Source organism: Amblyomma mixtum, chromosome 5, assembly GCF_055824585.1.
Source record: "Amblyomma mixtum isolate Tamu chromosome 5, ASM5582458v1, whole genome shotgun sequence".
Lineage (NCBI taxonomy): Eukaryota > Metazoa > Arthropoda > Arachnida > Ixodida > Ixodidae > Amblyomma > Amblyomma mixtum.
In genome coordinates this window covers 138,385,531-138,529,709 of record NC_143016.1, presented here as the reverse complement: position 1 = coordinate 138,529,709, position 144,179 = coordinate 138,385,531, and the positions used below count along the sequence as shown (strand labels likewise).

At 46.2% G+C, this 144,179-nt stretch overlaps 1 protein-coding gene across 1 annotated transcript; it reads right to left on the bottom strand.

Moving 5' to 3' along the window:
• Window positions 1-111,415: 111,415 nt before the first annotated feature.
• LOC149343887 (uncharacterized) lies at window positions 111,416-115,747 on the bottom strand. Its single transcript, XM_089547094.1, has 2 exons — window positions 115,142-115,747; window positions 111,416-113,839 (listed from the first exon to the last, which is right to left on the bottom strand). The coding sequence occupies exons 1-2, from the start codon at window positions 115,745-115,747 to the stop codon at window positions 111,416-111,418; spliced, it is 3,030 nt and encodes a 1,009-aa protein (XP_089403220.1).
• Window positions 115,748-144,179: the final 28,432 nt, after the last annotated feature.

Below are 144,179 nucleotides of genomic sequence, written 5' to 3'. Positions count from 1 at the left end.
CACAACTGTAAGAGGTGGGCGTCTACTGCAGGTGTGCCATCGGTGGTCTGAAATTGCGCGCGAAGCGATTTTTGGTTTAAGTCAGCATTTTGTCCTAATCCTCATAGTTTGCCGCGTCGATACGCAATGCCGGGGTTTCCTCTTTCCTGAAATTTGTCCACGCAGTCAGGCAAGCCTCCACTCTTCTTTTTCGTAGTTTATTTGATGCTAATGCGGTTTGTAGGATTCAGTGGTCACTCGCGAAAGTTTCTTGTGTATTGTGCCATTCGTAATTTTTAGCTTTCTGGAACAGCGAGAGGTCTTGGCACGTGTCTTGAGAGTCGCTATGTCCTAATCTAAACGGGTACAGCGGGTCCGTGAGGGTGATTGGTGCTGCGTCAGCTATAGCTGCGGCTAACTTCCAGCCTTTTACGTGCTCTGGAAGCTGTACGCGTTAAAATACCCTACCACCACTAAAGGCGCTGCGCTCGGTATTCGCTTCGCTTTGTGAAAGATTTCGTCGAACGTGGCTTCGCGTTGTTGCGGTCTGCTATCGATGTTCAAAACGTACGCACATTTGCAGGACAGTTTGTGCGGTAGGAGGTGGATAAAAATGTACTCGATTTTTTTTCTCAATCCAAATCTATAGTTAGAACCATGCCTTCATTATGCACGATGATGCAGGTGGACGGATTCATTTGGTGGGTACTGTGCGACCCGAGTTTGGCTTCTGTACCTGTGCCTTGTAACGGTATTATTTCCGGCGTTCTGTCTAACGTCTCAATGCATTCTTGTAGCATTCCTCTTTTTTTCCTTAAACCCCCTGCAATTCCACTGTATGATGTGTGCTTTCTCTTTGTCGCGTGTATCCATATTGAATAAGTCATGTCACGGCGTTTTGCAGGCGTCCCCTTCTTCGGTGTTGTTCTCTACTATGCGTTTACTGCTCTTTTTGCTGGACATTTTATACATTTTTGCTCTGGGGCTGGAAGACCTCCGTAGTGACGTTCATCCGCAAGCCCGGTAAACCGAGAATTTGAGATTAATATCTCTCACGTCCTGCGCCGTAAGCTCTTGGAGGCGGCAGCTAAGCAAAGCCTCTCCAATTATTTGGAACAGCACGAGCTACTGCTGTCCTCTATGTTCGGCTTCGGGCCACATTTAGCAGGGCAGGACGTGCTGGTCGAAATCAATAGGGAAGTCGTCGAACCCCGTTCGGAAATCCGGCAGACGGGGCTATTTTAGCCCGGGACATGAAGGTGGCTTTTGACAACGTTAAACATTGTAAAATACTAGAGAATTTTAATGCCACCCTTTGCAAGGAGAAGACATTCAGATATATAAAAAAGTTTTTTAGAAAATACTGAAGTTGACACCAAAATTCGTAATAAAAAATTCGGGCCCACGAAGATGGGAACCCGAGGCACGCCTCAAGGCGCCGTTATCTCTCCGCTGCTTTTTAGCGCTGGCCTCATGGGCATTCCCGAGAGGTTCAAAGCCGCGGATGGCGTAAGCCACGCCATCTACGCAGACATTACTCTCTGGTCGTCCCGGGGTAGCGTGGGGCAGATGGAAGGGGCCCTCCAAGAGGCCGCCTCGGTAGTGCAACATTACGCTCGAGAGTGCGGTCTGTTATGCGCTCCGAACAAATCAGAACTCCTATACGTTATAAAGGATAGAAACCTAGGTGAGAACTTGAAAATTTGTGTTAACAACACCCGGATAGCAGTGATGGAGACGCTTCAGGTATTGGGATTAGCAATTAATAGCCGGGGTAACAATGCAACGGCCTAGGAAAAAATAAAGCACACCTGCGAACAAACTAGTAGGATGATTAGCAGGATATCCGGCTAGCAAGGTGGACTTCTCGAAAAAGAAACGGTTCCCCTTGTTCAGGCGTTCATTGTCAGTCACGTGGTGTATGCGGAGCCCCACCTCAAGCTGAGGAAGAGCGACCGCGAGAACCTCTACGTGATGATTCAAGTGGCGTTTAAAAATGTTCAAGAACTCCCTGCCAAAGCGTCTACTGAGCGCCTGTTCCAACTTTGTGTCCACAACTCGGTGGAGGAGCTGATTGAGGCCCACAGAAAAGCCATATTGCCAGGCTGTCGGCGACCAGCGCCGGCAGCCAAGTCCTTCCGAACCTTGTTCTCGCGCTACTCCCCACCACCGAAAGCGGAGTCGACATCCCGGAGGCATGGAAAAATACTTTGACAGTTAAGCCGCTCCCCAAAAATATCGATTGGGAGTATCATCAGGGGAGGCGTGAAGCCAGGGAAAATTTATTCGAAATTACTAAGGAAATACGACAGGCTTATACAACGTGTATGCAGCGGGTCCAACCGAGGAGGGCATCTGCACCATTGCGGTGGTGCACGGGGGAAAACAGGTGAACGGGCTCTCGTTGCGGCGCGCTAATGCAGGAGGAAGTAGCGATTGCACTGGCCGCCACCCACTCCGATGAACTTCTCTGCAAAAAACACGATCTGATATGCCCAACTTTCCTTGCGCAGTAGCATGGCCATTGTGTTTTATGAGAAGTATATTTAATCCCCGCTTCAAGATAAATTCTGTATCTATGCGCCTGATTCGCGTATGTTGTAACCGACCGAAAAGTAGAGCCGACCTTTCAATTCGCAATCACTGCATGCCAGTCTACCTCTCGTGAAAGTGCACTCGCTAATCATGGGCAAACGTAGCGGGAAAACTACATCTTCACATTATCTTACTGCCCTCTTCATGTAATAGCTATTGTCGATGTATTGAAGACAATTTAAATGGAATAAACTGATGAGTCGTTGGCAACAAGAATTGAGCTAAACCTAAAAAGCTGCCGTACCTAGACAGCGTGCACCACAATCGCTCTGCCAATACCGGCCACGATGATTCAGTTCATTTGGTTTGAGGTGCAGAGCCAGAGTTGATGCAAAAAATCCTATCTTCGGTGACTGAGTTTAGATTAATGCTAAATGTCAAAACACCTGTGTGCTGTGCGATATCGTACAAGGTAAAGAATCACAAGACGTCAAAACTATTCCGGAGCCCTCCCCTACGGCGTTCCTCCTAAACCACATGCAGCTTCGGGACTTCAAACCTGACATTTCACTTGCCGCTTTCTTGGTTCTCTGCAATGCGCATTGCGTTTTTATTTAATATGTCAATTAAGCACCACTCCTGAAATGACACTACCTTTGTCGCATCTAGATGTCTATTCTGTGTTCAGTAACCGCGGTTGATGGAAGTTTATGCTAACTGCTCCTCTGCTTATTTATTTCAATGTGTGTTTCAAATATTTGTCAGAGAAAGCTGGTCACAACATTCCTCTCAAATGCAACATGTTGCCAAAAATATGCCGAAGACACCTGCAAAGTTAGAACACCGTCTCGGACGTTTGGCGCTCAGTAAGATCTGAAGACTTCCGGGCGCCGCCACCAACTCTCTGACCTACATATAAACAAACCGTTTACTTTCATATTGCAGCTGTATGTAAATCTTCCAGGCCGTAATCATCTGCGAAAACATACAGACTTTCAACTCTTATCATGGTGCATGTCGGCCTTTAGTATGTAGCAACAGCAAACATCAGGCGTTTGTTTTTTTTTTATTTAAAGGGTGCGTCGGAGTGTTTCTTTGCAAAGTGTTTGAACTCGATGTCGCGCTGTACATCTCAGGAATAATTCCCACGTTGCCCGAAGGTGCGTCGACAAAGCACTTGGGTTGTGAAAATAAAGCCGTGTACGACAGCTAGCTGGGAGCGAACTAGAGGCGCCGTTACTGCGAGGCTGGCGCCTTCAAATTAAGGAAAAAGACTGAGTTAATGTATCGATGTGATATATTGGATCCTTGCATCGTTTTTGAGGATGAACGATAGCTTTCAGGAAGTAGAAGCACAGATAGCACTTGACGCGGAGTAACCGGTTTGCTCAGGAAAACATTGCTTTGACTCCTTGCAGATCTCAAGATGCTGCCAGAATATCTCTTCCATTCTAAAATGTCTTTCGTTTACAAACTGTGAAATCATCAATGCCCAGTCACGCGTCTGGTAATGCACTTTTTACGGTAATTATAATAAAGCCTTTCTCTGTATCGGAGCACTTTCATATGTTAATGGCAAACTATTCAATTGAAGGCCAACAGCGCAAACGACGCAGACAAAGTAGAAGAAAACACAGGACAAGCGCTGTCTGCGTCGTTTGCGCTGTTGGCCTTCAATATGTACCACCAACTCGTCCGTTTGGCTATAGTGTTAAACTATTCAGTCTGTGTGTCAACGAAAACCTCATTTCATTCTCCTTTTCAAGTAAGCAGCGCGGCCGTTGTCGAAGCGATGGCAGCAGTACACTGACTCCGCAGTAATTGAAAGCGCAGCATGTGTGTAAAAGAATATAACGAACACATCAGTAGTAGAGAGAAGGGGAACATAACTTTTTCTTGGCGATCTCTTTCTTTCACTCGCTTCCTAGACAACTTTGTTACCGTTCATAGCACCACCCTGCCATGATTGCTTTCCTTGCTGAACAGCCCTGGCTATTTTAGTCTTACTTTGGTATCTCTGCTTCGTCCTTACAGTGCCGCCGTAATAGAGTTGTCACGATGTACTGAATTGTCTAATGCGTGAGTCCCTGCAGGATTGAGCTCTTATCCAAGTTTTCCTTTCGGCTTAGACTAGCCCGGGCCTTTCGCAGAAAGAAGTCACATTTTTTTTCATCATAGTGCTGTTTCTCTACGTGCAAGCAAGTTATAATTACTCGCACGATAACTTCAACCCTGCGGGCTCACTCGGTAGATTTTCCTTCAGAGTTTTATGGTTTAGGCAAAAATATGAAACGCGAAGTGTTAGAGTCGTTTTCGCCTGAGTAATTTTAAAGAGTGGCCTCTGGCGTTGTGCCATTAACGAACTGATAGATTTTTCTCTCGCGACAATATTATGATTTCCATCGCTATGTTCTTAGGGAAACAGCATCGACCTCCAAGGGCGCCTGTGCTCTTTTTTGCGGGTGCAGCACCGGCGAGAATTTATTTTCAGTGAAATGTTTCCATTGTGAAACACCGCTTGTTTCTTCGCAGGAAACCCTTCTCAATAATTTTTTTCCTTAATGAAGCAGCTCTTGTCATCGGGAGCACAAAACGTTACACAAATATTTGGCGGGATTGCGGTGGCTGCTAATGGTCTGATTTTCGTGATCATCTTTAACAGTGCACCTCACCATTTTTTATCCAAAAGCTCGCATATTTTTCTTTCAGAAGATTCAACAGAAAAATGAACGAAAATTGCAAGCCTCACATGATTAGAATGCACATGTTTTAATCTCGCGAAATTTCATGACTAGGATCAATTCTTATTTTGTAATGATGGTCCGCTGTTTAGATCCTGGTTAAGTATTAAAGGCTTGCAAGACTACCGAAACCGGAAGTCATCGAGGAGTGCATCCGCTATGTCGCACAATATGCAGGGCGTATAATTCTGCACTGAAGGTGAAGAGTGTACCGGCTGCGTGGATGAACTATTTCATCCACGCAAGAACTAGCTCATCCACTGCTCTAGACTGTCAGCATGGCACCGGTACTTTGTCCAAGACGCCGCCTAGCACTTTCTTGTGAATAATTTGATGCGTGTACCGCTTTTAGTTTATGCGATGCATGCTTTACGTAGGGGAACGGGAGAATTCTATCAATATCTGAAGTGCAGTGTTCAGCTATGTATTTCGAATAAAAGTACTTGCCAGTAGAAATTGTTCCTTGAGTACTCAAGATATATTACTTTCTACGATGTCATAAAATTATTTTTTGCAGTTGGGTTAGAACTTAGAAGTAACACTTCCCTTGAGCATACTGTCCCATAAATGTTTATTTGCGGATTGCAAGTACATCTGCGGTGCCCAAAATAATCATGGATGATCGCGCGCGAGTTCAACGTGTGTCAGTAGTGGGGCTCACTGAGCTCGCTTTTTACTTGTTTATTCTGAGCAGCCCAGTTGACATGCAGGCTTCGTGGTGCGGCATTCTTCAAAGTAGAACAGCTGCGGCCTGATTGCCTCAACGTAACTCGGCTGCATAACTGTGCGTGGGGTGCTTGCATGCATGCGGCAAACGCTACACTTGGCAACAGGCTGGGCCACCACATGCAAAGCCAGAACCAAGTATTTCCAGAATGGCATCGATGAACTTGATATTAAAAACGTGGAGACCTTAGCTATGCAGCACTCATAGAGTGATTAGAGACGTGGATGAATGGAAACATAATATGGATGGAGCAGTGAGGTGATTTGATGAAGATTTTTGTTTGGTTAATGGATTACGTCACAAAGTGACTCAGGCTATCAGGGGCGCCGTAGTGAAGGGCTCAACAAATTTCAATCACCTGGGGTTTTTTAACCTCCACTGACAATGCACAGTACATGGGCCTCTATAACTTCGCGTCCATCGACATTCGACCGCCGTGGCCAAGATCGAACCCGCACCGTTCGGCTCAGCGGCCGAGTGCCATAGCCACTGAGTCACTACGGTGGCTTTTGGTGAAGGTTGGCTTAGTATGAGGTGTTAATAGTGTTGTTCATAAGTTCTTGTCACGAAACGTGCCGCACCACACTACAGGGTATGCACGTCTTTATTATTCACATCTATTATCTGAAGGCCCGGGCCGCCACTTTTATCTACAAGTTATCAATTATCAATTCCGCATATATAGCCATTTAGCCATTAAAGTTATCGCGTGGTACTCTTAAGGCAGAGTATAAATGTCCGCTCCAATTTTTCAGTTTAGGCGTAATTTTTAACTTCGATCGTTCGGTTCTTAAGAGCCTCAGAAGCTAACTGTGCGGAATACATTACTGGCGTGACTTCGGCGTGGACGTCCTACTGTGGCGAACCGGTTTCTTAGACTGCTCCTGAGCCCACGGACAAGACTGGGCATGAGGAGATCGAAGCACGGGCTCCAGAAGTGAATTCTGGACAGATGTAATTGTATCAAGTGGCTTGATATCGCTTACAGGACTCGTCAGGTTCGGGGTCACTGGGGTTGCGTCGGCGTGGCTTGGCACGGGCTCGATGAATAGCTCGATGAAGGGTTGTATATCTGCCGCGGCCAGGCGTGGGGCGGGTTGGCGGCAGTCACTCTCCAGCAACGGCTACAGCCAGGGCTCTCAGGCAATGCGTTGTCCCAGACTTGTGCGTTGCTCTCTTCTGACCATCTCACCTATTGACATGACCGCTCTTTTGTCCTGTCGGCTCCTTCCCTTCAGACTTGGGTGTCTTTCTTCCACCGCCCCTCCTTCGCCATCGGTGTTGGTCGCTGTCTACATTACTCGTAGGTCGTCTCCAAACATTTCCAGGGTCACAGTGCTAGTATGGCGCGGTCAGCAACCTCGAAGTAACGTCGCTGACAGCAGTCTTAGCGCTGTGGAAGTGTACTAACCGTCACACTACCATCGTCTCGCTGGCACAAGGCGACGCTTAGCAGTCCTTTAACTGCCTGCCTACTGCCGATATTGTAATGATTTCAGCAGCTTTTGTTACGTTCATTGAAAATAGTCGTGCTTCATATTCTCGCTATCGTTCGTTTGACTCAACCCAGTAGGTAACTTAGCACATTCGCTCTTTGGTCAGCATGATATCGGCGCCTCCCAAAAAGGTATTTTGTTGCAATGTGTTGTGTACAAGTAATGTGCTTTCCTGAATGTTGTTGCTGCACAGGGTTTCCCGTCCTTAAGCAACTCATGCTGTAAGGGACGTCCAATTAGAGGGCTGTGGGTAGTTCAGACCACCTGGGGTTCTTGAACACGCTCTGGCATCCCATATTACATGGAGCTCTGGCATTTTACCTCCATCGAAATGCGGCCGCCGCGGGCGGGATCTAACCCATGTTCTGAATGCCCTGATAGCTATAATGCAGGTTTCTGCGCGCAGAAAGTTACCCCACTGCATATCTTCATGTATATGTTGGCTCTTAGATTACCGAGTGTTTGACCTCCAAAACGGATGAATAATCATCTAGAAGACCTTCAGATGAAGATTTATTATCGTTTCCGTCGACCGTTGTTCTCATGTAACTTCACTCGTCGGCTGCTATACACAATATTTTAATGTAATTTGCCTCAAATAACATTGGTGGACAAATTAGATTTGATTACCGTTTTCATTCGCTCTATATTCCATTCTTGCTATTCTTGCTATTACACTTGCTTTCATTTTTATTTTACTAAACGCACCTTAGCTTTAGCAAGAGGCTATTCCTATTATATATTATCTGACTGTGATAGATAGGTGTTACGATCGATCTGAGTGGCTCACGGGCGGCCCTCTGTGCACTTCACATATTGCATTCTCTCGTACCAGCAGCGTGCGCATATTTTTTCACTCGACCGATATTCGAGGAATTTACGATTCATTTTTCTTTACGCAGATGCCTTCAACTTGTGAATTTCCGTCGCAAGCAAATTGAGCGCCGCTTCATGATGGCGTAATGCGCAGCCAGAATGTTTTCATAGGCTTGCTCAATCCGAGCCTATTTTGTCTGAATACGAATGTGCACAGCTGCAGTGGACAAGGCAAATATAACTTTTCGTCAAAACTCAATGTGAAACACCGTCGCGGCATTTAACAACTACAGAAAAAAAAATTTTTTTTTGCCATCATCCTTCAATAACAGCATATTTTTGCAGTCTGGCATCATCATCCTGTATGCGCCCACTGCAAGGAAAACGCCCTCCCATGTCTCTCCAATTAACCCTGTCCACTGCCACCTGCGGCCAACGTATCTCCGTAAACTTAATCTCATCCGCCCACCTATGTTTTTGCTGCCCCTGGCTACACTTGCCTTCTCCTAGAATCCACTCCATTACCCTCGAGGACTAGCGCCTATCTTTCCTTCGCATTACATGCCGTGCCCAATCCCATTTCTTCCTCTTGATTTCAAATAGGACGTCATTAACCCGCGCTTGTTCCCTAATACACTCCGCCCGCTTCAGGTCTCTTAACGTTACACCTATTATTTTTCTTTCCGTACCTCGCTGCGTTGTCCTCATCATTAAGGATAGTTGCCGGGCCAGTTGGTACATGATCTCACCGTAAAACAGCGCGCTAACACGGGACGAAGAAGGAAGACACGCACAAACACAGCGCTGAACTTAAAACTGCATGGTTTATTGCATTGCTCGCAATGCAATATCATCCTCATCATTAGCCTCCACGTATCCTCATCATTAGCCTCCACGTATCTGCCCATAATTGAGTACTGCTAAGATACACCTAATGTATACTACCATCTTGAGGGATTTCGGTAAACTGCCATTCAGGATCTGGCGAAACCTGCTATATGTACTTCACCCCATTCTTATTCTTCAAGTTATCTCTCTCGCATGATCCGGATCAGCGGCCACTACCTGCCCCAATTAGACGTACCCCATTACCTCATCCAGCACATTGCTACCAACTGTGAACTGCTGTTTCCTTACTGGACTGTTGAACACTACTTTGCATTCTAATTTTAACACCAACATTTGTGCTCTGCCTGTCGCACTCAGTGGTCATGCTTTGCAGTTCATCCCCTGTGTCACTTAGCAAGGAAATGTCAACAGAGAATCGCAGATTACGTAGTTTTTCTCCATTAGCTTTTATCCCCAACTTTTCCCGATCCAGGCATCAGAACGCGTCCTGTAAACAGGTGGTGACTAGCATTGGCGAGGTCGTGTCTGCCTGCCTGTCACCCTTCTTTATTGAATTTTTTTTGCGGAATTTATGATGGACTATGCTAGCTGTTCCGCCGTCCAGCTAGGGAATTTTGTTTCCTTTGGCAATAGATGTTTCAGTGCCACCGCGCTTTTTGTTATAAAGGTGCTAAATTCGGTAGAAATGCTTTAAAATAGAGTCAAAATTTTAGTGGAGATTCCAGTTCCGATGGGTTTGCGTGCTTGCTGGGGTTTCAGGAATCAATGAGTGCGCAGAAAACAGCTAGTACCTATTATTGACAACGATGTCGGCTCGCGACTCAACAAAATTTAGTTTCTAGAATAGATGTTAAAGATATGGAATCGCGTCATATTAAATTATGTAAATGTGCGAGAAAAAGTTTGCTTCAAATGCAACCATTCACTGTAATTGCACTTGTCACAGATGGCACTAATTTCAGACATTTAGTCGTAGATAATGAAGTAAACGCGAAAGAAGAAAACAAAGCGAATGCACGCATTAATTTCCTTGGCTATGAATCTTGACAACCATCTTATGCCTTTCTGTATCTTCAAGCTTGATCAACGGCGCTCTGTCAAAACTTACTAGATGCCGCACATGATTGTTTTCCTCCGCATATCCATGAAATATAAGCCATCTTTGATCGCGTCTAGGCGCGTATATTAGAGGAGAAACTGTGAGGTAAGTGGTTTAAATATATTAAAACCAACAGCGGGAAAAGGCCGGCTCTTGGGGGACGTCAGAAGTTGAAGGAAGCGGGCTGGGCAAGTGGTTGTTTACAAGTGTCATTTGCGAATGATTAGTCACAAACTGTTCAAATACATGTAGGAATGTTATGGTCCAGGTTTAGCAGTAGAAGGTTTAATATCAAGCTATGGCGAGATATTTATTGGAAGCATTAGCGGAATCCTGAAAGATATCGTCAGCTTGTATGTTCGAGCCAAGACTGATATGCGTCATAAATGAAAAGTTGAAGCTGCGTTTCTCAAGAGAAACGCTTCCAGAAACTCCTGTGAGGGGTGAAAAAAGTGATTCGAGTCTAAAAAGGTTTTCTAGGTGTGTTTATTGACTCGGCTGTTCTATGAACTCGAGCCACTTGAAACGCCTTCCTTCTTTTCGCTTGCTCTCTTTGCGCTCTCCGTTTCCTATGCACCAGGTATGACTTCTCTGCAACAACATTGGTCGTCTTCCTGTTAGCTGCTACCTCTCGGTTCATACACTGTCTAGATTCTAGACTTTCCCACGTTCCACTGTTTCACTTGCTATTGATAGATCCTTCAATGGAAGTTTTACCGCTGTGTGTGCAAGTGTACAAAAATCTGCTTCTGCGTTACGGGACGTGGCAAACACCCTGTGTTCTCTTTAGCTGACAAGTAATGTTTTGTTAGCAGGGGCAGAACGCAACTATCGGCATATGACATACGACAAGATTTCTGAAAACGCCTATTCATCGAACCCGCCATTCTGGTGCTGCTAGCAGGTCGAAAGCTGCATTAATCGTGCGCGCGACTAAGTGCCAGTTTTGTACTACTCCTTTGAAGTTACCAAGTGTCGCGAATTGGGGTGACGCGTCCCCGACGGCTGGAGCGGAACGCTTTCGCGTGCAGGTTAGAAGAAAACAACCGAATCAAACAAAACAAAACGAAGCCGTGTGTATACTTTAAAGGAAAGGAACCAATAAAAGAAAACGAAAACACCAAGAAAAACACACACTAGACACGTGTAAAACACTACAGATATAAAGGAGAGAGTTCAGCGGGTACAAAGCGTCCCAGGTGGAGCGGGAATGCCTTGCAGACAGCAAGGACGCGGATGGCGACTTGCGAGGCGTCGCTGGCGTTGTGTCCAGGGAGGCGGTGGTAGAGAGCCAGGAGGGGAAGAACGGAGATGGATACGGCAGACGCTAACGAACTCCTGTCAGTCGCCCCCAAGAACTGAGCAGCTGCAGCAGGAAAACTGTAGCCAGGTCCTGGCGACGGCGTTCCGAAACACCGTAGGCTTGGACAGCCTATCCAAGGAAGCCTCGGCAGCAAGGGCCCTAAATCCATCTTCTGCAACTTCCGAACTCGAAAGGTACGCAGAAGGCCTGCGTCGTTGATTCAAGGGAAGTCCACGGCAGCACAGACCCGAAGTCTGAAGGCGGCCACCTCTGCGCTTGAAATGGGGCTCCATGGTCTTGCGTCGATGATTCAAGGGAAGTCACCGGCAGCACGGACTCAACGTTCGAAAGCTGCGACTTCCACGCTTGAATGACCAGACTTGTGCTGCGGTGTCTTCCTCTACACCTCGGTTTGCTGACCCGTCAGCTCTCCGCTCCTCGTGCCTTCTCGCGCACACCATACGCACGCGCACACGAGCAACGCGGCGGGGCAAGCACCACTGCCGACGCACCACTGCCGACACGCCGCGTTCCAAAAATCCCTCTGCAGTTTGGTGTGCACATCACACCAAGGTGCGTTACACATGCGCTTAGCACATTTGAGACTATAGCGTGGATATACACAATGCGGCATTGCATTAACCTTAATAAGCCTGGGTCTGATTAAGTCAGGGTTTGGGGTAGTGGAAGCGTATTTCCCAAAGACCTCTTTTATGTCACATTTATTTGTTCTCTGAGTATGGACGTTTCCGCGTAATAAAAATTATAATTATTTTTTGCATACAAACACTCAACTAGCGGTTATCCTTAGAGTTAGAAAGCACCGTAGTAGAAGCAGCTGGCATATTTGGCGTCGGCTACGAAAGAGCTATCTTACCAAAAACAGACATTTGCATTATGACCTCATATCTTAGACCAGACAGTCAAAGAGAACTCACCACGCCTGAAAAAAAAAATTGTACGAGGTGCTTCACTGCGCCGATGAAACAAAGGCTGGGCAACTTCAAATGTTAAAGAAAAAAATTCAGGGGGCACTTTGGCTCTCTAAAGTGCTGCAAGGCGAAAGCGTTTCCTAGCCACTGCTTGTTTTTATCTACTTTTTTATTCTTCATATTTTGTTATTTATTTTTTGCTCTTTTTCTTAAATTTATTTTTTTATTTTTACTTCCACATCATCTTTTTATTTTGTTTTTATTTTTGTTTACTTATCTTATTTTTATTTTTTATCTTCCTTTTCTTGACTTTACACCTTTTACTTTATTCATGAAGCCCATGCATTCACTAGATGCGCCTTTATTCATGCTGGAACCTTGAGCCTTTTAAGCAGTGACGCCGAAAGGCGGACGAATCTGGCGACGCGTCTGTCGACACGGCTGCCGACACGTCTGCTAACGACAGTATGAGTCATTAAAGGCTTTCGCCTTAAAAAAAGCTCAGGCCGCTGTAAACTAGTCCCATAGACAGTTTTCAGCGTTTCATGAAACGTCTACAGATCAGACGAAAACGCGTTTCACTCACCTATTTCACCCACCGAGTACTTAGACTGGGCGCCGTCAATCACAACCGCACCTAGGGCACACGCAGAGGAAGCTTGCATGCAACTGTTGCCTTGTCGGGGCAGCGCACCGCTGGGCTTTTTGACGGCCTCCACCCCCCCCCCCCCCCTCCCCCATGTACGCGGCGCAATAGTTAGGGCAAGGACAAATGAAGCTACTCGATGTCTCTTTGTTGGTTGGATTGCAAGGCTGTCGTCTGCCCCTCCCCTCCCCCCATCCCCTCGAAATCACCTCCCGTCTCCTGTCCGGCCTGTCTTTTCACATTTTTGGGCAAGGTGCGTCGACTGGCTTTTTTTTCACTGCCTCCTTGGTGTGGTTTGAACAGCGCTCGCACCTACGAAGCTTTGAAGCGGAAGATAAAGTGTCGTCCCTAGCGTTATTGATATAATTTTTTGTTCGCTGTCACTGCTTCTTTCTGGTCTTTGTGGCATGGAAAAAGCTTTGAGTATTCAGAGATGTGTCCCCTTATTGCTTTTGTGTGTGTGCGCCCCCGCACCCTCCTCCTAACGACCACTCGCATCCTCCTCCTAACGACCACTCGCATCCTCCTCCTAACGACCACTTGCCCCTCGTCGCACGCTGTCGCCAGATGCCCCCCCCATGGTGCGCCCCCGCATCCTCCTCCTGTTTTGGGAAGCCACTCCCTCCCGTGGACGCTTCTCCGCTCCCTCCTTTCTTCGGGCGGCCAGTTCGGCTCCTGCCTCGGTCGACGCTGGTCGCACCCTCATCGGCTTTAAATAAACGAAGTCTTAAAGTACCGTGTGCGTCTTTCGCTGCATTCAACACAGCGACCGGACACGACAGTGGCGACGAGAAAGTGGATTCGACCCGCGCTACGCAACGCTATTGACAAGCCATGGCTACGCGAGGGTTTCCCAATCAGATACCAGAATTCAACGGCTCATCGTGGTCATCGTGGGTTGGACGCCTTCAGTTCTACTTTGAAGCTAACAACATCACAGACCCAGCCTTGAAGAGGGCCAACCTGCTGACGCTGTGCGGGGAGCAGACCTACGATACTGTCTGCGCCCTTATTCAGCCAAGCACACCAGCGGCAGTGTCTTACGACGACATCGTAAAAGCGCTGCAAAAGCACTACGACCCAAGGCCATCCGAGGTCTACAGCCGGGCTCGCTTCCAACGACGAGATCAACTGGGAGGAGAAACTGTGAGCGCCTACGTAGCCGCGCTCAAGAAGCTCGCTGCCGACTGCAATTTTGGAACGCTGTCGACAACAGCTACCGGGCAGGAGGGAGACGCAGCTTCTTCTGCTAACACCACCATGCTTCCCTTGGACGTGATGTTACGCGACAGATTTGTGTGCGGACTGAGTGACGAGTCACTGCAGCAGCGCCTGTTCGCTGAGAAGGACCTCACATTCAGCAAAGCTTACGACATCGCCGTTCGAGCGGAGAGCGCCGGTCACCAGCAGAGAGGGATTCGCCGGAACACCGAGCCGGTACACCAGACAAGCAACCAGGTGCGCAAGCCTTCTGTTGTTGTAAAATCGGTCAAAAAGGCACAACGCTGCTGGCGGTGTGACGACCAACACAACCCCCAGGGATGTCGATTCCAGTCAGCCACGTGTAATTTTTGCCACAAGCGAGGGCATATCGAAAGAGCATGCATTACGAAACGGAGACTTGCCAAGATAAAGTCACCTTCCCAGCCTAATCACAGCGTCAACGCCTCAGAGAATACGCCGCTATCTGATCTCCATGGAACAACATCAGCAACACCATCTGTGTTGTACGACCTGAACACCATGAATCTCGGCACGCGACCGAAGATTTTTACAGAAGTAAGCGTACATCACCAGCCGATTAAGTTCGAGGTGGACTCCGGCGCAGCCTGTACTCTGATCAGTGAGGACACGTTCCGAACTTCATGGCCATCTGACGCACCCGCCCTGCAACAAGACGACACGCACCTGCGAACGTGGTCAGGACAGAATCTGCCACTATTGGGCTCTGCCAACGTGCAGGTTAACTACAACGGCCAGACCCATACGCTACCTCTGCTTGTTGTGAAGGGCACAGGATCAAGCCTTCTAGGGAGAAACTGGTTTTCTCCACTAGGCGTGATGATATGCGGCATACACCAGACGCCGAGCCAGAACATGGTTGAGCAACTGCAAGAGAAATACGAAAGAGTATTCTCGGAAGAGATTCCAGGAAACGAAGGGCCCCCGGTCACACTGGAGTTGTTGGACAACGCGCAACCCAAATTTCTGAAGGCCAGGCCGGTGCCGTTTGCTCTCCGAGATTCAGTTGAAAAAGAGTTGGACAAACTGGAGCAGCAAGGTGTCATCGAGCCGACGCAGCATTCAGAATGGGCCACACCACTTGTCGTAGTTCGCAAGAAGAACGGAACCATACGCCTCTGCGGAGACTACCGGAGCACCGTCAATCTTGCGACTAAAGCGTCCTCTTACCCGCTACCGACACCTGAAGAAGTATTCAGTGTACTACGTGGCGCAAGAGTCTTCAGCACATTGGACCTCACCCAGGCGTATCAGCAGCTGAAGGTGAGCGAGTCAACTGCTGAATTATTGGCAATTAACACACTGAAAGGCTTGTACAAAGTCAAGCGACTGCCTTTTGGCGTAGCTGCAGCCCCGGCCATATTTCAAAAATTCATGGAGACAGTGCTTCAGGGCATCCCAGGAGTTTGTGTCTACCTTGACGATGTCATCATCAGTGGCACTTCCACTGAAGAGCATGCAGTGCGCCTAGAGCTCGTTCTCGAAAGGCTAGCAAACGCTAATTTGTGCATAAGCAAATCGAAGTGCTGTTTTGCGGTGCCAGAGGTGCAATTTCTGGGACACCGAATTGATGCGGAAGGCATTCACCCTACCGAGGACAAAGTGCGAGCGATCACAGAAGCACGAGCTCCAACAAACAAGCAGGAGCTACAGGCTTTTCTCGGACTCTTGACGTTCTACGACCGGTTCTTGGAACAAAGAGCTACCGTGGCCAACGACTTATACCAACTCCTTCGGAAAGATGTGACATGGACATGGTCGCCACGCCATCAGCAGTCATTCGATGCCCTGAAAGACCTGATTCGAAGATGTACAGTCCTCCGCCACTACGACGAAAGGAAGCCTCTGCTTTTGGCTTGCGACGCATCACCGTACGGAGTCGGCGCGGTTCTATCGCAAACTGACGAGCAAGGAAGGGAAGCTCCCATCGCCTTCGCCTCACGTACGTTGTCGCAAGCAGAACGCAACTACGCGCAACTTGACAAAGAAGGGCTAGCCATCGTCTACGCGGCGACACATTTTCACCAGTACATTGCCGGCCGGAAGGTGACCTTTATAACCGATCACCGACCGCTATTGGGCATTCTGGGACCACAAAGGCCTATGCCACCAACTTTGTCTCCGCGAATGACACGTTGGTGCATCAAACTCTCAGCGTACGACTACGCTCTGGTCTACCGCAATGGGAGTAAACATCAAAACGCCGATGCGCTAAGCCGTCTGCCACTAGACGCAACTGTTGACGAACCATTTCCACCAGGAGACGTTCTGATGTTCGAAGCACTGCCAGAACCTCCGCTTACAGCAGGCACAGTTGCAGCATCTACGCAGAAGTGCGCAGCTCTCCGGCTAGTTTACACAGCTGTTCAACAAGGCAACGTGCATAAACTCAAAGGGGACAACTTCGACGCTTACCGCAGGCGAGCTACAGAGTTGAGCACCCATCGCGGCTGCATCATATTTGGGTCCCGAGTTGTGATGCCGAGAGAACTACGCGCACAAGCTATGTCTCTCATCCACGCCGGACATCGGGGCATCGTTGCAATGAAAAAGTGTGCCAGAAGCTACATGTGGTGGCCTGGCATTGACAACGACATCGAAACAGTGGTGCGAGAATGCAAGCCTTGCCAGAGCAGCCGGAGCGCCCCGCCGAAAGCTCCTGTCCCAGAATGGGAAAAGCCAGACACACCATGGCACACACTGCACATTGATTTTGCAGGACCAATTGAGGGCTGCACTTTGCTTGTGGTCGTAGATGCCTACACAAAGTGGCTTGGGATAAGGCAAATGGGACAGACGACTTCGGCAGCAGTCATTGACAACCTCCGATCACTATTTGCAACGTTCGGCCTGCCGCGCAAGGTAGTGTCGGACAACGGAACACCGTTTGTGTCTGCGGAGATCCTCAAGTTTTATCGCGACAACGGGATCTCATCAGTTACATCGGCCCCCTACCACCCAGCGACAAACGGACAAGCCGAGCGCTACGTAGCCGAGCTAAAACGCGCCCTTGAAAGAGATCAGACAGGCTCGCTGCAGCGCCGCCTTGCGCGCTTTCTCTTCAAGCAGCACACGACGGTTCAGAGCACAACAGGCGAGACCCCCACGAAAATGATGTTCGAGCGTGAAATGCGAACCCAGCTCACAGCCATCCTCCCCGAGCCAAAGGCAGAGACGTTCCGGGAAGAAAAAGCAATTCCGCGCTGCGGCACGCTTAATGAGGGGCAGCGCGTCCTCGCCCGACAGTTTCTGAAAAAGCCACGCTGGGAGGAAGCTACAATTGTCAGACGCATAGGCCTGCGCTCTTGGCTCGTCAACATACATGGCACAGTAGCACGCCGACATCTCAACCAGCTGCGTAGATTTACGACGCCGTCTGAGAGCTGTCCGCCAGCGGAGAGAACACGTGCACCATCTTCCCACATAGCCTGGCACCTCTTCCCGGAAGAAGAGACTTCGCCCAGGACAGACCTAGGAGACACAGCGAACAACAGCCAGCCTACAAGTGTTTCTCCCCCAAGCGCACAAAGCCAGCGCGCCTCCACGCGTGAGCGCCGACCCCCTGCACGATACCAGGCAACTTTCTAAGGGGGAAGGAAGTGTTGTGTCCCCTTATTGCTTTTGTGTGTGTGCGCCCCCGCACCCTCCTCCTAACGACCACTCGCATCCTCCTCCTAACGACCACTCGCATCCTCCTCCTAACGACCACTTGCCCCTCGTCGCACGCTGTCGCCAGATGCCCCCCATGGTGCGCCCCCGCATCCTCCTCCTGTTTTGGGAAGCCACTCCCTCCCGTGGACGCTTCTCCGCTCCCTCCTTTCTTCGGGCGGCCAGTTCGGCTCCTGCCTCGGTCGACGCTGGTCGCACCCTCATCGGCTTTAAATAAACGAAGTCTTAAAGTACCGTGTGCGTCTTTCGCTGCATTCAACACAGCGACCGGACACGACAAGAGATATAACATTTTGGATCCATATCGTGAGTGCAAACGACAAACAATAGAAACTGGACGGCAACCAGTTAGAGAGGCAGCGCCCAATCTGGATGCTACCTCATTTCCGCTGCCGAAAATGGCCGCTGCGTTGCGACACCATCGACTCGAAACGAACATTTCAGGAGAAGAATAAAATATTAAATATTACGATTTCAGCGAACTCTTCGGGCGTTCGGGAGTCACAATGCCCCTTACTCTGCATACAAACAATAAAGACCTCATGCTTTATCTACGTCGCAGGGCCCCTTTAATCACTCACAACCCGGGAATAACTTAGTTAAAAAGTTAGTGACTACTACTGAGTAACTCATATCCGACTACACTTATGAAGCCAGATTTGCGAATTCCTCATACGAACCGAATGTGGTCACGTTATATGGAGTTTTATGGCGCATAAGCAACTGCGGCTATCATGCGCCAAACACAGAATGTGGTCACGTGTGGTTGCGGATAACTGAACACGAAATTTTATTTGCCGCGCACCCCTGTACGTTGGTGTCCCCCTCGTGAATCACGCAGTGTACTGACAAAATCCGCACATAATTCTTCACCGTAACATCAGGGCATTACCAAAAATGAAGGGAGCTCTTTGTTTATTTAGACTTTTCGAGCCGATATCCGCTAAAATAACTGTACGTGATATGAAGAAATATCGGAATGCGATTGCAGAATATGAAGTTCCAGCACTGCGCTATTTCTTTTTTCGAGCATGTCATGTGATCGATGCAAGCCTTCTGGGGCATCTAGAAGTCGCCTCTTTACTTTGATGGAATGCGCACGAAAAGCGTTGTTTTCCCAGGTTAGTGACTCCAGAACGCGCAGTTTTGAGTTTAAAGGTTTGCGCGAATGATTTGCGCTTCGCTGTATGCTGATAATGCACTGTAATCTTCGATGTAGGGTAGTTTTTATTTGGCTGGTCTTAATGTAGGGCACTCCACGAGTCGAACAGAAAGCATGGTCGGAAACCAGGTTTCACATCGGTCACCTTTAAGGTCGCCTTCGCATTGATTACAGCTGGCCTGGCGCTCCTCTGAACTTATCCGAGATTCCTGTCATTGCAAGAAGAACAGCGCAAGATACACACGAACAAAGAAGTAGACGAGACACACAGTGCTGTGTGTGCCTCGTCACTTTCTTCTCCGTGTGTAGCTTGCGCTGTTGTGCCTTGTGATGAACCAACTAGCCCGCGATGCGTTATTGTGTCATTGGCCGAAGTTTGTGCGATGATCATCCGAAATAATCCGAGTTTGCGCGAGTGACTCCGAGCCTTCACTGAAGGATCTTGGTTAGGACCGTGTAAAGTAGTGCTTTCAATCTAAAAGAAATGATCAGCATTACGATGCTAGTCATGTCAATGTGTGACAATCTATAGACTGGCAGGTAGTATCAGTGCTCTTCGTTTTAAATATAGATTAATACATGTGTACGATAGACATCATTTCATTAAAGCCTTCGATGCTGCTGTGTCGACCGTAACGCTGTCAGGCGCTTCATTCTGCCGGTAAACTAAGAAGCTACCTAGGAGAGCCCTATCCATGAATGCCATTAAGGCCGGAGAGTTGCCGCGCTCCATAGAGTGGACACGCGACCCGGATGGACTCTGTCATGGGGAATCGGGTCGAGGAACTGCTTTCGTTTATACTAAGGAGAAGGAAAGCAAAGTTTATGAGTGCTGATAACTTTGAAAAGCCCTTGTCAAGCCCTTGTCGATTGCTGCAAAATTCGCAAGAGTTCAACGAAACCTTCGCATTTCATCGAGGTCGATCAATATCAACCTTTTTCCTTCCGCCGTCTTTCAGGCTTTCCTCCATCCTTTAAAACGGAAAAGTTGACTGCGCAATATAAGACAGAAAGTCAAGAACTCAAGTTTTGTTCTCCTCTGCACAAGATGAATTGGGCTTTCTTTGTATCACAGTAAGAGAAAAGGAAACGTCTCTCTAAACAGTCGCTTTGCATTCATGACTTGAACTGCGGCGAAAGCACTTCTGCAACAATACCACTCCACTTGCGAAGCATAGTGGCCTTCACCCAATAACAAAACTCCACGGAGAAGGCGAGTCCATAGAGACAAGAACAGAGGGGGCCAGAAATGCGAAAGCGGCACAGATGGAGCAGGTTACATTTTTTTAAGAGAGAAAAAGAAAGAATAACGATGACCCTGGATAACGAATGCTAAAATTGCCTAGCAGTGGTGTTCGAGATGGCAAGCGCAGATTGTTGTATGCCGTATTTCAGTAGTGCGGTTGGTGCGATCCCTACCGCAAATATATAAACAAGCTACATAACTTATTTTGTCTTAAAGGCTCCTTCTATTCCTTCCTTTTTGAATAACATATTTATTTACGCTGTCTAGAAAAATGACACACGTGGAGAAACGTGAGGAGTTGGTTGTATTTTTGGGCAGATTAGATCGCTGTCATCGTCGGCATAGTTTCCACGTAAAGCGAAGACAGCCCTCGCCCACCCTGCAATGATTTGGTTTTTGTTCCAGCTAGATATTTTTATTCGAAAAAAAGCGGAGCAGGACGATTACAGAGACGGCCACTTTGCCTGACAACCGAGCAGGATCTGTGCGTTGATCTGTATTGGCGCTTACTGCCTTCACTCCGCAAAGGTGCTCAAACAATATAAGGATACCGCTTGATTCAATGGTTATAATTAATTAACTAATCATTCTATGTCAATGAAACTTTCTATTCGATTACTATTCACTCTTAAAATACATTTCAATCAATTTCAAAATTAATTTTCACTCTTTTAACTATTTTCTACTATTTTGCCGGCCGCGGCCGTTTTCCCGCCCACTCCATCGACGTTCGTGCCATTTCGTTCTTTTGGCGACATTTTTCGCTCAAATTCATTAACTACTCTTCCTATCGACATATCTTTTTTCCGTAGACTCCTAACATTATTCTCTTTCGAATACAACCACTCGTTTGATGCTACCTCTTCTGTAGATGTCAAAACTGGTGGGGGCACGTTTTGCAGACACGTCCTGCGGGTACATTTTGCGAACAAGTTTTGTGTATGCGTTTGGCGGACACGTTTTGCGGAAACTACCACGCCGACATAGCCTATGAAATGGCTTCGCAAGAAAATTTGTATTGTCGAAATGTTGGCTGCGTCACACGTGAAGCGGCTCCTGAGAAAAGTGTTTAAAACATCAGAAAACTGGTGACTAGAAGGTCGCAACAGGAATCAATCATTTGTTCTCTGTTGTGAGGTGTTTGTAGATGAAAACAATATCATCCTTTGTTAGTCCGCTCCCAATTCCAACTGTTTATCAATCAGCTGTTCTGTATAGCTTAGATCTAGAGCTACTGGCTTAAATAGGCAGTTGTGCGTTCCTTTTGAGCTTTAATGTCTTTGGAAGCAACCGTCCGTTATCTGGTGTATTGTGTTGTGGATGATAACCATGTCACCCTGTGTTACTCCCTTCCCAATTGCAATTGTCTATCAGTCAGCTGTTATTGCTAGCTTGGCTCTAGAACCACTATCCCGGATAGGCAATGGTTCAGGATTCGATTGCCATGCCAGGAAGAATTTTGTTTCCACTGCGAAGTTACTCTGTAAACTGTACAGCTGTCATTTGTAGCCATGTGGGTGTGCTATCGAGGTTGATAATGACTAAATGCGGTTTCTCACCCTGTAAATGATAAAAGCTGAGTGAAGTTGCAGAACAACCTTCTTGGCTAAGCACTTTTCCTGCCTCAACGCGGTAGTTAGGGTGCAAGCGGACGCACATGCGTGTTGTCGCCCACATTAACGCATTCTGCCAGGTTTCGTTTGAACTTGAAACCGAAAATGCCCACTTTTACAGTCAGCGGCAGTAAAATCCAGAAAACCGAACATTTTTTTCTAATTTGCCTTTTAAGTTCGCTATATTTACTAAATGTGCTTTAAAGTAAAATTTTAATAGACTGACGCTTTCTGCAGGCTGACAGAACGTGTGCCCAGCATCTCGCTAGCACTGTAGTCAAAGCGAATTGTTGTTGCAGGTCAGTAATCAATGAATGTTCACAGATGTTTCAGAAGCTGCGCAGCCTTTTATTGACGTTCCTTTTTTTTTGCAAATATTTCACGGTCCTGGCATTCTCAAGCATGCTCAATACTGGCTACTTGTGCCCGTCAAGTTAGTGCTCTGCATGACAATATTTGGTGCAGAAAAATACTGTCAAGCTTCTTACACGTCTTACTTCCGAGCATTCGGCGTCCCGCTCTCTTGGATGTCTCAATTTGAGGTGCCACCCCACGCCTAGTGCCACGTTTGGGGCACTAGACATCACGTAGTCTCGCCGTGCCTGTTTTAAAGCCGGAACGAAAAAAAAATGTAGTGGCGAATTAAAAAAAAATACCACGTCCGTTTGCCGCGTTTCCTACAGACTCGTATTATAGTGTTATCCAATCACGGAGCTTTCGGCAAACCATGAAAGCGCACTTCTGGTCCATTATTCGGAGGACTCCTCTTACGCGCCTCAAGTTTTCAAAAAAAAAAAGAAGTGTCGAGAGCGCGCGCACACACTGTATTGCTTTTTTGAAAGCACTACGCAAGGTTCTAGCGTCGTGCATTCTCCTTCATAGGGGAACTCAAACGGCGGAAGCGCGGGGACGTAAACAATTGAACGAGAACAAATTACCAGGCCCAACGAACTGCCGCCTACGTTCCAGATGCTCCTCAGTATTCCTTAATTTTTTTGTTGTTGGAAAGTAGTTCGTGTCGAACAGTAGTTCGTTTCCAGGGTAGACGAAACGAGAAAGCAAACGAAAGCGGTGCATCCCAAACAGGCCACCGAGAGCGCCAAAGAGGAGAATGGGACGGCGCCTCACGCTTAAAACTCGACCCGCTTGAGTTGAGTTTGCTTTTCCTCTTAACCCACTTTGGTAGCCTGAAAAGGAAAGCATTCCTGCAAACTAATTTACTTTCCTCTCACTACCGGTATTTCCTACGCAGACTTGTGTCATGCTCCAAAACCTTTCCGTTTTTGGAACCCAAAAAACGATTGCGTGCTGAATAGGCATAACTTGTTTTCGAACAGGCATTGGTGTTTTTCATGTTACGGTGATGAAGGACGTGAAGAGGGGAAGCCTTGCTGCCGTGTCAATGGCTCAAGCGTCCTATTATCTGCAACGCCAAGTTACAGCAAATTCAACACATTAATTTGTGTGCATTCGTTTCTTAAGGCGGCTGTTGTCGACACTTTACAACCTTACAGCAGCGCATATCCTTTGCGTCTCACCTCAACTATGTATGTCTGCGTTTCGTCATTCAAAAGAATTGCGGCCCATGTTTCTCCATCCACCTAGAGAAGATTTAGTGGCTGTCGCGTTTGGCGTAGCAGGTTCTTTCCCTACAACCCTAATCGAAAATCGATAAATAGAAAATGTAAGCACATCCATTTTCCAGGATTTCGAGGCGCTTAAGAAACGTCCAAATCTACTTAAATACAGGACTACGTGACAATATGCTGCTCACTCCAGCACTACATATGTGCTGCCACAGAATGCGCAGCGCTGCTTCTGCACGTGATAATATCTTGTTTTTAACCCGATAGCGTTGAGGGCCTTTTTCTGCAGAAACTCCGGCGCGTCGTCGGTGTCGCCACGTGACTTAGGTCATCTAGGTCACCTGACCTTGTGGCGTAATCACAACCTGCTTACTGGATCCACAGCAAACTGACCAGCCCGGCAGGTGGTACTTAAATTAATTACTGGTCACGAGAGATTGATCGGGAAGAGAAACATGGGTCGCATAAGCCCCACTCGTGGCAGCATCTTCCATCGGTGTGCGGTAGCGCATCGCTTAATTCCCTACCAGTACGACAGGAATGGTATGAGAACCGCCATGGATCTATGAATCTAAAATCTAGAATGACCAATCCCGCATATGTGGACTTTAACTCACTAACATCATCTTGTCATAGTATTAGGGCGGAGCTTGTATACGCATTTCAAATTGTCCTTTTATCTTCTTTTCTGGCAGCTATTCAGGAATCAATCCCGCCCACTCACCTGTCCAGCTTTTAGAATGCTAAGCATAACACTTAGATATCTATCTCTGTCCGGTCTTATCCTAGCCACCCCATGGTAATCAGTTTGGTGTATTATGTGTTAAGGTCACGAAGCACACTTTAACAGATTACTCTAATTTTTGAAACTACAACCTGTCAATATTTTCCCACTCAGACGATTACGGTTTGACTGTTTAATTCTTTTAAGAATATTAAAGTTGTTCACATGGTTTCTGCGTCATGTTTCTCCTATATCACTTAACGTGATGGAGAGTGTTTTTTGTTTCATTATCTTGTTATGTGCATTGGCCGTATTGCCCTAAGTTAGCTTGAAATAAAACAAAAAACGTATTATTAAGCTCGTTGCAACAACAATATTTTTCTTTAGAATGTCTAAAGTAATTATAGGCTCTTACTTCTAGCTTCGGTTACTGTTACCGTGGACGATGTTTACTAAGTGCGAGCAGAAAATCAAAATTATTGTAGTGGAATCACGCATGCAAGGCCTGCGATCTCGTAACGAAATTATGAACAAGATACGTATCTTTCATATCATATTATCTATGTGAGGCCCTACAATACCGTTAGAAATAGAAACGCCATGCGGAAGCCAGTGAATACCTATGCTGTATTTTACTCCACCAAGTTGATAGATGGCCGTTCTACAGTTAAACCAATAAGAAGTGTTCCCCTTGATGTTCACTCCTGTTTGCACAAAAGATTCTCTGTAGAAACACTGCCATGGTCTTGTTGTAGCTTTGTCATTTGAACTGGGAGAATGAGGTATCATACCTCGACGTATCATGAACAACGTTTCAGGCATGGAAAATGACGTACCACGTCCTAGAGACAAAGATAAAGCTCATAGCAAAGCTTGTCTTTAGGTATATGCCTATGCTCGATCGTCAAAATGCCGACGATATCAAGGCCTCGGCTAATTACGCAATTTCAGCAGCCTGGACAAATCAATTTCGGTTATCGTGAAGGTCAAAAAAAGCATGGGGAGAACTATGCCACTCTTCGTTTGAAACGCTGCTATTAACAGCAGAAGGCAGTAAACGAGAACTTCCAATGTGTGGCAAGGCTTCCCTATCAACACATTCTAAGAGCGGTCGGGGGAGGGGGGAAATGCGTTCCCGCTTTGCATCCACGAACTGGCTGCTTTCGTTAGTGAATATGCTGACGCGGAATTTGTCTTTAACTTTTGAGCCTGCGCCGCCAACAAATTTGCGCTGCTGCTTTGCCAAGACAAGCGTCTGCTCCTTAGAGCACAACCCCGGATACGTAGCTTAGGAGGTGTCATCTAGCTGTGCGTCACCTACTGCTCATTACCGGCCTCTCACTGCAAATCTAAGCTTAAGCAGAATGACAACCCAGTTTCACGGCTTTGTTTTCGACGTAGCCTCTGCTCTTCGTAACCCATGGTACGAAAACGCGCGGAGAAGCGAATGGCCTCGCGCAACGTATTTTCGCCTTTCTTGTGCTCTTGGCGTTTCTGCCACTACTACTGCTACCGCGGGTTCCTCTTTCGCATATGCTCTTCGATACTGACGTTAAAGGGAGGCAAACGCCAAGCCGAGGTTGGCCTCTATCTATAAGGTACGGCATTCTAATCTTCTAGCGACAACTATCTCCTATAACAAAGCTTTTATAAGCGGGGTAAGAGGGAAAACTAAAGACAGTTGTCGCCATTGCCGGAGAATTGGGTTTTGTCAAGGAAACCGTTTGCATCCACATCTTTTTTTGGCACGGATGCGAAAGGTTGGGCTATAACACCATTTACTTGAAAAGGGCGGCATCCAGTCCTGCGGGATACCAGCGGCCCGATTTCGAATCGAGCGGCGTCCTCCGCTGTATATCCAATCTCACCTTTTCCTGCCGACGCCTACGAGTGTATGCCTCTTTCGGAAATGGCAAAGGGTGCCGAAGAATATCATCACCACGACCGTTCTTTGAGTGCAGAAAGTCAATGGTGCCGAAAGCATCGACACGAATCAGGTAAGGCGCCCCCACGTCTTCTCAACTGGAGCACTCGTTTGCATGTGGCTTCCATCCACTCATTATCGGCTGTCTTCGAATTTCCGCAGCGAGTACCACGGCCCTAATCTCATCATTCAGGAAACGTCCCTCGTAAACTACCTCGTGGTGCCCCTTACAGTATCTGTGGACTTGCGTAGTCATTGCCTTAAAACTATTCACTTGAGCCGCATCTTGACCACATACGACCCGCTCCACTCTGACTCTCCATAGGTTGCCAGGGCGGCTCCTCGTCACAGGTGAAAATTTGCTGCTGTAGCTTAATCTTGCACATCGCATTTAGAGCGGGCGAGCGATGTGCTTTAGTTAAAGTTTCTGGTAAAGCTCTCTCCTTAATTTTAGCACTTCAAGAGCCAAATCGGCAGAAGCGTTATTGTACACGTTACAGGAAATAATTAACCGCTAACAACTGCAATCATTCCATCTGCAATTAACTGATTACAGTGGTCAATTACAGCGCCAGAAGAGTAATGGAACAATTACAGAACAGTAAACAATTACTGTTGCGCTCTTTTCCTTCCACCTTTTATTACCTTACCACAAATTTACTCAGACTTGAATGAACTACTCCGGATTGCTTGATATTTTGGCACACGTTAATTTTCTAACCGAGTTGTGTTTCTAAGTTGTCGCTTACTTTCCGATATTTTGCTCGAGAAAAGAATAGCAGCCATTCTGAACAGTTTGTCAACGTATACGCTGGAGGGAAGGGCGTCAATAAAACATGTACCAGTTCACGGCTGCGCAATGCTTCGATGCTAGTGTCGAAGTCGTATATGAATCGCCGCTCTTCGTTGTTCCTCCGTGTTCTATGTGGAAGTTTTCGAACTCAGTCTGGTGCGACATAAGTTGGCGAGCCTTATACAAAACGGGTGGTTGCATACGGAGTACCCAGGTGATATTTCTCGAGACGCGAACTGCTGCAGAAGACGGCGGTGAGCCGGCTGTAACGCGGAGATGACCACGCGTGATGCTGCGCCGCAGTCGGGCTTTGGCATTCTGTAACGAAGGAAATGTCCCCGCTTGGAGGCTGACCAACTATACCTTAGGCTAAAACATTTTGGTTTGGTTGAGTTTGGTTTATGGGGTTTAACGTCCCAAAGCGACTAAAGCTATGAGAGACGCCGTAGTGGAGGGCGCCGGAAATTTCGACCACCTGGGGTTCTTTAACGTGCACCGACATCGCACAGTACACGGGCCTCTAGAATTTCTCCTCCAAAGCTCAAACATTTTAAATAAGGCGTATTAAATGAGATATCATAGGGCTTAGTGAGGTTAGCAGGACAGTTGCGGCGTATACAATACTGGGGCGTTGGCATGTACATTGCTATCGTGAATTAGCGGACAGACGAGAACTAGGTGTGGGAATACTCATCAATCAACATATAGCGGTCAACATAGAGGAATTCAACAGCATCAAGGAGAGGGTGGCAGCTGTCGTGGTTATAAGAGGTACAAGCTGAAGGTGGTGCAGGATTACGCGCCTACATCCAGTTATGAAGACGAGATCGTTGAAACCATCTATGAAGACATGCAATCGGACGTGAACAAAATAAAATCACAGTGCACTGCACTAATGAGCGAATTAAATGCAAAGGTTGGCGAGAAGAGGCAAGAGAAAAAGGTGGTAGGCGACTATGGCATAGCCTGTAGCAACGGCAGTGGGAGAGCTATTAGCATAGTTCGCAGAGAGAACCAATTTAGGGGCCATAAATACCTTCTTCCGGAAATGAAATAACAGGAACTGGAGATAGAGGAGCCCGAATGATGAGACTAAAAAGTCAAATTAACGACATGATTGCGCAACATTTGCCGCAATAAAAACCGATATCAGCGATGTTCGGGAACTTGCGGAGCACAATGCCGGTGAAATATCAAACATTATGTCTAAGCTGGTGGATTACGAAGACAGTGCGCGCCGCTCGAATTTATTATTTTTTTGGATTAAAAGACACTAACCCTGAAACATGGGCTGAATCTGAAAACTTGATCACGAAGGTATGCAAAGAAAAACTAGATATAACAATCAGCCCCACAGACATTGAAAGATGTCACAGACTAGAAAAATTTGATGCCAACAAAAACAGACCAATCATTGTTAACTTTGCTCACTACAAAACAAAAGAGAAAATTCTTTCCTCTGCTAGCAAACTAAAGAACAGTTCCTACAGTATTTCGGAAGATTACTCGAAAACTACCCTCTCTGCCAGGAAACAGCTACTTAAATTTGGTAAATAACAAAGTGAAAAATACAAACTCCGCTACAATAAGTTAATCATCGGCAGCACTACCTACATTTATGACCATATTTCAAACGAAGTTGTTCCCCGCACCCCATAGCTACTACGTAATCCTCCCGAAAAGCCTATGCTCCGCCCTTTGTCCATTCTTTACACTAATATTCGCAGCCTTGTGCCGAAGTTAGATTCCCTCGCAAGTTTTATACGCACTACGGATGTAACATAATTGTACTAACCGAAACATGGCTAAATTCAACAGTAAGAGACTCCGAAATAACTTCCATGTTTCCTGATTTCAATATCTTTAGACGCGAGAGAATTAATAGGCGAGGAGGAGGTGTACTAATAGGTGTTCATCATTCTTATCCTTGTTCCGAGATTAAACTTGATTCCCCTCTCGAACTCCTTTTCATTAAGTGTCATGCCTCGTTCCCTCCTGTTATCATTGGTGTTTGCTATCGGCCCCCTGATCTAACTGATTCCTTTGTTGCTCACTTACACGAAGCACTCCGCGTGATAACTACGTCCTATCAGCACATACCCATTCTTTTTTATGGTGACTTCAATTTTCCTGACATTACCTGGTCCGATCTTCCCACCATTACTTCAAAAAATAACATTGTAAGTGACTTTGTTAACACGTGCCTAACCTTTGGCTTGTCTCAAGTCGTATCTGAACCTACTAGGCAAACTGATCATTCCTCCAACATTCTCGATCTCATTCTCACTTCCCACCCTGATAAAGTTTCTACGCCACTTCATTTACCCGGACTTAGTGACCACTCCATTATACTAAGCACATTTTCATTCCAAGTCCCAAGTTTGAAGAAAACCAAAAAAACACTTACATTATATGACAAAGGTAACTACGCTGCCATGAACACAGAACTAGCCGATTTTGGGGCGTGGTTCGTCCATGACTTTTCAAGCCGGTCAGTAGAAACTAACTGGTCCCTCTTCATACACAAAATGCATCAACTAATAGATAAGCACATCCCTACTATCACGATCACAGAAAAATCATCGTCACCGTGGTTTAACAACGATCTGAAGCGCCTTAATAACAAGAAGAAACGGCTTTTCCGTACAGCCAGACGTGTGAACACTGACTGCTCACGGAAAAAGTACCATTGTGCTGAAAAAACATTCCAATCTCTGGTAAACAGAACTAAACGTTCCTTTTTTTCATCAGTATTACCCTCTATGCTTCGCACTAATCCTAACAAATTTTGGAAATCCATTAATCCTTCACGCAACACACCTATTACTTTACATGATGAGGACCATAATCTCATTCCGGAACATGATGTCTGTCGCGTTCTAAATTCTTTTTTCTGTTCAGTTTTTGCTAACGAACCAGACGGCGAATTACCGCACTTCCCTGTCTTTGATCATCCAGCTATGCCAGACATTTTGTTCGATAGCAATGGTATTAGGAAACTAATTGAATCATTGAAAGTGTCATCGTCATCTGGCATTGATGGGTTGAACTCTAAAGTGTTAAAAATACTAAAAACGTTGTTAGTGCCATTTTGTGCCATCTTTTTCAACAGTCATTATCATCAGGCGTGCGTCCGCAAGACTGGAAAATCGGCAAGATCGTTCCAGTCCCCAAGAAAGGTTCATCGTTTTCATGTAAAAACTACCGCCCTATTTCTCTTACGAGCATCTGTTCAAAACTAATGCAACATGTTATTTATTCTCACATCGTTAAATTTTTAGTTTCGCTCAAGTTTTTTCATCCTAACCAACACGGCTTCCTAAAAGGACTTTCCTGTGACACTCAACTAGCCCTTTTTGTTAATGATCTTAGCTCTCATCTTGACTTAAACATTCCCGTTGACCGCTCTTCCTTAACTTTGAAAAAGCTTTTGATAAGGTACCCCACAAAAGATTACTACTAAAACTTTCACGTCTTAACCTTAGCCCCTTGGTGTTAAAATGGCTACAAAATTTTTTGACCAACAGAGAGCAATTTGTCTACGCTAACAAATCATCGTCACCTCTTTCCCCCGTTACTTCAGGTGTACCACAAGGCACAGTGCTTGGACCCTTGCTTTTTCTAATCTACATTAATGATATCCCCTCTAACGTCAACTCGAACATCCGATTATTTGCCGACGACTGTGTAACCTACCGCCCTATTACCAGCAGAACTGACTCTGACACCCTCCAAACCGATCTAACCCAAATCGAAACTTGGTGCAACCATTGGCTAATGTCCCTTAATGTTACTAAAACATGCATGATTTCTTTTCATCGCAGGCAATCCCATATTCCCTCAAAATATCTTCTTTTCGGTTCTGAAGTATCATCTGTTCTTTCCTGTAAGTATCTTGGCATCACCTTAACTCATACCCTAACATGGTCTTCGCATATCACGAACATCGCTGACGACGCTAACCGCACCCTTGGCTTCCTACGTCGAAATCTTCGTTTTACTACCCCTTCTATCAAATTATTAGCTTATAAAACATTCGTCCGACCTAAACTAGAATTCGCATCAGCAGTATGGGATCCTCATCAATCTAACCTTTCTATAATCCTTGAAAAAATTCAAAACCGCGCTATCCGTTTTATTTATTGTGACTACTCTTACTATACTAGCGTGTCCTCTTTAAAATCCAGAGCATCCTTGCCTAACCTTGAAACTAGAAGAAAAATATCTCGACTGTGCCTATTCCACAAGTTCTATCATTCACCTTTAGGATCATCTATCATATCAACAGCTCATCGTCCTTCTAGCCGCAACAACCACATCAAGACCGTATACCCACCCGCTGCAAGAACTACATCTCATTTCCGTTCTTTTTTTGTCATATCATCTCGGGACTGGAACGATCTGCCGCCGGAAGCCGTACTCATCGTCAACTGCATCGACTTCAAGAAAAAGATTGAGGCCATCCTTATGTAATCCTTATGTATCCTGTAATCTTTATGTATCCTGATCTTTATGTGCTCTGTTATCTTTATATAATCTGCATGTAATCCGCCCATCCCTCATGTAATGCCCCACAACCGGGGTCTTTGAGGTAATAAATAAATAAATAAATAAATAAATAAATAAATAAATAAATACTATGAGCTCACCATAGTGTAGAAATTATAGAAATTAACATGCACTAAATCAATGTTCAACAGTCGCGCAAGTGAACAGTAGTTCACAATTCGTACGGCGGTGCTCGAAGTGGTAAGCTGATTCCGATCATGAGAGGGAAGTAACTAGAAGAATAGCAACGGGTTGTAACGCATTTGGCAGGTTCTCTCAGATAATAAGCGCCAGTTTACCAATATCCCTAAAGAAAAAAGTATATAACAGCTGTATCTTACCGGTAAGAAGTTGGTGGGATGTGTTGGCCGGAACTGGAAAATGACAGGATTTTTTTTTCAGAGACACGGGAGAGGCCTTTTCCCTGTAGTGGACGTAGTCAGGCTGGTGATGACTAATCTTAAATTATCGCGACTGTAATTAATTCAGTGCAGAAGTAGTACAAATTACAAATGGTACAAGTACTCGGTGATGAACACACTGAAACCATTTGACAGTGTGCATATAAATAGCCCATGCGATCAATTCACTGGGCTTTGTGTTCACTGTCGCGGCGTCATCACGATGCGCAAGACGAAGGAGTTCACTTTAATTAGCCTTCGACCACTTTTATCAGTCAAGAATATTTTATGTTTTATCTACAGTGCATTCTCAGTGAGTGTTTGTACAAAACCGGACAGCGAACAATGAATAGGGAGCTTATACCAAAATCGGAATGCTCCGACATACACAAAATAAAATAATCCCGCCTTAGAAACTTTAAATTTAGAACCATCCTAATTTTCCGTTTTGCGGGCGTACGTTGTCCACAGCTGGCAAATGACAGGATTAATAGAGAGAAGTAGAAGTGTCTTTTGCCCTGCACTGGGCGTAGTCAGGCTGATGATGATGATGACGATGATGTTAAATAAATTTTTTGTAGGGCATTACGAGCTGCTGAGGACGAAAGCAATTTCCAATCAGTGCAATTTAGGTACATCTTAAGCACCGTGCCATAACTTTTAATTATTTTTTTCCTCTTTAATCCTAATCACACCTCTATCTTTACGTCAGCACCACCACCACAACTAACCGTTTCTAGCTCATCGAAAATTCTTTTGAAGGGTAGTTTTTGTGCGGTACATTTTTTTCGCGTTAGGACTTTTTAAAGCAGTACACATCGTTATTGGGTACTATGATTTCATTACGAAAATTTTCAAAGAAGACGTTTTTTCAGAAGCTGTGGCTTTTGATACATGACAAAACTTTCGCACTCACTATCAGGTGGCGACCTAACTAGAGGTGGTAACTAAGCGCGGTAAATAGTTTTGAAGAGTGCCAAGTTCTATTAAATGACAAATCGGAAGTAAATAGGGCAGAAATTTGTGAGAGGTGCCCAATGGATGAGGAGAATGTGTTATAGACACTACACTATCGTTAGGGTAAATGTTGTTGGGAAACAAAGTGTTCCTAAGCAAAGTGTGTACTTAGCTAAATGAAAATGCGAGCGCTCTAGACTGATAAGAATCCTCTCTCGTGATCCTTTCTAGGCTCCTAACCTTTCACATTCTGGGAGATAAAAGCAGTAAATGAGAGCCAAGTAAAAGCGATGAACCGAGCATTCTCTGCGTTAGCTTTCTACCATGAAGTGCGACATCTGGTGACAGTGGCAACGGCGGCTTTTCGCCTTCGCTAGCGCCTTTAGGTCTCGATATATGTGATGCGCCAGCCGTGAGGCGCGGTTTGGTCATCTAGAACGTCAATCTTTATCGTCCTCATTTTATAAGTTTCGGCCAATCGTCCGTTGCCTGTTTCCTTGTCTCTTCTCAGCTGGCCTAGAGCGAGCCCTCCGTCCCGCGGCACTGCCCACTCATCGTCGTCCTCTACGTAGCACTAATCCGCTGTTTCTGACCCGAGCAAAATGGTCTCGCGTTCGAGCTGGCGCGTGTGCTCCGTCGTGCTGCACTGCCCGCTTGACGTCGTCTCCTACGTAACACAAATCCTTGTTTTCGCACTCACGAAAATGTAGTAAACGATGTTTGTAGATTTTTTTTCCGGGGGTGGGGGAGGGCGGAGAATTGTGGCCCCAGCCGTGCACCATTGGTAGTGCAGCAAGCTGAAATTTCCGCACTCCGCTGTTTTATTCATTTATCGAAAGGAATTCATGCAGGAGGTAACAGAACCATACTGTAACGCCACGCATGCCAGACTTGCATTGGCATGCGTGGTGGAAAGAAGAAAGGAAGATGGGTTTCTGTACAACACAACACAACCAATCATGACTGAGAGGGAGCTTAAGTATGCTAGCCAACAGTCTGATAAGAGGATTTTTTGGCATCGATACTGCCTTAGTATTCATATTAGCAGTTGCACGGGCATACTGTCAGAAGAAAAAGCATTTCTTCATCCTAGATAATGCAGGACATCTTTTCTTCGACTTGTTTTGCTGGTCTTGTTTTTAACTTTGAACTGAATTCCCCCTAAATATCAATGTAACCGAATGAGTGTACCTTTGGAGTACTGTGTGTTGGGGGGCAGCAGCTGCAATTATGAAGATAATGTACTGACACTACTGCTGGCGTCTCAAAAATCACCATCACCCTCGCCACTTCGGCCAATCTTTTCGAGAGTTTCAAACCGCAAACTTCAAGTGTCTTTGCTGGTAGCTTTTAGTTCGGCATGGCACAGGAAATACCGAACCTGAGACCGTGCTTGCCATTGTTAAAAACCTTTTTATTGCGAAAGCAATACTACTCCCAAGAACGTCTTTTCGCGTAGCGGCGGTCACATGGCACGTTTGACCTTTCGAATGATCCCTGACGTCATATCATGCCCAGTGACGTCAAGCGTGACGTCATACCAGGAGCGAAAGACGGGCTACCAACTCGGCCATGTCGGAAGTCTTAACATGCGGGTCCTATTCTGGAACTCTGTTGGCGATGGTGCGGCCCTGGCTCTATAAACGAGGCCCTTCTGGTCTATATCATCGGCTTTGGACACAGCTGCCTGCCATCCCACTTGCTTTGGCTTATCTTTGATGTATATGGAAGTGTTTGCCTGACAACATACCACGTAATATAAGGGTGCCTTCTGCCCGCAGAACTTACATTTCGAGTCAAACGACTTCCGGTCTAGGTCGTGTAGCCTACATGGAGTATTAAAGGTGTTGGAATTTTACGAAGTGAAATCTGTTTCACTTTAACGTTTGGCGCGGTGGGGTGTATACCCGACGGGACAGCCTGATGTACTGTATATATTACACAGCATCCCTATAGGATGCTCAAGGAAGAAATTCTCGGGTGTGGTCTCCCGGTCCCTGTGATGCCCTCGTGGCCTGCTACCCGTACTAAATGTTTGTGTTGTGGTTCGTAACCTCTATTGTGGCTATTAATTACGATTGTATACACATCGAAGGCAGGGTAACTCTGCTTAAGTGCACCGCAGGAACCTTTTCACGGAAGCTTGCAAGCTCCGCGAGAAGAAGAAAAGGCGTCTAGCTTTCTTCCAGTTTTCAATTTTCAATTAGCCAAATAATAGACAACGTCCTTTTTTGGGGGACGACAACCGGTGTCGCTCCTGGTGTCGCTCCCGACAACCGGTGTCTTTACAACCTGGTCACTGGAACGTGAGCAAACTTCCCAACTTGGAAGGAGGCAGTTCAATTGCTCATTGGCCGGTCGTGAAGACGCAACCTAGGCCGCTTAAGGTCCAGCACTGGGAACACATACGATTCTCTCCTTGTCCGTTAAACTATTCCCTCACCTCTTTTATTTCACGTCTACACACCGCCTGCTATCCTTTATTTCCGCTGCCCCAGCTCAGGTGCTTCCAGACGCGATGGCAGATGCCGGAGCTAGCAACTATTTTTTGTCGTCCATTTACCATGTTCATTTACAAAACACTCACCTACGATCGTAGGGCGGCAGCGCATAGCTTAACTGCCGCACACTGCGCCACAAAAGGTATGAGAACTCCCAGAGAGCTATGACTCTACAGTGGAGAATGACCACCTGCATATATAGGACATAAACCAATACCTTATCACGCCATGCCCTGAAGGCGGAGCTTAAGTGCCTCTCGAATTTTTTCATCGCAGTATGTCTTTCTACTTCCTTCACATTCAGAGGCTCGCGGGTGGTTTTCAGCTTCGCGGCTGGCATGCGAGCCCATCTACACGTTGTATTGACCGCCGTAGAACGTTCTTCAGGGTGAGTTGATTCATCTGCCTAAGCAGTGCTGTTTTCAGTAGCACTGGGCTTATGTGGCACCAAGCATTTTGGTTCTATGTTGTGTGCAGCGCAGTTGTTCGTACAATGTTTAATATTCCGCAAAGTAATGTCTCCGCTTCAAGTCGCTCAGTAGCTTTTTGCAACGTGATTAATGAAGTCAGTTTCTAGTGTCCTTCACCCACGTCGTCCCGCAAAAATACTCAAAAATTGATATAGCGGGCAACAGCGCAGAGGCGAACAAAAATTGTGGTCTCCTTCTACGCAAGCGCACTTTGAGAACTGAAGACTTGTCGATTTATTAGAACGTACGCTGCTCATTTCCGTCACTAAAGTGTGGATTGAGCCGAGCCATCAGCCTTGTGACCTCTTTAAAATTCTGCGAAATGCAAAAACACATCGGGTATAAGCTTTCTGCTGAAGACAATCAATAACAGTATTCAATAAATTAGTTTTGATACATAGACCATGAATGAACCGTTCTTAGGTTAAAAGGCATTTGAATTGTACAAACGGGCAAGAAGGACGGCAACCAACTTGTAAGGGACAAAAAAAAAACAACCATCGGAAGGATGTTTACAAATGGGAAAGTGCATTACATGCGCAAAAACTATGATTATTTGAAATAGGTAGATACTGCGGTGTGCCTCATTATTCGCAAGGTCTTTGGTTAGGTGTAAAAAGGAAAAAAAATAGCTCAAATATATGTGCAGCGATGCGGCTCTCCGAGGATGAATTCACACGCCAATGGTGAACTTAAGACAGAGGAATTTTTTAACTTGACAGAAACAGAAATTAGCGACGAATAACCAAATCGGTCTTAGCACTCGTGTGTGCCCTCAATTGCTTGTCCCTGTTCTGACCCTCCGCTATTTTTGTTTGAGCAGTGGTTTGTCGCCGCGTGGCTCCCCGTTTGCTGCTAGAGCGCGACAGCGTCATGGCCAGGCATTCTTTCCCTGAGAAGCCTGCTAGCTCGTTACGACCGTAAACAGCACAGCAGCCGTAAGCCGCACAAGAAATTACTCAAATACAAACTGTACGAGAGTCATGGCCAAGTTCATCGCCACTAGGTGCGCCAGTGCTCCGAGCTTGCGCCGCAAATGCCAGCGCAGCGGTGCGACCAACGAGCCACTCCTGCCGCGTGGCTCGGGTACTTCATTTTTGAAAACCACTCTAAGTGCACGGTCGGACTTCCTGGATGACATCAGAAGCACGGCATTCATGCTGCGAAAACGTGCATACAGGTTTACCGTGTGTCTGCAATCTATTGCAGCACGTCTTTTTTATATTTTTCTATAGTTCAGAGGGCCACTGATAGTAACGGCAGTTAAGATCTTTACCGCCTTCTATATTTTTCACTGAGAGATACACATGTTTTCACACTCCAGAAAATTTCTGAATTCATAATTACGAAAGTCATTTGTGACAGCATACTCATAGCGCGACATGTGGTTGGTGCTGCGCATTCTACTGTTGCACTCCAGCAGGCTTAACTGCAGGCGTTCCGTGGAAGGCGTACTAGGAGATATCACTGTCCCATATGAGTTTCTTAGCCAAATGCCTCCTCAGGGACTACACTGCAGGTCTCAGCTAAAGACAGGTTCCTGGCAGTGGCGGTGCTTGTGCCGATTGTTGCGCAACTTCCCTGATATTGCCTCGCTCCTAAGGTTACCCGGCCGACGGTTAGCCTATGAAGCTAACCGCGACTGCATTGTAGAAATAACGCAACGAACGGACGCAAGTGCGCATATGTCACCAAAAGATCTCTACATAACTGGAACTACTAGTGCAGCCTAATTTCAGGAGCGCAGATAATGTGTCTCTCATTAATAATTTTCAAAACCAGTGGAAACTCCGCTCCATGTAGCAGAAAGTTGTGACAGACGAAAGAAAAATTCTTTGAGGTTTCAAAAACTTTCACGCATCTACACTGGTTGCACAGCGAAGATATAGTCCTTCGCAATGAAAGGGATAAAATAAGAATCAGGAAAGGTGTCAGATGAGAAGACACGATCTCCACGGTAGAATATATACCGCTCGATTACAGGACATATTCAGAGGTCATTATTGAAAATAGCTGCGGAGAACAGTCAACAGACAACTCATAAGCAACCTCCGATCAGTGAATGATATTGCCTTGCTAAGTAACTCAGGGTACATAACGCAAAGCATGGTCGAAGTGGCGCTAAAAGCAAAATTTTCGGTCGGTATTTTATTAAGAAATGTAACGTAATGTCGCAAAGTCTTACAATAGAAGAACAGTTTACTATCGACACTGAAACGCTAGAAGTGGTAATGGTATAAGCCTACTTAGCGCTGTTAGCGGTAGCAGTTTCGGCAAACGGAAAGTGTAATGAAGACATAATTAGGAGTTGTAACTGGGGTGGATTGCCTTAGGTAGGAATTGGGTAGGAACGTGATCAATGGCAGTTTACTAGCGTTGCTTATGAGCGAAGCTGATAGCAACAATATCTTACGGATAATCCTAAACAGTGAGAAACAAGGAGGGTAAGGAAAAGTGTTTATCTCAAACTGAGGACCACGCATCGGTCTATGGGAATAAAAATGATACATTCAATGCTAAAAGACAGAATGAGGACCGACTACTTCGGTGAAAATAGGCGCTTTAATTATATCCTAGTCGAAATCAAGAAGAGGTGTCGTGCGTGGGCAGAGCATGTGATGGCAATGCAAGATACCCGATGGTCGTTAACGGTAAGGTTCTTTAAGAGATATAGAGCAGGCCGTTGTCTTACAGCGGGCGCAAATATGCTGCTGCTCATGATGATGAAGGGTGCCTGAAATTTCGACCACTTGGGGTCTTTAAAGGGTGGTCAAAATTTTCGGAGCCCTTCACCAAGGCGTCCCTCATAGTCTGAGTGGATTTGGGACTTTAAAACTAAATAAATCAAACCATAAATCGATAACAAAAGCTACCAATAAAGAAGAGATAGGCAAGCAAGATGATCCCGTGATGGCTACATCCTTGAACCAACAAATTTCACTCTTCACCCAAAAACGAAAGCAAAGAAGGTGTGTCCTTTCAAACGGCCTCAAGCGACGGATAAGACATTGAACAATGGATGAAGTTACTGCAACTTTATCTTGAACCCGTTATGCCCGTCTGTAAGCGCAGTGCTTGAAACACCTCGATGCACGATGGCAAGGAATCAAGAGAAGCAGCAGAGCTTGCGTGCTTTCATGAGCTAAAGTGGGGATATCTGTAACCGTCATGCTCCGCTATTTTCTCTAATGCATAAAAAACCACTTAAACACAAATATGAGTTTAGCGCTGGCGTTTTCTGCGCTCCACTTGAGGGGCGAACTGTACCGAGGATGATACCAGTTCAATCTCCGCGGGGAACGCGATCGACGCCTCGTGTTTCTCTTCATCTCGCGTTTCTTTCTGAAGTGATGATCGATATGGGCTTTAAATCAAAGCAATAGCAAGCGAGTGAGACAAAAAATGAATGCAGCTTGTTTTCTTTCTGTGGCAGGGATCCTAACATCTGCACTACCATACTGCCGCAATCTGCAACGCACGCTTGCCATCTCGAAAACGGCTCCGAAGCGATTGGCCCATACCGTCGAGATCATTTTTATTTTCATTCTTTCCCGATAAGCGGAAACTTTTCAATCCGTCTCGTCTTCGCAGTTTTGTTCCCTCTGTTTTTTTCCCCACATTCGGGCACCACGCTTCTGCGCTCTCCGTGAACTTTAGTTCTTGCGTCGAACACACTATGTTCAGCGAGCGAAGATTCAACGTTGCAAAAGTGCTTTCAGCGTGGTTCGCGCCATACATGTAAAGTGACTGTGTAAAGGCGCGTTCTTTTTTCGCTTATACGAATACGCAGACACTCAAATTCCCCTTGCGCGGAGAAGAACAAGGCTTTCATTCTTGCGTTTGCCTTTTTGAGAGACGCAGTGAACTGCGCACTTTTCACAGGTAGGAAAGCTCTCAAGACGACGCAACGAAAAAAGAGCGAAGTGGTGCGACAGCGGGTAAATGCGAAAGTTTCGCACTTCCCTTGCGAATCTTGAAGCGTTTGATATGAATCAAGGAGTTACTAAAAAAAAAGTATTCACCAACTTTTTTCTCTTGTGAGGTGCCCACCTCCTCACAGCAGACATAACCCGATATGAATGAATTTTATGGATAAGACTCCATTGGAGGCCGTTCTACTTTACAAGCGCCTTAAAGAGGAAGTGTCATGAAGCGATTGATTAGAGAAACGAAGGCGTTTAACAGAGAAAAATTGTGACCATCGTGTATTACCGTAGAGCAATAAAACATAGAAATCACGTACTGTCCTGTCAAGCTAGCTCATGCACATTTTTCCAATGAATGTGAGGAATTTTGTTTTTTCAGGTCACTATTGCCCGCTACGGCCAATTATCAGCAGACCTCAGGCCAACCGAAAGCATGCGATGTCAGGAATGAATTATACTTACATTTTTATTTACCACGGTGTTACGTCTATTTAAAAAGGAGAAATATACGCAGTGGAAGGTTAAGGAAGACGCGCGTCTCAAATAAGACCAAGTTCACCGCGAGACGGGTGGGTGTTGCTGAGGAAAACTTAGGTTACTGGTAACTAGCAACACCAGAATGACATGTCCGATGGATGTGCAGTCGTAGACGTTTTTGAGGAACGATAAGGACCTGCAAAGGGCACCTTGCTGGCCAGCATAAAAGTTAAACTGTCTTGATTGCGTCCATTAGAGCAATAGCATGACTGCACACACTCCTACATGGGTCATAAACGGGCTATGTAGAATTGGTCGGTGAGAAATGAAGGCAAGCACCCCGAAATAAGCTAGGCTTTAAGGAGCGTACGTAAGCATAATAGAACAACGCGACAAGACAGCCAGTGCAGTTGCTTAGTCATTATTTACTCAATACAGAAAAGCGCGAGCACGAAGGTAGCGAATGACATGTCGCCAGAGGATTTGAGTGAAGATTAAAGACATTCAAATTAGTCTAATCCACCCATAACCTGCAACCACCGGCTGCAGCCCGAACATTTTTCACTATATAATAGCGTCCAACGCATTTCAATTACTACTCCCTTTTTGGAGGACAAACTATCCACAACTAATTTCCAGTTTCTTCTATGTCGCTACTTTCTTTCTGAATAGGGCAACTGAGGCTGAAGAAATATTTCGGTTCTGCTTTGGAGTTAATTTGTCGTTAAATCTGCCAACTTATCACAAGAGCTACGCAATCTTAAAGTAAGGGGCAGGTTTTTATTGCTCCGAAGAAACAATTAAATTGTTTATGCTATTTTATGCGACTTTCGAAACCAGCTACTCCCATCTCCTTTTCTTCATACAGATATGGGGGGCGTACCTGATAATTTTCGCTTCTTCGCTCCTTTTGAAGATTTTGAACGGTGTTGAGAGAGCTTACGAAATTTACGGCAATTGTCTTTATAATCTTGTCTGTACTGTTTAGCAATAAGACGATTGCGCCCCCTTTTCAGGTGTTCAATGCTGTGATTCAAAACTTCTGCACAATGGCATGCTTCCTTATCTGTCATTCTTGTTCTCTTGGCTAAACATTCCGACGTAAACTGGCAGGGGGCCTAGCGACAAAGAAAGGTACACATCGTGCTTGAAATACGGAAGTACTAAACAAGTAAATGCTAGTCTTAGGTCATTTCCATGAACAAATGCAGATTGAACCGAAAAAAAAGGTTCTACGGAAAACATTTAGTGGTACTCAAAGGAATATTGAGCCCACCTCCAGCGAATTATTTTCAGTAAAAATTGATTTTCTGGCTATGTGGTGCAAGTCTGGTAGCAAAGTACGAATCTAAGGCTGAGAAAATTGAATTTAAAAGTTTCCAGCGGCTCAGTTGAAACCCGATACGTCGTGACAGCAAACACTGGTCGCCCTCATTTTGAAATCAGTGGCGGTAAAGCTTAACCCTCGCCATTCTCCTCTAAAATCGGTGCCAACACACGCCGTTAACGTTCAAAGCCAGCTGGTTATGGCGGCAAGCGTATTTTGTTTTTGGTGTTTTATAGCTTTAAATCTACGTCTAACGTCAGAGCTATTCTTTTGGCTATAGAAAGCAGTAGCCTAATCTCACAAGCCTAATTCAATTTGTCCTCAGTGTTTCTGTGGGAATTTCAGGGGTAAAGACAGCATGCAGGCGCTATTGGGACAGCACGAACTCAGGAAACACTAAAGCTGGGTGCACGGATCTGTTATATGAGTTGCTATTGCATGCTGTAACAGGAGGGCCATTGAAAATAGAATTTGTATGGTTTTAAATATCTAAATAAACTGCTGCGGTGAAACATGTGAGCAACAGCTGCTCTGAGATTGATAAATTTACTTTTGGCACCCTAAATCCGGCTAATTCCATAGGTAAAAGGTGCACAGATAAAGTATGAAATCTTGAGGTGTATCATGATTATGTTTTTGAAGCTGTTAGAATAGCGAAACAAGCGCCAAATTCAGGAGACACTTCATGCGTATTTCTTCCCACACCATGAAATGTTCAACAAGTGGATACCGATGTAGTTCCTTTTTATTGATAATAGAAAAACAGCAAAAATTAGTGCCAATTTGCTGCTAACGTGAGAGCACCTATAAGGGACACAACTATGGAGCTTTTTTCACGAAAGAAACGGGTTGATGGCTTTCGCACATTATTCGTTTCGAGCAAGTAAACTGGTATTCATTACCGGGCTTAACAGTCTAAGTTGTACAGCAAAACAGAGAGGCAGTTCCTTTGTGACTTCAAAACCACAACAATCACATCTCATATGTTAACCCCAAAAGCCTACAGGGAGAGAGGTTCATCAATTTTTCAACAGACTTTATTGTCATAAGCCTTGAAAAAAAATTTACAGTGCATGAGCAGTAGTAACATCCTACGTAAGCAGTGTAAATGTACTAGTTTTTATAAGATTTGTTTCCTTACTTTCACTGCGGTGGGGTTTTGTAAGATATTACTCAAATTGGCAGACTTCTTGCAGCTGCGCGATGAATGTAATCGGCTTTGTTCATACTTTGTAGATTCATGTCCCTTTAGCGCCGCTTGTTAAAATGCTGCACTCTGTGGGCAACCTATTGATCTTTTTTTGTGCTTGATGGAAGGTTCTCACACTATTGATTGACCACTGAACAGAATTCTGTCGTCATCAGCGCATTCTGACAATTACAGACAGGAAGTGAAACCTCATATTACTATATTTCTAGTGCTGTTTCTGCAAAGCCATAAAAAGGACTTCAGTTTCCGCATTTCACTAAGGCTGGAACGAAGGCTATTTCGGAGTTGTTGCCCAGATTACCATGTTGCTTTTTCTCGCACACGATAAACCGAATAGATAAGTTTTCTTCGGTGATGCTAAATCCACACTGACCGGAAAGAAGGGAGACTGGTTTGCAAAGTGCTGTGCAACAGGGCGCACGAACTGATTATAATCCGCTTTCCACATTCTGATGTGTAGTGACCGCAAAAACGAGCTGCACTTTGCACCTTGGCCCAGGTCATGCGGAACCTGACAACGCTGAGAGGTGATTTACGTATGCCTTGACTAGCGTTCATACTGAGCCAGCTAGTAGAGGTATTTCGGCAGCAAAAAATGCACTCCAAGACGAACATTTGTATGCAGCCCTGACATACATGCAAGAAATGCTCTCATTCAGAACAAGAGTTGATGTGAATCTGTGCATAGATTTAAGGATACCTCATTCCCCACACGGGCAATTTATATGCGTAGCATAAATGAAATGCGCTGAAACCTGAATGTGGCATTTAAGATGGAGGCTCAAGAACCAAAGTCAATGGCTAGCTATACACGACGTAAGCTGCATAGAAGCAAATGTGTTTTATCTGTGCGTTCCAAAGCACGACCGTTTTCGTTATTTGCTGCTCGAATTTGTAAGAACCTTATGCGGCGCTTTTCCATTGAATTCCCTGACCAAACAGCTGTAGTGATTGCAATAAAGCTTTTGATATCTAAACGCTGGATCTGCACGTGGCCTTCGTTTTCGTGAATAAATCTGCTGCACAAGAACAAAGCACTGGGTCAAGCTAGCAGCTTCATCTAGGACGAACAGCATGCATGTCCATCTGGCTCTGCAGTCTCGACGAAAGCTGGACGGCTCTCCGCCATTTTTTCCTTGTTTTTTCAAGAAGTCATGCATTTCAGTCCCACCTTTTTTGTCCTTCTTTTTCCTGAATAAGGTTGACCGCGTTCCTTCCGAGCGTCGCATTTCTAAGAGCCCCACAAAGTTGATTTAGAAGTCTTGCGAAACGCATTCTAAATGCGCGCTCGTAACTGGTTTTGGATCTGTATAGTGAAAGGTTTTATTTTTTTTTCTAAGAAGATAAGCGGAAAAATAATAACAGTGCTAATATTGATTCCAAAGTCAATCTGCGTTAACTATTATGGCTGCTGAGATGAATGGACGTCGCTTTTTTAATAAGGGAGTAATTACTCATTGGCATCCACCCGAGCGCAGCCATACGGCTACAAAGGAAAGCTATACAGCTTTCTCAGAAACTTCGTAGTTAAAGAAAAATTCGTCCTGGTCCGGGGTTCGAACCCAGGACCACCGCTACACCGGAGCAGTCGCTCTACCAATTGAGCTAACCAGGACGGCAAGCTTATGGTAGGACGAGAGCGAATTGATCAATAACTCGAAGTGGGAACTGTGTTGGTCAACAGCGAAAACTCGAGTGTTGTAGACCTGTGTAGTGAAATTACTGAGCTTGTGATGTGTTGGGAGATATAAAATACACAACGAAGAAGATGCTGTAAACGAAGAAAAAATAAAAAAATGAATGCAACAAAGACGTTAAGCAGAGTGAGCAAAGTGAGGCTTCTTTTAACCAGAATAGTAAAACGTTACAGTTGCACATTCTACCTCACTGAAGGCATTTCTTGCTGATGGATATTAGTAATAGTCTCATAGAGTAAAAATTAGTAAAATTTTACTTTGTGTAAAGCGTTTTGCTGAATAAATAATCAAGATGATGTAGAATGTGCAACAGCATCTAGGTCTGCTTTGTGACTCTCTGTTGCGTTTAAAAATAGCACTGGCAGAAGTTACAAGTGCAGTCGTGCCAAGCGCTTCATTTTTGTGTCGAGCTAGGGCGCGTAACGCGTATACAGTGAGCAGACGTGACACACATCCAGTCTCTTCCCTTTCTACGCTGGTCCCAGGGTCACACTGTTCGCATATTGATGGCTAAAAAATTTCCCAGAGCGTAGCGAAGCCACACAAGAAAAGCTGTAATGCGTCGCTTTCAACTACCAGTCACGTCTTGTGTTCGTACAAATGCACGGGTCAGGCTTTTTTTTATCCACCCCATTTCACTCGGGCAAAAGGGCCCAGTTCTGCGTTCTTCTTGCGGTCGGTTGCATCCAGTCTGAAGCGCCCGAAGTTCCATCTTTGTCGATAGCTGCCATTCCTGATTTTTTGTAACTGCTTCTTCTTGGTCTTGGGGGCTTTCTTCCAGCCCATTGATTCCCGGAACTTATGAATAAATCATACCCGGCCATTTGTGAAACTTGCATGAAAATGGCGATCTGTGCCCCACCCAATACAATGGCTGCATGTGTATAGACATAAATGAGCCCGAGAAGGAAAGAACGAAGTAAAAGAACTAAGACGGGTAAGTGATTGAAAGGGCAGTTCGACTTTGTTTTTGCTCTCGGTATGCAGCGCTCTTAAAATTATGTGTGCAGTACGTTGTGTGTGCAGCCTGTCACTACGTAACGGGTCAGTCCATGCCATCAGCACGACTTGGCAGCACTGCTTTCCTGTTTTCTTTTATTTGCGTGGGTTCTTGCAAAGAGAAGCCCGGAGCTGCCCTCTGCCTCGTCAGCATCCTCCCATATGCTTTCCGAAAACTAGAAAGGAAAGCCAGAAAACTGACACGCGAAGAAAGTCGGGTAGCAGGGCAGGTTCTGCTCACTGACGAGGACCTAGATGTTGCCCTGCATAAACTTCGTCTGCCTCCGATATTGTGAAAGTGCTGTAAAAATCAGTTTTCTATGTCATGAGCATCAAGACTGTGTATCAACCAACCAAGCCATACTTCGCGCGATTTCAGCGTGTGCTTTTGAATCCGTCTAACAATTTCTAGCCTTATTTATTGCAAATTGGTTGTAACCTGAAACTCTTCCGCAGATCATGATTCTCGTCTGTAAAAATGCGAATTGTGGTTTCGGCGCCCCGAAGGGTCACTTGTGCGCTGTAGTGGTGCACTCGCGATTAATTACGATTCGAGGTTCATTTACGTGCGGCGACATCACACAGCACGCGGGTGTTTTTGTACTTCGCCTTGATTACAGTATGGACGCCTCGGCTGGTATCCATCACATGGCCATGGGTTCACAGCCAAAGGCCAGAGCCGATCAGCCACCGCGGCGGGGAGCTTTGCAGTAGTCGCTAAACATGACGACTGTTTCAGGATCTCGAAACATGAAAGGCTGTTTTTGCAGAAAAGCAGTAGAATGGCTGTGCTACGGTTTTTCTTCCTGTCTGTAGACAGGAAGAGAAATGCAGATGCAAGCGCTGTCTTCAACCAACTCGATTGGCTGGAAGCAACCGCTGAAAGGATGCTTTGTGTTGTTTTGCGTTGGGTTTTATGGCACATAGGCAACTGAGGCCATCATGCACCAAGAACAGGGTATGGAATAATTGGTTTGTGCACGGTTTGGAAACAGTGTACAAAAGGGTGGTGGAAAGGTCCTCAAAGTTTTTTTACTGCCTAGTTGATGAACGATAAACTTTTTAGAAATGTCTGTTTGCAGAAGCTGTTTATAGGGTGGGTAACCTCCCCGGACATCTTTGGCTCGGCAAGGACTCGAGGCTCCCAACAACCAAGACAAAGGCCTCAGCCTCCTTCTCAGGATTGAGAGAGTGGCTGAGGTGTATCACTCTAATTCGAGAAGCACAGGGTGAGAAAATTAGAGTTTTTGAAGAATACCTGCTTGCCTTAAAAAGCTAAAAACACACGGTATACCATCAAGTGCATATTCACCTAAAATCAATGCAGGATGAAAAAGAATGTGTCCTTTGTAAAATATTGTAGCGTGCAACGCCAAAAAGAACACCCGCGCAGAGACGAAAAACCTGCGGCGGTCCCCTAGTGGTTCGAGCGCGCGCGAGAGAGCCAACTAACTTCTTCCTCTTCTAGCGCATGCGCTACTTCTGTCTCTTCTTCGAATGCATGTATCACTGCCCCCCTCTTCTGCAGCATCGACACGATGCGGCTGGGAGTGAAAAGTCAGCGAAAGGGTAGATAACAGCTGCAGTGGACCGCAGTTCAGTCAGGTAGCCGGTCGTGGTAAGGCTTCATGCGAACAACGTGTACGACTTCAGTTCGGTGCGACCGGCGCGATGAACAAGCTGTCGGGGCGGGAGCAACTGCATAAGTCACATCACTGATGCGGCGCACTACTTCGTAAGGGCCGAAGTATCGGCGCAGCAGCTTTTCAGAGAGCCCGCGGCGACGAACAGGTATCCAAATCCACACAAGGTCGCCGGGAGCATAACTGACGAAACGGCGTCCACAGTTGTACTTAGTGGCGTCAGCCTCCTGTTGACGGTGGATGCGCAGGCGGGCCAGTTGACGCGCTTCCTCAGCACGCTGAACGAAGGTATCTACGTCGATGTCAGCGTCAGAGTCGCAGTAAGGGTCGACGGGCAACATAGCATCCAACGGAGTGGTCACCTGGCGACCGAAGACAAGCTTAAAGGGGGTCAGTCGGGTTGTTTCCTGCAGGGCGGTGTTGTACGCAAACGTTACGTACGGCAGAATGGCGTCCCAAGTTCGATGCTCGACGTCAACGTACATTGATAGCATGTCGGCTAGTGTGCGGTTGAGTCGCTCTACCAACCCGTTTGTCTGCGGGTGATACGCCGTAGCACGTCGGTGGCTCGTGTGCGTCAGAGTCATCACGGACTGGGTTAAGCGGGCCGTGAAAGCAGTTCCCCGGTCAGTAACAACAACGGCGGGTGCTCCATGACGCAAGACAATGTTGTGGACGAAGAACTGCGCCACTTCAGCAGCAGTGCCTTTGGCAAGAGACGTGGTCTCAGCGTACCGTGTGAGGTAGTCAGTCGCAACGACTATCCAACGCTTTCCTGACGAAGACTTCGGAAATGGGCCAAGGAGGTCCATGCCCACTTGATGGAAAGGGGTCTTCGGTGGATCGACGGGGTGAAGAAATCCGGCCGGTTTCAATGGAGGAGACTTCCGACGTTGGCATTCACGGCATGTTTTGACGTAGGCCCGCACCGATGGGAGTAACCTGGGCCAATAATACTTTTGTCTAATCCGCGCGAGTGTACGGCTGACTCCAAGGTGGCCGGCGGATGGTGCATCATGACAGGCACTCAAGATCTCAGACCACAGCTGTGATGGTACGACGAGTAGGAACACTTCTTCGCTGTTGGCAAAGTTGCGCTTGTAGAGAACACCAGACCGTAAAGTGAAGGTGTGAAGCCCTCGAAGAAAAACACGCGGAATGGGAGCGTCACTGCCTTCGAGGTAATCGATGAGCGGCGCCAACTCCGTGTCCGCCCTCTGAAGCTGCGCCATTTGGGTGGTACTAACAGAGCCCAGGAAAGGAAAATCATCGGTGGTTTCTTCGGTATTGATTGGGATAGGCGCGCGCGACAGACAATCCGCATCCTGATGCTTGCGGCCAGACTTGTAAACTACTGTTAAGTCGTATTCTTGCAAGCGTAAGCTCCATCTAGCCAAGCGTCCTGAGGGGTCTTTGAGGCTCGCCAGCCAGCATAAGGAGTGGTGGTCGCTTACCACACGGAAGGGTCGTCCGTAGAGGTACGGTCGGAACTTGCAGATGGCCCATATCACTGCAAGACATTCTTTCTCCGTCGTAGAATAATTGGTCTCGGAGCGCGTAAGTGTCCGACTAGCATAACTGATGACCCGTTCTGCACCGTCTTGCCACTGGATCAGTACTGCACCAAGGCCAACATTGCTGGCGTCAGTGTGGATGTCCGTGGCAGCATGCTCGTCGAAATGACCGAGTATCGGAGTGCTTTGCAGACGGCTGCGAAGCTCAACAAATGCAGCCTCTTCGTCGGTCCCCCACAGGAAGGGCGTGTCGTCACTGGTCAGTGCGTTCAGCGGTTCCGCGATTTTCGAGAAATCTTGAATAAAGCGCCTATAATAGGAGCACAGGCCAAAAAACCGGCGAACGGCCTTCTTGTCAGTTGGGCGTGGAAAACCTGAGACGGCAGCAGTCTTGTCAGGGTCCGGGCGAACACCTTGTGCGCTGACAACGTGACCAAGAAAGCGAAGTTCCTCAAAGCCAAAATGGCATTTCTCGGCTTTGATGGTGAGTTGCGCGGATTTGAGCGCTTGTAGCACAATGCGCAACCGCTCCAAGTGTTGGTCAAAGGTGGGCGAAAATATAACGGCATCGTCCAGATACACCAGGCAGGACTGCCATTTCAAGCCGGAGAGGACAGTGTCCATCATGCGTTGGAAAGTAGCCGGTGCTGAGCACAGACCAAATGGGAGCACTTTAAACTCATAGAGGCCGTCAGGCGTCACGAAAGCCGTCTTCTCCCGGTCTCTCTCGTCCACTTCGATTTGCCAGTACCCGCTTTTAAGATCCAATGACGAGAAGTATCTGGCGTTCCGCAATCGGTCGAGCGCGTCATCTATCCTGGGCAGCGGGTAAACGTCCTTTTTGGTCACGCTGTTAAGTTTCCTGTAGTCCACGCAGAAACGCAGAGTATTGTCCTTCTTTTTGACAAGAACCACAGGCGATGCCCACGGACTGGTGGACGGCTGAATGACATCGTCTGCAAGCATCTCGGCAACCTGATTCTGAATGGCTTCTCTCTCCACCGGGGAAACACGATATGGGCGCTGGCAGACGGGTCGCGTAGTCTCGTCAGTGATGATACGATGCTTGGCGAGTGGAGTTCGGCCGACCTTCGAGCACGTAGCGAAACAGTCCGCAAATTCTGCCAAGAGGACCGACAGAAGATCCCTCTGAACCGACGGCAAGGCAGGATTTATTCCGACTGACTGAAGAACGTGATGTGGGCCAGCATACTCCGGAGAGGGTCCTCCCACGGTGCACAAACCTGGAACCTCAGCAACGTCGTGGAGGAAGGCAATAGCCATGCCTTTGGCCAGGTGCTGATATTCGTTGGCAAAGTTAGTCAGGAGGACGTGGGTGCGGCCGTCACGTAGTTGGACGAGACCTCTTGCAACGGCAAGTCCCCGCTTAAGCAGCAGTGGACTATGGCTGTCCGCTAGGCCCTCGTAGTCATGAAAGAGGTCGTTCCGCACGAGCGCCAGAACACTGCACCGCGGCGGCACCGTGACGTCGTTCTCGACAATGCGCAGAGAGTTGCTGCAGGGATCGCGGGAGTCAAAGCGCGCCACGGCCTGTTTGGTCGAGAACGTGACACGTGCCTCCTGAAAGTCAATCACAGCGCCGTTCGACTGCAGGAAGTCGATCCCCAGAATCAAGTCTCTGGAACACTCGGGGAGTACGACAAATTCACCAACGTACGTAAAACCACTAATCCCAACTCTAGCCGTGCACTTGCCCACAGGGGAAATTAGGTGGCCACCAGCGGTGCGAATGGGGGTCCCCGTCCACGGTGTCAGAACCTTCTTAAGTTCTCCAGCGAAGGCACGGCTCATAACAGAGTAATCAGCACCGGTATCGAGCAGCGCGGTAATGTCAGTGCCATCAATTGTCACACGCAAATCGGATGCAGCGTATCTGATACTGTCGCTGCCTCTCTCTGTCCGGGTATCGTCGGCTCGAGGGTTCCGCGATGGAGGATCTTGACACGTCCCGACGTCAGCGGCCTTGCCTCCAGAAGTCGCTGGTGTTAGTTTTCCCGACGCGGACTCGGCGAGCGACGGCCAGCAGAGCTACTCTGGCGGCCAGGGCTGGAAGAGCGATAACGGAGAGGCGAAGGGGAACGGGACTCGCGCCTTCCAGAGTAGGCAGGGTTCTGGCGTGCCCAGAGATGCTGTGCAATCTCATGCGGTCGTTCGCCGTTCTGAGGGCAGGGTGCGTCGGGATGGAAACCGCGAAGGCCCACTTGGCGGTACGGACAGGCGCGGTAGAGGTGACCAGGCTCCCCACAGTGGTAGCAGAGAGGCCTGCGGTCCGGTGTACGCCACAAATCCGACTTGCGAGGGCGTGGCCCAGCTGTAGCAGATGCGGTTGCAGAATACGTGGCGATGTTACTCACGGAGGTCGACGGGGTCACACCGTAGCCAGGCACGCTTGCGTGACATGTGCCGATGTTGCTCACGCCAGGCGTTGGGGTAATGGGACCGTGGCCTGTCGTGCGACGTACAACAGATGCGTACGTGGGTCGGTCATCGAACCGGGATGGCGCTTCGGGGACAGGAGGTGCCTGCGCAGCCTGTCGCACCTCGTCCCTGACAACTTCGGACAGCGCTGCCAGCGGCGCAGGTGCAACCTGAGGCAGATGGATCCGTTGCAGTTCCTCCCGGACAACGGAGCGAATTAGTTCACGCAAGGGGTCTGCACTGCCGCCGAGACACGACGAAAAGCCTTCGGGCACCATGCAGTTGATGTCCCGGTTGTACTGGCGGGCCCGTTGTTGCAGCGTCGTCTCCATCGTGGTCGCCTCGGTTAGAAATTCCGCCACCGTGCGGGGTGGGCTGCGCACGAGGCCCGCGAACAGCTCCTGCTTAACCCCACGCATGAGATGGCGCAGCTTCTTCTCCTCTGTCATGTTGGGGTCGGCGCGCTTGAAATGACGGGTCATGTCTTCGGTGTACATGCGCACGCTTTCGTTCGTGCGCTGATTTCGGGAGTGCAGCGCAGCTTCAGCCTTCTCCCGGCGGTCAGCGTTGGGGAACGTAGCCAGGAGACTCCGGCAAAACGTCTCCCAGGTGGGAAGTGTAGCCTCGTGGTTTTCAAACCACGTCCGAGCAGACTCTTCCAGGGCAAAGTAGACGTTATTCAGCTTGCGCTCGTCACACCAGCCGTTGTAGCGTGCGACCCGCTCGAACGTCTCCAGCCAGTCCTCAGCGTCTTCGAACACGTCACCGTGAAAAGATGGCGGTGTTCGCGGTGGGTGGCAAAGGATCGGCGCCAGGGGCCTGGTGTCAGCGGCCATGGCAGTTGGACTCGACGGTAGAGGCTGGATCGGCGGCTGGGTCCTGGTGTCAGTGGCCATGTCAGTTGGACTCGGCGGTCGAGGCTGCGTCGTCCTTGTTGGCGGGGGAAGGGGCCCAAATTCAGGCGACTCTCCGCGGAGACGGCGGCTGGGTCGCTGGTGAACCGGTGTGAGGTCCGTAGTGACGCTGTACGGAGTTTGCAGGTCGGGAAGCTTACCCAGCACCTCCACCAAACTGTAGCGTGCAACGCCAAAAAGAACACCCGCGCAGAGACGAAAAACCTGCGGCGGTCCCCTAGTGGTTCGAGCGCGCGCGAGAGAGCCAACTAAATTCTTCCTCTTCTAGCGCATGCGCTACTTCTGTCTCTTCTTCGAATGCATGTATGAATATAGTAAAGTTTTCTGATTGATTCAAGTTTCGTACACGAGAATAATATGTGGCTTACTGTAAGTTCATCTGCGCACGTTCCACAAACCGGTTGGTCTTCTTTTGTAAGTAGAAAGTTCTGTGTAAGATGTGTCTGTCCAATACGGAGGCGGCATAAAATAACTTCCATAAAACGTTCTTGGTGGGAGCATGACTTGCAGTCTTTTATGAAGGGTTTTGCTAAGTGGAGCTTATTATCACCTTTGATATTCCATGCAGAGTGCCATTTATCTCTGAGCTTACGCTGTACTAACTTCATGCCATCTTTGCAGCGAATGTTCACTTTCTTTATGTATTCCTTCGGAGCTTTCGCAGCAGATGCATCCGCTTTCTCATTGCCAGTGATTCCGATGTGGCTCAAAACCCAGCAAAGTTTTATGTCTCGTCCCTCCATTGTGGCTGTTATTTTATTGTATCACCGATTATTGATGCGACTGCATTTCTATGGTGAAGAGAGGTTAGTATGCTCAGAGAATCTGTGTAAAGGATTATTTTTTGGATGTTATCATTTATTCTTTTTTCTACAGCGACAGAGACTGCGTAACAATTGGCGGTGAAAATGGATGCACACTCAGGTAGCCCTAATGTTTTTTCTTCGAATTATTCTTAACCACAGCACTTCCGACGCAGTGTGCTCATTTTGATCCATCGGTATAAAATGCTTCGTATTCTTGGTATTTTTTGTTTAGTGCTAAATGTTCTTGTGATATCATGCGGTGTGTGTTTTTTCCGAAATTGTGTTAATGTGAAGTCGCACACAGATGGCAGGCAGTACCAAGACGGAAGTGGATCAGGATGCCTTAAGGATGCTGCAAGGATGCCTTGAAATGATGCGTTACTGGAAAATATGTTTACAAAAAATAATCATCCTATTGTCAGCGCATGCTACGCTAGATTCTAGTTTCGTCAGCCAATAGTTTCTAAATTTTTAAGTAGCATCTAACATGGCATTCCAGATTCCAGAAGAACGTGTTCTTGGACTATTAAGCATATCCTAATAGATGCTTTTAACACCGATGCGAACCTCACTAAGTTCTTGCACTTTCGCTTTTAGCATCCTTCAGCCTTCTTGTACGTTTCTCGGTTACAAACCTTGTAGGTTCCGTGCTTGCGGAAGGTAACCATGCAAAGGGATTCTTCTCAGCAATACAGTGCAGACCTTACGGCGCCCTCAAGAATAAAATGTGTCGAAAGGTGAGGAGAAAAGTTCCCCCCAGATTACAAATATTGAGAGCTTAAGGAGGGCCATAAGTGCTCTACAGCTCGGCTAAGAAACAAACCCTATTACCTGATTACGTTTTCAAAGATGGTGCCAAAGCTATTTTAGCCTGTTTTGTTTGGTATATTAAGTCCCAACTAAAAATAGATTTTATCACATTATCAGTACAAGATTAGAAACGAAATGACGTCTTTTGCACATTTAGTGCCAGCTGTGCGCAAGCATGCCATGACATTTCATGTCTGTAATTAAGCAGACTTGCTACTGTGCAACTGCGTCAAATTAATTGATAAGGTTATGTCTGATCTTATATTCGACAAATTCGTGCCAAATATTTTTCGACGGATGGTCTCGGATTGGAATCTCTTTCAAGAAGGCATAGCTGAGCCTCAATGATTGGCCACACATTCGAGCAGTATAAATGAGCTTGACACTACTTCGGTTACTAAAACTTTTTCGTTTGCTTTTATTGTTTTTTTTCGGTACCCAGTCTCTCTCCACTTCTCTGTGTACAGCCGGCCTAACTGCAGGGAGCGTGCGCGATGGCAGCTTTTTCTGCGCTCCTGCGCTTTACGACGAAGCAAACTTCCTGAAAGCTGAACATTAAGCATGTGCTTAGGAGGCTGGGCTTAGATTTCACATTTTATCAAGTTTGCTCCGCCATAAGCTGGAGGAGCACGCAAAACGTGGCTTTCACGCACGCCACCTAAATCTTTGACTTGCTGGACATGCCTTATGTTTTACTTAAGATTACTACTCTTCTCCCCGTCTTCCTTACGCGAGTACGTACCATTGCAGAAACGAACCATCTCGCCCAACCAAAAATATTAACTGGGCTGCTGACATTCTGCCAGCAGGTTTCTACCAAGTGCGAGTTACTCGGGTGATTGTTCCTTTATTGCCCTTTCTCGGTACACTTCTTTCTGGCTAACGTCCCTCCCTTTCCCCCTCTCTGTGTCTCTCTCTCGGTACACTATATTGAGGCGTGACGATTCTGCTACGATCAAAATAATTGCGGTGTTTTGAAATAAACAGGCAAGCAGTTCCCAGGAGCAGCTAATCCAGGTACTGCAGCCTCAAGCTCATTAAGCTGCTCAATGCTCCATACGGCAGTGAATGTTCCCATGCATCGTCCTCTCAGAAGAAAGTTTCAAGCCTCGTCTACTCCTGCGTAGAGAACTTTCATTTACTACACAGCACAAAACGTCCCGGCAGAAAAATAGTACCCCTTGGGTTAACAAACGGGCCTGAAATAAGTAGACAATGATCGTATGCTAGTTTTGACGAGGGAATATGTATGTCAACATTAAAAGAAGGCCTGCGATGCCAATCAAGCATGTCGTTTTTATTTTGTGAGTACATAGTATGCTACGATATGATGCTTGTACCCCAAAACGACTGCCAAAACCCTAATGCAAAATACATCAGTTAGGTCCAAGTGTGCTCGTTTTGGTTGGCGGTGTCGAAGCGTAGCGGTAATCTTCGCCAGCGGATGTGAGGCGCCAACCAGAATGGGCGCTGCCATTTTAATTAGTGGAGCATAAAAGTTTGAACTTTGTTGCTTTATACCGGCGAATTGAATCCAAAATTTGATGTCTCTCAATGTTTAAAGGTTTTCGGTTCAGAAATTGCGAACGACCACTTGGAGAATAAGGTATGGGCGAAACTTTCCATTTTGCTGCAAACTTTCATCGAGACGAGCGAAAAGAAAAAAGTAGGCCAACACATTATTTCTTAAATATGAAGATAAAAGCCAACCGGATACAAAGCGAGATGGTGAGTGGGAATGGGAGGGTAGGAGCCAATTGCAGCTTCTCAGTCCTACAAACGCTATCATCATCACCAGCCTGATTACGCCCAATGCGGGGCAAAGGCCTCTCCCATGGCTCTCAAATTAACCCTGTCCTGTGCTAGCTGTCGCCTCTATATCGCGGAAACTTCTTAATCTCATCCGGCCACCTAACTTTCTGCCGCCCCCTGCTGCGTTTTTCGCCTCTTCGAACCTTACCGTTACCGTTGTGCTTCCTTAGTCGTGTTTTGTTGTGTTAGTCGCCACTGCTCTGCATACGACGTGTATGTGAAGTGTTCTGTGACGAAACAGTTAATTCACGATTGAAGTTAACGAGGCGCAAAAGGGACACGGACGGAAGGAACAACCACGGCGTCCGTGCCCTTTTCGCACCACGTTAACTTGAAATATGCGGAACAACGCCAGCGTCATAATTCGCGTTTGTGGGCTCCGCTGGCGAAGTAACAATTTTATGAACCTTCCCTTATGTGTGTTGAATGCGCCCATGATTGTGTTATTGGCAGCGCCAAATATCAGCCTTGGGCAAGTTAAATGCGTTTTCTTCTGATCTTTTCATTCTAGTTTTCTGTGTGCAATAACTCTATTACGAATGCTCCAATTTCGAAGGGCATTTTACTGCGTTAGCAATACTACTGTAGGTTTCTCCTCGTCGCGTAGCCCATGTTGGTAGGGACGGGTAACCTTGACCAGCGTTCCTTTACCCGCCCTCCGCGAGATGGCAGCGCCATCAGCGCGCTAATAGCTGCCGATATAGAACAGGTATCGAGAAGCACACCATGAAAAAGTGGGATTATAATCAGGTAGAACTACTCATCGCTACAAAAATGAAACAAATGAAAGGAGTAAACCGCAGGAGAGGAAAGAAGAAGCCACAAAGCTGGTGGATAATGGAAATTAAGGAGGCCATCGAACAAACACGGGCGGCTTCAAGGGAACAGAGAGAAGCAAAGAGGACTCAGTATTCTGAAGAGGAAATAGGCGAAAAATGGAAATCTTATCGACGAAAGAAACATCAAGTTCTGGTCCTAGTCCAGTCCAAAATAAAGCAGTCCTCTGATAAATCGCTGGCTGAAGTTCGCGAGGCAAATAAAAGAGGGCCGAGAAAATTCCGGAACCATATAAGCTGGTTGGGAAAAACAAATCAAAGAGAGCAGGAACAGATCAAAGATGCTGAGGGAAAATGTTTAGAGGGAGACGATGCTGTGAACTACATTACGTCATTTATAGCTGCGTCTTTTAGCAACGACAATGGGGTAATCTCCGCAAGTGAGGCGGCAACACAGAACAGCACAATAGAAAACAGCTTAGAGCTGACTAGTCTTAACTGCAAAAAGGCGGAAGCAAATATTCCTAAAACCACATCAACCGGGATAGACAAAATTCCAATTAATCTGATTAATGAACTTGGCCCAAGAACAAAGGAAGCGCTGATAAAAGCATTGGAGATAGCCATAACAAATAAGCAAATTCTGCACAGCTGGAGACAGAGTAAAATGAACTTAATTTATAAAGGGAAAGGAGAGAATCATTCCGTCCGATTACGATAACATCTGCTATGTACAGGCTGGCAATGCAGGCGGTGAAATTAAAAATGCAGCCCTGGGTAGAAGGTAATCGGATACTCGGAGAACTTCAGGATGGGTTCAGAAGGGCTAGGCCGCTTAGATGATAGCCTGTTCTTGCTTACCCAATGCTAAAGGGCCACCCACATGGAGCGTTTTTCTTGCGGAAAACTGGCGTCCGGCCGCCGGCGGCCGGACGCAGGCCGCCGGGCGGCTGTTCGCCGTCGGTCAAGCCGGGCCAAATATTTGCGCCCGGTGGTCAGCAGCTGGCCGGAAGCGGCCGACGTGAGCTGTCAGCGCAGACCAATCAGGGCGCGACCGCGCCTGACTTCCACCCGCAACATTTGACTCGGCTAGCCAGTTCAACATGGCGACGAAAGCTGCACGCATCGCGTACAACGACAAGCTTATCTCAGCTGTACAGACGAGACCGACGTTATGAGATTGTTCGCAAACGGCATATAAAGACAGCAGAAGAAAGGTTACCATGTGGCAGGAAGTCGAAGCGGAGATAGGAGAGGACCCTGAAGGTAAGCAAACGATCATCACGACGCCCTCGCCGACATGCACGTGTTTTTTGTTGACATCAGCGCGGGTAGTTCATAGGGGCTGCGGCGTGTATGTCAAACCGCGCCGATGTCTTTCATTATGGCTTTAAGTGAAAAAAATGACGCAATTAATGGTGGATGCCTAAACTAAATGACGCGTTGCCACCTGATACACCATTTCATCTTCGCAGTGCCCAGACCTACATGTACGGCGTTTACATATGCGCGAACTGTCGGTGCCCAGTGAACTACACTATATCATTGCTCGCTACATTTGAAAGCAAATCGCAATAAGCACTGTTCAGGTGACATGTTTTTTTTTTTTTTGCTGCGTTGTTGTTTGGAGTGTATAAATGTATCTCTTTGCACCGGGGAAAGCGATTGCAAGGTAGCTTAAAGTACTACAGCGAGTATGCTGAGTAGCTAGGACTTCGATTTACTGGTAGATGGAAACAGAAAAATAGAGGCGAAAAGGATCGTCATTGTTATTGTTTTCGTTCCCGTAAACGACCGATGGTGGCGGGCACCTTATTCAGAAGTCGGGGACGATGTCGCGACGTAGTGCACATTCCCCCGCAAAGCTGGGCAGATTCCAACGTCGCAGCCGCGAGGAATGCGAGGCAGTTCCTGCCCCAAAAGCGTGGGAAAACCAACGCGGCATGTCTGCGGGTTCGAAATCTTTGTGTGTTAGCTACAAACAGTGTCAGTGTTGACCGAGCGATGAGCTGGAGAAGCGAGAGAGAGAGAGAGACTCTTTAATGAAGAGCAGAGAATTTAGCCGGCGCTTAAAAATCGCTGGCATGCTACTCTGCGTAGGGAGGGGAATTTGGGAGATAAAGACAGAAGGAGAGCAGAGTGGAAGAGGTAAAAAAAAACGAAGATAAAATGCGGCCATGAAATGGGTACTAAGGATGCAATGGCGATTATTGATGTAACCTATGGAGTGATGGAGTGCATAGTCCGTCAAATGGGTTGACGAAGTTCACTGCATGAAGAATGCATGAAGGTGACGTGCAAGTGAGTTTAAAGCTTATCAAGATGTCCAATGTCTTTTAAATATGTGAATAGAAAAGTCATTGCAAGTCTCTGTTGCCTAAGGCAGGCTAAGGGACCTAAAACTTTGTCCATTGTAAGGGGCACTGAGCAGAGCTTCTGCATGCAATGTTCATAGTACGCACGCTCGTTGGCATATGCAGGGCACTCAAGCAAGATATGCTCCACAGTTTCTATCGCGGCACAGTTGTCACAGTGCGGACTGTCCATTTGTCTAAAACGGTATCGTAAGCCGTTTGTATATGCAGCATTAAGACGAAGTCGATGATAAAGTGTTTCCAGATGTCGAGGAATTCTGGGTGAGTCTTGATCTAAGATGTGGGTCGATTGAGTGAAGAAATTGGTACTGATATGTCGGCAAACTCCAAAGCCGATACATTTCTTCGGAAGCAAAACTTTTGGCCACCTGGGACGCATCAGATTTCGTAAAAAAAGTTCTAATGTATCTCCGATGTTGGTGGCCCTTACGGGCCGCTTCATCTGCTTTTTCATTAGCCTGAATGCCACAGTGAGCAGGTACCCACTGAAATGTTATGCAGTGGCCTGCGGCAATAGCTAAATGATGTAGATATCCGATGTCCAGGGAAACTGGCTGGTGATTCGTTTTCTTCAGTAGGTTGGCCAGGATCTGAAGAGATGCTTTCGAATCGGTGAAGATAACCCAACGGTCGGCGGTTCGGCGCAGGATGTAAGAAACAGCTTCCTTAATGCCGTGAAGCTCAGCTGTCGTAGAGGATGTCCTCCGCTGCAGCCGGTAAGAAAGGGCATGGCCTATTGAGGGCACATAAAGGCCACATGAAGAGGTTTCTTTAGTAGTTGAACCATCGGTGAAGATATGGGTGTGCTGCCTATATTCCTCCGTTAAGTAGGCGAGAGTAGTTTGCAGAAGAGCTGCCTGTGGCATGCGGCTCTTTGCATTCACACCTGGAACAAACTTTTTCACCTTTAGAGGAGAGAGTGTCCATGGAGGAAAGGTCAGAGGTAGTAGTTTCTGTGGCTGATTAATAGTAGGGATGGGCAGGAGCTGCACTGCCTGGCCAAAGCTAGAGTTGCTGTGAGTTAGGTGGACACGGTGCAGGAAGTGCTTCTTCCCTTGAAGAACATGGCGGAGATGGGTACGCATAGTTTCCTGGGCGGCAATCACCTCTAGTGGGAGACATCCTGCCTCCGCTACTGTTCCTAATGCAGAGGAACCCTTTGCGAGGCCAAGGCATATTCGCAGGCAGTTGTTCCGTGCGGCAACGAGAGACTTATTGCTTGATGTAGATAATCTTTGAAACACTGGTAGACAGTAGCGCAAGGTTCCTTCAACGTAGGCTTTTTCAAGCAGAAGCATTGATCGGCAGTTGCTACCCCACCTTGTTCCCGCCATGAACCTAAACACTTGCGATGCTGTAGTGATCCTCTCGCGGAGTTTTTTGATCTGAGGTGTCCATGACAGATTATAGTCGATTACAACACCCAGGAATCGCTGAGATTGTACATATGGTAGCGATCGTCCGCCTAGGAGCAGCGGATATCGGGTCACCGTTTTTCTTGTAAACGCCATTGCAACACTCTTTTCTGGCGAGAGACGAAGACCTCTGGAAGCCAGGTACATCGAAATGTGCAATAGCGCTCTCTGTAGACGTTGCTGGGTGATATAGCGCGAACGTGATGCGGTCCAGATGCAGATATCATCAGCATAAATTGTTATACGGACCCCTCGCGGAAGGTTTCTTCTTATGTGTATAAGGGCAATATTGAACAGAAGAGGGCTGAGCACCGCTCCCTGTGGTACGCCCCTCTCTACTGCGTGAAAGCGTGTTGGACCGTTTGGAGTGGTCATAAAAATTTGCCGTTCTTTCAAATAATGCCCAATCCATTTGTATAGCTTTCCTCCAAGGCCAAGACTGGCAAAGGTGGCGAGTATTGCATGGTGAAAGACAGAGTCAAAGGCGGCCTTGATGTCTAGGAAAACGGCTGTCGGGATGTACACAGCATGAAGGTACTCCTCAATTGATGAGACGAGGGAGATGATATTGTCAGTCGCCGACCTGTTTTGACGGAACCCGTTCATTTCTTGGGGGAACTCATTTCGGCTTTCTAGGAACCAAGTTATGCGTTTGCAGATCATGCGCTCCATGAGCTTACCTACGCAGCTCAGTAGGGCAATGGGCCTGAATGATGCGTAGCTTGTTGGCTGCTTACAGGGTTTCAAAACAGGCACAATTTTCGCCAGCTTCCATTCCGTGGGGACCTCACCAGTCATCCAGGAAGAATTGTAATACTCCAGGAGTCGAAGACGGGAGGTGTGGGGTAGCTTTGCAATGGCTTCATAGGTCACTTCATCATGACCCGGAGACGTGTGTCTATTTGTCTCCGCGATAGCTGTGGATAGTTCTTCCATTGTGAAAGGCAGGTCTAACGCTGGCACTGCCGCCTTTGGGATGCCTGATTGACCATTTGCGGAGAGTGTCGAATGCCCTGACCCTGTCGACAGTAGCCTGCATTGTTCTTCTGAGACTTCTTTTATAGATTTTTGTTCGTGAAGGGAGAGTGCAGCGAAGGGGTGGAGTTGTTGAGGTGGCGTGCGCATACCTCTAACTATCCGCCAAATATTGGTTACTGGTTGGCGCACATCCAGCGTAGAACAAAAGTCACGCCACTTTTGCCGACTGAGTTTATCCATATAGCGTCGAATGTGACGTTGTGCCCTTCGGCATGCACGTAGGTCATCGAGGCTTTTTGTGCGCAGAGCTTTCCTTTCAGCTCGCCGGCGTATAGCGCAGAGACTTTGAAATGTGTCGTCATTTGAAGGTAGGCTATCATTTTTAGTTGTAATTTGTGTACTCGCTCTCAGGCAATACGCCATTGTCGATGCTAATTCCTCATTGCGAGTTGCCGCAGTAATTCCTCTGCTTACAGCGTCCTTGTATGCGTCCCAGTCTGTAGATTTTGTAAGGAATTTCTTTGGGTTCCTCTGCGCATGGAAAGCCGATATGAGGATTGGGTAATGGTCGCTTCCACGTGTCTCCAAATCAGTGCACCAGCCAAAGTTGTGGGCGAATGAACTTGTGACAAATGTCAAGTCGATGCTGCTGGTAGTCGTCGGGCCTCGGAGGTAGGTGATGCTGTGCCAGTGTGTGAACATGTGAGCTTGCATTAGAAATGCTAACAATTTTTATCTATAGTACAGAATATGTCTTCGTTTACATGTACTACATTTACATTTGGACCACTCGGCCTGTCAACTCGGACCGACATGGTATCCAGCGGCAGGTGCTAACACCTGAGCGGTGGCATTGTTGGATCATGCATGGCATATATGTCTATTTATTGCTGTTTGCTTTCCTTTATTTCAGGCTCAAATCCACAGGCCAGATTTAAGACATTCAGGGACACTTTCACGAAGAAGTATAAAAAATGGAAGGCGGGGGCACCAAGCGGTTCTGGCGCCAGTGACTGCCAGGACATCAGATGGCCATATTTTTGGTCACTGATGTTCTCAAAAGATCTGGTGGAAGTGGGCAGGTTTCTGCCTTTTTCTTCAACCCCTCTGTACATGTGCATAAGAAAAAACTGGCAATATATAGGTGATTGCCCCTGTTGTCAGGTTTAGTAGAAGAATGTTTGTTGTAGTCAGTGAACAGATGTTTGGCTGAACAACACTATGTTTTTCCTTGCCTGAAATTAGCACAAGAAGTAACTTCGGACAAAGTGGGGAGGCAGCCGAAGCAACTGCTGAAGGGCTATTAATGACAGCCTACAATGACAACACTGGTAAGTCACTCCATTTGAGGGGCCACGAGTGCAACAGCATAGACATTGCACTCAGCAGCTTCTAAATGACTTCTGAGTAGTCTGTCAGAAAGAATGAGCTGTGTGCACTGCTAAAAGTGCGCCAAAAATATCTTTGCAATGCCTAATGAAGCACGTAGCATGTGCAGAACTGTTTGGTAAAGACTACAGGTTGCTTTTTGTTCTCTTCGCACTTTACAGACTACGACCCCACTTCGGCTGAGGACACCGTGGATGATGTCATCCATGAGAAGACAGTTGCTGCTACTCAAAGCAGCAACGTCAATGCTGCTGCAAGTGGAAATTGCAGCCCACTGCAAAATCCACCACGCTCACAAAGAGCGAAAAGAACACGAAACCAAATGGAGATAGAAAAGCTTGAAGGAATACTACAGGCGGATGAAGATGAGCCTGCAGTTTTTGGGCAACTCATAGCTCAAAGAATGCGAGCAATCCCAAAAAATGTGTGGCCACAGATCGAAATAGATCTGCTCACTTCACTGACAAAGTACAGTGCAGAATAAATTAGAATTGCCGAACCAAATAAGCCTTTCATGTTCTCTGGTAACTAACAAAAAAAAAATACCTGAAACCGCCTTCCTAAATACCCCGAAGGATCACCTTTTGCAGGTCAGGGAACTCCCTTTTAAGGGCAGTGTTTTGCGACATTCTTTTTCTGCCCAGACAGCACGTGCCTGTAATCTTTGACTGATGCCACACAAATTGCATCTTTTAATGCTTTTTACCTCACTCTGAGGATATGTATTTCTAAAGTTTGGTCTTTTTTTCAATGGAATCACCCCAGCTGTAATACCTCATAGGCAATGCAGGTACTGAATTAAAAAAACAATTAGAGTGATTTAAGTTCTTGTATTGTTCTCTTCACCTACTAGCTATACCTTCTGGTGTTCAGAAAACAACCACAGGCTTCTTTTTCCCAGTAACTGTTCAGCTTCTGATAGATAACGCTCTTAGAGAAACGCGAGATAACACTTCAACAGAATGAAATGGTGGATGCAAATTGAAAAAGACAATTTCAGTTTATTGCTGTATTTACAAGTTTTGGAGCCTACTGCTCGCGACTTACACCTCATCATTTCTTTACTGGTGCCTGAACCCCTGCACGGGCCCACTGCCATGGTACGGAGCTTTTGTTCATGAAATACTCAGAAAAAATATTTCGTGCATCCGATGCACTTTGGGCAAAATTTTTTGATCTTGTCCTCTCCAGCTCAAGCAGCTGGTTGTTTTCTGTTTCCGCCCTCCAATGCCCAGGGACAGAGTATCCGAACTCATCTTCGCAGTCCACGTAGCCAGCTGGCACATACTCATTTGCCGTTGTGCACATAAAATTGTGAAGGACACAACAGGCAAGGACAACAAACTCGGCATTGTGGGGCAGAAGGTTCAGACGATTAAGCAGAACTCTCCAGCGAGATGCAAGAATACCGAATGCATTCTCCACAATGCGCCTGCAAAAAAAAATTCAGTTTTGTATACTACAAACAGCAAAGCGGAAAGTTGGGCAAGTTGGATAACGTTGCGCTTGTCTGCGTCGTTTACTTTCCGTCCCTTGTGTTCCCTGTGCGCTATTTGTTACATCATGATTGTATACTACAAAAGAAGAATTTCCACAACTAAAAGAAAAGATAAGGAGAGCTGAAACTTGAAAACACTTTCAAGGAACAGTGAAACAGTAAAGCTTGAAATTTTAGTGACAAATTATTACACTGCTGTAACAGCCATGCTTGAATGATTTAAGACGGGTTAACTTGTGGTGCATTTACCATGTGAGCGACAATACCAAAAGTACTTTAAATTAAGAATCAGATGCACTACATTTATTAATCTGCAAAACTTATGACTACTTTGTTTTGCATTTTGCTCGAGCAATCTCAAGCTGAGTAGAAAAGAATGCGGGCCTAAATTACCTTGCCCTGCTCAATCTGTAGTCGAAAACTCTGTGTTTGCAGTCCATGTGTCTTCCCGGAAATGGCCGCATAAAGTCTGGTCTCAACTAAAACGCTCCATCACCAACAAACACACAAGAGGCCACCTGGGTGCTGTTGGGCAGTCTTGCTAGACCTGGAATGTCAAGGGATTCCCGCCCGAGGCGCTTTCCAAATGAGGATGCTTTGAAAATCCCTCCATCACTGTGGCGTCCTGGGGCTCCTACATCGACCATGACGAACTTGTAATTAGCATCAACCACTGCCATCAAGACGATAGAGAACGTTTTCTGAAAGAAGAAAAATAACACATTTTGCTCACATGGCACTGTTTGATTTAAGGGTTAAATATGGATGTGTTATTCACTCATTTAAAACGTAGTTTCTGCTCATACAACAGCTCTACTGTTCCGAAGTATGCATAATACATAAAACGAAACTTTACAATGTCAGCAGCTGAGTGTCTGCTCAATGACTGTTGTCGGCATGAGCAGCCTTGTCCATGCTACCCTAAACTGTGTACTTTCCCTAAAATCCTGTACTACCTGAAGCCCATGTGTCACTTGAATATTGTTGCACTAATGTTCATTGGAATGCCAAAAGGTGAAGATGATTTGTACTAACATAGTAATTACTCATTATCATAACCGAAGCAACTTTTTTTTGGTCAACTACAAAGTCTCTGCGAAAGCTGTACAGCTTTCCATTGCAGTCGTAGGGCTGCACCTAGGTGGATGATAATTAGTGATTTCTCCCTTGGCACTTGAAGGTACAAGAAAAGCTCGGTAACCCTTTCTTCTGTTTGTGCTAGAACACAGTCATTGTATTCGGCCTTATCATACACAGGAACAAACTACACAATCTGCAATAAATAAAATAACCTCATACCTTCTAGTTGAAGTATTTACTTCCTGAATTTGGTGGCGCCATGATCTGTACATGTTTGCCATCAACGGCGCCTAAACAGTTTAGAAAATTCCACCGCTTGAAAAAGCTATTGGCAATCTCTTGCCATTCAGCATTTCCTGGCACCTGGAAGGACAGAGGGACCCCTTACGAAATATGTACGGTACCTCCAATATTCTCGGGGTGTTATGTAAACAGCAAATCTCAACATTAACTACAACCCAGATGACAACAACAAAGCTAACTTCAAACAGGTTTATGTGCAAAAAGAAGCAAGATAACAAGATACTATATTTCGTAAAACAAGGAAAGACATTATAATGGCACTTTCATGTTTCTGTTATAGACAAAGCCTGACTTCTTGGACGCACTTTTCAAATCTTTGTGGGCCTAGACTTTCTCGTAATAGATTTTCAATGGCCGGGCAAGTCACAACTCTTCAAACATTCACGCATCAGAAGTGCAAAGCAGTGTTTCTGCAGCTATATACTCACCGGCATGTGGATATCCTTCAAGTGATTCCACAACACTCGACAGGTATCATGAATCACTGTTCGGCATGTCTCTATACCAATCCTGAAAGCTAAGGCTATATCTTTGATTGGGCTCCCAGAAGAAAGGTACGTGCAGATCAACACAAAAATATTGCATGAAATGAACCCTAAAGAATATATAACATTGCAAATTTCGTCACTGCACCTGAGAGTGATGGCTAGCCTCTCTTCAGAGTTCAAGGGCTCACGGCAAAGGAACACTTTTGTCAGGGGCATCTTCACGATGCGATGCAACTCGTCGAACTTCTGTGGTGTCATTCTATAAAATTTGAAGCATAACGGAGGATCTTCCCTCATCACCTGGAACTGAAAGAAAAAAACAAAACTGCATCATAATGCATGCTTCTAAATGTAAAAGTTTATTGAAAAGAAATCTTGTGCTCATTGTAACCGCAAAACAGGCACTGTTGAGGTAGCTTAATCTCATGAAGCTGCACAAGTTACTTCCACAGATATAATCACAATTAGAGTAATGAAGCATATGAAACAGTGGGGCATAATTGTGCCCATGTTCCCATTTAGAGCTTTAAGGAGGCACTGTTTTTGGCTTTAAGACTGCGGTAGCAAAAAATAGTCAGAACAGCAATTTCTTTGAGCACTCCTCTCAAATTGGGTACTCAGGTAAACTGAGTTCTGCTTTCTTTTTTTCACGCTCCCAGCTGCTTCTCCAGCCGCTGTTATATTAGTATTAAACTTGTCTACTTGGAAGCGATAAGTAGCTGAGCCCCTCTGTCGTGGATCTCAGGCCGGCGTGTGGGCTGCGGGTCACTTCGTAATTTTCAACTTCGAACAATAATTCACCACAGCACTGAAATGCACACAAAAAGACTGATCACTACCTTCACTGCACTACGTAGCTGTTCTTTAGCAAACGCCGAAAACACAGTGACTCGGCGACTACATGCATGACTGTGAACTCGCCGAGTCACCGGCAAGCTCATACTCATCACTTGCGCACAAGTTCATTGCTGCTGCAAAAGAGTGGGGCGGAAATCGGGAGTCGTAAAAAATACATAGATCGTGAACTACGCAGCCAATCGAGAGCGAACTCCGTGTAAATTTAAACTCGCTGACTATTGAATATGAACGCGCGTGAAACTATATACGCAAACACGTACTCACCGCAGTGTGATACTCTCCTTCAGATTTTTTTTTTTGCCACACCCGATGTACCCAGAATCTCCTTTTCTTCTTCTGTTCCTCTTTTTTCCTCAGAACCAACAGCTTCAGCAAAATCCGCCGCACGCGTCCCATGGCGATGTATCAGCACACAAAAAGCTGCCACACCTCGCACAGAAACACGCTGCCGCCGGCTGCAGCTTCGGCTGGCAGTGATCACGACTACCCATGCACAGTGTTGGCAGGCGAAGCGATTGCTTCACGTGTTTCAGTGCATGTTCTAAAAAAACGGTCAGATCAACGTTAAACTTTAAAAATAACTACTCTTCGCTGCTGCCATTGAATAAATAATTCATTCGTCGCAAATACAAAACATTTTGTCGACATTTTATCGAGAATTGACAGACGTCGTTTCTAGCAACACTGAAATTTTTGGCGGCAGCGGTTTGGCGGCCGCCGCCCCTTTTCCGCCTCTTCTGGTGCGGCACGGCGGCGGTGCGTCCGCGTTCCGCCGCGCCGCTCAAAATCCGCAGCGCAAGTTTGCTCCATGTGGGTCGCCCTTAAGGCGGAAAACCGACCTCTGTATTTATTAATTATTTTTTATTCAAAACATACTGCAGTCATTGACTACCCAGCAGGAGGGCAATACAGGTCATAAGTAAACGCAATTGAGCGCCACCATTAGAAAGCAATCACAAAAGGCAACACAAGCAATCATAAGCAATCAAAGGGTATAAAACGCGCAGCATGCAGTGCAAACACAGAAAAAGAAGGAAAAGAAATGAATCAGCAAAAGCGTAGAGTAAGATGAAACCAGAGCTTTTCGTACACGTTCTTCGAATACCTTTACATCATGCGCGGAAAAAACTTCTATTGGGAGTGCATTCCATTGGGAGACAGTGCGTGGAAAAAAATGAGTTCTTAAACCTGTTAGTACGCGCAAAGATTGGTTCCAGGTTGTAAAGATGGGAGTGCCGAGTTTGACGACCCTCACGTGGATGAATGAACAATCGCACGTTGATACCAATTTGGTGACTGCAGAGCCGATACAGATACCGCAGCCTGGAAATCTTTCTTCTGCTTTATAAGGTCAAAATGTTATTAACACTCATTAGAGATGATGGTGAACCTAATCTGCGGTATGAATTCAATATGAAACGAACTGCCTTTCTCTGTACCATTTCTAGTTTATTTACGTCTTTTTTCAAGCGAGGGTCCCATGCTGTACAGCCATATTCCAGCTGAGGTCTGATAAGGGTATTGTAAGCAAGCAGCTTAACATTGGAAGGGGCCGACCACCTTAATTTGAAACGAAGAAACCCTAGTTTCCTAAGGGCTGATGTACAGATTTTATTAATATGGCTGGTCCAGTTCAAGTTGTTAGTTATCGTAACACCTAAGTATTTACACTCGTTGACCTGAACTATTGGATATTCGTTGATTTTGTACAAAAACTGAGCCGGAAATTTCTTGTTTGTTACCCGAAGAAGGACAGATTTTTCTCTGTTTAATTCCATAGACCAAGGATTACACCACTGGTTCACAGGATTAAGGTTATTGTTCAAAACGATTTGGTCATTGGTGCAAAAGATAGTTTTGAATAGGACACAGTCATCTGCAAACAGCCTTATACTAACGGATGCGGTGTCAACTGAGGCAACGATGTCATTAATGTATATGAGGTATAAATAGGGCCAAGGACACTTCCCTGGGGGACCCCAGAGCCAACCGGTAGAACTCCAGATGAGCAGCCATTGACGTCGACGAATGATTTTCGGTTATTAAGGTAGGCTTGAATCCATTTCACAATCGGTAGAATAAGAGCAATGTTCTGGAGCTTTAAGATTAGTTTGCTGTGTGAGACGCGGTCAAACGCTTTACTGAAGTCAAGAAATATCATGTAAATTTGCCGGCAATTTCCTCGCTGGCGTCCCAGAACCCTCCTCGCAGCGCCGCCCCTCCTCCTCCTCTCTTTCTCCCTTCTCCTCTTTTTTTCTATCACGGCTGTTGCGCTCTTCGGTCTATTCCTCCAGCGAGTCTGCCTCCGCGCACCGCCGCCACGAATTTCCGACATGCTAGTGGCTTGTCCGCATGTTTGAATTAATAGCATTCGATGGTATGCTGTGGAAGAAAAGCTTATAATTACAACGCAGGAATTGGAGTTCTTTTACCGTGTGCATATCAGGAAATGCACCTTGAGCAATCTAACTGTAGCAGTAAGCACCCGGACGGCTGAAAGGAGAAAGTAGAACATGTTGTAGAAGGCGGCCGTCAGAAGAGTGGCACCACACCCCAGGACCGTTGATTGCCAGGTAGACAGTCTATTACGGTGGCACAGTTGAAACAAAAATAAAAGAAGCATTACTGCAGGATTAAAGGCTCTGAGGCCTAGAAGGCAATCAGGGAAGGCCAAAGCTGTGTGGACAAAAAAGAAAGATGTTTGGGGAGCGAGTAAAGAAAACAATGCGGAGAAAAAGTGTCAATGATGTCCCCATTTACCCCTTCTCGAGAAACCATTACCTGTCTCGAGCAGTGCGCCTTGTTTCTTTCTTTTACTCGCCTGCTGCTTTGCCCTTCATTGGGATGTCACTGATGTTCCCATTCGCTACTCAATGGTAGCGCTCCTCTTTTAGTTTTTGTCATTGTCTTCGCTTGAAACTATTCTTCACCAGAGCTCGAACTATAATGTGGCCTCTGTACTTTAGCGTGAAGATTATTTAGGGTTAAATCTTAAAAATGGCCCATTCCCACTATACTGAATTCATTCGAAGGTAAGGAGGCCGTTTATCACTTTCGCTTCCACGTGTCTATTTAAGTAATTGTCTTTTGCGCAGGTCTCGGAAGCGCACAAGCAACACATCAAATGCATGACGGTGAGGAAAGTGTCGGAGAGCCCGCTAAGAATATGCGATGCCCAAGCGTTGTTTGTCTTTTATACAGCACCGTCAGAAAGAATTTTTCGTGGAGAATAGACGCCACGCAAAGCAAAGTCGAGATGATATGGCATCGATGGCGCACCACGAGCGCTCGTGGGGTTCCTTCTGTTAATTTATGTCCTCGTCTTTGGTTGCGCTACCGTGTTTTGAAGCTATGTACTACCAACAAGCCCAAAAAACCACCCTACAAAAAATTTTTTCTAAGCCTTGTTTCACGAAAGAAACAAGGTTTAGCGAAAAATACTGGATACTTTATGTCAGAGCACCATAACAACCACTTCAGTATGGCTTTCCTCAATTGCAGTTGATCGATCTTGAGATCGGTAAAGCGCCTGTAGTGAGTGTTCTGCCCCTTGGTAAGGCACCTTGATGGCGAGGCGTCTTGCGCAATGGTGAGAGTCCTTCGCTAAATGGTGGTCCAGCACCGTTCGCTCTTCGAGTGGCTGATCAATTTGCTCTTGCCATGCTATCTGGTAACCATTCTGGTTAGCTCAGTTGGTAGAGCGGCTGCCATGGAGAAGCGGTTGTGCCAGGTTTCATTCCCAGAGTGGGAGTTATTTTTCTTTAACTACGAATTTCCATTATAGCTGCCCAGCTTTCCTTTCCAACCGTATGCCAGCAATTGGACTTTAAGCCTGAGCGATTACTCCCTTCCCGTCCAGCACAGGTAACCAACTGAATATTGCAAATGATTGGTTTCAATCTGGCTCTTTGTAGGAGCGGCCTTCCCCAAAATATGTTTACAATATTTGGGCGATATCCTGTGCTGCTTGGGTAATTACGAATATTGTCCACCTTGGGGGATTCTAATAAACATCGTACCAGCATTGTTCCCACTTGGATTCTTGACCATGAGTAACTATCTCTTATTGCATGTGTTCTCCAACCTGGAGGATTGCCTTGAATATTAGACAAACACCGTTCTAAGTGGAGCCCTTTTTCGATTCACTCGCTCCATACCGCCTGCTAGCAGTCATGACTAGCCCAATTGGTAGAGCGACTGTCCTCTAGCCCAATTGGTAGAGCGACTGTCCTAGACAGGTGGTGCTGCCGACATTCCACCCCAGGCTAAGTGTAATCGTGCTTCGGCTAAGAGGCTTCTTTAAAAGCAGTATAGCGCTGCTGCACCTAGGCGGAGTATCATAAACGTCTACAATCGTATTAAAAAGGGTACGCTACATAAAGCAAAGCAGAAAGCTTCACACTATGTGCACTCACAATTAGCGACTTAATTTTTGCGAAAGGCACTTTAAAAAGTAGCGGCTGTGATATAGCGCGACAGTTGCTTCCGTTCAGCTGCATTTCGAGGGAAGAATAACATCGAAAATGTGGTATAACGCGTGCATGAGCGCATAACTTCAAGCGGTTCATGTCTGGTATCGTATCTATGGATTAGGTACGCAGGTATAAGCTTTCTGATTGAGTTATGATTACAGGAGGCTTTAACAATGCAAACAGAGACAGTGATTAGCAATGTAGTGACGGGATAATAAGTGGGTTTGGTCGGATTCTGGATTTGAGATGAAATGCTCATATTGTTGTAAGCGGGAAGTGTGAATCGATATTCTATGTTTGAAATATCTCGAAAGAATTTTCATTCAGCGCTTTATTTTGACGTTTGTTTGTGGATAGATATTCTAATTCTGGCTGCACAAGTTATTATAATCGCTTCGTTCTACATGCTCACCCGCAAGCTATTTTTTGATCCCTTGACATTCTCGCGACAACTCTGCTTGCATACGTCGGGAGCAGTATTCAATAAAATGCACGCCTTACTAATTTTTCACGTTGACTACCCCTCTCTCTCTCTCTCTCTCTCTCTCTCTCTCTCTCTCTACCTGTACCTCTAGTGTAGTATCTGTGACCGGTTACACGGGCAGCTGGTGCAGCAAAGCTGTGATAACGACATTTGAGCTAGCGCTGGAATCTGCGTAATGCTTGCTTTCGTGTTGGGTAGACATCGCCAATATGTTCAAGGACTAGCCCAGCCAAACTTCGCTGCTTTCTTGCTTTCTTTAACATGTTTTAACATCATGCTTTCTTTAACTGCATCCTTCCGGATCTGACACCTTGACCAGGAAGGTTGTCACCGCTGTTCTTGCATGTCCGCACTTCGGTCGTTAGTTTGATTATATCTTGTGTGCTACAGACGAACAGCTGTCATGCTAAATATACAGTAAATCCGAGTGGTAAAATAACAATGCGCAATGCAGGAAATGTGGTTGGGGAAAAAGCTCGCAGCCGCTGGCCAGCTTATATTTTTTCCGCTATCTTGGGCAATGGTTAATTCACATCTCTGCTCTGTAGTGAAAACCCCCGGGAGCTTCAAGGCTGCTGATGGGTCTTAGAGTTGAAAATTTCTCGGGTCACAACCATACTTCAAGCCAATTACTCAAAGCAATACTTTGAGCGCGTCCACTTTAGCGTGGCCAGTGGCACTATATTATACAGGTTTTGTAACACTGACAAATGCAGGATTTCTAAACGCAGGGGCGACGAATGACTACAGGCTGGCGAATTGAAAGTGCCCGCTGCGATAAGACCACAATTTCTAATAAACTCCGAGCTACGGTTGCTAGACTATCCTGGCACCTAAGTTTGTCGAGTTGCGGAAAATAGAGCATAAGAGAGAACGAAGCCAGGAGCCCTATCTTGTAAGGTGTTCAATTTCCGTTTTACATTTCGCGTCCATTCGGTCCTCTCTGAATGGTCACTCAGATATAGCCATCGGCTTTCAAGCATCTGGGGAAGCGACATGACCACTGGGTGGTTGGCGAGCAGTCCCACGATTGCTTGTAATTGACTTCAATATGCAGCCAATATGCAGCTCCGTCAACAGTAGGCGACCTGAGATCACCACTAGCTGCCATTGGCTGCGGCGCGGAGCCATTGGTGAACTCCGGTCACCATGGAATCATCCAATAGCGGGTCACTTGCCACAGACACTTGAAAGTCGCAAGCATATCTGAATTACCACTGGCAAAGGACCGCATGGACGCAAAATGTACAACGGGTATTGAACAGCTTACGGAATACGGTCCCAGATTCACTTTGTCACCCAACATCCTTACCCGTGTGTTCCCATCGCTTCCGGCTTGCAGGTTGTTGTACAGCTAACGTCGTCTACCGCTGATTTTGCAGAACCACAAAGCAATCAAGCTAACGCAACATCGCGTCCTTCCAAGCTCCACGACAAGAAATAACGAAGCAATAATTGACATTACTGACAGGAGTTAATGAAAACAGAAATAATTCACTGGACGTTCGCCTTCTGCGGTAATCCAGATCAGAGCTGCAGCTGCGGGTGTGCAAAATGCCGATCTGAATTTGTTAAATCTGGGATGCGTGGCTGTAGCTTTAATCACTGGAGTAGTCGGGTGCTGTAACCAATCATGTACTGTAGAAGGGGGGTACGTAGCTGGCGCTTGGGATGCGGTGTGTAAGGTAAGAGTTGGTGTCATGCTCGAACATCCGTCACACACTTTCAGGGTGCTCGCTTGTCCGCCTTTCTATTTCTATCAAAATAAAGCGTGCGTCTGGCGTTGCAGGCGCACCGACTCTACGGGAGGGGCGGAAAGTGAAAATTCAAATTTTTTACTTCACGATTGTCATAATATTCTGCGGCCTATACAGTCATCGACCGTTTAGATATTATGCGTCGCACGTAGACTTGGTGTGATACACGAAGCCAGTACATCCTTATAAGTCAGCTTGGCACACTGTAATTACGTCGTGTGTTGCAATACGAAAGAAAGGACGCACAAAACGAAAAATGTGGTCTTAATCATTGTTGCATATCAAGCAGTCAAGATTTCCGCCCACCCCCAGGCTGTAGCATTTTCAACAATAGCTGTTTCATAGCTGTTAGTGAAGTGAATTTTCTCCTTAACCCTTTCTCTATCGCGTGGAAGCAGAAAACTTGAGGATGGCGCGCGGAAGAACTTCTCCACTCATAAATTTAAATATCCTCGAATTCGCAGCACATCATAGTGCAGTTAAAGAAAGGTTGTTTTCGTAACCTAAAGAGCAGAACAAGATATATACTGCTTGAAAAAAAAAATCTTTCATTGGCCAAATTTTTGCTTCTCGCGCGGAACTTCACGAACATATTAAACATATTACGCAAGAAATTAGGAGGATCTAAAATCTAGAATGTATATAGGTTTAGCGCGTTGCTTTATGTGCAACCCGTATTCGAATTTACAGACATCGTCAGGCTAAATTCTTTATTCAGTAAAAAAAAGTGACAGACAATTTGGCGTGGTTACACGAAGATCGAACTTGGTGCGCTTGCACTTCACTTTTCTGTGCAGTTTTGGTCTCGGCTCCAGGCACGTGTGAAGAAGGCAGTGCGATAGCAGTGTGCCTGTATGCGTTGCGCACGGATGGAAGTTGATAAAGACGATGGCGTGCAAAGCCCAGCGCTTGAGATTTTCTGCGGCCAACAACAGCGACTGGCACTAAGCCAACAACAACGACGACTGACAGTTAACCATACGGGACATTCGGCTGCGGCGATGAGGTAGCGGCCTGATGCAGTGGTCAGCGAAGATGATCTGTCCACGCCTCCAAAGGTTCAAAACCCACTCGCAGCAATAGTGTGTTTTGGCATAGAGTTTTTTTACAAAGCTAGCCTTTAATCCTGCTTGCTGGCAGATTACCCAAAGTCTGGTGGGCATGTCTTTGGACAGACCAACTATGGCGAAGTCTGAGATTAAGGGTTCATGGCAGAAATAAAATTCTCGCATGAAGCACATTGGACTTCTCGAAAGTTCAGTGCCAGGGTCGAACCTGGCTGTCTTGAAGGCACCTGGATCGCCTACACTACTCGTGGCACGGAACCATTCAGAACATGCCAGGTACCTTCAGAGATGCCCGCAAAGCAGCCAACGTCGTATACAACGACAAAAAAAAAACGGAAGTTACAGATGGGCATCTGTGGATTTAGTCCGTGCTGGGCACATAGGTGTTCTCGGTGGGAACTGTAAAATCAAATTATTAGCCATTATTTTTGCGCAAAGTTATTTGTTGTATCTACAAGACCAAGTGTCGATGCTGCGGAATTGCGAGAAAACCGCCGTTACTGATAAGGATCGCTGCGAGTTGAGGACGCCATCTCGGACATTGTGCTTGCCGCATCACTCCGCGTTGACATGTTTCCGAGGATGTTTAAAAACGGTCCCTCATTAGGCTGACAAAAAGTCCCAATCCAACACAAGAGTGCAGCGTTTGCGAAATAGTTAGGCGTAATTTGTCCAGAAGCGCTCCGGAGCACGCAGAGTCGGCCATTTCATGCATTCGTCCGAACTGAAAGATTTGAATAGTGGCAGTAAGGCAACGGTTAACACAGTGAAAAAAAAAACTGACATTGAAAACGCTATAACATAGTAACTGTGAAACATTCAGTTTTATTATTTGACATAAGATCAAATTAAAGGATTCTGCGAAAACTTTGCGGCTTGGTAAGCTGAGTTCACACTTAGGCAGCTATGAAAAAGAAAACAAGCGAGAGATAAACAGAAACCTGCCTTTGATTCTACGGCACTTTAGATAATAACCAAAGGCCTGAAAAAGTATCAGGCCCGATTATTACTTTTTTTAAGTAATGGACTGGTGCTCAAACAAAAGGTTTCTAATACAGGTCTTAAACTCAAGCACAAGTTCTTCACTTCTAATGACCCTACGGTTCTACTTTCGCGAAAGCCTCACAGGCTCGAGCCGCCTTTTTTCCTCTTTTCAAACATTTCCTGTTTTCCTCTCCGGGAACATAAATATCTAGCCTAAATAACAAACCGCGTCAAACACAATGCGCGATGAATTATAACAATGAACTCGCGCGCCGCATTAGGAAGCACTGCACTGTTCAGGGACGAGTCTTCTTTACTTTGTTGCAGGGACAAAAGCTGCCCTGAGCCGCTAACTCACACCGCTGTTGTAAATCATCCGAAGAGGCCTTGCTAGCCTAAGCCGAGAACTATGTTTGCCGGGGCAGGAAAGCCACCGCTACGAGAGGAAGAGTTAGCAAAAAGGAATCTTTTCGTTTCGCCGCATGACACTCTGGCACTTGACAAAAATTGACACAAAACAAAGCAAAAGGCAGTGCGCCAAGCCCACTCGTCGTATCATCGTGGTACATCCACTTCCTTAGCACACTGGAAGAAAGTTTAATATAACGGAGCATGCCGGAACGAAATTGAAATCCAGTACAACACATTGAAGTCAAACGTTATGCAGGCAGGCTGGTCGGATACAGCAGTAAACGAAATAGAAGGCCGAACAACGAACTAAGTGTCCTGTCACAACCCGTATATGTCCCGCGCAACTCTTTGTGTTGCGGGGCCACGCAGACGCCGGTGTTGAAGACAGCGTAAACATAGCCGCAAGCTAGCCATCTAACTTACTTGTTTACTTTTTTTTCTAGAGCACCCGCTCGAGAAGGAGCAAGCACTGAGAACAAATAAAACCACGCGCTGTCTCGCTTACGGTTTGTCAGGCGCGACTGAACTGCCCAGGCTGTCTTTTTATGTGTTTTGGAACCATCCTGGCTTTATCTTGTTATGCGTGATAATAATCCCATTTCGAAAAGGGTACTAAAGAAGTGCGAGAGGAAAGCGGTAGAGAGCGAAAATGGGAAAACGTGGCCGAGGACGTCACTCGTAATGAGCTCGCGGTCTTTTTCCCCGCAAGGAAATGGACTTGGCCTTTGTGGAGTACCATAAAAAACAACTTCTTTGGCTGTAGTACTGCATCCGGTGTAGAAAGTAATTCGAGGCATATGGCTCTTTCTTCGTGTTCTACTTCCTGGATGAGCCTCTTCTGTCCTATTTTAACCCGAGTAAAGCAAGAACACCGCCTAGGCCTCCAGTTATGTGACGCTCATTAGCTAATTCTGTGTCTAAGTATGCGGCACATTAGAGAAGAAGTTTACGCAATGCATAACACCATTGTTTTTACTTAGTATTTTTTATTTCTGAAGTAGAGTTTATTAATTGGTAGTAAATAAAAAGTAATTTAGAAGTATGGAAACTAGCGTCGCTTAAGTGCTACCACCCGCTGTTTTGCTCTTTCTGGGATCGTATCCGTATCCTGTGTGTCAAATATTAAGGAAACATAAGCTTTAAAACGCTTGAAAACTTTCCATTATCATTTCCGCGCTTCAATTTTTTGTATACAGTTACCCTACGTGCACTTGGTTGTTCAAGAGCGGTAGATCTGTGCGGCTACATGGCAGGTATATTATGAAACATCTTATCTTTTTGTAGAGCAGTTTCATCTTTTGCCTTCAGATTAAAAACCTAAAACGCTTAAGGATTCCCACGATTCCCCCCTAACATGCTCGTTACTTGGTTCTGAGAAAGTACAGGTCACGAAACATGTGCTTAGCAGCGAGTTGTGTGCGGCTCGAAAGCCCGACAGAAGACGGTTAGACGAGGGTGGCTAAGTCGGAGAGCAAAGGGACAAGTTGCCTGGAATGAATTTTAACATGACCCGAATTTCCGAGTCCTGTGCACTCCATCTCTCGGTTAGCATCTGTCGACAGCCATATCCTGAATGAATATTATGGGCTACTTGTCGACTATTATTATTATCCTTTATAATTATTGCCCAACGAGCTACTGACTGGTTTGGCATGCCCGGAATTGTACTGTATTGCCTGACAATAAATAAACTATATGTATTATTATTATTAAGGCGCAAGGTCATTTGGGCAAGAAATAAAAAATAACGACGTAAAGCTGTTGAACAAGAGAACCATGGATATCCGTGCAGAGGCCACGACCGCTGCTTCAAGAAGGCCATAGTTTCGTCGGAGTGATCGGCAGTTCAAAATGAGGCTGTATACATGACGCTTTTCGAAATGTGCTTGAGGGTGAGTTTTGTAGAGCGCGTAAAATATATTGCTGTGCTCCTTGTTTCTCTAAATTGTTTTGTTCACACCCAACCCTGCAATAGCCCAATAGGGCTGTAGTATGTATAAATAAATAAAGAAATTTGCGCCACTTCAATTCGTTGCAGTAAGTATACAGTTTCATACTTGTTGGAGAGAAGCAGTGCTGTAAACTCGCCACCTGCCGATCGTCATCGCTGCGCAGTGCGTGCAGTAGATAGTTTTTGCTGGCGTTTTTACGGCCAGCGGGGCGTAGCGGATGAGCGGATACACCAGCGGAAAGGCGCACGAGAAAAGTGTATTAGAATCACCTACTCTGCTGCTCCATCTATCGGTGACAATTCGAGTTAGAGTGCAAAGAATATCAATTATGCCTCCTAACGATGCGCTGAAACTGTTTAGTACATGTAGATTCTGTGTTTTAGTTATTTATTTAGTCAATGTTGCGTTTTATATGTACAAAAGAGGCTGCCATTTTGAATACTCATACACGCCCGCGTGCTCTTACGCACGCTAGCGCGCTGCCTATCACTCCGCTGGAGAGGGCTTGCCAGCGGGCGTAAGATTCGCTCCGTAAAAACGCTGGCCGGCCCAGCGACGTGCGCATGCGCAGTGGCATCTGCGCTCACCGCTTCTCTCCGCTGGCCGAAAAAACGCTCAGCTAAAACTGTAATTCTATCGCTACGCTAGTCGGTAGGACAACACCCCTCACTCTCGACAGCGGCAGAGAGCGAAGAAGATCGTGCCAATACGCTGCTGAAAGCTGCTGAACTTTGGCACGATTACTTTGGCGCTTTTTGTCAGAACACACAGGGCTCGTCATGCTTATTTACAGAAGAACGCTGTTATGAGCGTGTCTTCTATGGTTTAAGCCTTATCAAAACCTGCTGCGGAAGCATACCACAATAAAGCAGCCGCACATTGCACGAATAAAAGCAATACGAGCTGTGCCTCGTAAAGAGGCTACACTTATTCTAATACTTTTTCCTTATAGAGCTCACGTAATCTAAAGCCTCAACAGTAGTAGCGGTGGTTAAGTGTGGATAGCGCGTCCGACTCAGAACCGACGAGACTGTGTTTCGGTGCCCATCACGGGAATATAATTCCTTTTCTTCTTGCACCTGTTGCTTTCTTAGGGTCAAAGTTTGCACTCCTATGTTGTGACTTCTGAATAATCAGTTGAGCCTTGTTATGATAGGGGCAGAATAACTGTTAGGCTGCCTACATTTATTCTGAAGAAGGGCTGATGGTTGTAGCAACGCATGTAGTCTCCTAAAGAACTTTTTTGATCCGAATGGGCCAAACATTTCGCAAACTGTATAATGGTACTCGTTGTATGACTGATGGGTGCTCTCCGGCACTAGGAATTGAAATCAGCACCACCCACTAACGAGGCGGTTTGAGGCGGATGCTCAAACTACTAGGCAACTGCTGCGGTCCAGCGCCATTGAAGATCGCAAAACAATGTTTTCTATGTGATGTCCATGGCCGTCGGCTTTCACCTCCTATTTCCAGGTCACTGCTATGACACGCAGGAAGGTAAAAATCGCACTTCCAAAACGTGCAAAGTAAAAGTCGTTCGTTAGAAGGTTCAGAGTTCACAAATAAGAACAATCCAATTTATCACGGCATATCGCAGGACTTGTAAACCTTTTTTCATCAGTAATTGCAATGCTGCACCTGCAGTGTTCTAGACATAGTTAGAAAGGATTGTAGTTCAGATATCACTTCCTTTAGTGAGTGTAATGACAGTATTTTACTAGACAGCTAATTAAAGTGGACGGGGATATATAAGGTATGGCATTGTTTTCTGTAATTTATATATACCGGTGCAATTTTTAATGGCTCTATCTGTCTTAGTTCTTTAGGCATCTTTTTAAGCTGCTTAACTTCACTTGAGCAGTAGTTTGTGCTAATAACTACCTGCGTAAATCGGTCATAACCAGTGTACACATCTGGTGCAAGCACGTTCTTGCTGCTGTATAGGCTCTCTACATAAGCGTGGCGGAGAACATTTGCGGCGAAACCCTTGCAACTGATCGCTTTACTGAATTCTTTAGAAAATATGGTGCTGCTTTGAGCTTTCAATGAATTTCATGGCTGCTGAGTGTCTGTGTAACGCTCCATTATCGGGCTAAAGAAGACAAATTCGCATGGGTGCAGAGCGAAAAGCAATGTTTTCGGAAGTCGCAATACCTCTTCTCTATATGCAGACATTACTAGTGTCAGGTGCAACTAAAGTATCGTCTTAAAGAACTACATGCCAGTAGAGTGCATTAATCGAAACGTGCACTGCGGTGATATACGGGTATTTATTGCATTATGCCGCGTCTAGCCAAATGTTCATATTCATAAGCTGAAGGGGCGTTGCCCCGTTTCTGTGTGTAAGATGCGACCGGTGACTAAACCTCGGATTCTCGTCGTGGCACTCGGCTCATGCTTCTCTCCTCGGCCAACATAGTCGACACATGGTGTCAGAAGGGTCTACCCAGGCCGCCTCCGGCTAGTCTGAAGGAAACAAGCCGCAGAGAGGAGGGCAGCAGTATGGATTTCGTCAAACCACCGGTACCGCTGCGCTTTGAAGGGCACATAAGAAAGCATTAACAGCTCTTCACGCAAATGCATGATCTATTCCTGACCAGAACAGACGCTAGTGCTAACCCGTGACCAGAATTTACAAAGACAGCTTTGCTCGGGAACATCGCTGGCGAAGACGCCTTCGAGGTGTACAACACATTCACGTTCAAGGAAGACGAGTCAAAGAATGACTACGCTACGGGAGTAAAGAATTTCGACGTGTACTTCGCTACCCAAGTGAATGAAGCCCATCAGCGCTACCTGTTCCGTGACCCACCACGATGGCTCAGTTGTTACGGCACTCAGCTGCTGGCGCGAAAGACGCGGGTTCAATTCCTGCCGCGGCGGCCGAATTTCGATTGAGAGGAACTTCGAGAGGCCCGCGTACTGTGCAGTGTCAGTACACGTTAAAGAACCCTAGGTGGTCAAAATTTCCGGAGCCCTGCACTACGGCAACCCTCATAGCCTGAGTCGCTTTGGGACGTTAAACTCTAATAAGCCAATTAAAACAAAGCAACCTGTTCTGAAGCCGAATTCAAGAGCGGGATGAGTCTTTTGAAAATTTCATAGGAGATAAGAAGACAAAGGCATCGAAATTAACTTTGTTGCGCTAGCGGAGTCGACGGTCAGAGAGCAGATTGTTTTTGGCACGCATGACGCAAATTAAACAGTTAACTGCGCGAAAGGGTTAGGTCACCAGGCAGACACATTCACGACACTTAGAAGCGCAGACTCCGCACTAGGAAAGGATCGTTCACTACTAGCTTGTTCAAATTATCTTGCAGGAATGTTCCAAGCAGTCACTGCCAGCTGGTTTTGCCGAATACTATAAGACGAAACGGGCATCCTTCTATGTGCGTTTTTGTTTTGAAAAAAACTTCCAAACTCGCACTTTTCACCTCCTTCAGAACTTTGCTCAAAGGAGGCAAATTTAAGTCCTTCAGGAGCTTCGCTGCAGCACGCTTTTGTTTCTTGGGATCAAAATTTGTGGGCTTGGAGTTCTTATTTGCCGCTTCCATGGCTTTTGCTTTGAACATTCCCCTTGGCAAGATGACAAAGCCTCCTTCTTTATCAGATTCTAGTATAGTAAGCTGATTGCCTTTCAAATTTTTTTTTTCAACTTTCTGAATGGGATACTTCAAAATGGTTCTATAACTTACATGACGGTAGACGCATCCTACTCCGTCTCCGACTAATCGCTCCCTCTCACGTTGTTCCGCTTTTTCAGCGAGTTCATGTACCATGCCGAGCAGCCGAGACCGGGAGCTTGGCGGTTCATAGCAGTATTTGGGGCCATTTTCGGAAAACCTTCTAATCTTTCCGGGAATCTCAACATTTCCCAGTGCCTTGACCGAGTTGGAAGTCTGTTTCTGATGCCGAGTAGGCGTAAGCTTGAGTATTACTGGCTGCCACAGAAATTCTATAGAACGTGCAGCCAGGCGGAGATGTTCTTTGTACGTTGCGGCTCACGTCTGCCAGTCTGAGGCATCGTGAAAGAAGATCTTCATCCAGTCTCTTCATCCAGAAGCGTGGATCATCTTAAAGATCACTGCCGAGATTCTGGGAAGGAAAATGATAAAAAGAAAGATAAAAGTGCCGCCCTTTGGTCACAAAAACTGAATTTTTTTTTAGACACCGGGATAAATTGACCAGGGAGATTATGGAAGCTCATTTCATAAGGAAGAAGGGATCACAGTGTATCAGCCAGCCATCTTTGGCATTAGTTGACAAAGAAGTATCGTTTTTAGATAATCCGTGACTTGTTTCATTTCGGTTCTCAGGGGTGCCTTTGTTCGGAGTTCAACACGAGGCATATTGTACGATTGGTGATCTTGATTCCGCTCGACCAATGCTCTTTGCTCTGTTTGTTCACGTGATTTTGATGTATATATTTTCTTTTTTCGATTAAAAATTCAGTTTCGAGTCAGCGCTCGTCTTTGTGTCCTCTTGCTTCGTCTGTCGTCTTGTTCGCGCGGTTCACTCCCACGATGATTTATATGAGCTTGAAAACTTTCCTCGCTATGGGTGCTTTGTCGGAGGAACGGGCTTTTAATGGGAAGGGACTCGACTCAGTCGTCGGCAGTACAAAATTTACGCAAATTACGCATTTGACGCTGTGAAAAATGTATTTACAATATTCCCGCGACGCTACTCAAATTTGCGATGCCTTCACTGAAATCGGTTAGTTGCTACCTGTTTTGTGTGAATGGCGTTACAGCGTAGCCTCGGGGACCCGAGGCCAAAAATCGATGCCGGAGCATGCATTTCACTTGCGAGATCAGCCGCTGATGACGACATCTATATTCCGTTTCCCACTCATTTCTGGTTTACAAAAGATGCGTTTTCAGAGAGAATGAGCTATTTTTAATTTAAACGCGGTACCCTATCGATATAAGCGCACATATCTTTTTTCTCAATGTTAATTTAATTTCTTTCTGTCTTATGATATGGAACGCTGCCAGCGCCATAGTAGTGCAGTGCTGTTTCGCTTTGCAGTGTTTCCTATTTTTTATGCTCATTCAGGCACAAGAAAGAAAAGTATAGCTAGAAGGCAGCCTAGTACCCTGAGCTGTCCTTACCCCTACCTCATTACAGCAACTGGCTGTGCTGGTTATGTGCTGGGAATAGCCATCTGATAATTATTACAATAACACTACTTACTTCTTCAAACGTACACCCGAAAATTATGGTGAAGAAAAGAATGAGGACAGGGACTTTTAGTTATTGACGTCTGAGCAGCGCTTGAATCTAGTAGTATATCTATATCGTCGCCCTGATATCTAGAAGCTCTTTGGTCATGAGAAAAAGTTTGTTGTTCAGTTTCATCGAGTGCCGTTGTGCATACCGACACGTTATAATGTATACAGGAGCGAAAGGGTGTGAGCGCTCCACTTTATTACATTGTGATTCAATTATTTCATTGCCTAGCGATAGAGAAGTAACTGAAGCTCTAGTAAAGCGTTTCAAGTGTTCGGCATGTACATCTCAGCTGTCGCTGTGCGCAAGTCATTTTTGCTGTTTTTGAGCCTCTTGCCGAAGTTTTCTGCCTCAGCGATGTCCAAAGCAGAGCACATTGCGCAAAGAATCTTGTAGATCACATCCAGTTATTTCTCTTTGCGGAGACTGTTATTCGGCTGTCGTAGGCAGCGGCGGAGTGTTTGGGTTCCCTGGCTACGCGGATGATTTATTTTCGCAGAATGCTGTACAAACTTTTGTCTCTCTACCAGGTTGTCGAAAATATATTTTCTTACAATGCGAAAGCACTATTACGATGGGCAAAAACGGATAAAATCTTGCGACGTTTCTTAACTTTGTTATAGGAATTGTGGCGAGTGATATCAATAAATAAAAAATTAAATAAATATTGTCATGAGTAGGATCCGAGCCCGAAGCAGCGCGAACAGTTCAGCTTCGCTCACGGCTGCGCAAGAGCTTAAGCTGCTGTCTCTGCCGGTCATGTCTCCTTTTAAACTGCCACATACTCTCGCGCATGCACAGCACATCTTCTTCAACTAATACTACTGCAAAGGTAATATTCGCGTTTTGAGCCATGTAGCGCTATTGATAGAGAGATATGCGCTGCATACGATGGCGTCGACAATGTTGTGGCAGAAACACTGCACTGGAGCAACACATGCTGCGGAACCGCGGCACTGCAGCATAGGCCGCCGAGGAACAGGGGTAAATTGGTATTGACGATGAAAAAGTTGAAGACCAGCATTCATGATGGGTTCCAAAGCGCGACAAGACGGAGACGGAAGGAAAAGAACACACAATACAAGCGCTTACTAGCAACAAAAAGAGGTTCATTGCAACGCTGGGAATAAATAGGGGGTCTTTGAACACCAGCATAACTCGCTCCTTAAGTCAGCGAACACCTAATTCCACTTTGCTGCGATTCGCACTTAGTTGGAATGGTGCTTGTTTGCACATACAAAATATTGCGTGCGCGCAATATTTCGGGCTAAGCAATGCTGAACAGCCAGCCCCCCCCCCCCCCCCTCCCGCCCTCTTTTTTTCGGAGGAACCACGATAGAGTTTTGACAGTGTGGGATGCTGGAGCTCCTCTGATCAGAGAAGACTATTTAGTGCTGCGCCCGTAGTGTACTGATACACGCTGGAGTTTACCCGACATATCGATTCACCTCAGGGAAACAGCATCTCGTTAACAAAATTTCTTGTTGGTCAGACTTTAATTCACTTCTTGAAAACTAAGAAATAGAGAAATGGTAGATTTTGCTATGAACTTACAATTTTATTTCCACTTCTGTATCATACATGGGCATTTTGGTGCTGCTCATTTCACGGCTGTGCTGAAAGCTTCTTTTGTGAAAAAAAGGCAAATGTGTAAAAAAAATAAAAGTGAAATAGGTGGTGAAATAATTTTTTAAACTTCAGATTCTCTTGTAACTAGGCCATCGGCGCATTATTTGAGACAGGTTTAATTTCTGTAGCTCTTATTACACCAGTACTAAAAATACTTTGAAGCTACTCCAACCCCCTCCCACCTCCCCAATTGGAACAATAATATTCACTTCCGTCTGCCGGTCCAAACATTCAAATTGCTTGTCTAGGCTCTTTCCTTTGTAAATACAACAGGGGAGGGTAAACGACTACGAATTGTGCAGGGAGCTTTAATTACCTGAACAGTGGAGAATGCGTCAATATCTGGCCTTGACGTTGAACAGAAAATGAAAAATGATCGCCGAGATTATTAACTGAATAAAATGAGTGTTTCATTATGCTTTGAGCAGTTATTGAAGGTGACCATACTTGTTGGCCCAGTTGCACGCGTTTGGTGATCATAGTGGCCAACGACACACTGGGTCAGAAACCAAGCTATGTTTTCTTATTAAAATCCTAAGAGCACCTAAATACATAGTTCAGACTGACACGGAAACGAGCGCACTCAAAACGGGGACAGGCATAACCAATACAAAACAGCATTCAACTTCCAATAAAGTCTTAATGGAAGAAAAATGAACGTTCATATCCACCAGGACAGTAGCATTGGCATGTTGGTTACTCATTTTTTGTGGAATGGCTCAATACACCGAGACAATTAAGAGAGAAACGCCGACTTACTACTGATTTTCATTTCGAAGAAACACGGCTTGTTATAACTTCTTCACACCCTCAGAATACATACGTCACCACCATATGGTTCAAGCTTTCTAAAATGACAACCTAAGATTTGTAATCATACTTGTAGCATGCCCAATTCTTTCTTTGTTAACGCAACGGACGGCTGGTGGTAACAGTACCGTAGATTCACAATGTTTATCATCGCCTGAAGAGCATTGGGCGAAAAGCTGGCGTGAATGTCGTGATGACTTCGCCCCTAATGAACTGAAATATGTGTGCAAACGAGTGAATTCCAACCCGACCAAAAAGAAACAGGAATGCACAACAAAGCATCAAACCCCCTTTGTGGAGTGTACCAAAGGCTTCATTTATTCATTGCCAGTGACATGTGGGAAGCAATGTATCGGACAGACTGGCAGGTGCATGAATGAAAGACTACTGAAGCACAAAACTAAGTTCTGGCAGCTTGCAGGAACCTAGGAATTCGTTTCAGTGACTGCCCCTCAAGAACTTGTGCAGCTGATTTCGGAAAATTTAGAGCCCTGGCTAATCCCAGACAGCAGTTAGTCCGTGAAATAATCGAGGCCGCTTCGATAGCGAGGCTGTGTGACGATTGTGTCAGCACGCCATCTGCTGCGTTAATGAATAAAGAATTTGACATGTTAAAAATATGATTAAAAATATCTCTGAATACAAATCTTAGATTGTCATTTTAGAAAGCTTGAGCCATATGGTTGTGACGCATGTCTTTTGAGGGTATGAAGAACTTACAAGAAGCTGTGTTTCTTCGAAAGAAAAATCAGTTGTAAGTCAGCCATTGGCTCTTGTCCCGGTGTTTTGCGCTGTTCCATCACAAATACACATTATGAAGCGTACCAAAGATGCCACAAAACTTGGTGCATTTAACGGCGTCATGGGTAGGACGTCTGTGCGAGAAACTGATTTTTATTCTGTCTATAAAATGAGCTATGAGAGCCAAGCTTGCGAGACGCGGCCCACCGATGCAGGTAGAAAACAGCATCAGAAGAAACAGCGCACGAGCTGAGGAAGCGTGGACAGGGTTGTTCTAGGCTGTCTCAAGATTCCGCAATCATCATCGTCGCCAGTACGAAAGTGGAGTCAGTGGGACTCAATCGCGTCAGTCTTTGTTGCTGGTGAGCGCGCGAAGCTACGATAAAATCTATAGAGATTGACAGGTTGTCGTAGAGGTTTCGTAAGGCAGGCGGTCTTCACTTGCTGCACCGCAAGAAATTGTTACCTAAGGCACGCGTATCACTTTTTTTGGTGGATTAGGCCTCAAGACTAATTTAGAGTTTGAAGTTCAAGACTCCATGGCAAAGATTTGAAAAATACATAAAATCAGTACACCGCCTGTATTCCAATTTTCTGTCATAGACTTAACCGTCATAATCGGCCGTATTGGCCGCACCTAATTGGAAGAATAGCTGGAAGAGGATGTGGTGGCTGGAATGGAGCAAAAACTGTCGAAGAAACTGGACGGTGCGTCGCACTCAAGGACCCCAATAACATAACAGCGAGCATGGCGGCATGCTCTGAAGCGGAGCCTCTCGCTTCGGAGTGAACTGGTTGGTGTTACGGCGTTTTTCGGCACGTCAACTGGCTAAAAATTGGCTACGGGCTTTCTCTTCCGCTATTTAGAATGTGCATCGTCTGGAATCTAATACTAGTGCAGGCGGCGGGCGCCAGGAGCACAGCGCGTGCTGTGGCGTCTAAGCAAGAAGTACTGCGACGTGGGAAGAACCTCTCGTCGCTTCCTCGCGATATCCTGGGTGTTACGCCTTAAGGACAACAAGTGCGTGTCTAGAAGGAGACTCCGGTACGCGGAAGAGGCAAAGCCATGTAGAGGCACAAGATGGTGCTCGCACGGGGGCATGCGAAAGAAGTGGTCCATCTTGAAGAAAATAAGGGACGACTCGGCTAGCGAGGAATACAGAGGGAGAATGCGTGCAATCTTGTGGAGGGACAGATGTGGAGAGGCTCGCAAGATACGGATCCGCGGGCCAGACAGCGTGAAGGTTGATAATTGAGCAGGACCGTGGAGGTCCCGGTCCGCGCCGATAGGGCATGCCGTTCATCAATGCCTTATACGATGCATTAAAAGTCAGCTAGGCCGTCAAAGAAGCAGCACCGGTGCAGTCTGTGCCCACCGCATCTGTATGCGTTGCAGTTGCCAAAATGCCGGCGATGGGGTATTCCCCCTCTCAGTTAATAAAAAAAAAACAAAAGTTTAGCCGCACGCAGTTAACTATCGTAGAGCATTACTAGCATAAGCATTAAAAGAAATGAAAATATTATTGGCTTTCATAGAGCTACGAATTCAACGTTCCTTGACTCAATTGAAGAATTTACATCGCAGCCAAGTCACTTAGCACAAAACGTAGTTTATGACCATGATAATAAATTCTCATTAGCCGTTAGGACCGCTGAACAGTCTTTTTTCAGCGGCAGAAGTGCGAGAAAGTTAAATATACATTAATATCCTTCATTGTGAGCACACAGATAATAAAGCTGGAAGCATATAATGCACATTCAGAAGTGAGAGAAAGCAACATATACATAAATATTCTTCAGTGTGAGCACACATAAAATAAAGCTGCAAATACGTAAAAACAACTAATCAATAAGAATGAGCTTACGAAGTGAAAGAAAAGGCCAACGTCACTTTGATGTTTGGCTTAACCTGATCGCCATGCAAATACACGGATCGATCATGGCGGCAGCCCGGTAAGAATTATAACCGTCAACTCATGCCTGTGTTCTCAAAGAGGCAAAATACGAGCGGGGCTTTTTATGAACGTTAGATCTATAAGTAAACCTTGCAAACACATCGTATTAAATACATGGCGTGATCTTCTCTTGAACGCAGTCCCAAGCATGTTACTTAATATAAGCAGACTGCGAAACCACTCACGAAAAAGATTGTGTTACATAATCATACGACAAAATGAGAGCTGGAGTGAACTGAAAACTCAGGTAATATATGCAGCACTGTGCGACCTCTCAATATAGATCTCCATAATAATCGTAGCAGTGCCGAAAAATTTTCAACTACAGAGAGCACCGTAGATATTTAGTAAGATAGTAAATTTCGGCTTACTGGCGAAAGATAGTGAGGGCCACATAGAATTGCTGGTAAATTAAAAAATACAAGGAGCATGACGCGCGCTTTTACAACTACATATTGCTTCGCGCTGAATGTGGCAGCAAGTTAGAAGGACTCCTCAGTCAGTTTCGCTACGCACTCCGTTTCGAATACCTATACTTCAGAAACCACCGCCTCTTTGCGAGCCCGCCCCTCGTTCTCCTTTCAAAATAACTTCCGTGCCGTTCGTTTTGTGGTTTAGTTTTGTCTCACGGTTTTCGTGAGTTTTCTTTGAGCATTTCCTGTCAGTTATCTTGTGTCTCTGTCCTTGCGAAATAGACATTCAATTCGGAGTGATCGTTCTGCGTCTAGTGCCCATCCTTCGATGGTTATCAAGAACTGAAACTTTAAATTATTATATGGTTGAAGCAGACCTCTGAAAGGTGCAGTATTAAGAAAAAATTTTTCAACAATGAATTCAATTGAGAACACAATACCAAGCAGATGCGAACTTTGTAGCGTTTCCCGCACTGTGACTTTATTGGGATTTCCGAAGTTGTAAGCGAAACAAGCAGCATCGATGGTGTAAAGGTAGAGAGTCCGCCTAGCGAACAAGACATCCGGGGTTCGAATCCCGGTGCCGCGCAATTGCCCGGCGCATTTTATAGAAAAAAACTCTGCCTGTCGATGGCATTGCATAATGATCCCTGGGGTGCGGCCTAATCTCGGTGACCAGAACCTACAGCGCACTCCCTCACCAAGCAATATTCGACCCCCCTGGTGTCGTACTTCGTCACAACCTTCAACGAACAAAGAGATTAACCCTCGGCCCTCAGTCCCCAGCGACTGTGGAGAAACGGACAGAGGTCACACTTGCGTTGCACTGCAGTGTGCAAAGAACGCCATTGGAAACAAACCTCGCAACGTTTAACCTTAAACCATATTCAATGACGCTCGCCTAGTATTGCTGTTCAAGGAACTAGCAGGAAATAGATTGGATGCGAGCGTATACATATTAAGGGGTAGGCACGTGCTATGCTATCGTGGATTAGCGGACAGACAAGAACTAGGTATGAGATGTCTCATCATTCAGGATATAGACGGTAACGTAGATGAGTTAAGTAGTATTAGCGAGATGCAGCTGGTGAGGATCAGGTAACAGAAACGATGTTGAAGCACTGAGAAGAGTTTGTGCTAGGAAAATTAGCCACCCTGTCTACGCGAAGCATTGTGACATCTAGCGTACAAAGTACTTGGAAGAACGCTAACATTATCTCAATTCATAAGAAAGGAGACACCACGGACTTGAAAAATTACAGACCGACCAGCTTACTGTCCGTTGCCTACAAGGTGTTTACTGCGATAATCGCAAATAGTGTCATAAGAACCTAAAACTTCAATCAATCAAATGATCAGGAAGGCTTTCGTAAAGCATGCTAGACATTAGACCATATTCCCGCTATCAATCACATGACAGAGAAATGCGCAAAATATAACCAGCCTCTATATAAAGCCTTCATTGATTACGAGAAAGCATTTGACTCAGTGGAAACCTCAGCTGTCGTGCCGGCATTGCGGAACCTGGGTGTAGAAATATGTTATCTGAACATATTAGAAGATATTTATAACGACTGTGCAGCTACCACAGCCCACCGTAAAGTCAGCAATAAAATTCCAATAAGGAAAGGCGCCTGGGAGAGAGAAACGATCTCGCCAATGCTGATCACCACCTGCTTACAGGAGGTATTCCGGGGCGTGAAATAGGAACAGTTGGGGATGAGAGTTTATGGACAAAACCTAAGTAATCTGCGATTCACTCATGACATTGTCTTGCTAAGTCACTCGGGAGATGAGCTGTCAATGAGGTGGACAGGCAGAGCAGAACGGTAGGTCTTAAAATTCATATACAGAAAACCAAGGTAATGTTCACCCGTATCGCAAGGAAACCGCGGTTCACAATTGGCAGCTAAGTGCTGGGAGTGGTAAGAGGATACGTGTACTAAGGGCAGGTAGTCACATGTGCGCTGATGCGGATCATCAGAGGAAAATGACTAGAAGAATATAATTGTGGTGGAGCGCTTATGACAGCTTCTCTCATATCCTGATTGGCAGTTTACCAATATCCCTTAATAAAAAAGTATACAACAGCTCTACCTTACCGGTACTCACCTATGGGGCAGAAACGTGGAGGCTAAGGAAAAGGGTTCAGCTTAAGTTGAAGACAACGCAGCGAGCTCCGGCAAGAAAACTGTTATGTGTAGCGTTAAGAGATAAGAAGAGGGCAGAGTGTGTGAGGCAGTAAGTGCGGCTTAATAACATCCTAGTTCAAATCACGAGGAAGAAATGGGCTTGGGCACGGCATGTAATGCAAAGTCAAGATAATCGCTGGCCCTTAAGGCTAACGCAGTGGATTCAAAGAGAAGGCAAGCGTAGTAGGGTGTGGCAGAATGTAGGTGGGCAGTTGATCCTAAGAAGTTTGCGTTGATATGTTAGCCGCAGCTGAAAATGAACTGGGCTAACCTGAGAGACACATGAGAGGGAGGCTTTTGCCCTGCAGTGGACGTAGTCAGGCTGATGGCAATGAATCTGAAACGATGATGGCTGGGAGGTCTATACTATCGGTCTATACTATCTGTAAATGATTGCGCAGAAGTAGTGCAAATTACAATTTGGAGAAGTACTAGAAGGAGAACATAGTGAAATTCTTTGACAGCGTGCATAAACATAGCTCATGCACCCAGTTCACTCGGCTTTGTTATGTCCAGCTTTCTCGGGCCAACATTTTGAAAGGTGAATGATTTTAAGACACTGTTATGAGAGTTACGGACCATTACCTTGGATATTCCCATATGTACCAAAATCTTTTTTTTTTTCAAATGTTTCCATCTGTCACATTTAACAGTTAAGACTAACATGAAAAACCAATGGCGATCGCTTTTGTCGATAGCATAAACGTGAATAGAAAACAAAATACAAGACTGCTGTCGGGTGATCAGCGGATATATTGATTGTTGTGCTGCAATGTTAGCTTTGCATTTTATATGAACTCACAACCTCGATATGCACAGATTCGTACGTTATACCATGTTCTCTGGGATTTCTGTACCTTGAGTACGAAAAATTATTGCTTTGTTGTTATTGCACTTGCAAATTGCATTTATAAAAGGTCTCCCGCTTAAATTGCTTTTTTTTTCCAAAATTGCTAACAAAATAACATACCGACTGTTGTGCTGAGCTTCTTTAAGACTAAATTTGTGTTTTCATCCCATTGTAAGTGGTTCGAGAACATTACACCGAGAAGTTTAAATGAACTCAACACCTCGATATGCACAGATTCGTACGTTACACCATGTTCTCCGGGATTTCTCTACCTTGAGTACGAAAAATTATTGTTTTGTTGTTATTGCACTTTACTTGCAGACCATTGTTTTTAGACCAAACGGAAAGCCTTTCAAGAACAAGAAGTTCATTTGCCGCTCTAATTAAATCTGTATAACTGCAGCACGATAGAACAATACTCGTGTCATCAGAATTCATTACAAATTTAACTTCTTGGTAAATTCATACTAAGTCATTAATATAAAGGTTAAAAAGTAAAGGCACAAGAATACTTCCGTGTGGTACACCTGATAATATTTCTCTGGTTTGTGACCTGACTTCATTTACTAAGACAAATTTGTGCCTGCTTTGTAAATAAGAGGATAGTAACTCAAGAAGTGTGCCCTGATACCATACCATTCTAGTTGACTGAGAAGGATACTGTGAATGTTATTGTCGAAAGCCTGCGTGGAATCAAGAAATATACCCATAGTAAGGAATCTATTTTTGAAGTTTCTTAAGAAGTACTCTTTCTGAGCTAAAAGCGCCAGTTCAGTTTACACAAATTTTTAAGAGCCATACTGTGCTTCAGTTATGGGCTGATGTTTGCAATCAAATGATAACATACGAGTGAGGATGATTTTCTCTAGTTATTTTGAGAAAACTTGGAGCATCAATGTTGGGTGGTAGTTTTTTATGTTCTATCTATCACCTTTCTTAAAAATGGCAGTTACTAACTGCAGTTATCATTCAGTATGGAAAACCACCACAAGACAGGCACAAGTTGTAACTACACACCAAAATAGGAGCAATGTCATGTACAGAATACATGATAGGGTACATTTGCAGGTCATCCACGTCACAGGTACGCGAATTTTTAAACCCTAAGTAAACGCAACACACCTGAGCAGCATCAGTGGGTGCGAAAATACTGAAGTGGTATTTCTCGGCAATGGGATATCATTGGCTAAGTTTGGATTTGAAGCAGTGTCTTGCATTACAAAGTATTTATTAAACGCATTAGCTAATTCTTCGTCTTTCACTAGGCGCCCGTTTCATAAAATTTCTCTTGGTGGGTCTTCCTTTTGTTTTCGTCCCGTAAGGGCGTTTATCTTTTTCCAGAGTTTACCACTTTGGTCAGTGCAAGACACGAACTCCCAAACAGTATATGCGTTTCTTGCTTCTCTTAGTTATTTAGCTAATTTGTTTCTGAAGGAACAAAAGGATTTAAGATTTAGTGGGTTTCGAGTTTTTAAGAACTTTCCATTGATGCGGTTTCATTTTCTAATTTTTTCCCAAAAGCTGTATGGTTACGCAAGATTTTCTGAACTTTTTATTCCTTTCCCGCTCTTTAAACACGAAGTATTTCTTACACATCACTACAAACTTAGTAATGAAAATATCCAAGGTGCTTTCTGGTGTAGCCTGTAAATGAACTGAATCCCAATTCATTCCTTTCATCTCCGCTCGAAATGCTTTCAGAGAGTTTTAAGTAATGATTTGGCAGGTTATAGGTGTTCACTTCACATTCCGTGTGCTTTCTTGTACTTTAGCGCACTGCGCACATAAAAATCGGCATATGTTCACTAATACAGCAAGTTAGCACAGCACGGCAGATACATGACAGGTCATAATTCATGACAAAAGGTCAATGAATGTTGCTGATGTACGGATCACTCTTGTTTCTGATTTTATAACATTTGCGTACTCATATGATGCAAGTAATTGTTCAAGGTTTGCTGTTTTGCGAGTAGCAGCATTCATATCAATGTTAAAGTCACCACCAATTATAACTGTTTGTCTTTTTTCACTTGAAAACAAAAAGAACTTTTCGAGGAAATCGAGAGAAGTACAAAGCTCCCCATCAGGGGGTCTATAACGTGTAGCAAACAGCTGACCTCAGGTTTCGATAGAAAGCATTTCGTAGTCATCGGTAGCACGACAGAAATAAAGGAGCAAATCACCTCTCATAAATTCATCTATCAGTAATGATACACATCCCCCACGTTTGGATGACCTGTTGAAGCAAAACATGTTTTTGCTGGGAATGTGAATATCTCAGTTTTTATTGTACCATGTCTCACTGAACATAACAACGTCACAGTACCTATGTATGTCGGCAAAATAGGCCTCAGGATATGGAAACTTTCTATTTAGAGACGCACGGTCATATGGAAGCAGCTTACTCGTTTTTGATGAAATCGAGGAGAAGTTTGACTATTGTTCTTCAGTTATTTACATCAAACTATTAATAAAAAATAGAGTTCAATGATAACCTCAAAGAGAAAGCACGTTTGAAAAAATTGGCAGTGGCTTAGCTCTGGTTAAGCCTGGATATACAAGCGAAAAGCTGCAGTTATGCTTTGTTTGACGTCATGGCTGTCGCAGTTCGCGCACAATGCACTGGGAGCACCACGGTAGCGGTGTAGATTTTGAGCCAACTTCCTCGCTACCACTTCAGGGTTTTCTTTTCTTCCTTCCATGGCGAATCTCTGCTCCTCTTTTACGGCCCTCGCCGCCGCCGCCGCTCACGCGTGCGTTTTCGCAACGCCTTGCGAAAGAACCTTCTCTTGGGACGGAGACCGCCGTCCCAATCGTCCCAAGCGGTTAACCGATGGCGATAAGTAACGACGGAGCGCGCGCCGCGGCGCGCGGCCTCTTACGTCCGCCGCCGCCGCTCGGGCGTTAACGCGATAAGAATGCGATAGGAACCGCTAGCAGCGGCGAGGGGTAAACCGGTGGCGAGGAGAAGAAGGGAAGGGGTGGTGAGGAGGAGGAAGGGTGCGCCGCGGCGGCGCCAAAGGGTGGCTCACGCGAAGCGCGTTGGTGACGAGCCTAGTTACAGTGTAGCCTAGTGAAGTTTTTCGCTTCAATATTGGCTGTGGCTTAGGTATGGCTAAGTCTGGATATCTCGAAGCTAAAAGCTGCGGCGACGCGGAGCCGCGCGTGTAGTGAATACGGCGCCGCTGGTGTCGCGTCCGCTGTCTCCAACGTCTCGTCTCCACTCTCCGTTCTCTCTGTGTCCCGTGCGCGCGGCCTGCGCGGCCGCCGAAACAGATAGGAGCGGGAAAGGAGGCCTGCCCGCACACGTGATTACGGGCATCACCCCCCCCCCCCCCCTCTCCGTCATCGTCGTCGCTCCGGGGTAATCCGAAGTAGGAGGAGAAAAGGGCAGCGGCGGGCCCCGAACGAGGGAGGGGCCCCCAGCGGGCGAGGGTTTTTGCGCCTCTTCTGTGACGTCCCTCGGTTCTGCGTATGCGCAGCTGTGGCTTTTTCTAACCACGGAGCTCTCGCGAAACTCGGAGTTGGCTAGCCTAGTGAAGCTTTTCGCTTCAAAAAGCAGAGCATCGAAATCCCTTTCACACTTAATGACTGCTGCAGTTGCACCTGGATCTTCACGCTCAAGAACCTTGCCCCCAGAATGCCAGAAAAACTGATGGCCAGATTTATTTGGCCAATATTTAGCGAAAGTGAGCAGATTCCTAGTCCGAGACGTCATATTTTCACGGATGTAATGTTTGCCATCGGAATCATTCAGTTCCTTTCTGTTTAACATAAAAAGCACACCTAAGTTCTTGACGAGAGCAGTGGATGATTATCCGCGGAATCTTTCCAGGCGTGGATGGAAATCTGTGAAGTGCCAGCACGCGTCCTCTCCGGTTACCTCAATTAATTTTAGTTCTATCGCTAGGTCATTCACCTTCTCTAAAAGATGTTCCCCGTCCATCTCGGGGACACTATGGAGCTCGATATTAAAGCTTCTGCTAGGCCACTCAATTGCATCTACCGCTATCTGTAACTGTGGCATCCCCTTGGCAACTCCAGATGATTTCTCAATGCAATCGACTTTATGCCTCATATCTCAGAGTTCTATTTCTTTAGTATCTTGACGCGGCTGTATCGCATCAAAGCGGCCTGACAGTAGCTGTATAAAATCTTCTATGCCATTCAGCTTGGTTGGCAGGTCGAGCAGCATGTTTAGCTTTCGGTCCATATCTGTTAGTTCAGTGATCACTTAACTGTGAATTTCTTTGCAGCTGTGCTCTTACTGTTTCCTGATCAGCATACTTCACATTTTCATCTTTTTATTTATTTATTTTTTTATTTTTTTTGGGGGGGGGCGGTTAGGGCTTTCCCCAATATGAAATGATTGGTTGGTTGGTTTATGGAGTTTAATGTCCCAAAGCTACTAAGGCTATGAGAGACGCCGTAGTGGAGGGCTCCGGAAATTTCGACCACCTGAGGTTCTTTAACGTGCACTGACATCGCACAGTACACGGGCCTCTAGAATTTCTCCTCCAAAGAAATTCAACCGCCCCGGCCGGGATCGAACCCGCGTCTTTCGGGTCAGCAGCCGACACCATAACCACTGAGCCACCATGGCGGCAATAATATGAAATGAAAGTTCACACTCTGAACACATGAATACCAGACTGTCATGGCTCACCACACATCGACAAATGTTTCACTGATCCATAATGGAACAAAAAGTTACGTAGACAAAGTTATCGCTTAAGTTTCAGCCTGAAACTCTTTGAGACGTGCGTGTGGCTTCCTGCATAGTCAACAGGTCATCATACCGGCAGCAAATGGCAGAGCGCGCGCAAAACAAGGAGAACGCCACTAAACAGCAGGTTACTAACCTGTTACAGTGGAAGAGCAATGATTCAGCACGTTGGATGCGATGCGGTCCGCCGCTGCTGCCACAGTCACGGGAGCCGCCCAGCCGTGGTGCAGCTCGCAGGCGATAACAGCAGCGCTTGCGCAGAATGGCCGGTAGCGACGTGGATGGCACCGATGGGGCTAGCAGCGATATGGCGCGAATTTAGAGAGTCCAGTCCACAAGGCCGGCGAAGTTGGTGTGGCACAGCAGCTTTGCAGCATCCTCGAAGTCTTGCCGTTCCCAGCTTGCAGCTCCGGGACAGCGATGCAGCCCTTCACAGTGGAAGAGCAAAGATTCAGCACGTTGGGTGCGCTACGCTCTCCGCTGCTGCCGTCGCTTCTGCCGATGAGCACCAGTCTGCATCGCTTCTGATTCTTACACTTAATTTCGTTTCTTGCTGATATGGATCCTCGTCTCTTCACCATTGCGCCCTTTTTCCGAATACACCATATCGTGCAGGTGTGCCCGCTGCGTGTTGTGCTAACCGTTTTATTCGCCTGGAGAACAGCTCAGATTAACATAAACTTCCGCACAGAAAACCCGGCCGGCAAGCAACAGAAAAGCCGGCAGCGCTCTAAGGTTGAGCACCTACTGCGATATTCGTAAAATATAAATATTATGGAATATTACGAAAACGTATTATATTTAACACAGCTACAAACTCGTTCGGCGTTTTCAGAAAATTAGTATCTTGAGGTTATGAAAATATATTTGAACAGATAATTTATGTACTGGATGCGACACTGGTAGGCGTATCGCACTTCGGAAAAATATTATGCTGGTATGTTACGCTGTTCAAGCCAAAAAAGCGCGTTGAAAATACTCCGAGGCCGCATGCGCACAGTAGGCCAATCCGATACTAAGTACCCCTTTCCGTGCGGTGCTGCCATATTGCCACTGTGAAGCGAAAACAATCAGCAATAACGGTTTGGATCACCACAGCTCCTCCATGACGCCATACAGAATGGGAAACACGCGTCTGATTGATTGCACTCATTGTTTTGCGGCACCTGACTAATTTGTGAAGCACAGACAAGCTTTGTTTCGCTTCGGCCAAACGAGGAAGCGATTACCTTGAGATGTGTTCAGACAGGTTATGTCGTGTAGCACTGTTCATCCTGACAAGGGCTTCTTCCTCCACACACTATGCTCTCGGTTACTGTGCTATTATTGCTTAACCGTCCTGAGTTTACATTTTATTTCCCGATAACTTTGTTTTTATTTATGATCTTCAGCGTCCCTATATGCCATCCAATAAGGCATTGGACAAATGTGTGAGGTGATAAAATGAAAGCGTGCTGTCGTGTACTAGTGAAACGCAGCACCAAAAATGGAACCCGGCAGACGACACGAGTAACAGACAAGATAAGCTGTGTACAGAAAAGCCCTTACAAAAATTATATGCATAAAAAGCTTGTTTCAACCTATAGAGATTTCTGTCTGGAAGCACTCAGCGCATTCCTAGAACACATCGCACCTCCTGAAGCGGCAGCAGATGAGGGGGCTTTCACCGCGCTCTCATGCTTTCGCTCACCTGAAAGGTAATGCAAAAATATGCGCTCAGGCACGGCACCACAAAACTTTGCGTGCGTTACCACATGTGGTGTGTATACAGTGGAGCATATATAAAGCTTAAAAAGTGGCTCAAAAAGTTGGCTGGAACGACACCTACGCTGGTTACTAACGGCTCCGTGTTTGTGGTGGAAACCCGAGAACGGCTCACGCTCGCCGATTGCCTGGCGCTTTTCGATGTAGCTGGAACGGTGATGCAGCCCCAGTACACAAGAAAGATTATTTTGGTCGCGAGGTTTCATGCTATCCGGGCGCGGGTGAAGGAGCTTGCAAAGCAATTATCGGGATATGCACATAAGCGCTCTCCATGTTTACCTGAGCGGAATGGAAGTTGAAGGGTATATTTTCAGAAATGCAATTGTAGATTGTTGGACGGCCGCTTTAGACATGAATGCGTTTGCACAGATTGCAAAGAGGTGAAAAATTCCCTCGTACTTGGAGTTACGGAAACCGTAGTGGAACAGTTTCTGAAAACTTCATTCGTCCGAACTTCAGCAGAAAAAATCGCCCGAGCAGCAGAAGAGCTCCAGAAACGCACATGGGCGATACACTAAACGGGTGGCTATGTTTCCCTCGGTATCAACTCTGTTAGGTAAGCCCACTAGCACCTTGCAGTTGCAACCTAGATGGGGTGCCAATATCCAGATGCAACGGCCATAATATAGAAATCGTGAGGCTGCTTCAACTTCCTTACATCGGTTCTCAACTGTATTTTTCTCGGATTGTAGGTTATTAAGAAAAATGCGCGGTGCAAGCATTCGCAACGACACCCGACTAACACAACTCATAGTGTGTGCAATATTTCTTGTCTCTTCAGTACGAAAAATAATGATCAACTTGAATGTAGAAAATGGGGGGGGGGGAAGGGGGGGGGACTTGCGCTGGAAAGGCCTACACGACGACACGCCCTCCCTGTCTGATGTCACGACTGCGGCTAATTTGTGACCAAAGCCTTTGTCGGTCACTGCTGGCGCGCAAGACGCACGGAACGGCAGCAGGGCCAATTTCCCCCGTAACGGGACGCAATTTCAGGTGCCGGTGACCTCCCTAAATGAGTTTTCTGGAGTAAAGCATGCAGTCGTGTAAAAAATTTGTGCATTTAAATAAAGAACAAAAAAATGTAGTGGTTTACGCAGAGGTACAATTTATTTTCATGCCCTAGCTATCTACACGCGTTCCACCTTAATGCACTGTAAGCCACAGAATAATTTTTTTCTGTTGCGATTTGTATACCGGGTGTTTCAGCGAACACTTTCAAATATTCTCATAAGTAGAACTTTCTTGATAAAGATATGGCTTTTGCAGCATAGTATTACCAATGTAGGCGGACACCAGAAAACCGGTGAATCGTATTAGGTAGTAAACTGGTTCACTAATTTTTAATAATTAATGTTTTTTAACTATTACAGTTCGGCGCCTAGTTGCAATTAGATATTTTTAGCTGGTCGTTAGTAATAGCCATATCAGTTTTTAGAATTTCGAAAATGCGATTATCCTCGGCGCTGTGGCTTGACAAAATTTAGCTTTTTTGACCAGTTACGTGCACTTGAGGGGATGCTTTGCCTGCATGCTTTCGATAGCGCATGTATTTTTCGCCCGATGCAGTCAAACTTTGTCGAGCCACAGCGGTGAAGGTAATTGCATTTTCGAAATTCTAAAAACTGATATGCCTAATATATATATATATATATATATCGTCGTGAATGAAATCCTGTTGTGTTTTTCAATTTTCTTTGCGGAGGGTGTACCCAATTGGAAAAAAATTTTGAATTTTAACATTATTCTACATTTCCCGCGAAAAATGTGAAATATAAAAAAAGTGCTATTGTTTCTGAAATTGGGCTGCGATTGCACACTCTGGCGTTCCACGTAAACCTACCGCACGCGACTCAATTTTGACAGCCGTGGTATTTTCTTTAACATTTTGCAGTTTCATCGCAACGATTTCAGTTTTAGTAAAAACATATTTCAAGTTTAAGGGTTGCTACGCAATGAAGGGCTTGGCTCGTGCACTTCAGCACCTAGCAAGTCGGGACGATGGTGCTGCATTTCACGTTAGCATACTCTATCCCTCCAGAAAGCCGGTCTAGCGTGACACGAAAGTGAAATGTTTCCTCCCACCTCTTTTCTCCAACAGCCAATCAGCATGTATAATGATCTGTCATGCGCCCCTCACTGATGTCCGGTCTTATTTCATTCTCACGTATTTTACACGCCCGCATAGCGCGACGAAGCGGAGCCTGAATGTGTTAAGCAGTGGAAAGGGAGTACTGCGCGGTAGAATTCTGGAACCATTATTTTCTGCAGATATAGCTTCTATTCTTTTAATCTTACAAATATATACCTAAAATGTTTTCAGAAAATATTGTGCATTTCTGGTTTATGAAGCACATTTTTAAGGCACGGACATTCTAGTTGAGGTAGCCGCGACCGAAGACACATTTGTGTTCTGCAATGTGAATGCACGTTAAAAAAAAACGTACAGTGGTGACCAGCCTTGTCTAGAGCGCTCGGGCGGTGCACTTCCTTGCAAACAAATCCAAATTTTGTGGCAGCCTCTAGGGTCCAGCTGCAACGCTTGCACGGAAGTAGCGCCAGATAGCCTCGTAAACAAAGCAGGCACGAAAACCTTGCCCTGTAATGAGGGGCTGCTCTCTAATTTCGGTTTTTGTTACCAAGTGCGCACTGCTCAAGCGCTCTAGACAAGGCTGCTCACCACTGTACATGGTCCAAATTAATAAGCAGTTCTCAACTACGGCGTCCCGCTTTTCTGATGTGTCGCTTCAAAAATACGTACTTTACTTTGCACTGTCATTATATGAGGCCTGTCTCCTATCCTCCTTTAGTCCGCTTGTTGGGCAGATGAACCTGAAGGGTGGTGCTCTACCATACGAGAGCGATAATGCAGTCAGTAATTTAAATATTGCTCTTTGAAAATCAGTGTTCTGGCCAACCAGGTGTCTGTATTTCTTTTTCATATGCGCGCGGTATTTTTCGGGAATCAGAGCAAGGGCAAGGTGTGGTGATAAGGAACACTTCTCTGTCAGGTCACGACAGACGGACTTTTGGAGAAATACAGTATGCTGGCCTGAAATGCAGCAGCATCGCCCTACTTGCTGTGCGCTGAAGTGCTCGTGCTAAGCCCAACAATGCGCAGCTAGTGCTCAACTTCTTTTTTTTAAATCTTTACAATGAAAATGGAAACCAACCAACCAAGCAATGAAAATGCACAAGCCTGCATAAAATGCACGCCGCATCATATGAGTCACGTGTGGTGTTTTTACGTCGAACGCCAGTGCCTGTAGCGAGCAGCCGAGCTTAAAAGATGGCGTTCTTTCTTTGATATCTAATAATTTGTGTTGCAAACGTAGGGCAACATCCGCAGGCAAATTCATTTTTCTTGTGTAGTGCGACGGCTCGCAGATGCATCGAAATTCTATAGAAACCCCGCAAAGAAAGCAGTTTTTTTAACAAAAAATTTCAAATAGCAAAACTTCTTCGATATTAAAATATGTATACAAATGGAGCACAACAACTTTGGGGGACACTGTACCTCCGACTTAAGGGAATGGCGCTCCATCGTCAATGCTCCCTTCAGCGTCCTGGCGTCCTCGTTGTGTATAACTTCGCTGACTTGAACACTTGGACACATAAGACTTTATTGCTCACCCAATCGGTTTGTCCATGTTCTGCCTACATGCCCACATATGCATAATTAGTTTTTCACGACTCTACAATCATAATGGCGGAGTGTACTCATACCAATACTGACGTAGGGGTTGGGTGCTTATACTATGCGCCACTGGTGGGGCTTGTGAGACCCACGTTGCTCTTCTCGAACTCCCACAAGGCACATGCGGAGTTCCACGGAGCGCAGGTGGCAACTGCGCTGGATTTACTGTTCATTGCTCCATGTAACGAGTACATTGTCCCGTGTTCATTGCCCCATGTCACGAGGACAGGCTGCTCACGACCCGGTGCGCAGTTGGCAGTTGCGCCACCTGCTTTCCTCGACACGCCAACGACGACGCTGGGTTCTTCACTGAAGTAAAACTTAAAAATGTCGCGTTAAAACAATTTGTTTTTCGGGTTTTATAAAGCGTTACGGTGGAGCGAGCGTAGATGTAGAAAAAAAATGAAGTGCATCTGTGGGCCAGAAATTTCATTTTTTTAGAGCATATTTTCCCACGACTACTTTGGCACAAAGTCAGATCACGATAGCTGCTAAAGCTGTCAAACAGTTTTGAGCAAGGAATTATTTGGGAAAGTACTGAACCCCGTAGGCCTGAACGGCATATTTTTTTTTTTTTCAGGTATATCTGAGATGATAAAAATCCGCAATTGGGACGTTTGTGTTCGACTGACCCTGCTTGGATGTGTTTCTGCTTTGTGATACGCTTTCTGCTAACTCCGTTATTGTACCCTTCTGGCGAAACATGCTGCAATGATCAATGTCCGTAGAGCATTACCCAGTTTATTTTTATGTTTTGGGTGTTCAAACGTCCCAAAGTGGCTCAGACTAGGAAGGATGCCAATTTCAGCCACCTGGAGTTCTTTAACGTGCACACTGGCATCTCACAGCAAACGGGCCTATAGCATTTCCCCTCCATCAAAATGCGACCGCCGTGGGAGAGATCTAACCAGCATGCGTCGGGAAAACAGCTTATCTCCATAACTACTGACTTATCCTTGGACGGAAATTATTTGTACATTTACACTTTTTGCGGGCAAATTAACTCACCTAGAAATGAGCGTGTCGTGTTGTGCGGCCAGTTTTAATGCAGGCTAAAATCAGTTATTGCTCTATGTGTGCCTTGAAAAGTTACCAGTCTGCCAAATTTAGAATAGTTTTGTCAGAGGAAAGGGCACCTACACAAGTAGCTCAGAATACAACTGTTGTCCATTAGCGGTGCTTACTCAGCCTGGGTGGGTCAGTGAGCAAAAACACCACATGATAAAAAATTACTCAAGGTGATAAAACATCACTTCATAAAGGCGTGACTACCGGAGTAACCTTCCATTTATTTCCTTTCATTGTCAGAGTACAGCACACATCGAGTAATATCTTTAGCATGTTTCATGTTTTTAAGAAAGTATTTATCTTAGCTCTAATTTCGGTATGATTCAGCTCCCATAGCACTCAATGGTCAACGCCCATGCCCGAGTGCGGCATTAGCGTTGGCGAAAAAAGCTATTTCCGCTACTTCAAAATCAGGCACCGTCATTTATTGCAGTGCAGGAGCGTGCTGCCAAAACGATGTATTACAGCTAGAAATCGGCCAAAAAAGCAGCCCACATGAACAAATCTGCCAGTTTAAACGCGAAATTGCCCCACAGAGCGAGGAAAACGTCCTGGCTGTAAAACAGGCTCGACCAAGTTTATTGAAAGGAGCAAGAGTCTTTTCAGGACAAGTCGTCTCACAAAACAAAAATAATCGGACAGACACGTCTCATTCGAAGTACCTAGGTCACGTTGAAAATTTCGAGCTTCACGTCAACAGCCGCGCCACTCATCAGCGACTCCCCTCACGTTTTTTCTGAACCTCCGTGATTGACGCGACCTAAACGGGTGTGGCGTGGCCTAATGAAGCAGTTCCCGGACTACGAAAACCACTTGCTCGGCGCCGAAGTGAACGCGGCTGAAAATGTATAGAGAGACAGATAAAACTCACCGACAGTACTCTTTGAACCAACGCTAGCAAAGAGGGTTCTCAAACAAGAGAGGGTAAACATTATCGAGAAGCCAAGAGGCCTTTTTGTCATGCACAGCGCACTTAAGTTGCTTTTAGAAGAAAAACAAAACAAGAATAGCCCAACACCAACAAGCAATGTTTTGGACCTGGCGGCATGTCAAATATATTTGTCAACCGATTTCTCAGTGGATCCATCGCTGCGTAACTGAACTCTTTACGAATGGGCGGCGTCTCCGATTTTCCAATCGTCGTGGAATCGTAGAAAGTTGACCCAATAGACAAGAGGGACTGAAGCGAGATTTCTTTAGCATCGACGTTTTGTGTACTTACAGAGAGTCGTTCATAAATATTTCCTGCCCTAACCAATTGAGCCTAACATTTTATAGAAAGAACAGCATTATTTCCGCGCAGGAGTTCCCCATGTTCAAAGGCATATAATTTGCACTGAATATTGCTTCAACGCGTATTATAAGAGAACATATAGGTGCCCTTTTTTTGCATTATACAAAAACATTGCACACTACATGTCAACAAAGATTGCCATTGAATCAAAGGTTTTTATTAATGACTCTAACTCAGCTGAATGGCTAAAAGAGCACTGCACGTAAGTTCTCAATTCGCTTTACTTTAATCACGCGCATTAATCTAGCATTAGTGTAAAGTCAAAAGACGGCCACAAGGCTAGGTTTTTGAGCCACATTGATGCATTTTCTATAATAAGGACATTATTAGAACTCTTGGTGGCCTCCACGTTAAAATTCCAATACATGCTAATGACTCAGCCCTTAATCTAATATGCCGCAGAGGTGGCTTAGTGGTTATGTCACTCGACTGCTGACCTGAAAGACGGAGGTTCGGTCCCGGCCGCGGCGGCCGAAGTTTGATGTTGGCATAATTCCAGATGGCCACGTACTGTACGATTAGAGCGCACGTTAAAGAACCCCAAGTGGTCGAAATTTCCGGAGCCCTTCATTATTGTGTCTCTCATAGCCTGTCGGTTTGGGATGTTAAACCCAATAAAAATGCCAGACCTTATTCTGATACATTGTTGGTTATGAAACAACAAAACCTGAAGAAAGATTTTAAGTGTTCAGTTTTTAGAGCGAGAAATGGCAGATCTCGGTCAAATGCAAAAAAAAGGCCGTCAGAGATGACATTTACGAAATACGTAGAAAAACTGCAGGGAACTTTTAACAAAAAAACTAACACTCAATCACAAGAAAATAAAATTGTGCATTTAAGAGCAGCCCTCACACCGAATCTTGCGTGGCACAGGCACGTAGATTTAATTCACAGGAAACCGCAAAAGATTTTGGACTCTCCAAAGGTGGGTCTCAAAAGCGGCAAAAAGAATGCGTACTTAACGGTTAGAAATCATTGTTAAGACCACTACTCAATATGAATGTACTCTTCTGACACCTAATCATGTGCTCTACAGAAAATACTTGTCTGTTCAAAACAGCGGTAATATTTATTTTGCAGTGCTATGACCGCAGTTTCTTGCCTTCGACTTCTGCCGCGATCCTATCGCTTCCATTTGTTTCTGAGGGGAGCATGCATGGCTAAATTAACTTTTTCACATTCTTTCCGTGGATCTAAATGCGTACAAGCTTTTGCTCTGTTTATAAATTCTTCTGCACCTAGTTGCTCAGTTTTTTTTTTGCGCTTCAATAGCTCCTTAACAATGTGCTTTTTTCTTCTGCAGGCATTAAAACTTTTAGTCGGCGAAGTACCGCTTACTAATCTTGTAAATCAATTGCGACGTAATTTGCCTACAGTTTTCTCTTTTTCACACTGGTACTGGTTGCTATATTTTGATTTTTGTCCGTTTGCTCGATCTTGCAATGCCGTGCAGTGCAAAGACACTTGTATCAGTAAATATATTATTAAATACTGTCGGATCAGACTAGGCATGTGCTTGTGGCTGTAGGGTTCTGCGGGAATATATTTTTTTATTCCATTATTTCAAATTGATTCACTGGTTGATAAGCAATAAACCACCATGACTGATCAAATATGTCATCCATTACCATCGCCAAGCATTCGGGCACGGGCATACAAAATAACGCTCATAAAGTGTGGCTCTAAATTGTACATGGAGCACGAGTACCTTCGGGGAATAATGTAAAGAAGGCTTAGTATTGAAGCTTATCGGCCCAAAACTGAAGCAATTCAGTGAAGCATATTAGTGAAATTTTATCTATTCATTTGGTCATAGTGTCATTACGTGGAGGGAATAGAAATTGTTCGATCAAACACTAATAATTCCCAAAACATCAATGAGTGAAACATTATAAGGACAAACATTTCGAGTTAGAGAATTGCAACCGGTTATTCAAGTACTGTTACACAGGCGGTAATGTCAGAGAACACAGAAATATACATAAAGCTACAATACGGCCCACACGGAACCACAGGTTAGCGCAGATTAAAATATGGGTGAAGACTTGTTTGAAACGCTGTCGAACAGGTATTATGTACAACTTGAGTGGATAGCCTATTCCAGAGCTTTATCACGCAAGAAGATAGAGTGAAAGATGACAGTGCGCGCGATGGATGTATTTTCATATCATGATTCAACCAGGCGCCAAGTTTAGCAGGAGGATGCAGGTACCTTTTGTTACTAATGCTTGAATATCCATTCATTAAGTGGTAATAAAATTTCGATCTTTGATTTTTCTCCTCGTTTCTTAGCAGCTCAAGGTAACAGGACTTCAACATTTTGATGACCGAATCGGTCCTCTTATACTTGCCACAGATAAAAGAAGCAGCAAGTTTTTCTGTTGCGCCTTCTCATGTTTAGCTTGTAGCTTCTTTCGTTGAGGATTCCAAACAACTGTAGTGCTGTTTCACAATTCGCATCATTATTACTCACGTACGCATCAGTACACAAAGACACTTAAAGAAGTCAAAGACCACAACGCATTTACTAGGCAAACTTTTACTCAGTTCGGATCATCGATCCTTCGTATCGTGTTCTGCGCGTGCTTTCCTCGCAATCTGAAAGACCTTGGTTCGATTCCCTATATCTCCACTACACTTATTTGGAAGTTCTCGTGTTACAACGCCGACACCGGTTTTTCTGCGACATGCGCTACTTAAGGCTGTCATGATAAAATCTATCCTAAGCTCACTTTTCTGCTCTTAAGTCGCCAATCCACCAGCAATTTTTTACTTACTATACAGCCGCCCATACAGTCACGTTACCTTCTTTATATTTGAACCGTGTTGCTCCACTAATGTTTACCTTGCAGGAAGCAACATCTTGATGGGTACGGCTGCACTTTAAAATATGTTTGATTGTCTTTTAGCCCCGCCGCGGTGGCTCAGTGGTTACGGCACTCGGCTGCTGACCCGATAGACGCGGGTTCAATCCCGGCCGCGGCGGTTGAATTTCGATGAAGGCGAAATTCTAGAGGCCCGTATACTGTGCGATCTCAGTGCACGTTAAAGAACCCCAGGTGGTCGAAATTTCCGGAGCCCTTCACTACGGCGTCCCTCATAGCCTGAGTTGCTTTGGGACGTTAAACCCCAATAAACCAAACCTATTGTCTTTTAAAGCACACAGCACACTGTAGATGGATCGTAATTCGAGGCACACTTCATATGTTGGAGCTCAAGCGCATAGTTCTCACTTCATAAAAGAGGTCTCCGCCTCTTTAATTATTAGAATCGAATTCCTGTAACATTTCTCAAGTGCAGATCCTTAGAAAACCAGTGTCGAAACCTTTCCAGTCCCATTTACCCAGCTAATACCTTTTACTCCTTCACCCAGCGCTTACTCTTTGTATGTTCTCGTTCTGGTTTCATGCGCACTTGATGGTTGGTTTGCAAATCTTTTTCAACCACTATAAGGCAAAGCTGCTTGTTTACAAATATTTATAAACCTTTTCTCCCGTCGACCTACGCCCAACTTCCGCAGCATTTCTTCGTGCAATATACCACTGTTTTTAGAGCGCAGCTCTTTGGCGTCCGGTCCTGGGTTTCGCGTCGTCGTCGGCGTCGGCGTCGTCGTCGGCCTCGTAACCAGCTCCGCCCCCCTTTCATCCCCCCAGCGCTATCGGCGTCAGCGGCATCAGTCAGTCGCTGCTATCTCTTCCCTCCTCCCTTTATCGTGTTGTCCGCTTGCTGCGCGCGCTTCTGCCCCCATCGTTTGCCGCTGGGTGTACACGCCGCCCCCCTCCCCCCTCTTCCTGCGAGTCTCCGGTTGTCAAAGCGCCGGCTCGAACTTCATTCCTTTCTTCGCTCCTCCTCCAATGCAACCCCTGTGCGGTGGCAATCAGAGAGCCAGATCGGTGGCGGCGGATCTGTATATGTGCACCGCCCGAGCCGAAATTGCCGCTGCCGTTCGCCACTGCGAAAAAATTACGAGGAACTTTAGCGGCTAAAGTGCTGAAAGGCGAAAGCCTGAGTGCTGCATTCTGCTACGTGATTGTTCACTGCACATTTTGTTGGTGCATTAATTAACTGCCAATTAATCACGCTTAAGCTTCGCCTTTAGAAGTGGAACGCGACAGCGTGTTGTAGCGCTGCCACGGAGTCCAAGGAACGCCACCACCCGTTCGGCGCGATGCGTTGCCCTTTGAACGCAACGCTTTTTGAAGAAAGGAAATGGGGCTGTAATTCTCTGTCATCTCTGAGCCGCACCGTACAGGAAGAGAGGAAGTGTGAGTGAAAGAAGAAAGAGGGGCCGTAATGAAGAAAATGAAAATTGTATTTGAGGAAAGGAAATTACGCATTAACTGTCTCACATATCTGAGTAGACACTAGTCGAAAATTGTATTTGAGGAAAGGAAGTTGCGCAGCAACTGTCTCACATATTTCGGTGGACGCCCGTCAAAATTCGCGCGCGGTGACGTCACGACAATTCGGAACAATCTGAAACGCGGACAATTACGCCTTGCTCGTCGGTAAATTGGTTTCTGAGGAAAGGAAATCTGTCTCTCATATCTCAGTTGACACCTAAACCTCACCGTAACGGGAAGGGAGGAAGATGGGAGTGAACGAAGACACCGTATTCACTAGACGCACCTTTGTTCATTCCAAACCATCGTGCTGGCATGGCGGAGTGGAAACGTGCTCGACTCGCACTCCGGAGACCGGGGTTCGGTTCCCAAGCTCGGCAAATTTCTTACTTGGTTTTATTTATTTATCTGGTCGGACTAGAAAGGTTAATTACACGAATTAGTTAAGTAAGCAATTAACTAAACTCAAAGTTACTTGGAGCATCACTATACGACCCCTTTAATTGGTTGCATGGTTAGTAGCCAAAGTACAATTGGCCCCGATTGAAATTCGCGCACTGTGACGTGACGACCGTTTCGACCAACTGAAAAGCGTGAAACAGCTTATTTGCTGCGCTCAAATTTCGCATTAGGAAGTAACGTAATCGTCGGTAATTTTTTTTGTAGCTTTCAAGCAATGCCTTCCCGGCAGGGGCATCTGCTCCATGCAGATGCTGGTGAGCTGCCACACAACGAGTTCTTGAGCATCCGCAGTGACATCTCTGCAGGTGGATGATGGTGGGCAGTGCGCGACCATGCAGCCGAAAACTCGCGCTTAGCCGTGTGTGGCTGGAGGTTGAGCAGATGCCGAAGAGGCACCCTACCACTTTGGCCCCAGCTTCCTTCGACTGACTTCCGGCCTGACCCGACCGGGGGAAATCGGCAGAGTCGCCTTTTCCTATCCTCCCTACCTCCATCAGTAAAGTTTCGCTCTTTCTTCTACCAAAAAGGGAATAGGTTCTTTTTCTCTTCTTTCTTCTGCACCAGGGGTGCCCCGTCGGAGACGGCTTGTACTTGAAGGCTGAAGGTCTATAGGAGATGATACTTGCAAACAACCGAGAACTTGCAGGGGATATAACTTGAAGCTTTATATACAATAGTTTACATATATATACAAGTTGAGCAGTGAGCGCCACAACAACATGGAACTGGCTAACATTTAGGGGAGGCCCCTACTCGGCATAGCCGAAGATGCGTTACATCTATCTCCGTAGCCCAGAACCCCTTTTCCGGGCTCCGGGACCCAGTTTTAAAGACACATGGGCCCGACCCACATTCATCAGCATCCAATCGTGTCAAACTCTTAACACGATTGGTTATTGGCCGTATGGCCCGCCCTCCAACTTCCTTAAGGCACATAACTCTCTCCCAAATGTACATATTGTAACAAGGGCATCTTTTTCACTTAAAACATAGTACATTCCGAGGATTCACACACATACGGATTGGCCCCCTGGGTTACGTGCCCCGCCCCACACTTCCACCGTATTAAACAAACTCTCTCCCCTATGGAAAGAACAGCAAAATACTTACAAACCACATAGCAAAACACTCCCACTATATCAGAGCAACTCTCTCCCCTAAGGAGGAAGAAGCAATACACACAAAACAACATAGCAAGACACTCCCACGTCTGTCTCCCCAGTACCCGTCACCTTGACGCTTCCCGGCCCTAGGGCAATTGTCGGCCCCAACCCAGCTGCGACTGTCGCAAACAACACCCGAGAGCGCAGATCCACTTTCCGATAAGAGTCGGATCACAATGAACTGCTGACCCTACCAGTTGTCCTCCTGGGTCCGGGCGGCGACATAAGTCAAGCGGCCGCCACTGTCCCCAGTTAAGCAGGTGGCAGTGCTCGTCCTGTGAGGCGGCGTCTTCTGCGCGCGCCCGTTTCTTGAGCCCGCGTTGTCGAGCCCCGGGGCCATACCGGACGCCAGTCAGCTGCACCGCCACCCACAGCTCCCATTCATCCGGACGCGCCTGACCCCGCTTCGTTCGGCAGTGTTCTCTTCTCAAAAGAAAAGCGGTCGAACCTCCGAACGAAGCGTCCGAAACTTAATTGGGCCGCAAGTGGTGTTTGTGAAGCCGCTGTGAGCTGTCGGCGTAAGATGAAACGGCGGCTTGAGCTTTTTATGCTCTTGGTTCTTTGTGCACTGGCACAAAGCGGCCGCGGCGAGAAACACGCGTCCTTCGCCAAAAGGGGACAATGGGAGGCTTGGGTGAGCCCGCTTTGCGCTCTCCTCGCAGCTCCGCCGCCGGGGGCTCTCCGGGTTCTGCAGCGGCGACACCAAAGGCGACAGAAAGGTGGGCGCTCCTAATGAGACCGCACGCATCCGCATATCTCCCTGGGGCCCGCTCAACGACGAAGCCCCCCTTCCTTAGCCGCGAAGAAAGGAGGGGGGGGGGAATAAACACACATGGCGCATGCTAGCCCTCTACACGCCCCCCTCAAAATTCATCTAAGGGTTGCAGCACGCTTAGATGAATAAAAACCCACAAACAAAAGGGCTAGTGGCTTAACTACAACGCCAGCAGTCCCGCAACTCGGTTACAGCTTGCGCGTTACGCGCTACCCCTGCGGCTGCAGTCGGTCGTTTCCCTCCCGCGTGGCCAACAAACGACGTCGCGTACACACATGGTGCGTGACAAATAGAGACGGCACTCTGCACTTGCTGTCCATGCCAGCGAGGAATTGCCGTTCAAGCCGTGCTTACCAACGCGCGTACAAACCATGAAAGCTACGGCTTCATGGACTGCATGCAGTGTCCTTCACAGCCCGCGGCACAGTGTTCTCATGTCTGAACTGTGCCGCTGGCAGAGTTCGCACTTTTCACCACACGTTCACATCACTGCTGCGGATGACACCAGGGGTTCCTCCCCGTCCTCCGCCACGGCCCGTACGCCGCCGTCCGAATGCCAGCAACAGTTATGTAGCCGAGATAATGCGTCAGCATTGCTGTGCGAGCTCCCTTTGCGGTGCTGCACCACTACATTGTACCTTTGCAGCGCTAGCGCCCAACGTGTTAGCTTAGCCCCGTGTGGAGTGCTGAGCGTTAGAAATGCAAGGGGGTTGTGATCCGATACGACTGTGACCGGTGCGCCGAAAAACCAGATGTCGAACTTATTTAGGCCCCAGATTACGGCAAAGGCCTCCCTCTCAATAGTGGACCATCGGGTTTGCGTCGGAGAGAACTTGTGGCTCGCGAAGGCGATCGGGACCTCCGCACCGTCCTCATCCCGCTGAGAAAGGCAGACCCCGGCGGCGAACGCGGAGGCGTCCGTGTAAAGCCAAAATGGCTTGTCCGGGTCCGGCGTCCCAAGAGCAGTGGCCTCACAAAGCGCAGCCTTGAGGCGTTGGAACGCGCTGTCGGCCTCGCTAGACCACGGAATTTTGTTCGCGACCCTTTTTCCTGTCAGTTCTGTCAACGGCCTCGCCACCTCAGCGTAGTTGCGCACATACTCTCGATAGTAGCCGCACAAACCCAGGACGCTGCGGAGCTCTTTCTTTGACGTCGGCGCTTTCAGCCCCTGGATTGCGGCTAACTTCTCTGGGTCGGGCGCGTGCCTCCCCGAACCGACGATGTGTCCCAGGTATCTTATCGACTCTCGCGCTATCTGACACTTTTCTACCTTTACCTTCAGGTTCACGCGCCTCAGAGTCTCGAAAACCCTGTGTAGGTGCTGCAGGTGTTCCTCCAGGGTCTCACTGAACACCGAAATATCGTCCAGATACGCACACGCGTACTCCGCATGTGGCCGCAGGAGGTCGTCTATCGCCCTTTGGAAGGTTTGAGCGGCGTTCTTTAGCCCGAAGGGCATCACCTTCCAAGCGAACTGCCCCCGGTGGCACACGAATGCTGTAAGGGGTTGAGCGGAGGGGGCCATCGGCACCTGCCAGTACCCCCTTCGGAGGTCTAGGAGTGTGATAAATCTGGCCCTACCTACTCTCATTATTAGTTCTCCCGGTGGTTTCATAGGATAGGCGTCTGCGACCGTTCCCGCATTCAGCGTGCGGAAGTCTACGCATAACCTTATGCTGCCATCCCGTTTTGATACGCAGACGACGGGATGGGCGTGCGGGCTCTCGCAGGGGACAATTAAGCCGAGATTCAGCAGCTCATCTACCTGCTTGCTCACCTCCCCTCTCAAGCTGGTTGGCACCCGGTATGCATGCGACGCTCTAGGCGCAAAACCTTCTGCCAGGATTATGTCGTGCTCTTTTACTTTAGCCACCCCGGGTTTCTCGTCGAACAGGTCTCGGTACCTCTTAAATATGTCCCGAATCGCAGTTCGGTCCCTCTCCTGCATGTGGGCGGTCATTTCCGCGGAGAGTATCTCTGTTCCTGGCTGGGAGCTCTTTGGGCTTGGTGCACAATCAACTTCCCCGGACGCGTCGTGCTCCTCAAACATGACGCTGAGCGCCCTTAACCTACTCTGATATGAGCGGAGTTTTCCGGCATGAACGAGCCTTTTACCCCCTTCAGGCATCTCTACAAAGTAGGAATGGTCGCGGTACTTGCCGGTGACCGTACCTGGCCCCTTCCACCTTGGGAGCATTTTCTCTCCGCGCTGATCGTCAAACACGAGCACCGCTTCCCCCACCTCGAAGCTTTTGATGGAAGCACGCTGATTATATTGGCGGGCATACACGTTCTGCTGCCTTTCACTGATCAGCTCCGCCGCTTCCGCCGCTTGCTGTAAGTGCGCTTGCAGCTGCCTCAAGTACTCTGTGGGGGACGTAGCTAATGTTGGTGGCAAGTTCGTTTCGCCTGTCCAAGAGCGCTTCAAAATAGATAACGGGCCCGTCGGTTGCCGCCCGTAGAGCAACTGGAAAGGGGCCACCCCGGTCGTGTCATTGGGCACCTCTCTGTAGGCCCACAGAAGGAAAGGAACGTACCTGTCCCAATTCCTGCCCTCCTTCTGTATAACATGATACAGCATGTTCTTAAAAGTCCTGTTGAAGCGCTCCACTGGCCCGTTACTTTCCGGGTGGCCCGGGGTTGAGAATCTCGGCGAACAGCCCAATTTTGCCAGAAACTCTTTAGTGAGCTCCGCGGTGAAATTCGTGCCGCAGTCCGACGCGACTACTTCCGGCACGCCGGTTCTGCTGAACACCGTCAGGAGGGCGTCGCAGGCCGCCCTGGCACTGAGGGAGCGTAGACAAACTACCTCAGGCCAGCGAGTGCACAGATCGATGACGCACAGCGCGTACCTGTGAGCTCTCCCTGACGGAGGCTCCAGCGGCCCGATTACATCAATATTCACCTGCTCGAAGGGATAGCGGGGCCTTACTAACGGTTGAATGGGCACGTTGTCCGCCCTGCGTAGGTCTGATCGCGTCTGACAGCTGTGACAACTATCGCAGTGTAGTGTTACGTCTTCCCGCAGCCCCGGCCAGAAAAAGGTATACTTAATCCTAGCCATTGTTTTCCGAAACCCCAAGTGGCCTCCCCAGCTCGACTCGTGCGCAGTCTGAAGGACCTCTGCACGCCGGGACTTGGGCAGTAACAGCTGTATTACCGGCTGCCCCACTATCCTATCCGTGTTGTAGAGAAGCCCATCGACTACCGTCATACCTCCCTTGCCTGTCTGCGCATCTTTCCATGCCTTCTGTAGAGTCTCATCTTGCCTTTGCTCCTCCCTGAACACCTCCGCCATGCTTTTCGCATTCCCTGGCGTTATTGTGGGCTCAGCAATTCCACTCTCCGCAGAGCCTACTCCTTCATCGTGTAGGGAAGTCTGGGCGACTAGCGTACCACTTGTCTCTCCCGCGGCTTGCTCAGTATCACCTGACTGTATGAAGTCCGCGGTTCCCCTTTCATCTGAAGCAATAATCCCTTGGGATTTTCCTTCCACCTCGAGGGACTCCTATGCCTCCTGCGACAGCAGGCAATCGGTTTGCGTGACCAACTTTTCAGTGAGGGCGCATAGCACCGGTACGGCTTCCATTACGTCAGCGAAGACTCCTGTGTCCTTGTGCATAGTCATTGGCAATACCGCCAGCTTGGCTTCCACCTTTTCACCGAATGCGGATATTAAAGTTATTTTCCCGTGAGGCTTCGTCAGCCCAGGTGGTACGACACTCTCCCTCACAACCGTAATTTCCGCGTCTGTGTCAAGGATAGCGTTTATTTCCTTACCCTTGCAACGGAGTGCCACGGCCGTCAGCTCACTACGCCCGCTTCCTTCACACCCCATAGCTACCCGAGCGGACAGGCTATTTGCGTTCTCACTGCGTGCCTTCGGGATGGTCTGGCTTGAACTATGCGGACAGTTCGATCTCAAATGTCCTGTTGAGCCGCACCTGAAGCAGCTGATGGAGCGCGCCTTAGCACTCGGCACCTGAGAATTTAGCGTCAACGGTTTACCCCTTTCCTTGACTGGCGCGATACCTCGTGCGCTGGGACCCTCGAAATTCTTCTGCTCGGACTTTTTGCAGGCGCTATTCTTACCCTCCGCCTCCTCAAACGTTTGAAGGAGCGCGGCCATCTCGGGCGCCTTCACCCACTCCTTCCCTTCTTGAAGGATAATGTACTATAGAGCTTCCTCCGACAGGTGACTCTTTACCTGATCCGCCACCAGCAACGCGGTTAATCCCTCTAGGGTTTTGACTCCTCTCGGCTCAAGATACAAGTGGAGGTAACTCTGGATGCGCGTTACAAACGTCCGCCACCCTTCGTTCGCTCTCTTGTGCGAGCCTCGGAAGCAGCTGAGGTATTCTCCAGCGGAAAGCCTCAGCTCTTCCAGCACCGCCCTTTTGAGCGCGTCATAATCTCTATGCTGAGATGGCGTCAGCCTAGTTGAGAGAAACTGCACCTTTTCCGCTATTAGCGGGAAGATGATCTGCCCCCATCGGTCTCTTGGGACGTCGTACGCCTGGAGCGTGTTCTCCGCGGACTCGAACCACACCGGAACCTCGGCGTCCGCCGGAAATTTTGGGAGGGCTCCTGCGAGTAGCTTCGAGAAGCGCCTCAACTCCCCGTGCGTGTCCCATGCCTCTGGCGAGCCCGAGCTCTCTCCTCCGCCTCTCCGCTGCATAGACTGCAGTTTTGCAAGCTCAATTTGTCGCTCTACGAGCAGTATCTGTTTATCTAACATCTGGTCCCTCGACGCAACCGGCTCCACCGGAACATCACTCGTCCCGGCCCCCTCACCGTACTCCTCGTCACTCATTTCCTGGGGTTTTTGTCTGTCGGGGTTTAAGTGACCGAAGCGTGTTTCCATGCACGCTGGCAGCCTTATTCGGACAGCGGAGTTCGCACCAATGCGAAGAACGAAGAGGACTCACCCCTTTGAAGCGGAGCACTGCTGTCCCTCGTAGCTCGTCGCTGTCCCTCCTGAAGTTGGCCGCCTGCGATCAGCTGTCCCTTGCCGCCCGGTGGTCTCGACTGTCGCCGCTCCACTGGTGCCGACGTCAGTTGACTTCCGATGACCAGGCCTGGCTTCCTCGACGGCTGCCGCTTCTCTCCGCCTGCACCTTGTCCTCCCGAACCGCCGATGTTCGACTTGTTGATGCCTGGACGTCTCCCCTTCTTTGCCTTCCCTTCTTCCTGTGCTTCCTTCTGGTAGCAACAGGATCCTGTCGACTGCGCCAGTAAAGTTTCGCTCTTTCTTGTACCAAAAAGCGAATAGGTTATTTTTCTCTTCTTTCTTCTGCACCAGGGGTGCCCCGTCGGAGACGGCTTGTTATTACTTGAAGGCTGAAGGTCTAGAGGAGATGATACTTGCAAACAACCGAGAACTTGCAGGGGATATAACTTGAAGCTTTATATACAATAGTTTACATATATATACAAGTTGAGCAGTGAGCGCCACAACAACATGGAACTGGCTAACATTTAGGGGAGGCCCCTACTCGGCATAGCCGAAGATGCGTTACATCTATCTCCGTCGCCCAGAACCCCTTTTCCGGACTCCGGGACCCAGTTTTAAAGACACATGGGCCCGACCCACATTCATCAGCATCCAATCGTGTCAAACTCTTAACACGATTGGTTATTGGCCGTATGGCCCGCCCTCCAACTTCCTTAAGGCACATAACACTCTCCCAAATGTACATATTGTAAAAAGGGCATCTTTTTCACTTAAAACATAGTACATTCCGAGGATTCACACACATACGGATTGGCCCCCTGGGTTACGTGCCCCGCCCCACACTTCCACTGTATTAAACAAACTCTCTCCCCTATGGAAAGAACAGCAAAATACTTACAAACCACATAGCAAAACACTCCCACTATATCAGACCAACTCTCTCCCCTAAGGAGGAAGAAGCAATACACACAAAACAACATAGCAAGACACTCCCACGTCTGTCTCCCCAGTACCCGTTACCTTGACGCTTCCCGGCACTAGGGGAATTGTCGGCCCCAACCCAGCTGCGACTGTCGCAAACAACACCCGAGAGCGCAGATCCACTTTCCGATAAGAGTCGGATCACAATGGACTGCTGACCCCACCAGTTGTCCTCCGGGGTCCGGGCGGCGACATAAGTCAAGCGGCCGCCACTGTCCCCAATTAAGCAGGTGGCAGTGCTCGTCCTGTGAGGCGGCGTCTTCTGCGCGCGCCCGTTTCTTGAGCCCGCGTTGTCGAGCCCCGGGGCCATACCGGACGCCAGTCAGCTGCACCGCCACCCACAGCTCCCATTCATCCGGACGCGCCTGGCCCCGCTTCGTTCGGCAGTGTTCTCTTCTCAAAAGAAAAGCGGTCGAACCTCCGAACGAAGCGTCCGAAACTTAATTGGGCCGCAAGTGGTGTTTGTGAAGCCGCGGTGAGCTGTCGGCGTAAGATGAAACGGCGGCTTGACCTTTTTATGCTATTGGTTCTTTGTGCACTGGCACAAAGCGGCCGCGGCGAGAAACACGCGTCCTTCCCAAAAAGGAAACAATGGAAGGCTTGGGTGAGCCCGCTTTGCGCTCTCCTCGCAGCTCCGCCGCCGGGGGCTCTCCGGGTTCTGCAGCGGCGACACCAAAGGCGACAGAAAGGTGGGCGCTCCTAATGAAACCGCACGCATCCACATATCTCCCTGGGGCCCGCTCAACGACGAAGCCCCCCTTCCTTAGCCGCGAAGAAAGGAGGGGGGGGGGAGGGGGGAATAAACACACATGGCGCATGCTAGCCCTCTACACCATCTTTCACTTTTCTATTTACACCTTGCAAATCTCCTGTCTCCGCCTCTCTTCTCGGTTTTTTTCACTTTTCGTAGGAGACTAGGGTTAACCTTGTGTGGCCAGCTACACTGATTTGCGTCAAATGTGGTTATAGATGAGGTGTGCAGCTGGTGTGGGCAGGACTCTCTTGGAAGTTCCTGTCCCGCCCCCTAGTTGGGCCCCGTGTTCTGTGGCTGCCACAGTGATTGAAAAAAATAATTTTTCTTTTGTGCTCCCCTCCTTTCCAAACATGATCGGTCCCTAAAAAGAGGGAAGAATAATGCAGCAGAATTTTTTTACGAAAAAGAAAGCAACATTCACAAAGTTTCATGCGATCCATAGAAAATTCGAAGTAAAACAAGACAGAATAATATCTCTTTTTGTTGTGTCGAAGGGCTTAACAGATGCCTTGGGCCATCGCTACTAGGTTTCAAAAATGGCCACCTGCGACTTACTGTTAGAAATGCACGACAACATCCAGTGCTCAAAAATCTCAAAAATTGTGTCTATAGGGGACTCCGCTGTCTCCATGACTCCCCACCGGTCACGTAACACAGTACGAGGTGTAATCTCTGAAATTAATTTTACCTATCCAAGAGAAGCAGAACTGTTTCAAGGGCTCACCGACTAGAATGTAATTGACGTTCACAGGATCAAAACAGCAAGGATAACAAAGAAATAGATACTAAACATATGGTCCGCAAGTTTACCACCACCACCTTGCCTGAGACCACAGAAGTCGGTTACGTATGGTAAATGTAAAGCACTACATGACTGACCCCCGAAGATGTTTCTGTTATTAAAGGTTTGACCACGGCTCGCACAGTTGCCGTGGCCGTTAAACTTGCGCGAAATGCGCTTCAAAGGATCACCATTCTGAGGAATGTGACGCAGCCATATGCTGGGCTGAGAAGGAAACCACGCTGTGTACTCCAGGGCGCGTCCGTTCTGGAAGAAGAAAAAAGAAATAATCTCCATAAAGGAAAAAGAAAATATTTCGATTAAGGAAGCGAGAAGAGGATTTGGAAATACGAACACATTCTCCTTCCTAGCAAAATACAACTGAAGTGTGCAGCAGGGGAGGTGCACCACGCAGCATTCCTGCACCTTTCCAGGCCACTTTAACCGAGCCTATGGCAAGGCCGTCCACGCCCCAGGCAGGGACCACGAAGGCTGCACTGCCACCTCCAAAGCAGGGAGCGCCGGTCCATGGGTCGATATCTCGCACGGCTTCCCCCCGTTGAGGGAGGCCTGAAAACAACACACCCGAGGCTTCCTCGCGGTCTTCCAGCACCTCCTGCGAGGCGACTGATCTTACTCCCAGCCCACCGCTTTACAGCGGCGGAAAAGCTCTCTTGAGCGAAAAGAGACAGAGCCCTGATAACGGGCCCAGAACAAAAGTAAACTGCTTTTTATTGCCGCCCCAAAACATGACCATGAAGTTTTTAGTTCAGTGAAACTGTAGAGGACTCCCCAGGAAATGTAGCTACATAACACATATTTTAAGGTCAATGTAGCCCGTAGCTTTATGTCTTCAGGAAGACAATCTTTTTGCACAACACGTGAATCTTCTGAAACATTATAAAACATTCAGACGTGATCGCAAGCAGGCAAACAGACTTTCGGGAGGTGTTGAGATTGTCATCCAAAGTGGCGTCCCTGCTTAAGAATTCAAAGTCGAAGCAAAACTTGAGGCGGTTGTGGTCAGCATCGTCAGCTACTAAACACTAACAATATATTCCGTATATTTTTCTCCACATTTAACATTATCATTCCGTGATCTACAAGAACTTATCAATGAACTTCCAGCGCCATATCTGGTAGATGGGGATTTTAACGCTCACTCCTGTTTTTTGGGGGGAGCGTCCGCTGTGACTATAGGGGTAAAATGATCGAAGATCTTATTATCACAGATAATGTATGTCTTTTAAATACAGAAAATGCCCCATACTTTTCCCTAATCTGTGAGAATATGAGCTGTTTAGACGTTTCCTTTAGTTCACCTTCTGTTTTAGCGATTTTACATGGGATGTTTTAGACAACCCGTATGGGAGTGATCACCTACCAGCTTTTATCAGCCTATCAGCCTCACCTAAAGACATCCCAACTAAACCACGACGATTGAAATTCCATTTAGCTGACTGGGAATTGTTCAGAGAAAAACCCATTTTAGAAAGGATTTTCTGACACACACTTTGCAGAGATGAACTAAGTGAAATTCTCGCGAAATCTATGGTCGATGCTGCACGTCTAGCTATTCCCCGTCCACAGGATGGCCGCGCCAGAACCACAAGGTACGGTGGAACCCAAGAAAGTAGGGAAGCGAAAAAACAGTAAAATAATCACTGGTGTGTTTTTCGTAAGTATCCAAGGCACGAAAATCTTCTAACCTTTAAAAAGCGAAATGTAAAGCCCGGTTTATACGTCGGAGTGCCGAACAAGATTCCAGGCAAAGATGTGTCGTGCATATACAGCGTGGTAACATTAAAAAAATGTTGGAGCAGGTTAGAAAAATAAATAGCTGCTACTCCCCATTCACACTTCCTCTTCTGACAGACCCTGGTATACAAACGATTTTTAAAGAACAACCAGAAATTTCCAGTAAACATTTTTCTACATCTTCTAGTTATTCACACCACAGGCAGTAATTCTTAAAATACAAAAACACAATCGAAAAACAAAGGCTTCCTACGCCAGGCAGCACAAACGAGCCCCAACAGATATTCGGTTATACTTCCAAAAAATTCACATAGGTAAACAAACTGCACCAGTCCCTGATGAAATTCATTATGAAATGCGGTCCCATCTATCTGAACGGTCTGTAGAAGTTCAGCTAAAATTTTTAACAAAATATGGGTACTAACAAAAATACAAGCGGCTTGCAAAAAGTGCCGTTCTTCTTCTAATCCTAAAACCAGGAAAGTCACCAACCTTCCCGTGAAGTTACGAGCTTATAACGCTTACAAGCTCTCATACCAAATCTTTCGAAAGTGTTCGCAATATTAGGTTAATGTTTATTGTTGAATCTCGTGAGCTTCTTGATATCCACCAGCGTGGGTTTAGAAACCATGCTCCAAAGTTGACGACCTCGTCCGCCTGGAAAACCCAGTTCGAGAGGCGTCTGCACAGGGACAACACTGCCTTGCTGTCTTTTGCGATATGGAAAGGCATATGATCCAACATGCAGGTTCGGGATTCTTCCTCACCTGGCAGAGCTTGGCATCCGAGCGAGGGTGCTAAAATGTTCCAGCGACTTTGCGTCCGACCATTCATTCCAAGTTCTTCTCGGTGCTACCCTCTCGAAGAATATCGCTCAGGAGAATGGTGTGCTTCTGGATGCATTTTACGTACTACATTGTTCATAGTAAAAATGAAGTCGTTAGTCAACATAATTCCACAGTCCATTCTATACTCAGTCAACGTCGATGATCTTCAAATTGCATGAACATCCGGATAATCAACTTGTGAGAAACAAATTCTACTCAAAATAAGCAAATTAGCAATTGGGAAAGACAGAAATGGTTCTAGGTTTTCCCCACAACAAGCAGTTGCTGTTCTTTTCTCGCTCCAAAGAGGACTGCAGATTGTTCCTTCCATCCGCTTGAATGAAACCGCACTTCCAGTAAAACAAGGACACAAATTTTTACGCCGAACTGTTGACAAAACGCTCACGTTACTACCGTACACAAACACCCTGAAAAGAAAGCAGCTCAATTCCTTAATGTTTTCAAAGTACTGTCACGAAAACACGGGGGGTCCGATAGGATGCGCCTATTGCACATCCGTCGCTCAGTGGTGCGCTCTTCTTTACACTATGGATGCATTGTATCTGTGTCTGCGAGGCAATCGTACCTTAAAAGGCTGGCTGCAGTACAGTACCTTGGTTTGCTCTTCTCAACAGGGGCATATAGAACATCCCCCGTAAATAGCCTACATGTAGCAGAAAATGAGCCGCCCCTCACCAGCAGGAGAACGATGCTTAACTGTGCATATGTACTGAAAATGACGTCGCTACCAAAACTTTAGTTTTACCGTGTAGTTAATAAATATCCTTCTAGAACACTCTTTATCAATAAATCTCAAGCTGCCACACCATTCTTCCTCCGTTTCGAAGCAAAAAGCCAAGAAATGAACATACCAGACGCAATTCCCGATGTTGCGCGAAGACCTGATCCGTTGCCACCTTGGTACACGTTTGCTGAGGCATTTGATTTAGCACTGACACATATCAACACAAGGCAAACCCCACAGGAATATACACAGCAAGAATTTTTTTGCAGTAAGCGAAAAATACGATAAACACATGAATTTCTACCAGACTGTTCTAAAACAGCACTATATGTAGGGAGTGCAATAATACAAGGGAAGTTGGAGAAAATAGCCAGGCTACCTCAGTGCGCTTCAATTTTTAAAGCAGAATGCTTCGCCATTGCTGTAGATGTAAAACAAGTAATGAAGAAAAACACAGAGAACAGTGTTATCTACAGTGACTGTCGCCGCGTAATTACAACAATAAAGAATAGAAATACAGTTTAACGCATAACAGAAACATAATACATAACGTCATAAAAGCTGATACATACGTATCATAAAGTTTTGCTGGTTTCCTAGTCACGTGACAATCAGGGGGAACGAGAGCGATGACGCATCCGCGGCATTTTGCCGTAATGGTAAAGTAAAAATGTATTCATACCGCATAAAGATTGCATGAAGTTTGTCCAAAATAATCTCAGAGTGAAATGGCAGGCTTCATGGGAGGACGAATTAAAAAATCTGCACTTTGTAAAGCCTGTCTTGGGTGAATGGAAGAGTTATAGTGACCAGGAATGATTTATAGAAATTATTTGTCGTCTCCGCAACGGACATGTACATATTACACATAATTTCTTAATGACGGAACAGGACCAACCTCTTCGTAATAGATGTGGAGACGAGTTCATAATGAGCTATATTTTATTCTCTCATTCAGAGCTCGGAAAACTAAAAAGAAGCACTATACTGAGTTTTATAATGAATGCACTCCTGTACACCCGGCGCTGCTCTTAGGTGAAAATTCCATTGTTTGCAAGTGTTGCCTTTTCAGCTTCTTAAAAGGAGCATATGTTCTTGAGAAGTTGTTAATTTCGATTCACTGCTCCGCTTTAGTATATGATACACTTCAGCCATTTTCTCATGCCTGAGAAGAAGTGCTGAGGTCTTTATTTGGTTGCTTGGAAACCTCTAGATCCTTGCCTAGCCGAGGACGGCTATTGAGGTTGCCCGGCCTTCTTTAAAGATTTTACTAGTAGGCGTTGATAAAATTTATTTCCTCTCGCATTACCAGGTAGAACGAAATAACTTTTTAGACCCTCTACACCACCATGCTTTTTCATATGTTAGCAAAAATCTGCAAACAAACAATTTTCCTTTACCTTGACCACGACACTTGATAGCCTTAAAGGCTATGCGCCATTAAACTCAAAACAACACAAACTCAAGCAAAGTTTAGGCAATGTCATCCTGCACTGAAACATTTTTTTTTTTGCGATGGCAACCTAATGCTGGTCTCCAAACCTCCCTCTCGCTTATTTCTAGCACCCTTGCACTCCCCCTCCTCGTGAACCTAATAATTTTATGTGGAAACTACAGAACAAGTCAGAATTTCGTGTAATCTCACAAGGATATAAGGGTACACAACCGAATATTATGGTTATGTTCTTTCCCACTCAAGCGCAGTCTCTAATAAGAACTTGTCACATTGATGCGTTGTACACAGAACAGAGTGGAATAAATGTCATAACGTTTATATTTACACGGCCATAAATTTTGTTTAGGAACCTATATATTATGGTCACTACGGCTTTTGAGCCATGAGCGCCAATTAAGAAATATCCGATCACATACAAATTACTATGCAAAATGACAATATGCAAATGATTTGTATAGCGTAGAGTAATCGATAAAGCGTCGCTTTTCGATATCAGTACTATTTCCGAATCAAATAATGAAGGCTATCCCCACTAAAGCAAGCAAACAGAGATCTTGAAGTCGTCTAAGTACGAAACTACGAAAAGTTGTTTATTATCAGAGGCTAAAAAACAATTTATTGATACTGGGTTCCCGTCGTCCTGGAAGCAAACTTGCCAACAGGACCTGCATGCTGTGGTCCTTTTCTTCTTTTTCTTTTTCTCTTTTTCTTTCTTTTTCTCGCCAATGTCGAAGCATTCGAGTGCCTTAAATTGGGCAAAGTGGTATGTACATTTTTCTATACACAGGAGAAGACACCACGTGGAAAATGGCGGGTAGCCTCCGTTTGCCTTGTAGGAGTATGTTTGTACAATTGGTGATCTGAAACCTCATTTAAAGCTTGTTATTCGTGACGTGACTTAATTTGAAGGTAAATTCGAAAAGTGCTTTTTTGCAAGCGAATGGACAAAACACAAGTAGCATTTAATTGACAGCATTGTACCGAAGAATATACAGGCTAACGACGTTGTGAAGATGAGCACCTGCTCGTTCAAATGGGCGCCATAATTCAGAAGGACTGTTTTCGCATTGCACAAGGCAGGCAGTCATTGATTGTATACGGATGTGTGTGCGTAAGAGATTGTCAGCAGGAAAAGATCCGAAAAACGCGTAACTATGGAGATTTTTGGTGAATTGCCTGATTTGTACCTCAATTCGGTCACATAAAATATCTCCCGTTTATTTATCGTCCATGTCAGGAAAAAATCAAACCCTAAAACAAAAGTCTCCAAGTATACCTATCTCTGGCATGCTTACACATATGTATCATTTTAATATAGTCGAAAGCGCGTGTGTAATAGGACATTTGTTATTGTTATACTTGTCCCAATGTGAACGATTGGCCAAGACGCAAGCGGCGAATTTGCCAACTATTGTTTTTGCATGTCATCATCTTTATTTTGTTGTTCAACATTAAATGTTCGCGACTACACGAACAGTTTGCGAGTAATCTATCAGCTTGTTCCACCGCGCGAACAGAGACCTAAGTTCGAACCGAAGTGAGCGAATTATACTGTTACAGCAACTTATCGTCTACAATCGTCACTCACAGAAGGGTAACTGTAATTTCAGGATTCAGTCTGAGCTTCTTTTTCCGATAAAAACACAAAGCAAAAGGCACATATGAGGGATTCCTCTCTGGAGCAGGTTAAAATATTACCTCAATGTTATGGAACTTTCTTCTCGTTAATGTTTCTTGATTTAAGGCGCCTTGATGCGGCTTATAATTTTGCCGTTTGGAAGGAATTAACGTGCATCGGACATATCCGGAAACTGGAGACACTGATTCTTTTGGTTCTTTTCCTCACTGACTTTTATCTTCACGTTCGCCTCTCCTGGTTTGCAGTGAAGCAGCTTGCTGTCTTCAGATGCACCGAAAGAAAACTATTCGAAAATGCTTGCCCAATGAATTTGCTGGTTGTATTCTTGGACACACTTCCATCTCGTTGCAAGGGTACGTGAATAAAAAAGCGACTAATGTCTAAGACTCGACCCGGCGCTGCCCCCCCTCTTCTGTAGCTCATCTTACGCACACTTTTTTGTTATCTACCGATAAAGATATCTGCGAAGTTCTTTTCGCAGATATCTTTATCGCGACTAATGAAGCATTCCAACAACGAAGACACGCATAAGGACGCGCATAAGGACTCACCAAGAACAGCATTAGTCCTTGCGTTTTACTTTCACGCCAAGTGCCTCATGGCAGCTTAAGCAGGTGCCACTGCTCACAATAAAAAGCATCGAGCATGGTAATTAACGCAGTGAACGCCCTGAAACACCTGTTAATTAATCATTATTTCGCGATGTTAGCAATGAAAACGATCAGAGTGACCTACAAAATACGCTTACTAATATTGTACAGTGGTGCAAGCGCTGGGACATGACACTGAACGCAGATAGAAGCGTTTCTCTTCGCATAATTAACAAGCTAAACGCTCTAGAATATGTATATAAATTAGAATCATCACCATTGCAAAAAGTAGCGTCCGTAAAGTACTTGGGTGTAACACTTACTAATAACCTTTCTTGGAACTCTCACATAGATAACATCTGTTCACTCGTATTCCGTAAGCTCTGTTATATAAGGCATAAACTTCGAAACGCCCCCGCTAACGTTAAGCTCTTAGGTTATAATACACTAATTAGACCCAAGCTTGAATATGCGTGCATATTTTGGGACCCGTATACTAAGTCTAACATAAGAAAGCTCGAGAACATTCAAAGGAAAGCAATTAGATTCATATATTCAAAATATCTACCCACTGACTCCCCCTCAGACTTGATGCATGCTAACGGTATTGAAGAACTACAGGTAAGAAGACGAAATTTTCGTTTAGATTTTCTTTCATTACTTCTTAACAATAAACTTAGACTTGACCCTTCTGCTTATCTTAACCCAATGCCAACACGGAATAAACGACACTATCACAAAGCGCTTTTAAAACCATATTTTGCCCGGACTAACTCGTTCAAGTTTTCCTTTTTCCCACGCACCATATCCGACTGGAACTCATTAACCGAACCTAATCAACCCTGAAAATCAGACGCGTTCCTCAGCCATATTTTTTGATATTGCGTATTATGTATTTTTTCTGCTTTGTCTTGCATTGCTGTATTGTTGTTTTACTACATTATCTTTGCTGTATTGCTGTATTTTTGTTGCTATAATTTTGCTTTTTGTGCACCTGCCCTTCCTGCTTGGACCTATCCATGGTCTGCAGTATGTACATGAATAAATAAATAAATTACAACTGGGTACTGGACAGTGAAGAACGAAAAAGGAGCTACGATGAATCTCCAAGTGGCGGGGCTAGGGCATTGACGAGGACACTAAGGTATGTAAAGATGGCGGCATACAAAAAATGCGCCGGTCACTTTGAGCAAGCATCATCGCCCGGGAGTAGATTGGCGACGACCCCGTATACTTGCAGCAGCACAAGCCGAACGACGCCAGAGCCGGAGACGTCTGTGGTGCAAGTGCAAATACAGAGTCGCTATTCGCCTACTCAGTGTCTGCAGGCTGTATAGTATATATATATGCCCTACCTACGTGATCGGTGGGATCAAAAGCTCCTTTGTTCGGCACTCACCGCATTATAGTACCGGCACGTCCGCACAGCAGACGCGACGACCATCAGAGGTGGCACACTTGTGTCCAGAGGGAACTTTTCTCTTTTGCCATATCGTCCACTCGCGTCTAGCTCCATTGCAATGATGAGCACAACTGAAGTAGGTCAGAGTGTCTGGACAGACCCCCCCAGGCTAAAGAGCCGGCGGATATGCCAGCTTTGGTTACGCACAAAAATAAAGAAAGCTTACTTTTAAATTCAACATAGCTACAATTTGATGACAAACTGCAGGCAGAAGATCGGTTAGGTTAGATATTACAGTCCTTGATGGAGGTTAGGATTTTTCTGCAAACTTTTTCGAGCTATTATTTTTTTCCTTTAGGCGGCTTTTCTTCGGAGGGTCAAGCAAAAATTGTACACTGGCATATTGGTAGGTGAGCCGCCTTGGTGGCTCAGTTGTTATGGCGCTTGGCTTGTGACCCGAAAGACTCGTGTTCAGTCACGGCCGCTCTGGTAGAGTTTTGATGGAAGAGAAATTTTATTGGCCCGTGTACTGTGTGATGTTAGGACACTTTAAGGAACCCCGGGTGGTCTATATTTCCGGAGCCCTTCACTACGGCGTTCTTCACAGCCTGAGGCGCTTTGGGACGTTAAATCCCTATAAACCAGCCATAAACCATATTCCTAGGCGGACATATTGTTAAGCCCATGAAGAGGCTGTGCCGCCCGCGCAGAAGATAAACAGAAAGAGGCAGATGCGTCTCGTGATCAGAATCTGCAAGTGGCCCCAGCTTGTTTCAGTCGCCTGTGCTGGACTGAATAAACCCCTGTTTGTAACAATATAAAAGGCAGTCCTCATATTGGAAGTAAACATTCAACGTCAGTGACGTTCAGCGGATCCTCAGTGAATTTGTATTTATCCGCGTGAGTCTTTAGCGAGGTACCCTTTCGTCTTCTTGGCCTATAAGTTCACCTGAATGCCAAGAGATATTGCAATTGTTCTCAGAGGACCTTAAAGAAACAATGGCCGCCTTTTTTGCCTTCTATATCTTCGAGTTTTCAATCATATCTGAGAACTTGCATGCAGTATTGCCTCACGTCAGCCAGCAGTACCGCACAGACTAAGGAAACAAAGACATATATTAAAATGGAGGTGTTCAAAAATTGTAAATCGGTTTGGCACTATACTGCAGCAGCTCGATGCGAGACTGTTGCTGCAGCACCGGCTGGAATGCACGAAATATGATGTAAGTATTCTACAGTCGCCTTCTAAAACCTGCTTACGACTCATAGACATGCAGGAACGAGTAGTTCCATCCGTCCTAGGCGCCACACCCTCAAATAGAGGAAATGCTAGAAATCAGGCTTGGGACCTCTTCTCTTGGAGGTCTCCTCCTAGTCATTTCGTCCGCGATTTCCTCTGCTATGAATTACATACAGAATTTACATACAAAATTACAAAATTTTATTACAGGATCTATTAGAAAGGAAAGAAGGGAAGCTAGCTGGAGTATCGTTCTTCGAAAGCACACAGCGCACCGACAGAGGACGGAATAAGTGCACAAGTCTTTCATTTAAATCTTCAGTAGAAAAGCCTTCAGTGGACAGTCTGCTCCTGTTCTGACTACCTCCTCAATCCTTTTTCTATGCGGTGCTTCTTTTCGAAGGACTGGACGCGTACGTCGCGATAGTTACGTAGAAGTAACTCAGCTATCAATCTTTGCGAATAATCGAAACACATTCTATCCGATACCTTAGAAACCCTGTAATAACAATTTATTACCTCTTTTGTTTCTCAGCTCTTCTCGTGTCATTTATGCCTTAGAGGTGAGAGATTGCCAAATAATTGGACATTTCCGGAAAGAGAAAAGCGTAGAAACAATAACGGGAGCATGAAACAAAAGGGAAAATCAGAATTCCTGGTTAACCAAAGAATAATTTGCATCTAAACTGGTTATGCTCTTACAGCTCTGACCATGTGTCCTTCTGCTTAAGCAACTATCCTTCGGCTTTTGAACAGCTCTCTTAGGTTTGGATACATTAAAAAATCAAACAAGTGAATATAAAGGTTCAAATCAAAATTTATTTTCTTTATTTTTGCGTTCTCAGTGCCTCAGTGATGCTTGCAGTAATATTGATCTCTTGGCTACACTGAGAGGCATTCAGGTCAAAGCGATATGAAAGCAGATATTTTGTTAGCATGCAGTGAACAGTTCCGCCGCAAGCATGAGTCGGAAACATAATTTACCACAGTTTTTCTCAGTACCAATGAAAGAGAGACGCCGTTGTGCTAATGCTTGGTACCGTTAAAAGCTTTTCATGATGAATGCAGCAGTAAAGATAAATGTGTGTATTAAGTGTGGGCAAAATGTTCGCTCTCATGATCCACGTTGCTTTGCATACAAATGCGCATAGTGCAACATAACAAGTTTATCACACTCAGTGCAGCCTCCCGCGCTATATGATAACTAAGCAGGCATCTGATTACCTAAATAAGTGGACGCACTTCGGTGCGTGCCGCTTTTTCATTGTTGTTATGCCTTCCTCCAGTTCCAAATCAGGAACTGTAGTATCGTGTTTAATTGATGACACTAGTACCCATCACAAGCATAGACTTGTATTCATGGCTGATAAGCCATGAATATGCAGCGGGAGGCTGAAATTCCTGCGATTCCCTACTCCACTGCTATGAGTTATGGGCAACGAGAAATGTGAACTTGAATTTTCATTCCACTGCCCTTTCTTTATGGACGGACGAGCACTAAAGCCGAAGTTTGCTGGCTTATTAGTGAAGCGAGAGCATTAAGGCAACTAGTACTGCTACATCGAGCCTCATCCCACACGTGTTTTTCTTCTTTTTCTCTGCTAGAAGGCAGCTTATCGAGAGAGGAGCAAAGCACAAAAATTCCGAAATTCCGATTTAATACGGTACGAGCGGGCCCATTTGCTCTACCAGCATTCGAGAAGTCAGGAGGAGCATAATATCAGCCGGTACCATGCTCTTAAGAATGCGAAATTTCGGCAGCCTTCAGATCATGGCGGAAGAATTGGACCCGGCACGAAGTGTCAAAAAGAGAGCACATTATGAGTGTTTGCAGAACGGCAGCCGTGCCTGTAACGCGGCATGTGGTGCTTGTTCCATCAGGAAATGGGGCGCACACAGAGCGTCAGCTGCTCGTGAGCTTCGCGTTTGCATGGCTGCCCCCGACTGAACGCCCGGAGCGTGCCGCGGGGTTCAGCTTCTGCAGCTTTAGCGACCCCGCTCAGTAATGCGCACAGCGCCAAACTTCTGTTTCGCCATCTCTTTTTCTGACAGGCGTGATGCAAAACATGCTCCACACAATGTTGGCACTTTGGCTTTCCGATACGCACCATCAAGTCAGAGTACAACGTTCTTTTCAAAAAACAACGCCAACTATTAGAAACAACACTTACATCTGACTTAAATATAATTTCCAAGCAATCTCTTATATTACAAGCGCTCAAAATGTTTGACTCAAGTCCGAACTAATTGGACAGCAGATGAACAAGAAGACAAAATGGGAGATGCAGAAATAATATCAATCAGGAAAGAAAAGTGGCAGAATTTTAACGTAGGTGAACCGAAGAGACGTGTGAAAGAATGCATTTAGCCTGGTTGGTTCACGAGTTTGCTTTCCTCTGCTGTCATCACGTCTGCAGACAATATTAGTTCAATAGTAGTCTCACTTGGTGAAGACGAGAATGTGCAATAAAGAGAGCAAGTGTGTGTTGAAGTTTAACACCAGGCAAGGTCGGCTGCGGTTATAACAGTGCTTTCGTGCAGTGGCCAGAGGAGATGATCTGCTCGCGCCGCATCAGGTTTAGATCCCAATCACTCCAGTCTTTATTTCCTTTCTTTATTGTTTGGCCAAGGTCACCACAAGGTCAAACCTTACACAAACTAGGTGAGCCAATTCAACGCAGTGAAGTGGTGCTTTCGCACTAAAATTTCATGCGGTAATTTTATGGGGTCCCACTTGCAGCCTGGCGCCCCTGATGCAAACCTTAGCACTGCCATTAATTGAATTAATCACATGTTAACTCGTCCCAAGGTTCCCGCAGGCAAGTCACATTGGATTTGTGAAGCACTCCTGTTATGAACGCGGCGCACACAGCCCAGTGGCCATATTGCGCATCCCAGAAATGAGACTTTGAAGGATGTAGTTGTAGGACAGTTCGTAGGACATCGTAACAAGCAAAACCGCAAACAGGACGAGGAAACGGCAGGCGAAAACACAGAGCGGTTTGAAGAAATGTGACGTACAAGGCTTGCAACCACGTCCAGAAGGCCTACAACCATGTCCTTCGAAGTCACTGTACGTTTGAGAGAGATTTTACACCACAGTGTTTTCACTCGGTTAAACCTGTTATAGCAAGAAAGCATTCCCAAATCGCTAAGAACATATTTTAGAAATGACAATGACCAAATTTAGAGGTCGTCATCTTGCTCGGCATGCTGAATTATTGTTACAGATTGATTTTGATCCAAATCGGCCAAGGCTAAATTTCTAGGGTGGTCCGAGCCAAAGTTTGGAAATGATCAGGGCAAATTTCGAGCTCGCCATCATGTACGCAACGGTCAGTTAAGGCTAAACATCAATTCTGGCCCTAATCAGCCAAGGTCAACTTTTGGTAGGGGCCAGGACCAAATTTTGGAAATGACCAGGGTAAAATTTGGAGGCCGCCGCCGTGTCTGGCACGCTCCTTTATGGTTGGACACAGTAGATAGTCCAAATCGGATGGGGCAGACTCAGTCCAATTTTTGCAAATTGAACGAGCCAAATTTTGATGTCGCCATTGTGTCCGGAACAGCCAATTAAGGTTGAACATCAATTCTGTCCCAAATCGACCACAGTGAAATTTCGGGGGTGGCCCGGGCCAAATTTGGGAAACCAGCTTCGCCAAGGCTGGAGGTTGCCATCATGTTGAGCACACCATGGCGGACACGGGCACCGTGGTGAATCGTGGTACAGCCCTCTGGAATGCGTAGTTTGACATGAAGTGATGCTGTAGCTATTCCGCCTTTCAATATCAGTCAAGGATAAGGATCGCACCGACACGGAGATCGACCTTTGCATCTAGTAGAGCTATGGCTCTAAACCGGCGGTTGTCTCTTTGGTTCCATTCTCCAAAATATGTCCTCTTGTTCAGAAGACTCCGAAAAGCGTTTCGCTCTTTTTGTTATTCTTTGAAGTAATGTAGGTATTGAGCGGTTGCTTGGACAAAAGAGAAGGGCTTCTGAAAATCCAACTCTTGATTCTAAGAAATTATGTGAACACAACAAAGCAACGAGCGAGATGTTCTGCATCCAACTATCCAGTTCCCAAAATAGTAGAAAGATTGTAAACTAGCTTACACGGAAACCCACTAGTAGGCGCTGATACTTTGGCAAGCGATGAATCCTGATGAGAAGTCAGGGCGAAGAAACTTCGTAAGCCCGCCAAAAGAAAAAAAAAGAAATCTCTCTACTTCGCACTTTTTATTCCTGTCATCGAACAAGGTTTCACAATGTTTTTTTGTTTCAGTTGGCGAACAGAGCACGGCAAATTTGCCCATAGTAACAATCTACGTGGGGGCCTTTGTAGAGAAGACCTGCATTGTTGCGCTTACTGAGTGTAGGCATAGGCATAGCCTGCTTAAGCGTACATTTTCTCGGGGTTCGTTTGTCTTTCTGAGAAGAGATAAACAATACAAGCATTTCAGAAGGGTTAACTGCTTGGCTAGCTGGTATTCTGACATCACATTATTCTCAGTCTAAGAGCCTGTTCGTCTATCTTTCTCTTGGCCTATTGTGTAGCGCTAACTGAAACGGATATAAATATTGGAGCTTTCTTTCCAAACTTCCCGCTAAAAAAACATATCTCCAGTGCACATGCTTCTCTGCTTTCACGATAGAGAACTGATCGACCTAAAGTTAACAGAAACAATTTCCGCCATATTGTAGCCATGTTTACCCAAAAAAAGCGCCTCTAACACAGCACTCTCACAAGTAAAAGCAATAGTCCTGAGCAGGCGCATCAGCTTGAATGACTAATAGAAACCTCATCTGAGAAGGGCGCTTGCAAAAGTAGAAACTATCCTGAAAACATGAACGCAAAAAAATCGACACCCAGTGGTTCCCAGGAACCTTAGGGATGCCCTGGTGCAGGAACGTGCTGGAAGGTTCTACCCCTTAAGTTCCTCCGTGCCATGACGTGTCCGTGGTTTGGCAGCGAACGCCGTGCAGCATTCTAAGTATTCTCCATAAGGCGCTGCGACAAATTTTTTAGGCATTCGTGCTGGAGCTACGGAGCCGAAACACGCCCTCTCTTTTTTACACAATAAGGCATAGGGCCCGCTTGCTGTTATCAGTTACTACAGGAAATCCGTGATGTGATCACAAAAAAAAAACACCTGCAGAATCGGCGGCACCGGATATAAGCAACCGCTTTTTTTCCATGGCGTGCCAGAACTCTTACCACGTACGGTCGAAACAGCAGCGCACGAGGCCCAGCCTGGTAGTGCCAAGAACTGTATCATGCCCCTTTCGGCGAGTCCTACCCCTGCTGCCATGCTCCTGTCTGCGAGGCGAACACTAAACATTTGCTCTGGGACTGCCCTTCTTTGGGCGCCATCCGACAGAAACACCTGCTCGAGCGCGGACCGCCCCTAGGCCGACTGCCATATAAAGGCTGGATTTTTGGGCCGCACCACCGATCTTGACTACGTTTTTACAATCGAGAGTTCAATGTGTATCTATATAATACTTACGCCAGCTGGCTACACTGTCGCAATAAAAAAAAGGAAGTTCCTACTTCCGCCACTTAAGTAAAAAGTGGCGCTGGTGAGCACTCTCAAGGCTGTAAGTTGCACGCGACATAAATATCCTTCAGTGCAGAGGATTGGGCGGCCACCGTGGTAGCTTATTTAGTAGAGCTTCATATGTTTATGCGGAGGTCGTTGTTTCGAATTCTACCGTCCATCGTCATGTAGCTCTTTTTTCTTAGTTTATAATCAGCTATTTTAGAGGCAAATAATTATTAAACAACTAATTTCGCATTGATGAAGGACAAAAATTTAAAAAAATTAAAAGCACACTTTTGTGCTTTTTAAGTTTCGATGGCTGTTGCCGTTCTTCGTACTCTTTCGGCTACGGCACTCGCCCAATTCTCGTAAGCGTAGATTCGCAATGCGAGCAAGCCCCAGGTTGCAATGAAAATTCCTAATATTAATGAAAATGCTTCACTCGGCTACCGGCTTCTGGAAAGATAGTCCGTTTGAGCTAGTTCCGGCAGTTAGCTCAAGGTCATTGCCTTTCGCTGGTTAGTTGTGCACGACATAAAAATCAAAACCAGACGTTCAGCGTTAAGGCAGCAATTACGCCGGTTAGCGAAAACAGAATAACGAATTACTATATAGCTTTCAGCAGCCTCTAAAAGGAGACCAAATTTTAGCAACCTAAAATGTTGCTTTAGCGGCAAGATAAAAAGTACAGCTACTAGGGAGAAACACTCGAACCAAGAGGAGCTCGAGAAAGAAGACAACTGATATCTTTTGCTGATGTTTCACTTCGAATTTTCGAAGTCGAATTTTAGACGCATGGCTAGCAACATCTCCGTAAAGCACGACCTCCAATGATCATCTAATTAATGATAGATTTGTTCCGGACAATGACATTCCTTTTCCCATCTCGGTGCTCTTTATTGGTATCATCCCTAGTTTTATTAGCCGCTTCTATTCAATGCGTTTCCAAACACCTCTGGCACACTCTTTGACCGCTCACGTTGGTCAGCGATCATCGTGATCACCGTTTTCAAGAGAACGGCGTTGTAGCCTAGTGTCTGGGACCCACACCCAAAAGGACTGCGTCCGCTCAAGCAGTTTACTTCCGAAATTGGCCAGTGAGGGTGACACCTCTTTTCGCTTTTAGGGTTTTTTCTATTTTATAAATGCTCTATTTTCTGTGAAAGCTGAGTTTTTGTGCACAGCATACAGCAATCTATGGACACAAGCAAACGGCAGTTTCTCCGGTGTACCCCTTAATAAAGGCACAATCGATGAAAATGTGGAAGTATTCACTTTGCATGCGCGAATGTACGCAATGAGAAACCATTCGTATTGGCTCCCTCAGATAGGTGGTGGGGGACTTCATGCTTAGTCAAAGCTTTGGTGGCACTCAAAGTGGAGGTTTTTATCGTTACACGTCCGCAAAAAAAGACAAGTAGTGTGTTGAAACAAACCGAAATGAATGAGAAATCTGTTTCCGGTGGTGCTATGAAAATGGACTTTAGTAGAAAGAGACGCTTTCTTTTAAATCCCCATACGGGATGCACACAACTAAACACGAACATTACACTCGAGCTGCAGCTGGAAAAAGAACGGGAAAGAAACTCCCGACAAGGGCACAGCCATGAATGTGCACAGGCAGCTTCAACGACCCGAGAAATTTGCTATCGCTTTGGTATGCGCCGCCATACCGCTTGTCTTATCAAGCTTTTGCAGACGGGGATTAATGCAAATTGAAAGCAATAAGAACTCAGTATATTGGACTGCTGGGAAGCCCCGATCCTGATTAATTCTGCATGTCTGACACGCAAAGCTGCTGCTCAGATAGGGAAAATGGGAAGCACGAAGATAGTAGCAGACGGAGAACGCTTAATGGAGCTAATTCTCCATCGCGTGGAATTTTAATGGCTGAATTGGCCCCGAAGGGAGACTCTGCTCCCAAACAGTCGATTCGTAAAGGAGAAAACGGGTGACCGTTGGGCTAGAGCATGCATTACGGCAGTAATTCGGCATGCATTATTTATTTTCTTAAGGAAACAATGCCGATTTATAGCTTGCATAATTCTGTTGTCAGGACAAATAAATGACTGAGTTTTGTTTAAGCTGTGATAAGAAATCCCCTAATAAGACGCTCAGGACAGCTTTATTTCACACCATCTAGGATGTTAGGCTCCTCTGCTTAGCCGTGTGCAAATTCAAAATGACAGGGCCGCCGACAAGCAGGATTTGCGAATACTGAAGTTTCTGTTCATGTCCTCTGCTGACTAAATAGCAGTCGCCGTTGGAAAAAGTGCTCAAGATTCCACTGGAATAGAAATAAATCTCAGTTACTAGATTGCGCGTAACTCTCCCTGTGGTCGTTTTTAAATTTCTCTCCGTCAGTCTAAGCAGCGCACGTCTTGCATACGAGAACAAAATGGCTTCAAATTAAACTCAGGGCAACACAGCGAGGTATGCAAAGTATATGTTAGGTGTAACGATAAAAGACACGAAGCTCAGCAGAGTGGGTCAGAGAATTAACGACAGTTTATTACAACCTAGTCGAAATCAAGAAAACATTGTGTGGGCAGGACATGTAATGTGAATTCGAGGTAACGGATGCTCGTCATAGGTTGCGGAGTGGATTCCAAGAGAACGCAAGCGTAGAGGGCGGAGGGGGGGGGGGGGGTGGCAGAAAGCAGGGTGGGCGGATTAGGTTACAAGCTTGCTGGGACGGCGTGGCCGCTGGTGGCACAGGGCGGTGTTAATTATAGAGATTTAAGGGGGTTCTTTAGTCAGCAGTGGGCGTTGTCAGGCTGCTAAGATCATGATTATGAGACTTCGTGCTCTGTGCCACGCTTGCCGCGCTCCTCTCCTCGTAATTCGACGGTAATTTCGCATTGACTTGAAAACAGCGCCTCACGAGAAAGTGCAGTGGGCACGTCCCGACCGCAGATGTACGAATCCGTGAATGGAGGTCACACGTGTACTCTACGTTTTCGCAGTTTCCTTCTGTTAAAATCACTGCTTCGAAGTAAAAATGACATATTTGCAATGACGTGACGCTATCCTATCATGTTGTTTGGACAGTATGCCCTTTGCTGCCAAATGAACACTTCGTAGGCAGTCGGGCCCTCAGCCTTAAAAGCGTAGCTCACGTTTTCTGTCATAGGACTTGATTCGTGAGCGTCATTTTTTTTTTTGGACCTGGGAAAAAAATATGAAAACGTTTTAGCCAGCTTAAAAGTGGAATGCAACAGCATTAGAACCTCTGCCGTTTAAGTACATGAAAGCGAGTCTGTGCTTGCCGTGGCTGCAGAGACAATTATAGTAGTTTGTGGATCCATGGAAATGGAGCTGCCCAAGCGACGTCCAAATGACGAGCAGCTGCACACAGATGCGGGGCAACCCCACTACTGTGCAGCGCCAAGTAGTCCGTGTTGCAGCACATCTAGTCCTAAAAGCGTTTTCTTGGAACATTGTTTTTCTTTTCTGGATGCACTAGACAATATTTGCCGAATATAACAATTATAGACGTTACTTACATACGGCTAGTGTTTTCAAAATCGCCACGCTCATATACCAAAAATTAAATGCTCTTTAAGTTTCGCTATGAATAGTGCCCCTTATTGAATGGAGTCTGATGTGTCTCTGCCGAAAAACAATGAAAAAGTGATAAGCGTTGCGATTCAGTATCTCTCATTTTAGTGCGCCCACTGTTACTTCGGTGCCATGCTCCACGTGTGCTCTAATTTCGGGCACTTTAATAATAACTAGAGCCAGAAAAGGGCGCAAATGCCGCGTGAACTGTGATCAAAAAGAGCACCCCGAAGCGCCCTCCGCTCAACAGGGTAGCGGCTCGTTCGCGCATAGGCGGATAGAGCAAAGCCACAGCAGCTGTAAGCGCTGCAGCCGCACCTAATTACCAGCTTCGACGGCGGCCGGCAGAACCCAGGCCGCTAATTAGCTTCCGGTCAAGCCGCAGCTCTGACCCATGCTGTGGCGCGAACGAGGCAGCTACAATCTGGCATAAGCACATCGGGACCGCCGCTTGACCCCTCACATTTCGGAAACAAGTAGGTGAGCCAAGCCGCACCCACAATCAGTGAGGCGAGTTTTCCACTATACGGGGATTGATGCATGAGCCACAACAGCTTGGATATTGTGAATTTATTCAGCCCGCATAAAACTGCGTTGTTAGCGGTGGCAAGAGGATTTAGAGACAAGGAACCTAGTTTGAAGGGTTCTGGAGAATTACAACGTTATTTAGCATATGACATAGTAGTAAAAACATGAAAAAGCCGCTCATGCGTATGTGCTATAGGAGCCGGGTTTGAACCGTGCATATCTCGGCGGTTTATCGTGGCTTTTAATAAATTATGGTCTCTGACAAACGCGCGGCTTTTTCTCCGGGTGAAACGCTAAAGACATATAAACCCTCTTCTCTGAAAATGTGCGGTGTGCAGGATAACACCTTGTCGTGGCTTGCGATGTCAGGTGCTAGAAACTTGATGCCAGAAATATGACCTTTATATATATATATATATATTGAAAGGGGGTTTCTGCACAAATGGTACAGGGCGTGGTGTTCACGGCAGGCGACACAAAGCGGCGAGCAGAACGGCGGGCAGCGCAGAAGACGGCCAGTCCGACCCAAGCGATCTCGTGCAGCGCGGCGGCACTTCGTCTTTTTGCGACGCTTCGTCGTCGTCGGCGCTCTGGCAGCGATCGGCCTAAGCGGTTCGCTACAATATATATATATATATATATATAGAAGACAGAGAGCCTAGGGTGAGACTGGCAACACACTTCAAGAAAACGGAAGTGGTGAAGAAACACCGAACTTTTGGTGAATTTCGACCGGGGACCCGCCATGTGTGCGTGCGTGCGCGTGTGTGTGCGTGTGTGTGTGTGTGTGCGTGCGTGCGTGTGTGCGTGCGTGTGTGTGTGTGTGCGTGCGTGCGTGTGTGTGTGTGCGCGTGTGCGCGCGCGTGTGCGTGTGTGTGCGTGCGTGTTGCGTGCGTGCGTGCGTGTGTGCGTGTGTGTGTGACCGCGTGTGCGCGTGCGTGCGTGTGTGTGTGCGCGTGTGTGCGCGTGTGTGCGTGTGTGTGTGTGTGTGTGCGTGTGCGTGTGCGTTTGCGTGTGTGTGTGTGCGCGCGTGTGTGTGCGTGTGTGCGCGTGTGTGTATGTGTGTGTGTGTGTCGCGCGTGCGTGCGTGCGTGTGTGTGTGTGTGTGTGTGTGTGTGTGTGTGTGTGTGTGTTTGTGTGTGTAAACAAACACAGAGTGTTTAACCTTAGCTTTTCCACAATGTTTAAAAATAGGCGCTTTGAGTTCGAAGGACGCTTTTTTTTGGCATAACGCTGTCAGCGGTGTAGCATATCAAAATCAGAATACAGCTAAGACGCGCTACTTAGCATGCTGGTTAACTAATACTGCATAGTTAACTTTAACTCTTACCGCAAGGCTATTTAATTAATAAGAGGCATGTAGCCCTCCGTATGTATTATCCATATCAGTTTCTGGAATCTCAAAAACGCGGTAACCCTCTGCACTGTGCCCCAACAAATATTTGCTACATCGCGCCAAAAGTATACGGAATGACGCACTCGCGCAGAAAAAGACGCTTCTGAGGGTGAGAAAATCGACAGTGGAGTGTTACCCTCTGTAGACTCAGTGGTACTGAAATGGCGTTCTGAATTCGAGGCCAACTTATGGATGCAACTGTCACGTAAAGATTTCCTGTGAGCGATGCAATCTTTTTTGCCTAGCACATTATAGAGCAAGCAGCAATCAATAACTAACTCTATTAACGCTAAAACATTATTCACTGCGTTCCCCTTGCTTCAGGTACGAGCTCAAGTCTCCACTGTTGTTTGATACCTGCTGCAGCGACTACAGTCTCCTAACAAAGAAACAGTGTCGTAATGCGCATTGGCGCATTAGCAACGACGTGGGATACCGCAAGAAGCCGGCATTGTATTCTCCTCAAACCCCTTCCCCAAGTATGCTACGACACGGCAACTAAAGTGCACCGTCAGATTCCCATGCCTTGATTTTCAAAGTGATCAAATGAGTTCTGGCTAAATAATGTACCATACCCAAACTTAGCCCCATTGCTTGGCCGTGCAGGGTTACTTTGGAGTCGTCGCTGGCTTCAACTGAGAGGCACTACCACACCACCCAAATTACCTTTCAAAGGGGGGAAACAATATTTCTACTATGCGAAAAAGTGAACGTACTGAAATGGCTTCTGACAAAATTGCTTCCACGTACATCAGGTGTTGTGGGCAGTGATCCCTTATATTGAAGTAACGCGCTGAAGCTTCATGCAACTCCTTTTATAACGGCAACCACAGGCTTTTTTACATATGACCTTGGCATATTTTCCGAATTCTCTGGCTATTGCATGACCCACTTGCTATAACATTTTGTCAGACAACGCCTTTCGTTTCCCATTTAAACATAACCACAGACTAAAATATGCAAGAGTACCGAGTCCTCCGATAAGAAGGCCTCAGTTCTGCTACATCGAAAACAGCTTGTTGGGCATCCGATAGATGGCGTTCCGATTTGGCATTTGTGCTGGGAGAGCACTCCCGCCTCGCCTCTGCTGCGGTGGTGACAGGGTCTATTGTGCGGATGCATCTTCCCCCTTATTTTGCAAACACGCGCACGAGTCGTGGCGTGCATCACGGTTGTTGTCTGCTCTGTGGCGCTGCAGTGGCGGCGTCATCATGGAGAAGAAAGCACTTAGCAGCGAGTCTGGGGCAGTAGCCTTCAAGCCTTGTCATAAAAACTAATATAATGGTAGGGATTTAACGAAGTTAAACCGAGTAGACGTGCGAAAGCATGTGTTTAGCCTGATTGGCTCACCGGTTTGCTTTGCTCGGCCGTCGGCACGTCTGGCGACGGTATTAGACTAAGACTCAACTCTGATCGAGATTAAGCTGATCTGACAGACCGCGCCGGAGATGGAAGTTGAAGAAAACGACGTTTTGCAGTTTAACTCGGGACACGGTAGGCCTATTACGGCTCCCTTCCCTCTATAAATGCTCTTGTTTCCGTCAGTTCACGACCTGTTTATTGGTCCGTAGTTGTATGCGCCATTTTATTTTAGGGTAACCAACCATCCAACCAACCAACCGTAGTGGACTCGTGCGCTGGCAAGCAGAGCTCAATTGTTCGCGCCGCCAGTGGTTCGGACCCCAGTCACGGCAATATTTATTTCTTTATTCAAGGTGAAGGTATTTAATTCAAGGTTATTTATTTATTCAAGGTCAAGTGGAAAGTAAAGGCATCAGCGACGAATTGAATTTCGCCGCTTTGGCCGTGAAATAAAGATTTCGGGCTAAAATGAGAATTTGTCATCTCCTCAAAACACGTAATGGCGTGCGGTGATATCTAATCGACATATTCACGCTGACAGACCTTTTCGGCGCGCCTTAGGCAGGAGCACAGAATTATTGTATGTGTGAACTAACGGGTGATTGGGTGATACCCTACTGCGCATCGACCATAGAAAAAGAGCACTTATCGATCAACATGCACCGAAGTACAACCACGTCGGCCTAAAGATATAAGATAGCTTACTTCATGTAATGTTCCTTGAGGTTTTTAGCGAGGATGACAAAAAAATTTGAATTCTTTTTAACTCTATCAGATACTACCACGCCAACAGTGCAAATAATGTGGCCGCGGGAACATTATTGTGGGCCGCATTCTACGTGCTGTTAGAATGCCAGGCGAATATTCGACTTTTTCTCGATTATTTTAATCTATGATAGAATAATGATGCGACGAATAGCTACTTCCATACCCGTTTTCAGAACGCGTGAAGGTTGAAGAATAGCTGACAGGAATAAATTTAAGCAATCAAAACTACATATAACCAGAAGGCAGAATTATCTCACTGCGCATATGCCATATGTAGTACACATCAAAGCTGATTTTCGAATAAATGGTAAATTATTGCTCTATTTTTTTATTACCTTTGATAGAGCACTCCCTGTAAGAACAGTGCTTCAGCGACACTGAAATGGCTTTTACGATTAGAGAGCGCGTCCGCGGCATGCCACTTCCAAGGCACGCATACAGTCCTTAAATTAATTGGTTAATTAAAGACGTTCTGACTGTAATACCAATGAAATTTCACTTATTTCCGTTCGTAATCGTTCGTAATTTATCAATTCCGCCCCCCTAAACAAGTCAGAGCGACCGGAGATGATGAAAATTATTCTTGTTATCCAATTCACACCACATATTTAGCAAATATTTCAACTATGCATTGCATAAGGAACTGCATCGACTCTTTTGTATACACTGCGTTTGCAGAAAAAGTCAGACTTCATAAGCTATTTTCGCAAATATAACCTAATTTCGCTAATTTACCATCTTGATTACAAAGCTGGCGATTTCCACCGGCGACGCCTGCATGGTTTATGTGAACATTCCGCATGGTAACAGCAACGGCTTTCTTCGAGTCTGGCGCCATGGTGGCGTCAGCATAACTGCAGCATTGGAAGCAAAAAAGAAAAAAAGGGGGACCTAGCAATTGCCTTCAACCTTTCTTTCCCCGAAAGTTGGCTCTCTTTACGGGGGCCCTGGAATTGGACTGTGTCTGTGTGGACCTAGAAATAATGGACCTGTTTGCGCTAACTGTGTGGTGGGGACAAGAAAAACAGCCTTAGACTAAAAACTGCGTTCCGTGCCACGCCGCTCCTACCTTCTCGGAGACGACCTGGTGGCATCGCCCTGCAGACCGCATACTGAGGACGCAAATGCACCGTTCTGTGTTCTCTGAACTTAGCGCTCATTAGAACCTCTATGTTGAGTGCGTGGGCTCCTCTTGACATTTGCGCGCAGGCCTCGAAATGCGCCCACTTCGTGATCTTCTTCAAGCCCGCAATTACTTTTTGTGTAGCCATTTTCTTAGCCTGTTCGCAAAGGTCTCCCGCTCAGAATGGGGGCACTGCTAAGGTTAGGCGCTGGAAGACATTACGCTTACACCTGGTTTCTTCATAGCCGCCATAGAACTAGGCGGTCGGGTGCAGCTCGGAGCTTACGTTGAGGCGCCGGGAAAAAACGTTTCTTGGCAAACATAATCAACACGTCATAGTGTGCGCCACGTTTTCTGCGGAAGCTGAAGCTAACATTCCCCGTATTGCTCAGTTTTCAGAGCTGTAGGCGCAGTGCAAAGGTTCTCTCTGTAGCGGCCACGTTTTGAAGGAAGAACGCCCCGGAACTCCCACCACCAAGAAAACATCAAACCACAATGCTTTAACAACTTTGGGTTCTAAGCCTAAGACACGCTCTCTACCCAAAATACGATCGTCACTGCCCTGCAAGGACACGAAACTTTGTTGTGCACGCTAGTTTGCATGAAATACACGAGACTATCTCAGGGATCGCTCAACCATCCCGAAAGAACCCCACTTTCCATATTCCATGGAATTTTGAATACCCAATATTTACTTATAACGCGTTTTATAGCTTGTAAGCAGATAAGGCTATGATACGCTAAACACAGGGCTAGAAGTTCTATTTGCTGTGCTGAACTAAATTATTGAAAAGTTAAGGCTTCTTCAAAACAAACTCACCCTTGAGAAACGTAAAAACACGCGAAAATCCAACAAATGCAATTTCTCCTAACAGCAACACTATGCTCATTGCAGAATACAAAAAAAAAAATCGTTCTCCTAGTTGTCAGACTTTCCTGCACTCCGTGGGCAGTACTTCAATAAGCGATACAAAAATGGTTCGGTCAGCATCAGACAGTATGCGCGCTTGACCGGCTGAATCAGATCAATGCGAATCGCGTACGGCTCGAATGAAGCATTGAACAGAACCAACTCCGGTCAAGCCACTTTTGTCCTGGCGCTGTGATCAATGTGGAGGTGAGTGCTTTACAAAGTAAATTCTACACCAAAATTCCACTCGCGCTATAGGCGGGGCACTGCTTCGCTTTGGAAAACATGGATAGTTCTTGCATCGAATGCTGCTTCGGGAACTGCATCGCTGAGGAAACCGAAGCAAGACCCGAGCAAGTACATCGCCAACGACAGTATTTTATTACGGAGGCCGCTGCGGTGCTCATAAAGAGGGTATAGGGTCACTCCGGTGCGCACTTGCATTGTCTCAGGGCAGCAATAAAACGGTGCTCTCCTGCGCACGACGTGGCGCCTTTCTTTATTTCCCGCGAAGATCGATAGCAAGAATAAAGACACCGAAGAATTTATTGGCAAGTTGAGAACATACGAATCGCCATGATGCATCACGCTGCCGTGACTTCGGGCGAACACAGCTTGCGTAGAATGGGGAAGAGAAGGTCTCCGAATAGCCAGGTTATTGGAAGCTGTCTGAATAAGCCGGTGGTTGCTCTGAGCGGAAACACACGTGCTACAGACAACTGCACCCTGATCGCGAGCGTCATCGATGGCTCATTGGCTTTACGGCTACAAGCTTGAACGCCCCTTGTATACTAAGCGTATGTTATTTATTTATTTATTTATTTATTTATTTATTTATTTATTTATTTATTTATTTATTTATTTATTTATTTATTTATTTATTTATTTATTTATTTATTTATTTATTTATTTATTTATTTATTTATTTAT

Excerpts from the sequence above, each read along its gene's own strand:
- LOC149343887 (XM_089547094.1), bottom strand. The coding sequence starts at position 115,747 with ATGAGTGACGAGGAGTACGGTGAGGGGGCCGGGACGAGTGATGTTCCG. Across the intron at positions 113,840-115,141 it reads CGTTGCTGGTGGCGGATCAG|GTGAATATTGATGTAATCGG; the intron begins GTAAAGAGTCAC and ends CCCTTCGAGCAG.